General features: G+C 33.4%; 1 long non-coding RNA gene across 1 annotated transcript; it reads right to left on the reverse strand.

Annotated features, from left to right (window-relative positions):
* Window positions 1-27766: 27766 nt before the first annotated feature.
* LOC145247879 (uncharacterized) lies at window positions 27767-116860 on the reverse strand. Its single transcript, XR_013863295.1, has 3 exons — window positions 116198-116860; window positions 60593-60659; window positions 27767-28997 (listed from the first exon to the last, which is right to left on the reverse strand). It is a non-coding gene; the product is annotated as an uncharacterized LOC145247879 (long non-coding RNA).
* Between the last annotated feature and the right edge of the window lie 27319 nt (window positions 116861-144179).

Here is a 144179-nt window from a genome sequence, read left to right on the forward strand (position 1 = left end):
AGTTTAACTTGTTGCTGACTAACTTGCTCTTGCTTGTTGCTGGATCTCAACATTTTGAACCGAGAGAGAGACTTAGCTTTCGTACAAAGCTAAGACTATGTAACATCATCTGTGTATAGATACTCCCTCAGGCATTTGTCTATAAAAATGGTCCTGTGGCGATGGAAAAGTTGTGATGTGTGGAGTCTTGAAATGCTGGAATCATGTAATAATTGATCTCAATGATGCCTGCTTGAGCGTGTGAATTCGCCGGTAGTACTAAAAATAAGTCATGAACTTTAAGTGTATGAGGGAGTGGCACTCGTCTGATAAGACGTTGCAATCATCATGTGTATATATATATATATATATATATTCTCTACTCGATTTCGACATCTGAGATTCACACAACAAGTTGTCTGAAATACACACAGATTTATTGCTTATAGTGATGACAGTTTAATTAGAACTATCCAGAAAAATTCTCGTCTGATCGAGAAAATCAACAGAAAAAAAAAAACTTTCATATTTAATTAAACCTGCATTGATAACGATTTGCTGCCAATATACAGGGTACCCCACTTAAAATGTGCTTAGAAAGTGTCGTAGGGAGGAGGAACATTTTTTATTGTTTAACTTACCTGCAGTGTTATAAAAGATGCTGGTATTGTTCCCCGTTGAAATCCATGCATTTCTGGGCACGTTTAACAACGTTTGCAAATACTGCCTGTAGATCTTCTCTGATGATTCTCCTATTAGCATTGGTAATGTTCTCATTTAGTTGGTCAAGATTGTGAGGATTATTTGCATAAAGTTTTTGTTTTAATGTCCCCCAAAGATTAAAATCAGATGAGTTTATAGTACCTGGTGGCCACAGCACTTTGCTTATTGTTCTTTCTTCCGTTAACAGGTAGTAAACTTGTGTCAATGATCTGTGAGACGTGTGGCATGTAGCGCCATCTTGTTGGAAAAAGAATTGCATGTTGTCTTGTGGTGTCAGTTGGTATTTAAGAGAAAAATTAGTAAGATCGGGCTACTTTATAGTGGGTCGCTTAACTTGAAAAATATTGATTAGAGAAAGATTAACACACACACATATATATATATATATATATATATATATATATATATATATATATATTAAATTTGTCTATACAAACATTGATGGCTACATATGTACATACATGTTTCTGTAATCACCCGAATTGGGGGATTACGTCTTCAGGCCAAGAATTACCCTCGATTTTAAGATCATTTAGTATGGTTTCTGTCCACAAAGGAAAATTTGAGAGGGAGTCCAAAGTAGAGTTTGAAGCAACCGACGAGCAAGCAGATTAGCCTTCTCGCTGGATATTAGAAAAAAAGACTTACCTTGGCCTGGCGTGAGTTTACTACACCCGTTTTTATGCACATGTGTTAATGAAACGGTATAAGTAAAGAACGATATCCTTAGCACTTTTACATACGTATGTATTTAGTGTGCCCATATTTTGTCCAGATAATATAAGAATATCACAGGATTAGTGTATTGCGTAGATTTTTACTTTTAGTTAGACACAACCACAAAAAAACAACAACTTACAATCAACAATCTTGTATTAACCTTCAAATTCTCTTAAATATTATATTAGACCGATCCTAAAAGTAATTAGGTTACTTTATTTTTAACATTATTTTAAATTTCAGCAAAAGTATCCCTCAAATTATTAAGATCTTCGCTCGATTAGATTATTCGTTCCAATAGTATAAAAAAGAAACCCAATTCTTTCGTAGATTTGGAAATATTTCTTGCAAAAAAAAAAATTAATAATAATGAATAAGAATATATATGTTTATGAAATTATAAATTGTTTTACTTTTATTTGAAATTTTATAAGGAATAAATGTTTATGAAATCATAATTTTTTTTTATTTTATTTGAAATTTTATGAAAGATAAATGTTTATGAAATTATAAATTTTATTTATTTTATTTTAAATTTTATAAGAAATAAATGTTTATGAAATTATATTTTTTATTTTATTTGAAATTTTATAAGAAATAAATTTTTATGAAATTATAATTTTTTAAAATTTTATTTGAAAGTTTATAAGAAATAAATGTTTATGAAATTATAAATTAAAAAAAATTTATTTGAAATTTTATAAGAAATCAATGTTTATGAAATTATAAATTGTTAAATATTTTATTTGAAATTTTATAAGAAATAAATGTTTATGAAGTTATAAAAATTTTATTTTATTTGAAATTTTATGAAAGATAAATGTTTATGAAATTATAATTTTTTTTTAATTTGAAAAATAAAGCTTTTATTTGAATTTGAATAATAAATATGTTTATGAAATAAAATCATTGAACCCAAAATAACAAATAAAGTCACTGAATTCGAAGTAACACAATTTCAAACATTAAAAAACTATCCAATCTATCTATATATCTACAAAAGTCAAGTGTATGTCTGTGTGTGTGTATATCTGTGTATCTGTGTCTGTGTGTGTACATTTCCCTACGCAATAACTCTGTCAATTTTAAGTCTCCAAACTCAAAATTTGATATACAGGATACTAGGATTTGGGAAAATCTATGTGATCGGTTTTCGACCAGAAATTTGGAGATTAAGGGGTCAAAGTTCAACGATTTGACTTTTGAGAACTCTACAAAACTCCTACAACAATTTTGAGTCCAGACACTTGAAATTTTAGATATACGTTCATTGGACATGGATCTAACTTAATAACTTAATTTGAGCCCAAAACAATAAATTTTAAGGAATCATAATAGGGGTCAAAGTTTAAAAAATTGACAACTTTTTTTTCTTTTCTTTTGCTCAACATACATCTCCAAATACTCGGGCAACGCCGAGCACCCATGCTAGTATATCTATAAAAGTGAAAGTGTCTGTCTGTCTGTCTGTGTATCTGTGTATCTGTGTGTGTACAATTCCCTACGCAATAACTCTGTCAATTTTTAGTCCACAGACTCGAAATTTGATATACAGTGTACTGAGATTTGGGAAAATCGATGTGATCCGTTTTCGGTCAGAAATTTGGCGATTAAGGGTCAAAGTTCAACGATTTGACCTTTGAGAATTCTACCAAACTCCTCCCACAATTTTATGTCTAAATACTTGAAATTTAAAATATAGGTTCCTTGGACATGGACCTAACTTAATAACTTGACATAAGCCCAAAACAATAAATTTTAAGGGGTCATAATAGGGGTCAAATTAAAAAAAAATACCACTTTTTTTTTGCTCAACATACATCTCCAAACACCCGGAAAATGCCGGGAACCCATGCTAGTACATAATAAAAGCGAAGAAACTGATTTGCCTTATCATCACTTCCAGTAACGCTCCGCATAAAATTAGGAAATCCGTTAACTGATCGATACCTCTATACTTATTTCGAACATCTCAACTGTATACAAAACATTACGAAACATTTTCAGAGGATTGTAACTTTTTATAAAATAGACAATACGTGCAAGAAATCTAATCCTGCGGTAGTTTAATTTTCAAATAATTTCTTGACAAAATATCCTAGTAAAAGAAGGAGAGACAGTAAGAAACCAAAATGTGTCCTACATTTAGACATCTGATTAATTATGTTTTATATCTAAATTAAGTCACTCCTATCTTTCTAGTAGAAGAGTGGTTCCAAATGTAAAGCCTCCTATTTTTAACATAAAAGTTGAAAAGCTACGAAGACGCGAGTGGTTCCATGAAAACGGGCGTGATTTCGTGTTTTAGAATTTATTTTTCTACATAGCCACTACCATTCAATATGCACTCTTATCAGTGCTGATCGATGGCTGTGCATGGGCATGAACGTTCCAAATGTAAACCCTCATATCTTTTTTAACTAAAAACAGTTGAAGAGCATCGAAGGAGTGGTACCATTTAAACAAGCTAACTTTTGTGCTCCACAATTTATTTATTGTCAGACCACTTTTGCCAGAAATTCTGTTGTCACTCTAAAATCGTTTAACCTGTCTCGTGCTTACATTAACTGCATCGGCCTCTTAAAAGTTCGACAGACGCTCGAGACTGATGATCGAGTCAATTTTTTCTGCATGTAGGAATTAAATTACGTATCCCTGCTTCTGACGTAAGTCCATGATAGGGGTTGCTTTCTTAGAGTTTCACACTGTCAATATCTGTAACAAAGGGATGGTCATGGATGCATGAGTTAAGTCAATGCAATATGCAATCCCTCGGATCCATTCTAGAGTGATAAAAATAGGAGGCATTACTTTTGGAAAGTTCTATCGTATACTTATGTTTCTTTGTCTGTTCATTGATCGATTTTCGTTTTTTTTTCTCCGAAATTTTCCGTTGGTTTTTGTCTTCTGTCGATAATTATGTCTAGACTTTTATTTCCATGCGACTTTGAACCGTTCTTTTCGTGACTTCCGCGATCATTGTTTGAAATTAACTTTGCTTCTGACACATAAAGTTTTTAACGTTTCGTTATTCTATTTTAAATTCATCAGCATCATCATCTTTTAAATTCATCAGCATCATCATCTTAATTACGAGTAAGATGCCAATTGTGTACTTGATTTTATTACTTACGTTTGACGTATCTTTCTTCTCCTCTTCTCCTATAACTTCTTCTCCTTGTTCTGTCTCTGCTTTTATTACTCATTCTTTTTTCTATTATTACGACTACTTCTTTTATCACTACTGCTACTTCGTTTTCTTCATCTTTTCTTCCTCCTTCTCCTCCTCCTCCTCCTCCTTCTACTGCTCCTTCTTCTTTTTACTACTACAACCCACCCTTCTTTTTCTACGACTACTTCTACACCTTCCTCTTTTCTTCTTACTACAACACTACTACCACTACTACTACTACTACTACTACTACTACTACTACTTCTTTTTCTACAAACTCCTCCTTTTTCCTTTTCCCATCACTACTACTCCTTCTTTGTCGTCTCTTTTCCAATACTCCTTCTCAATTTTCTATTACTATTAAATCTTCTCTTTTACCACTGTTATTCTTGCCCTCATATTTTCATTTCTTCTTCTTCATCATCATCATCATCATCTACAACAACCACCGCTGCTGCTGCTACTACTACTACTACTACTACTACTACTACTACTACTACTACTACTACTACTACCCTATTCTACATCCTCTTCTTTCTATTCTTCTACTTATTATACCTTGTCTTCTTTTACTTTAACGTTTTCTTTACCCACTTCTATGTTTTTTAAATTTTTATTTTAATGCTTTATCTGTTATCTAGGCAGGTATAAAACGTGTCATATGTTATATGAAGTGGATGACAGATATTGGTCTTATAGCACCTGTTATAAACGTATAAATTGTATTTATTGTTGTTTAGCCAGGGGATATGATATCGGCGTATAAACTGAGTCATGTTGTATGAGAGAGTTATCACACGGGTATATATTACAGTTCATATATAAGAATAATAATATATGCTTCATACCTTTTTTTAAAGTTCTTCTATCTTCACTGCTGAGCTCCGTGATGAAACATGAAATGACCAACATGATACCCAGTTGAGCCCTTTGTTCTTTCTTCTTTTTGTGAAACCACAGAACAACGCTATATTTAAAAATATAAATTTATTTCAGTTGTCTCAAATCGTCTTCACAGAATCTGGATTTCGTCTACATGCTTATTCCTCACAGCCTCGTTTCCCGACTTGAAGTACGTCTACTCATTCTCGTGACTAAACTCCAACTTCCGCCTGACTAAAACTCCCGAGCTCTTGACCTCAGTTCCGGTGATATAACCAATTAAAATACACGTCTCTTTAACGTACTATTGCTCAAGGTTATTTTGTTTATATTTAACCTAACTAATTTATGTAAACATCTTCAGCTAAAACCCATTGCTATATTTCATTCTATAAACAATAAATAACTCCAAATATTTTAAGAATATCATTGAATAAATTAATAAATAGATAGATAGATAATAACTAATTAACTTTTAACAATGTTAATTTTATAAGAGATTACTTCTTATTCGTTTTGGACATATAATTAATGATGTCGTCGTTGAAAGCAGACCCAACTACAACGAATGCAAATTCTATCAAATCTTTTCCAGGAAAATCGACATTAATTCTCGTCTCATAACTCAAGTTGCACTAGAATGCATTTTTGGTGATCACGAACACTAGAGAATTAACTCAGTTTACTACGAAAGGGCGTTCGAGAAGGAATGCCTCATATATTTATTCTAATCGATTGAATCAGATGAGATTAAAAATTCTAGACTTATGATGATTGGTCTTAGTCATTAATTACATCAGTTTCATTACTTTGTTGCAGGGGTTGGCGTTTAACAGTTGCAAATCGTTGCTGCACTTTGAAAATAGCTTATTTAAGGAAAGTAAAAAATAGATCTTTAGTTTATTTTCGGCAAAAATCATTTATTCTCTTATTTTGTCCTTTAGTTCTCACGTTCTTTGAACATTGTTTGTGAAAAAGAGGGAAGCATTGCTGCTTTCTGTGTCAGGGTCTATTCCATGTAACACGTTGGTAAGGTTTTTATATTGAAGTAGTATCCTTTTAGTTTCTTACATCAAGTAGCTTCATGCCTTGTCTGGAGCGATTTCCGTAAAAAAAAAATTATGAAAATCATAAGGTTACAATGACGGTCCAGATAAAAAAAAAGAAGTGTACAAACAACCCGATAATAAGACTCACACATTCCCTAAACTAAAACTTACGCGTTCGCACAGCTGTCTCAAATTCGATAGCGTCTACTTTTAATCCGCCTTTAAAAAAAAATGAGTTCGTTCCTACATATTCCAAATAGTAAGATGTGCATTCAAATTTGTTCCAACTATAAAAATCAGCAATAATTTACACACTTTATTTATTTATTATTTTGGGAAGAACGAATTAATAAACAAGAAAAAAAAATCTAGATGATAGAACGCTTGCTAAAAAGCGCAACTCTTTCTCTAAATTATCTTAGATATATTAGGAAATACTAAATAGTAATACACTCCGAATTTGGCAAACAATGAGAGATGGCTGACTTAGAAATTGCTGTGCATTAAAACAATTCAAACGAAATTAGTCAAAGTTATAGGAAACAAATATATATTTTTAGCGCATCTTTGATGCACTTTATGTTTTTTTTTTTACTAAGGTGTCACCACTTACCAAGGCCTAAATACTACGCGAGGATAAGGAGTGTCAGATTGACGGTGGGACAACAACATGATGATTGATAATAATGGTAGTGATTGGCCAAAATTTAATTATATAAGAGAGCGTACAAAAAAATTTGTTTATATTGAACTTCAAATCGACCATGTTGTAGTCAGCTAAGAAAGAAACCCGTTGAACCGAGTTCTACATACGAGAAGTTCTAGGAATTTTTTTTTTTGTTTGCCATGGAAACTTTGTTTTGTTTTAGGTAGAGAAAGAGAAAGAAAGAGAGAGAGAGAGAGAGAGAGAGAGAGAGCAATGCTAAATTTTCATTTTTCGTTGTGTTGTAGCATGCAAATGTACTATTGAACATTCCTTTATGTCTATGTTGCGTTGGTTGGTTGTTTTACGGGATATCAACCCATTTCAGGTTATTTAATACCTAATCCAGTTATTTTGAAGAAAATTTTTTAATAGAATATATTTTTTTTCAAGTTGGTTTCTATTTAATCCATAGTTGGGACCCAAACAGGTACTACCCCTCTGGGTCAGAATGGACATGGGAGCAATGACAATTAAAGGGTGACCCCACACTCCCCAAAGCCCGCAAGCTAGGGCCCCGCCGTCGGATATAGTTTAAGGTCATATCCAGGACCACGTTTATTTCTATCTTGTAACAATGCTTTATCTGAACTTCAAGTATTAAACACGGTCATCATTGTGATCGGTATTATTCTTAGCTGAAAAATAACTGTGTTATTTATAGAACAGCGACACTGCACTTTCACAATATCAATTGATCTATCCTGTGTATTCGATCCAGAGGTTGGTTGTAAATATCTCTAAAGACGTCCCAGTACGATCTTTCTATGAGGCCAGCTATAAACATTTCCTATTTACGGAAAATATGTTTCAATGCCTTTCAGAAACACTTTAAATATATATTAACAACACAATGTGTGTCTAGGGATGAGTATAAACAATATGTATAGCATTGCTTTTTACAAGGTGAGGTGATAAAACTGCCGCACTACAAAAGATGACATGATTACATTTCCGGTTTTTTTTTGTTGCAGCCCATCTATTAATTGGACAGTGTTGTACAAATCGCAAGAGCGATAGGAGCCTTCTATCATCTCTGAAAGTGACACAATGTTTAACGAGCGATATCGGAGATGCGCCGCTGTACAAGTTATGCTCTCTACCGATCCAAGTTATGACAACAGTACCATTGCCAGCACTATCAAAATGCATCGCTTAATTGCCACAACTAACAGATACGTGTTCAGGATGATGAAGACAAAGTTTCCGGCTATGGTTATGGTCTTTGGTTGTTTTCAAGTGAGGGCCATATTATGTCACGTTACGTCTTCGAAGTCGGCTTGAAAGCCAACACTAAAGTGTACCTGGATGTCCTAAAGTGTGTGGTGATCCCCTGATGCAATGAGGTGGCCACTGGTAGACCCTTGGTATGATGGCCAGACTCGGCGCTGGCTACCCAGTCAAATAGACCCAGGCTTGGCTTCAGAAGGAGTGCTACAACTTTGTACCTTTTTCACAATGGCTCTTCGTCCTTTCCCTACCTGAGTCCACTGCACTACTTAGTTTGGTTATACGTCGAGAACATCGCCAACACCGAAGCCAGCCTGATCGCCGCCATCCGCCGAGCATTAACCGGCGCTTATGGAAAAAGCATGCCCCCAGTTCCGGACCCGTATCAGAGCGGTGATTGAGACTGAAGACTGCTACATTTAAGAGATGTCAGCTCTACTACATAATCAATTTACCTGAATTGATTTATTCAATAAAAGTTTTAAAGCAAATTTAAAACAACTTATGCTGTAGTGTTGTATTGTTTAGGACGACAACTGATCGTTCACCCTGTACAATTAAAATTTTATACCTTTTCAAGGTACAGCGTGCAGTTTCAGAAGTAAATGATAAAGTTTAGAAAGAACATGACCACGTTACTTACCATGCTATCTAGAATAGATATCCATAATTCATAATGTTAAGTAGTTCAGAAGTTTATCCTACAGATAATATTACCACCGTTCACACGGTAGCGCATTGCTCAGGTTTGAATTTTATTACTCACTAGCTGAATCACCCGGCGTTGCCAGGTTATATATGGTATATTTGAATTTTCTGCCCTCGTACATCATTATAAAATAGATTAATTAAAACATAAATTTATAATGGTGAATACATATTTTTTTTTTATTGTTATGAAAGTCATATTCACGAAAAATAACTATTATACTTTAAGCGAGGTGTCATTTTAAAAATAATGGGCAAACGAACTAAGAATTTGACTCCTGTCGTTCAAGATTTTCATTAAAAGTATGAAATGTATTCGTCTACGGTCGTGGTGCAGTTCATTCAGTCATTCATTACAATGAATTTTGACCTTTTTTTCAGAAATTGCAAAATGTGAAGAAAAAAATTTTACTCAGAATCTAATGATTATTTATAATTTATGAGTTACGAAAAATTCTATTTTGTATGAAAATAAACGTCTGCTTTGAATTAAAATTGTCTTAAAATGAGTTAAAAGCAGTAAATGCTTCAGGAAACTTTTCTAAAAAAAAAGACAACAAAAAAAACAGAACCACGAATACGCATGCGAGAATTTATAAGGAAAGTTTCATCAGAGAAATACAAAATAATAAAAACACAAGGATTCAGAAAATGTACATGTTTTGTTTGAACTTATTCTTTGCTTATCGAATCGATAAATGAATAACGCACACACATACACACACATACATATATATATATGTATATTTAGAAATAAAAAGGAACAAACCGTATTATGTGTTAATTAACGTTTCGTCTTTATTTCGGGACTTCCTCTGGATGAATGAGATTAAGAAACAAAACACACCAGTACAAAATATTTGAAAATGTTTCACGCACAAAGTGTGACGCTGTTCTATTTAAGAAAAACGGAAAAAGACGTTAGAAATTTTTTGTTTCTTAATCTCATTCACCCAGAAGAAATCTCGAAATAAAAACGAAACGTTGATGAACATATTTTTTTTTTTTTTTTTACACAGTGATCACCACTTATCCAGGTCCGGAAGCCACTCAGGGATAAGGGTTATTGCAAGTACATTAAGTTAGTGAGGAGATTTGCTGAAGTGTTTACTTAAGGGGGCGGTTCATTAGGAATTTGTTAACATTGGACTTGAAGACATCCAAGTTGTAGTCCGGAGGGAAGCAGGCAGACGGAACAGAGTTCCACAGGCGTGCAGTTCTAAGATATACTATACTACGGTTTGTTCCTTTTTATTTCTCTATTTTGTCGGAATACTATTTCCATTATTTTCACCATATATATATATATATATATATATATATATATATATATATATATATATATATGTGTGTGTGTGTGTGTATGTGTGTGTGTGTGTGTGTGTAAGTGAGATTGAGTGTGCGTGAGTATACTTCTACACCCTATATAATACTGAACGAATTTTTAATCTACAAAGTTGAAATTTGATATATAGAGTCTTCACGCACGTGAACAACTTTTTAATCGGTTTTGATGCGTAAAAAAGGCTGCTAAGGGGTCAAAATTGAAGATTTGCTACTTGAGGTTATGGTTCCTGAGTCTTTAGGTTTTGATCTCAGCTCGAGTATAATGTTTTATTTACAAGAAGTGAACTGTTTAGAAAAAAAACTTAATAATCCCATGTAATGTCTTAGTTTCTGTATGAATTATAATATACGATTTATGACCGGACAACAACTGGCGGCTTCCTAGTATATATATATATATATATATATATATATATATATATATATATATATATATATATATATATATATATATATATATATATAAAATTTAAAAATTATTTGTAACTTGTTTGCTTTCTTGCTTACATCTTGTCTTCGGAGATCGGGCGATTTCATTTTTTGAAAAACGGGATGAGAAAGGATTGGTTGGTTGGTTGGTTGTTTTTGTTTTACGGCATATCAACCCTTTTCAGAATATTTAATGCCGAATCCAGTTATTTTGAGAAACAATTTTAGAATAGAATATATTTGTTTTGTTTTTTTTTTCAAATCGGTTTCTAGTTAACCCGTAGTTTGGACCCTAACAGGTCCTACCACTTCGGGTCAGAGTGGACCTGGGAGCAATGGCAATTAAAGGGTGGCTCTTGGATCTCCACTTCCGAAAACCCGCTAGCTGGGGCCGATGACAAAGGAATATATATATATATATATATATATGTATGTATGTATGTATATATATATATATATATATATATATATATATATATATATTCTCTTAAAATATGCTTTAGCAATTATATTTCACTTTTAATTTATGAAGCTCAATGGCATTACAAAACATATAACAAACTAATGACAAATACCGGTATTCCAAATTTCATGATCTTGACCATCTTACAATTTATTCCTTTAATTACGTTGACATTTACAATTCTTGATAATGACTATTTCGTAAATCATTAAATCCACCGAAAGAAAATAAAATGCTTTTGGGCATGATTAGAAAATCCGAACATTGGAAGAGAAGTTGCAATTACCTTTTATTTTATCTTTTATTACGCCATTTTGACTTTACACGTAAAGTCACTAAAATTTATATATTGATATTAATAAAAGTATACATTTTATATACACTGCTAAAACTATTCTATGTAATATTTTATTAATCGATTATTTATAATTAATCTGTATATATATAAATATTTACTTAGACAATATTAATAATTTTAATATATATATATATATATATATATATATATATATATAACGTACGTTTACATATTTATTTAATTTATTACGAAACAATTTCTAAATATAAATATTCTATTTATGGTTATAGCGATTGTCGATTTTATTTGAATGTTATATCCAGATATAAGTCAGTTTTATTAACGTTTTAATGAAATTTATTTATATATAAATTATAATTCATTATTATTATTTAATTTGTTTTCATTATTCTTATTTTCTTATAATACAATCTTTTCCTTTGTAATATTTTATCATAATTCTTTTAAATACATTTAATGGATTAAATTAATAAATTTAAACCTAGTTCTATTAAACGAGTTTTTAATTTATTGACAAATATAATACTGATCTAGTTTATTGTTATTTTATTATATATCATTTATTAATCTAATTGATAGTGTAAACTGAATCATATATTATAATTAAATATTACCATTAAAACATCTCAGTTAAAAATAATATATATTTATAATATTCAAATAAAGGATAAGCTTGTATTACTATTGGTATAATTCCATCATTATAATTCATCTACTCTAATTCATTGAATTCGAATATATCTGAATTTTTATTAGTTTAATGGTATCCTAATATTAAATTAAGTCATATACTGTATTCATTTTGAATTTTGTTCGTCAATTCTAGCGTAATTATAAAATTGTTTGATGTCCTTTAAGCTATTTTTGTATTAATATTAATAATTATGATCATTATCGAAAAATATTTTACTTCACTGTATCATATATTCATTAATAAATTTGTATATTTCGTTTAATATTTTATAATTCTATTTTAATTCGCATCCATTAATAAAAGCTAATTTATTTAAATTAATCTATTGTATATCTATAACATTATTTTGTTTATTTTATTTATGCATTTTTATTTTAATTATTCTGAAATTTTTGTTTTAAAAATTAGCTTTTCGCGATTGTTATTGTCGAATATGCTTTAATCAAGTATTAATAATTATTTCCTAAATTATTAAGATATTTGGTATAATTTATATTTAACTTGAATAAATCTTAATTTCAGTTTTATTTGTGTTTAAAAGAATACTAATCATCTAGTAATAGTTTTAATTCATTAAATGGGTATTTTATTATTTTATTTTTTTATTTTTATTTATGTTGTTATTTTTACATAATATTTTATATTCTCTTACCTTTTTATTTGACACAATAATGTAAGCATATGTAACGTGTTTCAATGTTGTAATTAGACTGAACGTAATTTTTTTTTAATTATAGGTTAAATGCATTAAAGCATCAAGTTTACATTTAGGTGTGAAGTTTTAATATTCTTACTATTAGCCAGAGTGCAACATTTAAACATGTTAAATGTGAGTTTAAATGAAAACTTCAATTTGAAATGGCAAAAGAGAGGGTACGAAAATATAGAATGTTATGCTCAAATATAATCATTAAATTAAAAGTAAAAAATAGAATTAAATCATTAAATATTAATTTAAATACTCATTAAATCCATTAAAATAATGTATTGTTCTTAGTGTATTTTAAACATGAAACATTTATTCAATTTAAATAAAAAAAATTGTATTAATTATTTTCTCTAGTTTAGGATATGATTACTAGTACTTGATTAAAGAATATCAGAATATAACAATTACAAGAATATCAGAATATAACCATTACAAGAATATCAGAATATAACAATTACAAGAGAAAAGAAATGTTTAAATAAAGCTTTCAAAATAACTAAAAGAAAAATAGATAAATAAAATTAAAAATTAGAACAATAATCAAGTGAATATAATGGTATATTAACTGATAATAATTTTTTATTCATGATATAAAAAAATGTAAAAAATGAATAAAATATTAATTAATATATGGTAGACTGAAGTAAAAAATTTGTCGATAAAAATTACAATTAATAAGATTAATACAAAAGAATAGCTTAAAGGAAATCAAATAATTTTATTATTATTTTAGAATTTACGTATGAATTTTTAAATAGATAAATTAAGTGATATAATTTCAATATATTAAGATAAAACTAATAAAAATCGGCAATTTGGTACCACACATCAATCGAATAACAATCACTTGTTTCAACAGATACAGTTTATTTTTAGACCAATTTTTATTAAGTTAAACTATAACATTTTATATTAAACGTATTACTGAATTAATTTATAATATACACTGAATTAATCATTGAGAAATATTAAGTGAAAGACATTAGAACTGTATAAACATTGCTCATTAGCTGGATATGAATGGAATTGGGTTAGGTATGTTAAAAACACGAATGTTAAAACAAAAACAAAAAATAAATAAATAAAAGCAAGTTAATATATCCATGGATTTGTTCTAGGGGAGGTAACTCTATCATATTTAAATTAAATTAATGTTTACTCTTTACGTTTAAGGTCAACAAATTAAGTATTCAGTGTAATTTTTAATCTCAGCCAAACGTAATTATAGGTTTAGAAATAACTAATACTAAAAAATTATAATTGGAATAGTAATAAACTTCATTATAACAGTTTAGTGAAATTAATTATGTATGGTTTCAATTCCAATTAATAAATTATTTTATATAACCGTAAATGGTAAAATGTTGTTTTAGTAAAGTTTTGTTTATTTGAGTTTATATTAGTTTCGTATATGCAAACATGTAATAGTTTATAATTATTGACATTATTTTCATAATTATGTATACATTAATTAAAATTAATAAATTTACTAACTATTAAATAGAACATTTTCGCAGAATATTCATAAATTAAGATAAACTGTTAGTACGATTGTTGGGTTCATTGACTTTATTTATAAAATTCAAAATGGCGTAATAGAAACATATTATAAGGTATTTGTAGCTTCTCTTCCAATTTTCGGATTTTAATCATGTCAAAACGTACTTTATTTCCTTTTGATGGATTGATTGTTGCGATTTTTTCCGATGAGTTTAGGGCATAATAGATTCGCTGATTGATATAATAATTAAGTGATTTATTTTGCGCTACGAAACAGATAGTGTCAACAATTGTAAATGCCAACTGAATTAAAGGAATAAGAAGGTCAACATCATGAACTTTGGAATATAGACTTTTGTCATTTATTCACTGTATTCATATATAGATATATGCATGCAAATATGTGTGTGTGCGTGTGTGCGCGCACGCGTGTGTGCGTGTGTGTGTGCGTGTGTGTGTGTGCGTGTGTGTGTGTGTTGGCTCGGGCTCGACCGGCAGCTGATGTAAACTGGCGGAATATACCGAGGACTGGCTGAGTTGAATATTCAATGAAAAAGCGACAATTAACGCTCCTAAACAATAGACGACTTTTGATAAATTAAATGAAAAAATAATTCTTCAATCACGCACAAAGTTAATCAGTTCAACCATAAACTTAACCCTTACCCTATATCCTTACTTTAAAAAAATAGTTTATAATCACGCATAAATTTATCAGTCCACTAAAAATTACAAAAACTGTTCTTATTAAAACAATATTCTGCTACATAGTTAAATACACGTAATAAGATCACATTGTACGAGACAATCTTGGATTAATTCATTAGGTCAACATATCTTCGTAGACAATGGTTTTTCCCTTATTTTTTTTTTTCGAAAGTTACATTTTTTTACGTAACGCATCGCTAGTGATCTTTTTAAAGCCGAATGCCGAGAAGTCGGCCTTTTTTTATCCTCATAAAATATTTAGTTGTTTTCAATGCGTAACGTACGGACTAATAAAAAGATGAAAAAGAGAATAGTATATAGATATCTGAACATTTTATGGAGTAATCGACTGCGTTTTGTTTATTCGTAATGTGTTCTATCCTTTGAGGCTAAAATGAAGTTGTCGTTAATGTAACTAAATAATTCTATGCCTCGAGGAATATCTTAAATTGATCGGATTCTAAAAAAATATAAAAATAAGCAGATTAATACTCATTTAAAGGATTAGGCATGGGGTCCGACCACGGTACATTTTTTTCTAGCAACTCAAAAAAAATCAAAAAAAAAACATAAAAACTTCCAATGTCACCATACACACATATTCAATTCTAAAGATCACGTCTCATTCCTAAACAGGAAACAAAAACCCTTTTTCCGCCACATACTCACCAGTTTTGCTGTTATTGCTATTTTCGCCCTAAACAAGGCACAGTGACACTTTGACATAAGGGGCTCCTATATGGGACACAATTTACAGGGATACTATGTAGGGAGTTCTACAGCATCTGCTCCCTTTTACAATTGAACTTCTTTATGTCAGTACAGTTAAAGAAGAAGGGACCCGGAAGGGAATTCCAAAGTCTATCAGTTCGAGGAACGAAGATATTTCAGTAGAAGGGGTTTTGGCATCAAGGGATCCTTACAGTGTAGGATTGAATTTTGCTGCTTGTCGGGGTTATCGGGTGTGTCTACGTCGTGAGTGTACACGGGCTTTGAGTTCGTTCGTTAGCACACGTTCCATTACAAAACTTGTAAAGCAGGCACAGAGATGGCACATTTCGACGATGGGACAGTGGTTGGATTTTTGACTCAGTTCTGAACCCTGTCTAGGAGCGAGAGACTAGTGGCAGATGCACCATCTCAGATGTGGCAACCATACTTCATGCATAGGCGAATGGTGGATTTGTAGATATACAGGATGCTTTCCCAGGTAACCACTGTGCAAATATAAATATACTGCGTATATGAAATATGAATATATACACATGTATTTATAAGTTGTATTAATAAATTTATCACCTGCTTCAGCTTGTGTCTTTCCGTTACTTCTGCATTGTACCGCCTTCTACAATTCCATTTAACTACATATATATATATATATATATATATATATATATATATATATATATATATATACATATATATACATCTCCCCTCTTTGGTAGAGCACTCTCGTAAATTATCTTACTCGCTACTTAATTTAGCTGAAATAATGCGAAGCTCGCAATTTGTTTACAAACAACACGTTTGAGCCCTCTACGAGTAGCGGACGGATGTTTATTTAAATACGCATTCCGACAGTTTATTTTCGGCCACCGATTCCGTAGTCAGGGGGTAGGACTGCCGACTGTCATCACGACGGTTCTAGGTTCGATCCTCGGCTTGGGAGAGGTGTTAGTCTAGCGGCGCTGATGAGTTTTGAAACAACGAAACAGGTCTGTATGTCGATGACTAAAATATATATATATATATATATATATATATATATATATATATATATATATATATATATATATATATATATATATATATATATATATATATATATATATATATATATATATATATCGTTAAACTCATGACTCACGCAGCAGCCGCCGATAGCGTAGTGGTTACGAGCCTTGACTGTCGTACAAACGGTAAGGTTTCAATCCTGGCTTGAGGTAGTTGCCTGTCTAGCCGCGCTGATAAGCTGCGAAACAGTACTTTATGTATATATATATATATATATATATATATATATATATATATATATATATATATCAATTAGGTAAACAAACAAAAACTGCACATTTTTCAGAATGCTCGCGTTTTTATTACTTTTAATATTTTTGAGAGAGCTTTCTTACACGGGACATTATGATAACACAAAATACAGGTTTACTTCTAAAAGAAAACTATACCTAATCAGATAAAATGTTTAATGTACTTCATTTTTTTACATCTCTTAGAGTAGAATAATTAATTTCTGTGAATATGATTTTCATAACAACAAAAAAAACAAAGAAAACATGTATTCACCTTCGATTCATCGCCTTAGGAAAATCCGCCAAAATAGTCAGATTTTCGTCTGGCAAGTATTACAATCATAAACCCATTACAAGACTATTTCAACACATGGAAGTCAACACAAAAGCAATTATTCAAGGATACACATTTTTAAAACGAAATTAAATAAAATTTGATTTTGCTGAAAAGGTTTACGTTTATCCACTCTGCATCGATAGAAGTGCCATCAGACATTATATTATTGTCAGTATATTCATTCTCTTTCCTTTTTTTCTTTAGATTAATAAACCGGTTTTCTTAAGATACGTTCCTTTTCTTCAAATAACTTACATTTATTACATAACTTTTCCCATTTTCTTTAAATAATTTCTGCTTTCCTGTTTTGTAAAGATAAAAATTTCAGACGTTAAATTTAATATACGATGCCATACTTCGGTGTTTTTGCAGTGTACGGTCTGTGTTACATTTTAGATAGAATTTCAAAGTTTAATTACAATTTTATGGTGTTTTTATCATTAAATTGTTAGGTTAAAGTGCAAAATAGTTAACAAGCTCCCTCCCTATTGTAAGAATCGCTTTCTAAATAATAAGGTTATTTTTTCAACACGGTTCTTATACTGCACTAGTATAAAAGATTCTTACGTTTCCGAATGCGTGCGTTTTTTATCTTTAAACTACTAAGAAGTTCAGAGGCTGTTTTTTCTTTATTATAACGACATAAGAATTTCAGACGTAAGCTGAAATATACGAATACACATCTATACATCTTCTTTATTCTTTAACCGATTGGATAAACAAATATTACTTTCATACAAAAATTCCAACGTTTGCGAATGTGTGTGGTTTTCTTTTTTCGATAGATATAAAATAGAATGGTTCGAGGTGCTACATAGAACGGACTCCAAAAACCATTTAAATATTTTGAAGTCTGTCTCTATTGCGGTGTGTCAACCTTCTTTGTGCCGGCAAAAAGAAACATCAAACGCGTTGTTTCTCTTTGGGGAACTTTGAATCTTTTCTCCCGTTTTTTTTTCTTTTTTTCTCCCTCGTTGCGCCAATATTTTAATCGTTTTTAAACGTTAATAAATTTATGTTAGTCCCCCGTACTTTTGGCACATTTAATAAGTTCCCCATTAGAACTCTTTATTTTTCGACACAATATTATTTTGTTCGCTATCGATTTTCTCCTGACGAGATGATAGTTGAAAGAGCTCTTGAGAAACTTCCGCTTATTATTTTTAAAACTATATATAAATTCTGTACCTCTAAACATTTATATATATATATATATATATATATATATATATATATATATATGTGTGTGTGTGTGTGTGTGTGTGTGTGTAATGGCGACATAGGAGGGCTTCTTTCACGTGTGTTTGAAATTCAGTGTATTTTGGGAGTTTAACGTTGCAAGAAGGAAGTGTTCTTTATTTATATTTTTGCAGACTTTAAATAATTTCATTGTTCCTATTTATCCCTCCTATTTGTTCCTCTTATACCCCAGCCCCCTCTCTTCCCCCCTCTCTCTCTCTCTCTTTCTCTCTCTGAGTAAGTTGTCTACCCGACTTTGTCACTACGTCAGCTAAACGTCTCGCGTCTCGATTGCATTCGCTCGTCCATTTCACTTAACTTGGCACTTCAGAGAGCACTGGGAATTGACGCAAAGCTGAACAAGTCATAAGATGGCCGCCCGCTTTACAAACACTATGACTCACTTCGTCTCCCACCTTTTCCCTCTCAGCTGACTCACGATCATGATTTAGGTAGCGGCAGTAAACGCCCTTATTCCTTGGAAGACAATCACTAGTAGAAGATTTGCTACGGAATATTGACGGGCGTCCTTCGATGATTTAGATTAAATTGTTCATAGGTACATACTAGCAATGTTCCTTAACGATGGGCGTGCAATAAGCAATGCCCCTGACCCACTTCCAGTTGTCTGATCTAGCTGAAGGTTTGCATGTGAAATGATTTATATCTCTACGGGTTATGTGGCAAATTATAGCTCTGAACTAATTGTGCTTTCTATTTTACAGGTGTTTGAACTGAGTCAGGTATGAAATGGAGCCTGTTGAATTTCGAGCAGTGATCCGGTTTTTGTATTTGAAAGGACGCACACCACAGGACACTTTTGATGAAATGAAAGAAACTTATGGTGATAATGCCCCATCATATGACCTTGTAAAACGCTGGCATCGTGAATTCAAACATGGCCGGAAGTCTGTAGAAACAGCCCCCAGACCTGGTCACCCCCTTCTGCCATTGATGAGGCATCTGTCCGTCAAGTTAAGGCTGCCATTTTGGAAGATCAGCGCATTACTGTTCGCCAAATAGCTCAAGATGTCAAGATTAGTACAGGGTCTGTGGAAACTATCATTCATGACCATTTGCATATGCATAAGGTGTCTGCCAGATGGATTCTCAGGTTGCTCACACCATTCCAGAAGCGAGAGCGCGTCGAGTGCTCGAGGATGAATTTGGAAATGTGCCAAGAAGATGAGTCAAAGTTTTTCAAAAGACTGATTACACAAGATGAAACCTAGGTCCATCACTATGATTCAAAGACCAAAGCCCAGTCAATGCAGTGGAAGCACTTGACTCACCACTTTCAAAGAAGGCAAGGGTGCAGCCCTCCGCTGGCAAGGTCATGCTCACAGTCTCCTGGGACCAGGACGGAGTAGTGATGACAGATTTCCTGGCAAAGGGTACCACAACCACAGGAGCCTAATATGCTTCACTTTTGAGGAAATTAAAGGAAGCTATCAAAATCAAGAAGCGGAGCAAGATCAGCAAAGGTACCCTCCTCCTGCAGGACAACGCTGCGGTCCACAACTCACATGTCGCCAGATCAGAAGCACGGGAACGTGGTTATGAAATCCCCCTCATATTCCCTACTATACTGACCTTGCACCCTCTGGCTTTCACCTCTGCTTAGCCACGTTGTTTTTGAAAGGAACGCGATTTGCAGATGATGCAGCCTTGATTTCTGAAGTCACGTCGTGTTTGGAGGACCAACCTGGGGTGTTCTTCAAAAAACAGTCTCAAGAGCTGCATCAAACGATGGGAGAAATGCATAACTCTGGGTGTCTCCTATTTTAATAAGGACTAATAACAGTACCAAGTTTTGTTGCTCTACTGGAAAGTGGGCTAGGGGCATTACTTATTGCACGCCCCTCGTATATCTATTTCCAGACATTGTACCTTCATATATAAATAATATTATACATATGCGTATAATGTGAAATTAAGAGCTATAATAGTGTCCTATTGAGGAAGTGCATACAATTTACTGTTAAAGTAAATTAGTTTATATTTATATATATATATATATATATATATATATATATATATATATATATATATATATGTTTCGTAGTTAAATTTTAAATTCTGAAACCAAAATATAGGGACATATATTCGATTTAAGAATTTATTGTTTGACAAAAGGAATATATAGAAGGAGTTATTAAGTTTCCTTAATCCATGGAAAATATGGAATGTTTGGAGGGTTACTTATTTAAGTGAGTTTAAGGTTGGGTTCTTTTAATTTTGAATGTATATTTACAGGTGACTGGATAAGTTGAGATAAGTCAGTTCATTACGCTTTTTTGTCGTATTGTGATCTGGTTTAATTACATTTGTTTAAATTTTATTTAAAATACATATATTTCTGTTTCGACACGATCTATGGATGAGTTTATTTTTGTTCTACGTTGAGTTGTAATTGATGTTTGAGTGAGTGCTTTACATACTGTTGATGTATGTATATCTTTAACGGTAGGTGCACGCTCTCTGTATTTGTTTTTATAATGGGGAGAAATAATTTAAATGTGGGGCTGGGTATGGGGTCGCCCAAGCGTGGTTGATTTGAACTATTTATATAATGATTACTTGTATATCCATCTGTCACACCTAAACATAAGTGCAGATATAAGCACATATATACCCACAGACACACATACATACGTACATATACATATATAGACATACACATATACATATACATAGTATACACTTACGCACAAACATTGATCCATAACACGCACGCATAATTACAGACTTATATGCACACGTATCCTTCTACTAATGCATACGTGCACCCAATTACATATATACATATCATAACGCAAACACGCATATTAGAGAAGAGAACTACTTATACAGCCGGGCGAGTATGATTGCGCGCGTACTCGAATGTACAACTGCGCCCATATGCACGGCCGTACATCGCTATAATAAAGTGCAAGCATGCAAGTCATACTTCCTTTTGCATACCATCGTATACATACAGCGAATAAACATCTTCATAAGTGTTATGTCTAAAAAGAGATAAAGGTGCGCACACTGATAATATATCTAGCATACAAATACAGATAAATGATCGGGTTTATCTAATGATTCTATTTTAGAGAGGGGGATAATCCCCAATTGCCAACGCATTTATATGTTCCAGGGAGATATAGACAGTTAGAGTGTACTAATATACGGCTAAGGTGTGTAACACACGCATATATATATATATATATATATATATATATATATATATAAACATACATACATACGCGTACACACGCACACACATATAAACATACATACATACGCACATATAAACATACATACATACGCGTACACACACATATACGGCTAAGGTGTGTAACTCCGTTAAATATCCATGCTCACAAAAACACGCATATATATATGTATATGTATACACATAAACATACATACATACGCGTGCACACGCACATACACGTGCATACATATATATACACTACACCACATAATATGTATATACAGTTAACATAAAACGCACGCCTACAAGCTCTATATATTCCTTTTGTCAAACAATAAACTCTTAAATCGAATATATGTCCCTATATGTTGTTTTTTTAAGAATTTAAAATTTAACCACAAAACTTATATATTGCTCTATTCTTAAATATTGAGCTTTTCCTTTTTGGGTAGGATCACCTTGAAAGTATTACTTCAAGTAATATCTATCAGGTTTTTTCATCTGAATTCTATATCAATGTCTTATCTCGCTTATATATATATATATATATATATATATATATATATATATATATATATATATATATATATATACGAGCAAACATTTAATAAAACATCTTAAAAACACTTTGAAAAAGAGTTAAAAACATATTTAATCTGAAAAGGAAACACTAGATAAGGGGATAGTCCTTAATTCGCGGAGTTTCGAAGAAATACTTTCCTTCTCATCAGAGGGTAGGAATTAGCAAGATGCAGGATCGGATTTTGCATGCAAAAGTATTTGATGAAGCAACAAGTAAGTCAAAGATCTTACTTGATAACAAAAAAGTGAATGGATAGTCTAGTGGAAGGTAAATAATCCAGTGACGGTAAAATCCAAATTTATAACTTCAAGAAAATTTATTGAATTTCCATTTGCACAAGTAAAATCCAAGGACATCCCGTAATTGGAAGATGGTCCAAAATAATATTATATATATATATATATATATATATATATATATATATATATATATATATATATATATATATATATATTTAACAAATACCAAGTCATGAAGGAATACATTGATAGCAACAAATAGTGTATTTCATCGTTAGTTACAATTGTTTCAAGACTATTCGGATAAATTCAAACATTATGGCGTTTGATAATTTTCACAAAAACAGCCTTTCATCAGACTTATTGATAACAAAGCTTAAAACAAGAAAACCTTATAGAAATCATTTCCCTTATAAGGAAAAGAAAACAAGCGAAACTAATTTACCTATATCTCATCCTTACAAAATATTTTGGCTTAAAAATTATTCGTATATGAACGATTATTGAATTTTCAATTATATAATCCCAGTAAAATTCGGAATACTATAAATAAGACATACACACATATATATATATATATATATATATATATATATATATATATATATACATACATAGTGTTATAATGAAATAATTCCAGAGGAAATCCGGGTATGAGAGCTAAATGTGGTAAACAGAGCAATAACATGAAAATATAACACGGAAATTACATAATTGTCGGTGCAATAATTTATTTCAACCTTATGGTATTTTCAAGTATATAAACTAGACAATTACATTTTTGATACTGAAAGAAAGAAAGAAAGAAAAAATCGGGCCTCGACCGTCAAAAAACCAGAGGGGGTGGTAGTACAATCCACTTAATACATTTTATAGAGAGGGTGGGAGGGATTTTTTAAAAGAAAACAACAACAACAAAAAAACAACAACAAAAATATTATGACACTTATAAACGGAAGCTCGATGTAGCCACAGACACACACACACACACACACACGCAACACACATACACACACCCACACACACATACACACACGCCCCTAAATATGCACGTTCTTACACGTAAATGCCTTGACACGCGTTTACTAACCTAGGAAGAAGGGGGAGAAATGTACGAATATAGAGAGAAGGAAATAGAATAAACAGCGCGTAATGGAAAAAGAAGAAGAAAAAAAAAAGTGAGTGACCAACCGCTGCCGGTCATATGGTTTCATTAGTCTAGAATCTCTGAGAAAGATAAGGGAAAGAAAATGGAGATTATACTCGCGTCCTATAGTTAATTGAGTCATGGAAAGTAAGTCTATTAAAAGATAAATAAAAAAATTAAAAAATTTTATATACAAAGTTTTAAAACTATCTGTATGTTATTATGTTAAAATTAGTTAGAAATAAATATTAATAAATAATAATACATTTAAATATTGTATTTGTAATATATTACTATGAATTAAAAAATTGAGTCTTATGTAGTTAATATTTTATATATTTTTATGTAATTATTTTTAATTTTTATGTAATTAATTTTATTGGTGATTATAGCGGTCGTTGTAATTTTGCTCACTAATATTTCACTTCTTAATTAATTAAGATGCAGAAAATTGCAATATTAGTCGCCCCCCCAATTCGATAGGACGTATATAGTTTCAGTTAATATATACCTTTATTCACTCCGTACACAAAAGTACTTTCATGCACGCATAAAGAAATAAATAAAATAGTTATTATTTTACAGTTTTGTGTTGATTTATATTAAATCTAATAATGTCCAGTTGTAGTATTTGATCTTTTTGACGTAACTCAGTTTAATAACTAATGTGTTATCTGCAGAGAAAAAATTATTTTCTTAAAGCTATCTTATTTACTTATAAATAATTAGGATAAACAGGTACTTCGGGGAAAAGTACACCTAACTTAGATTTCGGACAACAAATCATCAAATAGTTATTATCGAGTATGTACCGGACAGCACTATAATTGCCAGTGGGGTGGGGTGGGAGGGTTTATCGTAAATAATCTAGTGGTGTTAAATTCGGTGTCTCTACCGTTATAGAATTATCTGTTCGTCGGATCTGGAGTTATTGGTTATTTTAAATTTTCATTTATGTCTACATCTGGCCATCAGTTCATCTCGTTTGTTTAGGAGATTATTGTGTTCGTACTTCAGGATTCTTATTTTATTCTTTATTTTAAACCAGGAGATAAATTTTGTGCACTATGTACAAAAGAGACCCTAAAAATTTTAAAATATGAAGATATAAAAAATACAACTACACTATTAAATTCAAGACAGGAGCTTATATTTACATGCAGTCATAAACGTTGGTTTAAATTTAATAAATATAAACCACCTTAAATCATTAAAAATTACTTATTAGTAAAAATAGATTACAATTATTTTTTTTTAATAAATTAAGTTAGACTAATTATCTCCCTTACACCCTTCAAATAAATAAAGTAAAGAAAACATGACAATTATCTCCCCTTACAACATGTAATTGCACAAACAACATTCGAAATATAAACCGTAGCGTCTTTAAATAAAAAATACGCTAACGGAAATAATTTATTGCACGGGCGTCCCCCCTTTTAAAATTCATCATTCAATAAGATAAAAAGCTATAGCAAACATCTAAATGAGTATTTTAACCATAGTTCCTGATTTCAAAAATCGAAATATTTAAAGGGTAAATATCTTTCTATATTTTTAAAACAAACTTATAATGTAAATTCAAATCTATATTTTACTCTATTTATTTCTATCTCTAACCCATATTAATTTTCTTATAAATTTTAAATCCAGACCTTTTGTTTCATTTTTTTCAGATTCATCTGCCTTACTTTTAATGCTAGGTTTATTTATGGTGTCTTTTAAATTCAATAAAAACCTTTCAAAATTTGCTGACGAAGAGACCTTGCTTATTAAAAAAACTATATGTAATTATTGTACGTAACTTGATGTATACCACAATAAAAGCATTGTTTTCCGAAACGATCGTACAGATAATTGATTTTGTTGTTGTTCCTTCTTATGAAACGGATTTTTAATTTAATTATGATTTGATTTTTAAATTTTAAATTATCAATCTTTATATATTCCAGCAGTGATTATATATATATATATATATATATATATATATATATATATATATATATATATATATATATATATAAATTTATTTATACAAACATTAATGGCTATATATGTGCACACATGTTTCTGTAATCACCCGCGTTGGGGGACTACGTCTTCAGGCCAAGAATTACCGTCGAAAACCGATATTTCAATCAAAAACATTTTCCTATTTCGTTTGTAATGTTAGAATGTAACCTGGGTGGGAGTCATAAAGCGGTGAGAGGACAAGTGAGGTCTTTGAAGATAATAAACATCTTCTTTTTCATTTCCCTTTCTCTCTATCCATCGCATTTTTTGGTTTTTATGGCATAAGGTACTTGAGAATTTAGTATTTTTTGTCTTGCAGTCTGTAAATAAAAACATTTCCTATGATCACTGAGTACTGACCGGTGTCTTTCAATCTACACCCATCCATATATATATATATATATATATATATATATATATATATATATATATATATATATATATATATATACATTGTGTACAGAAAGTTGTTAGTTGAGACAGATCATTAGTACCGTCGGATAATAAGGCCCGTTTAAGGTATCCTTATCAAGCTCTCTTCAGCCAATATTCGTCTAGCTGAAGAGAGCTTGATAAGGATACCTTAAACGGGCCTTATTATCGGGCTTGAAACCGACGGTACCAATGATCTGTCCCAACTAACAATTTTCTGTACACAAAATATAAATACGCTCTTAAAGTTTAGATTTTCCTTTTAATTGAGCACTCTGCTGGAATTCTTTTTCCAAAAAAAACTAATCATACATATATATATATATATATATATATATATATATATATATATATATATATATATATGTATAATTTTTCAAATTAATATTTTAATTGGTTCCTCCGACAAAAGTTGGGTGGACCTGTAAATTCACCCTTTTTTTTTTTAACTACGCCTTGGAATTTTTGGAAATTTTGCACAACATTAAACATGATATGAGTAAAAAAGTAACAACAGATTTTTCGGAAAAAAACATCGGTTGTCGCCCCTCCACCCCTCGGTGCCTTTCAGGTTAAAATGGCTAAAATTGGCACTGCTGTCCTTATTAAAAAAAATTGATGCCTTGGATTTTTGTAAAACTATCTGAAAAGTTGTAACTAACTGATTTCTATATAATTTAGTGTGTCTAAACTTCGCGATAATTCATGGGTATACCCCAGGGGCTCTTTCAGGGCTAATAAAAACACTCCATTTTTAGGACTATTTTACCATATTTGTCCACAAAAAATGTGTGTATGTCTAGCAGTTTTGAATGGTGCTGAACTCAAATTTAAATGTGTTGACTTTTAGGGCTAAATGAGAAAGGGGCAAATAATGGACTTTTCATTTACAATTTTTTTTTGCATGGTGCAGAACTCAAATTTAATATTTTAAGGCCTAAAACTGCACAGTTTGATCATTTTCACCAGGATTTGAGGTCCCTGGGGACTTTTGGGGCTAAATGGAGGGGGGCAAATGCTTAACTTAGTCATGTTTTATGCTTCGTTCACTGTGCACTCACAGGTGACCATGCTTGCTTCATTTATTTATGTCTAAAGTCAATTATATCGAGAATGTCTTAAAATATAGACGAAACATTGGTGAATACATGTAAACAAGTTTCAGTCTTGCTATTCTCATTTCCCTTTACGTTGAATGGAAGTTGACGGTGATCAAGTGGTCAACGATACGAACCGACGAACTTAGTGTTCAAAGTTCGAATCTAGTTCGATCCAGAAAAATTACTTTCATTTCACAAGTAAGCGACCTTTACTTGGTCTTTCCTATAAGTACCCGATGTCTTTCTAGGCAAAAACAAATCAGGCTAGAAAAATATCGAGAAAACCAATAATATTTTGAGAAGAAAGTTTTTGCGGTTTTCAACTTTTAAATTCAGATGAACATATATCGGCTTAAACGAATATTTATTGATCGAAATAAGCACCTCAGAATCGAAACACTTTTGCCAACGCAAAACAAGTAAAAATCCTGCGTTCTGATAGCGATGAAGTCGCTGTAAGCGTTTTTGATATCGCTTAGACTTTTTAGGCATTTCTCACGCAGAATATTGTCGAGATGCTTGAAAAAAAAATGGTAGTCGCTAGGTGAGATGTCTGGAGGGTATTGCGGTTGAGAAAGAGTTTTGTAGGTTAATTTGGTCAACTTCTGCATAGGTGGTTTAGCAACTTGAGATCGGACATTTTCTTGAAAGAGAATTGGGCTATTTCTGATGATTAATGATGTGTGTTGTTCTTAAAATTTCTATTGCATTTCGCCCTTTTGTTGACAGTACTTCTCCGTTGTAATGGTTTCGTCTGCATTCAAAAAACTCTAATGGATGTGACTAGTGGCAGATCGCGAAACAATCAGCATGATCCTTTTTTGGTGCAACTCTGACTTAGGGTAGTGTTGTGGGGCTTCGTCAGCGTTTAACCACTGAGACGAGCATGGAAAAGAACCCACTTTCATCGGAAGTCACAACCCGGCCGAATAACGCGTCGTTCTTGCTGCGTAATAAAAATAGCATTTTTTTCGGGGGAGGGGGGTTGTCCTTCAGTTCGTTAGGTACCCATTTGTCAAGCTTTTTTGTTTTTCTAATCTCTCTCAAGTCGCGGAAACTATCGCATACGTTACGTCTAACTAATAAGCAAGTTCTCGAACCGTTGTACATGGATTCGCTTCGACTAAGGCTCTTAATTGATCGTTGTCTACACTATTTATATTCAAGACTTTCGCCACCACCGCGAAATTTCTAAAACCACCATTATGCTGTGTGTTCTATAGTGGCTCCTGGGCCAACCACTTTGTTGATATCACGAGCTGTTTCTGTAGGTTTTCGGCCTAGCTTGAATTGGAATAAGAGAATTGTCCATATTTGCTTTTTTCCATCTTGTATTCAACACTCTGAAAAAAAAACATAACTGTTTTAAAACAATTGTAACTTAAACGATATAGATAGGACTGAAAACGCTCTTTAAAATAATATATAGATCGAAGGTATTATAACGAAAGCTTATTTGAAAATAAATCATTTGAAATCCGAATTATAAATTCTGCAAGACGTTTCTCATCAACCTAATCTCTCTCTCTTTCTCTCTTATCTCCTTCTCTCTCTGTGTCTCTCTCTTTCTCTCTCTCTCTCTATATATATATGAATGTAATATATATATATATATATATATATATTTATATATATATATGTATATTACTCACGCTCACACCTAACATGACATATCGCAACTTGGATTTAAAGAAGCTACTATTTGGGACCATGCATAGGGAATATTAAAAAAATGTTGAGTTACGTTACTTTAAACTTCTGCATATCAGTACAGCCACAGAAGCAAGTAGCAGGAAGGGAATTTCAAATTCTAGCTGTTTGATGTAAGAAACTATTAGAGTAGAAAGCTTTTTTGGAATTTAGGGTCCTTAACAGTGAAATTGTCAAATATGCTATTAACCAATATTGTCTTGTTACATTTAAAACGAAAAGAAAAAAAAAGTCACCCATGAAAACGAGAACCTTCCAAATTAAAACCTTGAACTATTATCTAAACTCAAATGTAAATTAATACAAAATTAAGCCGACTTTACAAATTGATAAAATTCATTATTGGATTTTAATTATAAGGAGAAGCTCGAAGATTCAAACCCGATAGATAAAGCAAAAAAAAAAAAAAAAAAAAGAAGAATAGACAAAGAAATAAAAAATAAATAAATAAAAGCACTACCCCCTCCCCAACATACACGCACAACGTCCACCATGTCTTTATGTACCTAGAATTAATGTCTGCTAGCTTCCCATTTCCGATATGACCTAAAGAAGGATAGGTCGCATTACTCTTAAGCTAAGGTTAAAAAATGTTTCCATCTAACTTTTTGAAATCTATTTTGTGCTAATTACCGCTAACTGTTTTCTTATTGCAGCTTTGACTTAAAAACTCGTAACTTAATTTTACCTATCTTGTCTTGCTTCTTTTTTTTCTTTTTTGTTCTGAAATCTTTTTTGTCAAATATGTTAACCACTATTGTCTTGTTACATGTAAAACGAAAAGAAAAAAAAAGTCACCCATGAAAACGAGAACCTTCCAAATTAAAAGCTTGAATAATTATCTAAACTCAAATGTAAATAAATGCAAAATAAAGCCAACTTCACAAATTGATAACAGTTCATTATTGGATTTTAATTATAAAGTAAAGCTCGAATGATTCAAACTCGAGATAAATAACGCCAAAACATCCCCACATTAATATGGGAGGGGAGATTATTTTCAAACAGCGTCCTGAATTGATAATTGAGCACCGGACTAAGTAGATATTGATAAGTCTCTCGTACCTATTCCATTTTTTTAATGGAGAGTAGATAATGCAGTGGATGTGTTATTGGCAGCTCCAGTAACTCTCGCTTCTCTTTTTTGTCCCTCAGTCCTCATTCAAATGAGTGATTTTTTCTGACAAAGCATGAAGAAGCTGCTTTCCATGTCTGTAGTACTTGGTGAACAGTAGTCTAAGATGTCGGAAAATTTTCTGTCTCTATGTCTATCCTTGTGGCCATGTCACTGGTAAGGGTGCTGAAGGTAAACGTTTCATTTGGGCTGACGTTATCCGCCTGATAGTCGGGGACCCGAACATTGGATTAACCACTAAGGAGGCTGTCCTATCAGCAGGTGCAAAGTACTGGGGCTGCTGTATTGTCATTTGGTGAATGGATTCTGGACCATGCAGTAGTCTTTGCTGGGGACTCTCGATGTCATGCAAGTGGGTAATGGTTAAGACTTTACCTTATCATGTGCTACATTAAAAAATTCTGTCCTTTTCTCCCTTACTTTCCCTCTCTATCCTGCTCTAATCAACTATGCGGACCTGTTTCACAAATCCCAAAACCAAATATGAAATATCTCCAGAAAAACACTCGAACAAATCTAGAACCCCGTCTTCCAACATAGACCCCTACTACCTTGTCTCCTTCTCCAACATAAGGAGTCTACGTTCCAACCTTCCAGAGGTTGAAACCCAATTACAGGAGACGAAACCGGACATATTCTTTCTAAGCGAAACTGGAATAGGGCCAACCACTTCCCTAGATGAGTTCATAATTAACGGATACTCTAACTTAACATCTAAATCTGACCCCCAAGATAGCCATGGGCATGGAATATGTACCTACATAAAAGATGGCTTCCCGTGTGAAAGGGATATCTTTAGAGAAAATCCTAATTTACTTTATATGTGCTTCCAGATTGCATTTGCTTACACCACTGCATTTATATTTGCCCTCTTTCGGCCCCATAACAGCGGAGTTACTATCTTTGAGACTATATCTGAGAAAATAGACCACATCCTGTCTGCACATCCCTCGGCTAACATTCACATCTGTGGTGACTTCAACGTCCATAACATGGAATGGCTGACACACTCAAATAAGACAGACGATGTGGGGAGGTTCTGTCATGATTTTGCCATTGATTATGACCTCACTCAGATTGTTCGCGAGCCCACCCGTGTGCCCGATACTACAGGCCAATATGCAAGCCTTCTAGACCTTTTTCTCTCAACTTCCCCTGAGCTATATTTATGTGTCGTTCTTTCTCCGCTCCGTCGTATCAGTTAAGATAAAAATGAAATATAATAAGTCCTCAGACGTACTCCTCCACAGTACTGTATACCGATAGTCCATGGCTGTATGGGATAGCTTCCGTACATTCATATCTGATCTATCTCTGCATTCCATATTTAAAAAGGATGTATCCTCTATAGTATCAGACCTGACCGAATGGTTAATTGTAGGCATAGACCGATTCATACCATCTAAAAAATTCCAACAAAAACCTAACAGCCAGCCATGGTTCTCCCCAGAATGTGCTGCTGCGATTGTACACAGAAATCACTTTTTTCATTGCTACCAACGTAATAGATGCACTGAGACTTAAGCTGCCTTCAGGAATGCCAGCAAACACTGTGAAAGAGTAATAAAAAATGCAAGAGAGCTATATGCTCAATCCGTTAAATCCAAAGCAGTTGATCAGCGGCTTGACTCCCACCAGTTTTGGCAAATAACAAATAGGATCTTATAGAATTTTATTGATAGTACACACATGAAACTCTAGTCCCCTTCGAAGTAATCTCCTCCGGTTGCAATGCACTTTCTCTACCATTCCAACAACTTCTAGAAGGCCCCAGTCGAATGTCATCTTGTATGAGCGTGTCAATGACCTCCGCAATAGCATTTTTCATCTTCTCATAGCGACAGTTGCTAAGGTTTTCCTGGAGCTTACGGATTAATCAAAAGTTACGAGGCGCAAGGTCGGGATTATTGGGAGGGTGAGGAAATATCTTGATGCCCATCTTAATCAAATAGTCTCTGACAAATCTGGGGTTGTGGACAAGTGAATTCGCGCAAATCTTCTGCATCTAAAGTTCCTGAAGAATAATTGTGTGTACAGTTCCTAAACTGACATCCAACTGTGCACTCATTATGTCTATAGACACCCGGCGGCTCTTATCCATGAAATTTTTTATTTGTCCAATCAACTCTGGTATTCTGAATTCCTTACTCCTCCCACACCTCTCATCATCCTTCACAGACTCCCTGATCCTTGAATGTCTTATGCTACTCAAAAACTGATGCGTGATTCATGCAAAAAGATTTAAAAGCAGTCTAAAGTATTTCATACGTTTCTGTTACATTTTTTCTAAGTTTAAAATATAATTTTATTGCATATCGTTCTTCTAACGTGCCCTCACGTCCAGATTGCATTTTTGAAATTCACAAGTTGTGACAATCAATTGTAGCTGTTATTTTATTACCTGAAATTATAAAAATTGGTCAGTCATCTCATAAGATGTATAGCAATAACATACTGAATTTTCAAGAGTTTGCGACAATTTTAAATGCTTATACAAAAAATTCTGAAAACTTATTGAAGGCACCTCGTACGCACCTAGAAAATGAGGTCATAAAATCACACAGTAATATGGGACAAGAAGGAGAAAGAAGCAACCTTTCTAGAAGTCAGTGCACACAATGATGCTGGTTAGACAAAGCTGAGAGAGAAAAGATAACGAAATAACAAGGTCTTATGTATGACATGACAAGAAATTGGAATCTTGAGATCTCTATCATTCCACTTATTATAGGAGTAACCGGACTCATGAAAAATAATTTCAAAAACTATCTGAAAAATATACTCGGTGAACAAAGTGCAAGAGAGATTCAAACAATTTTTACTTATAGGGACCGTCAAAGTCTTTAAAAAATCTCCCGGTTGAAATACCTGAGTTAGTGTGTGAATGTTTGGTATTTGGTAGGATGCCCCGTCCCCAACTTGAACAAACTGATGAGACAATTTTTAAGTTTACTGATGTATATTTTTAAGAAAGGTGTAATTAAAAAAAAATCAACCAAATATGCAGTACAATTAGAAATTACTAGCGGAGATATCTGCTTTGCTGATACATTAGTCAATCAATAATATGAAGGCAAGTTATCTCTGTGTGTATGTCCAATAAAAATTTTTAAATTACAAAACAAAGACCCAAAAAGTTGGTATATTCATAATCAGTGTCACCGGAATGACTAATATCTAACCTTTAGAAAACAATATTCACTTTTTGACGCATAATTTTAAACTACGAACTAAGGAGAAATAACATAACTTTTTCATGGAGTTATTTCCCCTATGTGAATTCATTCTTCATAAAAGATCCATATAAAGGAATGGGTGTGTGTTTGTATCGAGGGAGAGAGCGAGAGAGAAAAAGACGGAGGGAGAGAGAAAGAAAGAGAAGAATTGGCTAGGCGAGGATAAAATGGGGGTATGGAGGCGGGAGAAAGACAAGGGAGGAGGAAAGATAAAAATAGATATCTTAATATAAATATGTTATACTTTTGTCTCAGATAGCACCGCTAGTATATGTAACGGTAGAAGAATAGATGAATATTTACATACCCACGTATTTATTTATTTCAATAATCTAGAGAGGTAAATGATGTTCCCAGGGCTCTGAACGTAAAAGAATGGGCTGACAAGATATAGCTAATTAGTAATTTCGATTTCTCTCTCTCTCTTTGTCTTTCTCTCTTTTTCTCCAATCATTATTTGGGACAAAGATAATGATAAATACATGAGCACTGCTTTTCATCTGTTTTTAAAGACATGACTAAGAAGTTGTTGTAAGTAAATGGAATTCCCTCAATCAGAGAGGATAACGTAAGGAGCGCAAGCAAGAGGAAAGACAAACAATCAAACTATGCATAATAATTTGCTGGATTATGGTCGGACAATGTCAGGTTTTCTGAGTACCAAACGAACCAGCCTCTGAGGTAATGCACCCTAGATACTGGCCAGGAGCTGTGCATTAATGGCCAGACAAAGGAACAAAGAATTCGGTCAACATAAATAAGCGACGGACACAGGGAGAACAACAGCCAGAGAGATGAGTCAGGCAGACGCGTGTGTGATCGTATTTCGTCGGAAATGCGCCGTCTTATTCGCCCTCTCTCTCTCTCACTCTGTAGCACCTGTCACACGCCACTAGTCGAAATGTCAAAATAAAGACAGTGTTTTCATAAACTGAGTGAGTCGCTGAATTATTAATAATATACATCCGTACGTATATGAAAAAAGTGTACCTGGAAATTATGCATGCGTTTGCCAGCAACTTAGCACATAATAAAGAAAGTGTATTTTAATGTTTCAGTGTAGATCAATAACTGCAAACGAATACTGTTTCTGCAGATATTCCATAAATTTCGTTTGTCGTATTAACTATAAAGCGATAGCAGCTAGGTATAGATGGAAAATGGCATTAGGTAATTATTTATCACAGTAATCTTAAGAGTGATTATTGTTCTTAAGGTAATGGTTTATGTTTCGGTGTTGGTTCCGAAGATTTTTTCAGTGTACCTTTTCAAGTTACATACTCGTATAAATGTATTTCTGTATGGTGCAATGACGATGACCGATTGACGAACTGGGTGTTCCAAGATCGAATCCAGTTGATTCCACAAATCATTTTCATTTAGTATATTCATAATTTTCACAGGTCCCTACTGTAATAGCCAATGTCTTTCTAAAAGAAATTCTGAGTAGAAAAACACAGAGGAAACCAATGCCAACCATAGGAACTTCAGATTCATACGATATGGCAATGATTTCTTCGTTTACGGTTGAGGATGCTTTCAGATGTTTATGCAATTGCTTTGCGCATCTCGTTTCGAGTTGTGCGAGAAACTGAGTTATATTTTCGGCGATTTGCAACAATAAACCTTCACATGGTTTCATATTTCAACGTTTAATGACAGTGAATCACAATGTTATCATAACTTCCATATTTTAGCGGGAATTCTAATCTTTACCACGTGTTTACATGTTTGTATTGTCAGTGTAGAAAATATTGAAGCCGTTTTTTTTATTTTCTTCAATTAAATAAAAACATGTCGATCATATATAAAGACATTTGCTTTCTTTTCAATAATTCTTGCGATTTGGCAATGATTCACTAGGTTTTTATATTTTAAAATTAATAATCGAATCACTACAGAATTAATAGTGATAAATGCGTTGTTTTAATTATGCATCTTTTGTTTGTAAAGAAATAAGTTAAATTTACATATATCAATAAGAAATATAGATTACGGATGAATTTACAGAAAAGTTACACAAAAGCTGAAATAAAGTCATAAAATTCTAACGGAGGATAAATATGACAAACTATTATGAACGACGTATCGAAAGTAATGCCGCCTTTTATTTACTCCGCCTGAATAGATCAAATGATATTTCAGATTGCATTGTCATTATGACTGAAGTTCTGCATACATAACCTTAAAGTTTAATCTCTCTGTTGCAGATATTGACGGTGTCTGCCTCTAATATTACACCCAATATCATGAACGTGAGTCGGAAGCAGTGAAGCATCATTGACTTTCTCTATGTCGAAAAAAATGAACTGATCAATATTCACCGGCACCTGCTGAACGTTTACGTAGCCGATGTAGTTGAGCACAGCATAGTAAGGAGATGGATTCGTAAAATTCAGAGTGGCAACAGTGATATGAGTAACAAAGCTCTATAGATTTTTACGACCGAGGCATCAAAAGAGGGTGGCGAAGGGGTATTGTAATGGTGGTGACTGTGTAGAAAAATAAGTTCTTAGGCACAAATAGTCGCTCCTTTTAATGATACTACTCTTGTCTTCGTATCGCTTCAACGTTTTAGTTTTTGAGTTAAAAATAGACATTACTTTTGGAACGAACTTTGTATATTCGGCAAGTTGTCATTTTTTATTTGTATTTTTTTTTTTAGTCGATGTTCTGAGAAATCAAGGGACCCCATTCTGGGGCTAACACTTGATCTTTATTTGACACATAGGTATTCGAATATTCCATTAAAGTCTCCTTTACGTCTTAAACAAGGAGTTAGTTCGGAATATATTTTTCCTCTCCAATTGACCATTTAAATATGTTACAACATACCTTTCATTTAGTCTCTTGGTCTTACTAGATTGCAGGACAAGAATTCATCTAATCTGGTTGAGTATCCAGCTTTGTTTAGTTAATTGAGGTAACATCACTTGAAGAAAGTGATCATTTCCTTGTGGGTTATCCATATTGACGAGATCTTAATTGGGCCGCGAATACTATGTTAGTTCGAATATTTAGTTAGGGTGTACTTGCAGGAAATCGTATCTTTATGCTATTTTTTCATGACAAACTTTCGCACCGAGAGACCTTAACCGCTCGAGGATAGTGTTTAGTATACATTTAAGTTCTTTCTAAAGTTGTTTGTGTGCATGTGTTCAGGTAAAAGTTCAAAACTACTAAACGAAAACCAACAAAGTTTATATAGTCTTGATCAGCGTTGGTTAATAATATCAAAAAAATTAAAACATTCATTATTTTACCCTAAATTAATACAAATTTTGTCAGAGGATGTAACTACAACTACTACTACAACTATAAAGAATTAACTTTGATTCTTTTATGGAGTTAATTCCTCTATACCAACTCATCTATAAAGAAATCTACATCAAGGAACGCGTGTGCATATTCAGAGAGAGGAATAGCTGGGCGAAAAGAAGAGAATGATTAGGAAAAACGAAGGTTGCGAAAGAGAACAAGATTGAAGTTTTAATAAACTTATGTAACACTTTTGCTATGGACAGCGATAGGTGACCTGTTATTATTCTAAAATAAAAATCACATTTTAAATAATTTATTTGTATAATTACGTGACAAAACTGTTTTAAATTTTCACCTACGATGAAAAAAAGCCGGGAACGTTCTAATTTGTTCACCATTGTCATACAATTTAATGGTGCTTATTTTTTTATTTTATTTTTGTTGTAATTTTACCCCAATCAAGGCACATTGCCACTTTGCTGTAGAGGGCTACTATCAGGGACATAAGTCACAGGGGTACTATGTGGAGAGTTCGGCAGCAAGATGTTGGTTCACGTTACACTTGAAATTCTGCATATCAGTACAGTTGGGGAAGCAGGAACCCGGAAGGGAATTCCAAAGTCTAGCGGTTCTGGGGGAAAAACTACTGGAGTAAAAGGCTCTCTTACATCTAGGGATCTCAACTGTGAAGGGGTGAGATTTTGCTGCTTGTCGGGTTTGTCGGGGGTACTTACGTTGAGGGGGCACAATTGCTTGCAGTTCGTCAGAGCATTCACGATTGAAATACTTGTAGAACAGGTAGAGGGATGCAACAAAACGTCGATGGGACAGAGGTTGAAGCTTAGATGACAATGCATGAAAAAATAAAAGCAAAAACGTCAGAAGTACCCTCTTCTTGCCCATGGAATGCTTCACTAGAAGGACAAACGCCGATACCCCTGTCTGCAGTAGCGGTTCAGGATGTTGCAGAATGTTTTTGAATGGATCAAGAACTCCGACTTTGATTTTTAGTGAGGATCAACTCTGAAATATTTTCTAGTGTGTGATTGTTACTGTAAGACAGTAGGGATTTTGAACCTGGTGTTTTTCTTCTCTTCGATGGGTTGTCTTCCCAGACTGATGACGCTCAGCTATACAAAACTTTTCCGAAGTGTTTTTAGACACTAGTCGACTCACCTTCAATCTCCTGCTATAACTACTGCAGTTACACGATGCTTTAAAACAATTAACTAAGCAACACATTAATGGACTGATGTTTCATTTCGTTTATTAGGAGAAAATAATATGCATTCTGACGCGAAATGGTGACTCGACGTGATGTATGTTGGATCTATAGCATCACTTTCACTATGGATGTTGGCAACCTTCATGTGATCTCTCTTGCGTGTACCTTATTCTAAAATAGCAATTATAGAAACCAATGCTAATAATAGAATCAAGAAGGTAAAATGGACTTCGCATGTTGATGGATGCGGAAAGCAGAAAGGGCAATATGACCCAGCGATGTTTGACATACTGTCAAACCACAACGGTCAACCGCCCTCTACTTCCCTTGTTTGTCTGATGACTAAACAAGAGTCGTCGATATTCCTACTGTTCTTCATTAATGCGACTGTAAATCTGTATTTAATTATGAAGTATTCAAGCTAAAAATTATTTTCGATCAGTTGAAAGAGATATCTAATTGAATAAAGAAAAGCAAATTCGATAATCAATTTATCTCATTTGAGAAGAGAAATTGTAAAAAGTGTATTTTTAGTCCAATTTGCGTTTATTGGTTTTTATTAATGAACGCAAATTGAAATCAATCGAGCAATGGACACGAATCAAGTATGATAAATGCCATTCTTATATTAAAAATCAATGAATTGACATTGGTTTCTCAGGGGCTTTTTTCCTATAGATAATAACCATTCAATTTCATTCGTATTTCTTGATCGACCTATGACTTTTTTCTTCATTTTAATTAGTCAAACTAGATGTAGTCTATAATTTACTTACTTAATGTCTGTTTGTTAGCGTTATATTTTTTAACTGTATGCTATTCGAACCCTTTTTTATTTTATGTAATTTCTACCAATCTGTGATTTCATATATATCTTTTACGAGCTGACAGTAGTAAAGTGGTTAACGACACAAAACTAACAACCTGGGTAAAGCTATTATTGTTTCGAACAATATCTCCATGAAACGATCGTCAGAGAATTTGAGTTGACTGCTTACAACATGATCGGTAATTTGGAAACTGCCGCCTGCATTAACTCAATAACACGTATTGATAACCCAGGCGTGAGAGTGCATCGAAGACCACTCAAATAACCTTTATCCTTGAATGATATCCGGGTCTTTCATAAGCGGTGACTCCTATGTAAAAAATAACGATTCCTTCCAAAGAAACAACTTGTATTCTCCGGTTATATTTTTATATTTTTATTCCAAATGTTTTCTTTTTGGAAGGTTGCACGTGTCTTATATTCTGATTCCCCCGTCGTACAGGGCCAAAAGGTCATGTCGCTATTTGACTCGCGTCTCAAACTCTCCAACTATTTGTTTGTCTCTGTGTATCTGTCTGACTTATCAGTGACATACTCTGCCTATACTACTACTATTAGCTTGTTATTACATCATTCAACTCACATCTTTTAACATGTGACTTTTAATCACGTTACCTCTATTTAAATCTGTTATTTTTTAAACATGTTTGTTCGATTATTAAAACATTCAATAAGTCATGCTCGCATTCTTGGTTCCTTAATTTGTTGTTCTATTAATCTGCTTCAAATTCAAAAACTATAAACATTTTTGTCTTTATACGCAACAGATTTTGCGTTAGTGTGAGGGTTTGGGTTAGTGTGAGGGTTAGGGTTACCGACAAATAATTATGTTCTTTAGTCTAACATTTTAACTTTTAATAACAATAGTCTATTTCCTAAATATACTACTAGCAAGGTAATCCGATGTTGCCCCAGCATTGTCTAACAGATTCTGTTGCCGTCTATAGAATCGATTATTAGAAACACATCCAATCTATTATGAGCATTTAAGCACTAATGCAGACAGAGATATAGGGTGACTCCAAAATTACCAAATACAAAATCTTTAATAAAATTCGTAATCATTTCTGCAATCCAGTAATATGTACTAGAAATCTAACTTCAATCTATGTGTTATTTTTTTCACTTATCCGAGGTGGGGCTGTCTCAGTGATAAAAAACACGGACTGAAGACCTAAGTATCTCAAGTTCGAATTAAGTTCGTTCCATGAAAATCACATTCATTTAGGATATTTGGCAACATTCACGTGGTTCGTCCTGTAAGTAGTTTATGTCTTTCTTGAAATAATAATGGCTAGAAATATATCGGGGAAACCAATGCCAACAATAGAACTTCAGATACGATGAGGATTATCTAGGGTTTTTCATTAGTGCCAAACAGTATTTTCCAGCTGACTACAGTAAACAATGGGATAATATCGTAGTAATCGTTAGTAGTGGAAATTTGGTAAATTGGATAACTTAAGTGGACAGTTCATCAAGAATTTGTTTACGTTAGACTTTAGACTACCAAATTGTAGTCAGCTGGAAAACGGGCAAAGGGAAGAGAGTTTCACAGGCGTGCAGTTCTAAGAAAGAAGCTTTGTTCATAGAATCTACTTTTAAGTTTAGGCACAGATAAAGAGTTGGGAAAATTATTGACAGTGGTTTCAGTTAGACAAGTGTTTTTTGTGAAAGTTTGGCGAGGAGGAATCATAGATTGAAGCTCAGACGAGAACTTGCTATGGAAATAACGATAAAACAGAAACAGACTCGCAAATCTCTTCTGTGTGAAAGTTGCAGGGTAGAGAAAAGGGCACCCCCCAATAAGCTACGAAGTCTATTTTGAACTTTGTCAAAACAGGATGAGCTGCTTCAAGCAGCTGCTGCCCATATGTGGCAACAGTACTCCATCCTTTGAAGTACTTGGCTTTTATATAGATAGAGAATTGCATCAGAAGTGAGATATCTACTGGAGCGATAGAAAGATCCCATCATTTTTGTAGCTTTTGCAGATTCGTCACTCAAAATCCCAGATAAATTAAGGTAATCTTTCCTTGTTTGGCAAAACGTCCAACTCAAAGAAAGATGTTTCGTCCCTTTGTTGTTAGGAATTGTTTTTTTTTTTTTTTTTACTAAATGCCATATTTCGTGTTGAACTGTATCAATGTGTGTAATATATATATATATATATATATATATATATATATATATATAAACAGTTATATATATATATATAAACAGTTACACACACACATCTACAAGGAAGATTTCGAAACACTAGACGACACGAAGAAACTCATTATATCCGACGCCCATTGCATACACACCTTACACCCCACCAACATAACATAAAGTAAATCTAGGGCCGTGCTCCCCTTAAAGGGAATACAATGTAACGCACACTTTCTAGTGCCTACGTAATACATCCATGACACACTATAGATATCTTTTCTGAAGTAATAAATTTTGAGTTGACCGAAACTAAAAAATTCAGTTGTTAAATCTGTTGAATATGTTTGGTGTTGAAAGAAATTTGCATCTTAATTGTTTTTTGTGTTCTCTGGCTAAACAGACTAATACATATAGTGGGGTGTTGTGTTCGTTGACCAAGTGAAATAGCACGTGTAACCAAAGTTTCTTCCTTTCGCTTTCTTCCGATAAGTTTGAAATGTCTGTGGAGAGTTAAGCAGGACGCTGGAAATATCCATAGAGAGTTGAAGAGGATGCTTACAGTTTTTCTGCCAGTTACATTTTATTCAGATTAAGTTATTTTTCACAATATTATTTGTCAGATATGTCACACTCGCCATTTCTTGCACATTTTGTGGCATATACAAGACTTCACATCATTCGCACACGTCACTAAAGTTACCTGATCTTGCATGAAAAATATGAAATCGAATAGTGTTTAACATAGTTCAACACTTATAACTAATTCCTTTATCGCTACTTTTTATTTTTACTCATCTTTCAGACTGCACCTCCATTCTCTCTGATAACTGGTTCTGTTTCCGAGAAAGAAAATAATTCTTTATATATATATATATATATATATATATATATATATATATATATATATATATATATATATATTGATAATAGGCCACTACATATTAAGGCCTAGAAGATAACTATGGACAATCACTGGATAATCACTGGACAATGCGGGGGAGGGCAGAGCGGTAGCTCTAGATATATCTAAGGCTTTTGACAGGGTATGGCATGAGGGTCTCCTCAGGAAAATTAGATCATACGGTATCACTGGTAGAATACTTAACATAATTAGGTCCTTCTTAGATAAGAGAAACATCAAGGTAGTCCTCGACGGTCGTACATCTAAACAATATGATATAAATGCGGGAGTGCCCCAGGGGTCTATCCTTGGACCTTTATTGTTCCTGATATTCATAAATGACTTCCCCGATAATATTGCCTCTGAGATGGGTATATATGCTGATGACACTACACTCTATAACAGGCACGACAGGAAGACGAATGAACACCTTTCTAAATAACCCTTATCCCTGAGTGGCTTCCGAGCCTTGATAAGTGGTGACAACCGTGTAAAAAAAAAGAAATAGCAGAAACACTAGAGGAAGACCTCCAATCTGTAGTGGAATGGGGGCAAAAATGGTTGGTCACATTCAATGCCTCCAAGACTAAACTAGTTTCATTCAATAATTACAAGAAACCTTCTCTACCACATATAGCAATGGCCAACGACTCTTTATCTGAGAGTACATCTTTCAAACTCCTTGGACTAACGTTCACAGGAAACATGAGTTGGAGCAATTACATTGAAGGCATCGCCAGGACCGCTGCAAGAAAGGTGGGCTCTCTCTACCGTGCTAGACAACTACTAACACCCGAAAGTATCCTGTACCTCTATAAGGCCACCATTCGCCCATGTATGGAGTACTGCTGTCACATTTGGGCTGGTGCATCTGCTACTTGTCTCTCGCTCCTTGACAAGGTTGAAAAGAGAGTCGCAAACCTGATAGGCCCTGAACTGACATCTAAGCTTCAGCCTCTGTCCCATCGACGAAATGTTTTTACCGTTTTCTTTTCACGCGCCTTTTACTTCTAAGAGTGAGTGATTTTAGAAAAGACGCAATAGCAATCGCGTATTTTATTCATACAATGGCTCAACTTCGAATTCTATCACGCTTGGCCATCAGACTGATTATTTATTTATTTTGCTTTTATCCCCTCCAAACAAAGCACAGTGCAACTTGGACGTAAAAGGGGTTACTATTTGAGACGATATCTCTTTAGATATGGTCTCAAATAGTAACCCCTTTTACGTCTTTTACGTTTTTTACCCCTTACACTGTGCAAGGAGTTAGGCAGCTAAATGTCTGTGCACATTATTTTTAAACGTCTGCATGTCTAAACAGTCTTGAAAGCAGGAGATCAGGGAAAAATTCCAATGTTTAACAGTTGAGGGGGACAAAGGAGTAGACGGCTTTTCGATATCTAGGGATCTCTATTGTGAAGGGGTGGAATTTTGTTGCTTGTTAGATTAGTCGGAAGTGTTTGCATCAGTGGCTACATGTGCTATGAGTTCGTCAGAGCATGTTCAATTAAAGCACTTGTAAAACAAGCACAGGTATGCAACGTTGCGGTGATGTGACAGTGGTTGGAGTTTTGTTGATAATGCGGGACCTACTATGGTGAAGACTCTTTTTTGGAGAAGGAGAGTAAAAGACGTTAAGAGAGAGAGATAGAGAGAGAGAGAGAGAGAGAGAGAGAGAGAGAGAGAGAGAGAGAGAGAGACTAGTGGCATATGCACCAGCCAAGATCTGGCAGCAATACACTATGTATAGGGGAATGATGGCTTTGTAGAGATATGACGATATTTCCAGGATTGAGTAATTTTCTAACACAGTAGAGACAGAGGGTCAACATTCTCTAGTAGAATTCATTATAGATTGACGTGGTCTTCACTCCATCAGAACACCTGTTTGGGAATCTATTTTATCGAATTAGGCTACTGTTTATCATATTGCAAATACACCGACACATCTCTTACTGTACAGGATTGAATAATCGAATTAATAGAGAATAATGATTTTCTTTGTGTGTAGGAGAACAAATGAAAAAAAAAACTCGTGCGCAAGAAATAGAGAGGGAGAGAGAGAGAAAGGTAGAAAGAAAGAAAGAAAGAAAGAGAGACAGAAGTGATACAGAGAAACATCTCTTTTTTTCCTGTGAAAATATGTTAGTTTTCTAATTTTGCGACCTAGTTAAAGAACAAACAACAGAAACAAATAAAACGAAAACCAAACAAAACCTAAACCGATTTTATTGGTTGCTTTTACGACTTCATCAAACACAAAAGATGAAGGATCTATTTCACACATAAAGGAAAAACAGAATGAAAAGCTAGTGCACCAACTTCTTTGTTTTCGTATTTCGTTTATTGTTTGCCGCCTACTCTTTATTAGGTGCCGCCTTCGGATGAAACTAACTTAATTTCCGGACATTTGACATGGAATTCTGTTGAACTAGCTTTTATACTAGTGAAAGAAAACAATTCGCATTCAAATATGTTGGAACCTATGTGGGTAATAATCCTCTTCTGATGATATGGTCTACTTAAACATTCCAGGAAATTATCTATTATTTTATGACAGTTTATGAGAAAATATACATCGCACTGTTATGTGTGCAAGATGATATTCAACACTGTTACGATTTTTAACAGTTTTTTTCATTAATTCTTCACGCTTATATATATATATATATATATATATATATATATATATATATATATATTAAGTTATAAAAATATATATATATATCAATGAAGCTACACAGAATATCCCGCGTTTACACCACGCTATGATTCGTCAGGCTTATCTCCCGTTTTATATACGCACGTTCTATTTAGTTTTAGTTAACCAATCAGCTTCCTTGTTTCCACCGCGACCCTCCTAATCACCCAATGGGCAGGTGTTACAAGACAAAAGCCCAGTTTACCTTAGGTTCAACCCTTCCTTTGTGTGTGATTTTTTTTAGCGAGAAGCGTAGATATCTAGTGATCTGACCTATTTTAACCTAGGTGTGGTTAAATGTGATTTTCTTAAATATTATGTTAGTTTATATATATATATATATATATATATATATATGATAATTTATGTATATGTATGATTATTTATTCATTTATTTTCTATTGTTATTGTTATTTTTAAAAATTATTTTGTGTCGCTATCGTAGAGTAAATTTTATCCTGTGTACACAGTTGTTCGCTATTTCTCTCCTACAGTTTAATAGATGTTGGGGTCCTTTAAAGTATAGGATAGCAAATTTTTCATGAAGGCATAACTTACATAGATAGTCTAAGTCTCTACATGTGTTTGCTTGTCTTAACATTTTCCATTCGACTACTGGCGAACGTCCGCTTTCTTTGAGTTCCCAGTATTTGTTTGCTTGTGTTGTTTTCATTTGATGTTTTTTTTATTTTGAATGTACTTTTGTGGTCATAATATTAGGTTTTGAAATCTAAATAAGTCATACGTATGCAATATTTTTTGTTATTTGGGTGTTCTTTCACAAATATTGTGGCCTGGTAAACTATGCTTTTGGTTAGATATTTATTTTAAAGTCGTAAAGTGTGAGGGGTCTACAGTTGCCTTTATCTGGTTCATTCTTAGTATTTCTATTTTTATTTCTACTATGGTTGTCGTTGTCCGGAGTGTTTATTATTATTATTATTATTATTATTATTATTATTATTATTATTATTATTATTATTAGTAGTAGTAGTAGTAGTAGTAGTAGTAGTAATGTTGTTGTTATTATTATTATTAATTGTATTATTATTATTATTATTATTATTATTATCATTATTATTATTACTAGTTACATATGGATCCGTTGTGTTAGATTTATTTTTGTCATGATGTCCACTTTTTATTGTTTATTTTGTTATTGTTTTCATTTGTTTTTATTTAATATTTTGCTATTGTGTGCTTTAATTATCATCTCTCTCTCCCACTCTCTCTCTCTTTCTCTCTCTCTCTCTCTCTCTCTGTTTGGATATATCGCGTAGACGTTATTTTATTTGTTTCGTTTTTACGATACATAAATCTTCTTTTCGTTTTTGCGATATATATATATATATATATATATATATATATATATATATATATATTTATATTTATGTCTCGGAAGTAGAGAGAAAAGCATATCTTATTTTTCTTTTATTATTGGAATCTTTTCATTTTTTCCTTGTACACATTTTTGTGGATTTTTCCATGGATTTCTGCCTTTGGATTATTATGGACCATCTTCTTTCAATTACGGGATTTTCTTGGATTTTACTTGTACAAATGGAAATTCTTTTAACTTTCTTGAAGTTATACATTTGGATGTTACCGTCACTGGATTTTTTATCTTCCACCAGACTATCCATTCATGTGTAATCACCTTTTTCTTCACCATATTCCCTCTGCTTCACTTTTTTGTTTTCAAGTAAGATCTTTGACTTACTTGTTGTTTCATCAAATACTTCTGCATGCAAAATCCGATCCCGCATTTTGCTAATTCCTACCCTCTGATGAGAAGGAAAGTATTTCTTCGAAACTCCGTGGATTAATGACTATCCGCTTATCTAGTGTTTCCTTTTCAGATTAAATATGTTTTTAACTCATTTCAAAGTGTTTTTTAACATATTTTTTATTAACTGTTTGCTCATATATATATATATATATATATATATATTTATATATATATATATATATATATACAAATAAAATACCGTCTACGCGATATATACAAACAGTCGTGCGATGTAGTCCAATGGTAAGAGTTTAGGCTTCTTTCCGTGGGGTTTCGAATCTTGCTAGATTCAGCCACTCTGATGAGTCGTAGACGATGAAACACGTGTCAGTGGATAATTATATTTTAAAAACAATATATATATATATATGTGTGTGTGTGTGTGTGTGTGTGTGTGTGTGTGTGTGTGTGTGTGTGTGAATAGAGCTAGAGGGTATATTTTATCTTTTCAAGTCACAAATAAGAGCATACACTCTATGTAAAATTCTCATGCGCTAAAAATATATAGGATCGGTTGTGTGCTCAAGACATGCTTTATTATTCTGAAAGGTTAGTTTTTCATGGCATTTATCATTCCAAAGCAAGAAGACGTATTTATTTCAAACCCATACTAATTTATTCATATGTAAATCTATTACGTCCTACACGCATCTCGTTGAATAGCGAGAATTCACTAAAAAAAATAATATGAAAATGACACAATTTTCAACGAGCGAAACCGGAGATGCGCTGTTGCACAAATTATGCTCTCTACCAAACCAAGTAATGACAATAGGACCATTACCAGCACCAGCAAAATGTATCGCTGGATTGTCACGAATAACAGGGGCGTGCTCAGGATGATGAAAACTAAGTTTCCGGCCACGGTTATGGTCTTTTTCTAGTTTACATTATGAGGGACAGATCTACCACTACACAATTTCGAAATCGGCTTTAAAGTACACATGTACCTAGATGTACTAAAAAATGTGGTGATCCTCTGATACAATCAAGTAGCCGTTGGCAGACTCTAGATGTGGCAGCAGGACTCAGCGCCGGCCCCCAAATCCAAATAGACTAAAGCTGGGCTTTAGAAGGAGTGCTATGACTTTGCACCCTTCTCTCACTATCCTCCGTTCCTTGACGACCTTAATACGCTGGAATACTTCGTTGGTGATACATCGAGAACATTACTAACATGACATCTAACAACACCAAAGCTAGGCTGATCTCCGCAATCCCCCGAGTATCAGCAGAGCTCCCGCAGGTGCTTGTGGAAAAGGCATGCTCCCAGTTCCGCACTCGTATCGAGGCAGTGATTTAGACTGAAGGCGGCTACATTGAATAGATATCAGCTCTAATACATTATAAAGTAACCCGCATTTGTTTTTTCAATAAAAGTTTTAAAATAAAGTTGCAGTGTTGTTTTCTTTAGGGCAACACTTTTATCGTTCCACCTTGTATGTTACAGAAATACTTATTATTTACATACTTCCCATTTTCAGAGAGATGGGACACAAGGTCAGAATGTGGGCCTTGTTAAGTCACCATGCAAGAGATAGCGCACTCTGGTTAGGCAAAAATATCTGAGTAGCAATATCGGCATTTCCCAGTTAAAAATAGTCAAGAATAAATTGCACTCCAAATGCGGGGAGGCGAGGCTTGAGAGGATTAACCGTCTAGGACTACTCAGAACCATACTTCAAACAAACTAAAGAAAGGCCAAAATCAGTCAGAATTACTTACCTCCGTCAGACTGGTATTTTGAGAAAGAGATCTTTGACAGGTAAGAATTGTGTCTTTGAATTTCACAGAAAGAATAAGAGAGAGAGAGAGAGAGAGAGAGAGAGAGAGAGGGGGCGGGTGAGAGACCACATGAAGTTATTTTTTGATATTGTAAATGTATGACTAAATTTTATTTCAGCTAACCAGGAAAATTTTGAGTTTACCCCTTAAATATTAATATCGTATTGTTATATCATATTGCTGGCACTATAGTAACGTTTGCCACTACAAAGCATTCCACAAAAAGAAAGGATTACCATACAAGGACACATGATGCCTTCCAAAAGAAGATCCGAAAAATGTAAATGAAGGGAAATTAATGAATAATTTTATAAACAAATGGATCACTTTACGTATTAGGCTTGCATGTAGAATCGGACCTCATCCATATCCATTGTTTCTTCCAACCACTTGGCAAACATCACACTTGACTTTGAGTGAAGCGTCAACAAGATCCAACTTACATTTTTCATGTCTTCTTTACATCACCAACAAAATAAGGAAAATAAAAAGAAAGTAAAAAAAAACGAAAGGAAGATAAAATGACAAAGTTTTATTTTATGGTTAGAGTGGTTTTATGGTTCCAGAATAAAATTGTTAAAAAAATATTTTTTTAATTTAAGATAAAATTATATAATGTTTTATAAAGTTTTCTAAATGTTTTAAATTTAAATTGATACGAAATCATACAAAACTATACGAAATTATAATTTAAGATAAAATTATACAATGTTTTATATAATTTTCTAAATGATTTAAATTTAAATTGATACGAAATTATACAAAATTATACGAAATTATAATTTAAGATAAAATCATACAATGTTTTATACAGTTTTCTAAATGTTTTAAATGTAAATTGAGACGAAATCATACAAAATTATGCGAAATTATAATTAAAGATAAAATTATACAATGTTTTATACAGTTTTCTAAATGTTTTAAATTTAAATTGATACGAAATCATACAAAATTATACTAAATTGTAATTTAAGATAAAATCATACAATGTTTTATACAGTTTTCTAAATGTTTTAAATTTAAATTGATACGACATCATACGAAATTATACGAAATTATAATTTAAGATAAAATCATACAATGTTTTATACAGTTTTCTAAATGTTTTAAATGTAAATTGAGACGAAATCATACGAAATTATGCGAAATTAAAATTTGAGATAAAATTATACAATGTTTTATACAGTTTTCTAAATGTTTTACATTTAAATTTATACGAAATTATACAAAATTATACGAATTTATAATTTAAGATAAATTTATACAATGTTTTATACAGTTTTCTAAATGTTTTTCATTTAAATTGATACGAAATCATGCAAAATTATACGAAATTATAATTTAAGATGAAATTATACAATGTTTTATACAGTTTTCTAAATGTTTTACATTTAAATTGATACGAAATCATGCAAAATTATACGAATTTATAATTTAAGATAAAATTATGCAATGTTTTATACAGTTTTCTAAATGTTTTACATTTAAATTGATACGAAATCATGCAAAATTATACGAAATTGTAATTTAAGATAAAATTATACAATGTTTTATACAGTTTTCTAAATGTTTTACATTTAAATTGATACGAAATAACTATTATTTATGAACTCAGTAATTGTCGTTTTTTACCTAATATTCCCCTACGTATTTTTTAATTTAAGATAAAATTATATAATGTTTTATAAAGTTTTCTAAATGTTTTAAATTTAAATTGATACGAAATCATACAAAACTATACGAAATTATAATTTAAGATAAAATTATACAATGTTTTATACAATTTTCTGAATGTTTTACATTTAAATTTATACGAAATCATACAAAATTATACGAAATTATTATTTAAGATAAAATTATGCAATGTTTTATACAGTTTTCTAAATGTTTTAAATTTAAATTGATACGAAATTATACAAAAGTATACGAATTTATAATTTAAGATAAAATTATACAATGTTTTATACAGTTTTCTAAATGTTTTACATTTAAATTGATACGAAATCATGCAAAATTATACGAAATTATAATTTAAGATAAAATTATACAATGTTTTATACAGTTTTCTAAATGTTTTACATTTAAATTGATACGAAATTATACAAAATTATACGAAATTATAATTTAAGATAAAATCATACAATGTTTTATACAGTTTTCTAAATGTTTTAAATGTAAATTGAGACGAAATCATACGAAATTATGCGAAATTATAATTTAAGATAAAATTATACAATGTTTTATACAGTTTTCTAAATGTTTTACATTTAAATTGATACGAAATCATGCAAAATTATACGAAATTATAATTTAAGATAAATTTATACAATGTTTTATACAGTTTTCTTAATGTTTTAAATTTAAATTGATACGAAATCATGCAAAATTATACGAAATTGTAATTTAAGATGAAATTATACAATGTTTTATACAGTTTTCTAAATGTTTTAAATTTAAATTGATACGAAATAACTATTATTTATGAACTCAGTAATTGTCGTTTTTTACCTAATATTCCCCTACGTATCGCAAAGACGGGTATCATCGCTAATATGTTCAGTGCTAATGTACTTATTGATCCGCACCATTTGTGAAATAGTATTTTCTAGTTTAATCAAATGATATCTGTTTTTATTAAATTGTAACGTTAAAGTACGGATTAAGTAGAGAACACCATTCCCTCCCCCATGTTAAGAATGGCTTATAAAATAATAACGTTATTATTTCAGCACGGATCAATAAGTGCTCTAGTACCGTATGTTCTTATTTTATTCCACACTCTTAGAAGTGCACGACTGTGGAACTCTCTTCTGTTTTCCTGTTTCCCATCTGACTAAAACTTTGATGTCCTCAAGTCCAAAATAAACAGATTCCTGATAAACCGCCCCTTAAGTAAGACACTTTATCAAATTTCCATTACCAACGACTACTAAGATATTATCCCATTGATTACTGTACACACAATAAACCTTATACCCGAGTGGCTTCCGGGCCTTGATAAGTGGTGAATACCATGTAAAAAATACAAATATTTCGTGTTTTTTTACTATATATTTTTGGAATTATATAGAAGCGGTTAACTCTCCAGTTTTTTTAATTTTATCAGCTAGTTGTATCAGTTTTTCGGAGAGAGTATATTTTGTTTTGAAGAAACAAATCATGAAATAAAACAGTGCTCGAGATGATAAAAATTAAAATGAAATACCACAATCATATCATACCTAAATATTTAATATCGCCGAATCAATTCTCCCCAAATATCAGAAAAATTAACATTTGCAAAATAAAAATTAAAAACAAAATCCGCAAAAAGCAGGTACAACATTTATACATGAATTAATTGATAGATTTAAGAACCATTCTGAAAGGGAGATTGGAGAGGGTGGGTAAAAATGACATACATGTATAAATAGGAAAATAGCACAAGATGAAAATCTTTGCGAATATACACAAATTTATGAAAACGCATGTTTAAGCGTATTGTATGACTGGGCAATGCCGGTTGACCAACTTGTTTATCAATAAACGTTTTATTTTATGCATGTAAAAATATGAAATTTTACTGTTATATATTAAAAAAAAATAAAATGGAAATATAAGCCTCGTGCATTATCTCTGAAATTCCTCTAACAGCACCCCTTTTCAACGGGCTCTATCAACAAAATGAATTCCCTAGACTTCTTGTGTCGTTTTTATATACACCTGATGAAACTGATATAATTAATGGAATGTAACCTCATATCGAAAACCAATGCTATGGGTAGACAGGTCCTACGAGTATGGGAAAACAACTATCCAAGAAAAGGAACACATTTGATTTAAAACCTTCATTATCTTATAGTGATTCCCACTCGTGAGAAAGTCTTCCAGTATCAATGTTTAGGGAAAATCCGAAGCGAAAATCTACAAAACAACGGGAACTATATACATCAACGTTATGGCAACTCCTGCAAAGGGGAGATGACAGTAGATAATGACACGCAGTGAAAACCTAGGTGTAGCAAGTTCGAATCCAGTTCATTACACAGAAACATATTCGGCTATGAATGTTAACAACATTTACGCATTCCTTTCCATAGAACCCGATGTTTTTCTAGAAATAAATCTAACTAGAAAGATAACGGGACAAGGAATGCCAATGATCATTCGAAATGAATATATGACTGATTCTCAACAACTACAATAACTCCTGCAAAGGCATACGGGACATGATATGTGTTTTATGTGTCAATAATGCGGTTAACGCGGTGCTACCTTGAACCAACTTGCGTATGTTCAAGTTAAGTGCAGAGAGGTTGAAAATTTTAAAACTGTCAGGCTTCAAACTCATTGATTTGGGATGGACGCATTACACCTGCATGCTGGCAGGAGTCACGAGGCAGATCAGTGCATATTGAGTGCAAGTTCACTTTAAAATATGTACTTGAAAGTATAAGAGTGACACACGTAAGTTTTTGGGAATCACAGCGAGAGATTTCTTTAGTCAGACTAAAATTAGTTAATCAAAGCGAGAGAATATTGATTCAAGACAATAAAACTGAAAAAAAATAGAAAAAAGAGATAGGAATCGATTCAGTTATGCTCAGGATATCAAGGAAACGAGAGGAATCCGGAATAAAGACCGTTTCCAAACAATAATATCCAAGTTGTGTTTTTGGGAGCATGCATGAATCATCGCGATGGTGGGGGGGCACCGACCAAGGAAAGGAGAAAAGGTACGTCTCGTAAAATCATCTTATAATCTGCATATATGTGACACGCACGCACATGACTGTATACACACAAATGCACACACAAATACAATCGATCACAGCCATGTCTTAATCATATAGACCACACACACAAGAATATAGACACCCATAACGTGTGCTTACTTTCGCAATGGACTAATCTATCGACGTGAAAAAGAGAATTTTACCATTTTTATCTATATTTCTGTCATAAGAAATATCCTCATTTAATTGCATCTTTGTATTACAAAAATGAACGGAATGTGCCGATTGTGGTAGAGAAATACGTATTCATGATTTAATCATCTTAATAAATTATGTATTAAAATATTAACATTGTTACATTTTTATATGAAAAGTTCTGTTTCTCTCTACCCTGCTCCCTCTTTTTTACCATCCCACCTTCCACCTTAATTTTCCTCCTGTCTAGCCAATCCCTCTCTCTATCTCTTTCTCTCTCGACACAAACACACCATTTATATAGATTTTTTGTAGAATGATTCGGCCCAAGGAAATTTACTCAATGTAAAAACTCAGATATAGGCATTTTTAATTAGTAGCTGGATAACAAACTCCTTTGAGAAATTATGCGTTTGTTAGGGTGAAAAGCGAATATCATTTGATAAAGTTTTGATATTATTCACCATGGACAACGCTGATTATGAATACACCAACTTTGTGTGATTTTGTTTTGTAGTTTTTAACTTTCAGATTGACATACACACATACAACTTCTTTTGTATTAGATTGCTCCGTATATGAGAAAAACGACAATCTCCTCTAATACATTATTATTGTATTTCATACTTGGTTGATCAAAAAAGTATACTTTTATGTACATTTATGTGTCAGTAATCTTTGATTTATATATATATATATATATATATATATATATATATATAAACTCAATTTCTACATCTGTTTAATAAAACACAACAATTATCAATATTAGTGTTACAAGAATGTATTAATTTGAAAGTGTTTAAAACTAGTGAGCCGTTGCTGAATCGCCATAAGTATTAAAAGGAATGAAATGCCTTTATATAAGATCGATATATTTTCATTTGATTCAAGAAAATAAAAGAAATAACTGAAGATACGAAGCTATAAACACGTATTAAAGATAAGAATGCCCCTAAAAAAGAAATTGCGATGACATTGTTATTCGCCGTCTTTAAAGGTTGAAAGATAAAACTAAGCAAGAGTTTGTCGTTGGAGAAATAATATGACATATTCGAACTCCTCAAACATCAATACGTAATGCCCAGGGCAGTCGTAAAACACTTGAAAACATCTTCAACAGTAAAGAAAAAAGACAGACGATTCAGCAACTTGAAAACGTACACCAAAAGAATGTTCAAATGCAACAGCGAAACATAAACCGTTACCAAAGCCCGTGGAAGCAGATTGCCTCTTTAGATTTCTGAGATAAATAAATTCCTAGTTATGTAATTTTCCATATATATTACACGTTTCTGCATAAACAAACAAACATGTAAGCACGAATATGGAAGTTTTACAGAACAGCAAGCAAAAGACTATAGAAACAAGTAAATATATATATATATATATATATATATATATATATATAGAGAGAGAGAGAGAGAGAGAGAGAGAGAGAGGGAGAGATAGAGGATACCGTCGTTATCATCCTAGCCATTTTATTTGGTTAAGCAAGTCACACGGAGATAGATAGATCGATAGATAAAAGGAGGGACAGAGAGATATAGAGAGAGAGTGAGTGAGAGAGATGTACAGGTGCGTCGTCATCATCATAGCCGTGCTAAACCTTTGAACGCATTATTTATTTACTCAAGCAAGTTACACGGAAATAGATAGATAGAGAGAAAGAGGGAGGGAGGGAAAGAGATAGAGAGATATAGAGAAAGTGAGAGCGAGAGAGACTGGAGCGTTGTCATCATTGAAGCCGTGCTAAACTTTTGAACTCATTTTATTAGGTAAAGCAAGTATACACGAAGATAGATACAGAGTAAGATAAAGAGAAAGAGAGAGAGCGAGAGGGAGAGAGAGAGAGGAGGGAGATACGGAGAGAAATAGATAGAGGTAGAGCAAGAGAAAGAGAGAGAGATTTAAAAAGGTTTACATTGTTTCAAATTATGAACTGTTCTACTTATAGTGTTTATAATGTAAACTTAATACTAGATATATTGTTTAAAATAAATAATAATTGTTTATTAAAGAAAACGTTCTTTTAACAGCGTTTCTTTTTTCAATGTCGATTACATGTTTAAATGATAACATACAGGTTAAAACATGAATTTAGTTTCTTTTAAGTAATAAAAGGTTCGAGAGTATTTTGCCACCTAAATTCCAGCCTTGCCACAATAAATACCATAATTCTTTCGTTCGTTCATAGTATTTGCGGGTGGGCATCCTAACAACGATTACATTTCGGGTAAACATTTTGGCAACCGCACTCCCACTCACAAAATAGGATATCTATTGCGAAGGCCGTTCTTAACATAGGGAAGGTGGGGTGTCTATTCTGAAATCCGTTCTTAACATGAGGAGGTTGGTGGTTGGACTACAGCAACAAAAACAACAACAGCCGTACTTTAATTTTTTATGCGGCGTAGGGGGCATGCCACCACCGGGCAACACATGTAAACGCGTCCTGCTAGTATATATATAAATATATATATATATATATATATATATATATATATATATATATATATATATATATATATATATATATATAAACTAGCAGGCCGCTCGACATTGCCCGGTTGAAAAATATACTTCAATATGATATTTTGATTAATGCAGCTTTTGCATTTCATATATTGGACGCAATATATAGTAATGATCTAAAATATTAAAAACAAAGACTTGTGCGACACCACCAAAAATCGAAACCATAACGTATAGCTTACGATTTACTTTTTCATTTGATGTTATAGCTTGAGCTATGGTAACATGTTTGCTAAAAAGCTAAAATTAAAAGCATGAACCAATAGCTATTACGTTACATATGAATATTCGTGATGCTGTCGTTAAACCTTCACCTGGCATATTCTATTTTTTTTTTAACTTTTCACACTTTTCCCGGCTAAAACCCAAATATAAAGTTTCGCATGGATTCGATTGCCCTATATATTACGTTTCATGTCTGGAAACCAAAAACTGACAGAGGGGTTTGGTAGGCAAAATTTATTAAACAAATATATATACGCATAAATAACTATATATAGAAAGAGGTTTGTGTCTACTATAACCTTTTTTACACAAATATTGCGCAAGTATAAATCATTTAGAATATCTGCATGAATATAATTACACGTAAAAGTTAACTAAAAATGATCAGCCCATCAGAAAACCGAAAAAAATAATAGGAAATTAATTAAAATAAATGTTTAACCGAATACGCAAATTAGGTAGATCTTTTGTTAGTGAATACAATCTAACGACCCATATATAACAAAGTTGATTTTCTTTTTAAATAAATAGAAAAGGGGTTTTTAATATGAATATCGATACACGCAAAAGCAAAACAAATTCATATATATATATATATATACATATATATACACATAAATACACACACATATATATATATATATACATATATACATATATATATATATATATATATATATATATAGCTTTTATCGTTTTGTAGTTAGTAACAAAAAAGGATTTATAGGATTTTGCAAAAAGTATTCATTTATGGTTACTGGTCTATACTGTCTTTATTTTACATGGAGGTAACCACTTATCAAGGCTAGGAAGCCACTCGGGGATAATGGTTATTACGTATACAGTAATCAATGGGATAGTATTGTAGTAATTGTTAGTATTGGAGATTTGATAAAGTGTCTTATGGGGGCAGTTCATCAGGAATTTGTTTATGTTGGACTTGAAGACATCCAAGTTGTAGTCAGGTGGGAAACAGGCAAGCGGAAGAGAGTTCCACACTCGTGTACTTCTAAGAGTTCGATTAGATACACCTGAAAAAGATCGGAGGTTGCATCGGCCGAGACGTTTTGCAAACAACACTAGAGTCTGAATAATTCAAAGAATAAAATAAGGTTAATACATTTTGTCGTTGTTTAGCAACGATTTGTAACAAAAGTTTATATTGTCAACTTTATTCCGAGATTGAAATAGAGTTAACTTGGATGTGAAGCGAATTTGTTTGTCTGCTGAATTAACAATTCCAATATGGCCGCTTTCGCTTTCGGCGTCGCAAAGCTGTGTCTCCTTCTGCTTCTTCTTCAAATCGCGATATTTATGAGATTTGCAATCGCCCAGAATTCAATTTACACAAAGCCTTCTTTGTCATGATTCATTTCGATGAAAGCAGGTGTTCGCTGAAAGTTTGAAGTTTTCATGAAACGACAGTCACTCAAAAAAATCGCCGACCTTTATTTCCTGAGTATAAGAAATATAATTTTACTCCACTTCCCTTTATGAGTCTGACATCTTGTTACGATCGTCGTGTTCACTGCACTTCAGTAGAGGCTGTTACCCATAATATAATGAATTTTGAATATAAAGTCAGGTAGCAAAGTGTAATAAAACATTAACTGACAACCCGGCGTTGCTCGGTAGTACAATAAGCTTAAACTTGATATTTCAATTTATGCAGATTGCGTTTGAATTATTATAGAATCAATCCTCTATTGATTATTATATATTACAAGGAATAATTTTCCCAGTGGACAAATTTGCAAAACCAATAATAATGATAAGGTCGCTCATTAAATTACGCCTGTGTTTGTTTACAATATCAGATCAGTTTATATTTGGGATGGACCATGAATGCCCTGGAAAACTTAAAGTTTAGTTTGAAAATATGCAAATGAAGAAATGATTTGCTGCGATTTTAAATTGTGTCTAGTTTGTATCATAATTTAAACCTGTTAATCAGAAAAAAATAACAAGTACGGCCAAGGATGGAATACTGTTGCCATATCTGGGCAGGAGCTGCCAAAAACAGCCTATCATGCCTTGACAGAGTACAAAATAGACTTCGTGGTTTAGTGGGGGATGCCCTTTTCTCTACCCTGCAACCCCTCTCCCACAGAAGAGACGTTGCGAGCCTATCCTTGTTTTATCGTTATTTTCATGGCAGGTGCTCGTCTGAACTCCAATCCCTGGTCCCCCCTCGCCAAACTTTCACGAAAATCACCCGTCTAGCTGAATCCACTGTGAAAAATTTCCCCCACTCTATATCTGTGCCTAAATCAAAACGCGGATTTCATGAGCAAAGCTTCTTTCTTAGAACTGCACGCCTGTGGAACTCTGTTCCGTCTGCCTGCTTCCCTCCGGACTACAACTTGGATGTCTTCAAGTCTAATGTTAACAAATTCCTAATGAACCGCCCCCCTAATTAAACACTTCATAAAATCTCCTCACTAACGTGATGTACTTGCAATAACCCTTATCCCTGAGTGGCTTCCGGGCCTTGATAAGTGGTGATCACTGTGTAAAAAAAAAAACAAAAAAAAACATGAAATGGTGAGATCGACCCGGACTTGAAATGAGGATCATTCGATCTGTAGTCGAATGCTCTACCACTCAGCTACATCTCCAGATATTAACAAATCTGCTTTTTAAAAAAAGAAAATATTTGCTGAAATGTTATTATCTATTATGTAAAATATTCCCCTGCAAAATAATTATTTTATCTATAAGAGAGATAATTTATTTTTAAGATCGTTTTTTCCGTAAGTATTTAGTCCGCCCACAGTCAACGCCAGAGGCAAATCTACACATTCGTTAGATATTATGATTTCATCAATATTAACTAGTCCATAGATACATAGACATAAAATAATTTTACTGATTCTCTATTCATAATAATAACGGCTCCCGTGGCATATTCCGTCCATTCTGATTAGCTGAGACCAGGCAATTCTTTTATTCCGGAATTAATTCATTTCCTACATAAACGAACACTACAAAGTTTACAATGTGGCATCGCTTTCTACAGGGGGCAACCGTACAAAAAGAAACAATACACACATATCAACCGCTTAAAAACAGACAGTTAAATAATGGTAACCTTAATTACCGGTACATTCGTTTACAATTAAACATATATAAATAACATCTAACGTCAGGGGTGTAAGTACTGTTATAGAAGCGATAATTTAATTTAAATAAAATAAAATACGTATCAGGTACGTTTGAAAACCAAACCACAACGCAATATTTTACCAAAATAAACAAATATTTCAGCCAAACCTCATCCTCATTATTTTATAGATCTTTATTTTTTTTATTTTTTCTTCTCCGTTCTGGCCATGTTGTAAAGTTGGAGAAAAACAGTTAGTAAAGATCCGCATTTTGTCTTTAAGTGGTATTATTTTAGAATGCTGGAACAGTCTTTGGCTACGCAAGATTAACGTGAGGGGTGTGAGTTCCGTTATAGAAGTGTTGCTTTAATTTGAATAAAATAAAATACGTTTCAGGTACGTTTGAAAACCGAATAACAACTAAATATTACGATAATTTTTTTTTTACTAGTTTTAAATTCATAATTTAATTGTTTTTCGGAGCTAAACTACATGCTAAGTATTTTGTAGATCTTTTTTTCTTCTTTTTTGTCATTTTGTAAAGTTGGAGAAAAATAGTTAGCAAAGATCTGCGCGTCGTCTCTCGGCTTTTGTATTTTGAAATGCCGGAACACTAGCGAGATTAACGTCAGGAGTTCCGTTATAGAAGCGTTGATTTAGTTTTAATAAAATAAGATTGGTATCAGGTACGTTTGAAATCCCCATGTAATATTACGAAAATAAACAAGTATTTTACTAGTTTGAAATTGTATAATTTTAATATATTTTTTAGTCGAACTTCATCCTCAGTATTTTGTACATCTTTTTTCTTTTGCTTCTTCTTTCTTGTCATGTTGTAGAGTTGGGGGGTGACAGTGGCAACATTAGACCAGAGACAGGCTCGCAACATCTCTTCCGTGGCCAAGAGCTGGCAAGGATGAGAGAAGGACATCACCTACTAGGTTTCGAAACCGGTTTTGCAATTGTAAACGCAGGATAGAGTGCTCAGAGCAGTTCTTGCTTAGATGTGGCAGCACGTCTCCATTCAAGGACGTATCTGGTTCTTATATAAATGGAGAATTTTGTCGAGAATTATGTTATATAATGAAGCAATGTATATCTGTTATTTGTCTTGCTATCAGTTTATCTAATTATTGTATATCTATCTATCTATCTGTCTATATCTATATATCTATCTATATCTATATATATATATCTGTCTATATCTATCTATATCTATCTATCTATATATATATATCTGTCTATCTATCTATCTATATATGTATCTGTCTATCTATCTATCTATCTATCTCTCTCTCTCTCTCTCTCTCTCTCTCTATATATATATATATATATATATATATATATATATATAAGAGGCGACGTAAACAAGAAATGTGAATATATGTTTTGATTAGGTTATCGAAACATGTCAAAACATCTCAAACTCACTCACCTGGTAAAGTTTGCACCTGAAGGTGCCTGAACAGCTGACCGGTAGGACGTGTCGTCTCTCACGTGCTCTGAAGGAGTAAATTGAAAATTGTCACTTGCAATGTGATTTTATTATTTTTATTGAACTATATAGAGCAATATTGCGTTTTATTATTATTTTTTATACTATTTCTTTATAGTATTTACTAGCCTGGGTGCCCGGCGTTACCCGGGTGTATGGAGGTTTGTGTTGAGCAAAGAAAAAAAAGTTGTAGTAGGCAGGCAGGCTCAAACCTGTACCGCAAAGGATAAAAATAATGTGAAAAAAAAGTGACGTCTTTGCCGTTTCGTCCATCCCGAAACAGGAAGTGGCGAAATTTAAATAAGTGCTAGATAATCAAAAAGAGGGGATGACTTTCGAAAATATCAGCGAAAAAGCGACCCCCTGTAGAAAAGTGCCCAGTTGAGGGTGAAAGATGTTTTTAGCCAATTATTTGATATTTGTTGTCGGAAGAGTGGAGCTTCAAAAGAGTACCGATGTCGTGAAAATCCGTCGTTTCTGTGGAAAGTTTAAGGCAGACATATAGACATACATACTTACATAATTCTAAACAGACAGGTGAGATTTATATAATAGACTAGCTTAGGTGTCTAGCGTTGCCCGGGTGTTTGTAGGGGCGTGTAAAGCAAAAAAAGTTGTAGTAGACAGGCAGGCTCGAACCCCTGACGCTAAGGCGGAAAAGAAAGCGGAAGCCTGTGTAAGGGTGTTGGTTAAGCAAAAAGAAAAAAAAAGAAAAAGAAAGTAAACTTGCAAGCACAAAAAAGTGGTAGTAGGCAGGCAGGCTGGAACGCGTGTCCTGAAGGAGGAAAAAAAATTGAAAAAAATCGTGATGCGTTAGCTGTTTCGCCATTGCCGAACTGGAAATGGCGTATATTTTAAATAATGCTAAAAAATCAAAAACAGGCGATGATTTTTTAAAAATATCGGCTAAAAAAGCGACCCCTTCCTGTAGAAAAGTACCCAATTGATGGTGAAGCAATTAATGTTTTGGGAAATTTTTCAGTATTTGACGTCTCGAACGGGTCGGGCTTCAAAATGATACCCATCTCATGAAAATCCGTTGCCTCTGTTGACACTTTTAGGCATAAATACATACATGATGATTGCAATGTTTTGTCAGACGAGTGCCACTCCTCCAGACACTTAAAGTCCATGAGCCCAAAAATTACGTTTTTTGTTTTTTAGTCCTACTGGTCAATTCACACGCTCAAGCAGGCATGACACTGAAGATGGTCATTGAGATCAACTATTACATGCTTCCAGCATTTCAAGCCTCCACATGTCACAACTTTTTCATCGCTACAGAACCATTTTTATAGACAAATGCCTGAGGAAATATCTATACAAAGATGATGTTACAGAGTCTTAGCTTTGTACGACAGCTAAGTTTCTCTCTCGGTTCAAAATGTTGATATCCAGCAACACGCACGAGCAAGATAGCCAGCAAAAAGTTCAACTGCAGACCAGCTTAATTCGGGTACTGGTCTCCTGCTTTATGGATTTTTAAATCAGAGATTCACCACGGCTTGTGGGAGCCCTCTCCGCCCCAACACACACATACATACAAACACACACGTTGGCCGTTGACCCCGAAAAAGGGTTCATTCGCCCTTTGGAAGGTCTTGTTTTTAATCCTTGTGTCAGGTCATGTCATATGCTACTGGTACCATGTATCCCAGCCTACCTGCCTCATAGTCGGGTCACCGGCGACTAAACTGGTTCCCTCACCAGACTTGTTTGGTGAGGAGGATGGTTAATCTCCCTGAAGGATTTTAAACATATATACATACACACAAAAACAGACAGGTGATATTTATATGATAGACTGGCCTGGGTACCCGGCGTTGCCCGGTGCTTGGAGATGTGTGTTGAGCAAAAAAAGGTGTAGTAAGCAGGCAGGCTTTAACCCGTGACGCGAAGGCGGAAAAAAGTGGAGCTGTGTCTAAACGTGTTGGTGGAGCAAAGAAAAAAAAAAGAAAGAAAAATTACGAGAGTAAAAAAAAAACGTTAGTAGGCAGGCAGGTTCGAACCCGTATCGCGAAGGAAGTGGAGAAAGTGTAAAAAACAAAACAAAAAAAAGAAAAACATGACGCACTAGCTACTGCGCTTATCGCTGAACCGGAAGCAAAGTAGGTTTTAATTAAGGCTGGACAACCGAAAAGAGGCGATGAATTTTGAAAATATAGGCAAAAAAGCGACCCCTCCCTGTAAAAAAGTGCCCAGTTCAGGGTGAAGTAATTAACATTTTTGGCAAATTCTTTGATATTTGTCGCCCCAAAGGTCGCGCTTCAAAATGATACTAATCTTGTAAAAAAATCGATCGCCTCTGTCGAAAGTTTTAGGCAGACATACAAACATACATACATAATACACACACTTACAAACAGGTGAGATTTATATAATGGATATCAACTCTTAACCGTTATATCCATATTATATAATAATATGTATTGATGAAAGAAAATATGCAGATAAAAACAGAAAAATGGATAACTAATATTCGTAAAAGAGACAGAGAAGAGGGATATGGTAGATAAAAGAAAGGAAACAAAGTAAAGGGGAAAGAAAAAAGAAAAGAAAAAACAAGAAAGTAAAAATATGTAGAAATATATATCCATATTATATTTCTCTTAATTTTTCTGTCGGTGCTTTTCTGTTTTCTCATCATGGCTGAAATTTTGTATGGACCAGTGTTAACACTAAGTGCAGCGAACTAAGTATTAGGATCCTTGTTAAATGCATTAATATGGATTAATGTGGATTAATAGCGATTGATCATCAAAGTACTATATTTACCGTATTGGTTTTCTAGGAAACTACTGAACTGATCTGGCTGAAATTTTGTATGACCTTCGTTATAATTAAAGTGCAACGAATTAAATATCATGGCCTCTGTACGATGCATAGTAAGAGTTTAATAAGAATTAATACGGATTCGTATGAATATAATTACATGCACTCATCAATTTGGCATAAAACTCTCATTCGAAGGCAACAGGTAAAAGAATTTTCATTTTTTAACAGACTAAAAGACTAGTATATATATATATATATATATATATATATATATATATATATATATATATATATATATATATAAAGTTATGAATTTAAGTCTTGAAGTTATATATTTGGATTTTACCGTCACTGGATTATTTATCTTCCACCAGACTATCCATTCATGTGTAATCACCTTTTTCTTCACCATATTCCTTCTGCTTCATTTTTTTGTTATCAAGTAAGATCTTTGACTTACTTTTTGTTTCATCAAATACTTTTGCATGCAAAATCCGATCTCGCATGTTGCTAATTCCTACCCTCTGATGAGAAGGAAAGTATTTCTTCGAAACTCCGCGGATTAAGGACTATCCACTTATCTAGTGTTTCCTTTTCAGATTATGTTTTTAACTCATTTCAAAGTGTTTTTTAACATGTTTTATTATTGTTTGCTCGTATATATATATATATATATATATATATATATATATATATATATATATACACACATATATATATACACATATACATATATATATATAAGTAGATAGATAGATAGATATATAAGTAGATAGATAGATAGAGAGAGCGAGAGAGAGAGAGAGAGAGAGAGAGAGAGAGAAGAGACAGAATTCTTCCCATTATCACTCTCTCTTTCTTTTTCCTTCCTTTCTTCGTATTTCCTCCCTTTCCTCTTTTTTAACTTCACCCCCTCCTTTTCAAACATAAGTTATCTATTTCTTTATTTCATCTACACATTTTATGTTGTCTACTTTTTCCACGCGTATTATGTTTTCCCTTATTATTATGGAAAAGACAGCTTATGTGAAGAGAAAAAATTTAATCGACGGTCAAAATCCCTACATAACAAGAGCATTAAATAAATAATGAATCTATATTTGCGTTTCTGAATGCATCTAATTCCATCTCGTATTGTTCTTCGTTATTGCTTACAAAAATATATATTTTCCTCTATTAACAAGCAACATAGTCTATCTTTATATCTATATATCTATAAATATGAAATTGTCTGTGTGTGTACATTTCACTACCAAACTACTCTGTCAATTTTCATTCTACAGACTCGAGATTTGATATAAGGGGCATTGAGATTTGGGAACAAGTTTTTATCGGTTTTGGGCCAGAAATTTTACTCTCAAGTGGTCGAAGTTCAACGATTTGACCTTTAAAAACTTCTCCGCCAATTTTTGTCTAAATACTTGGAATCTTAAATGTAGATTACTTGAAAATGGATCAAACTTGTTAAATAAATTTAAGCCCAAAACAGTACATTTTTAGGGGTCAAAATTAGGGTCAAAGTTGAAAAAAATCCTGTGCGGTCTCTACCAAATTACTCAGCCAATTTTTGGTCTAAACAGTTGAAATTTTACATAATCTGTATTTTGGCCTAAAATTTGGCTGCAAAGATGGCATAGTTACAAAAATTTGACCGTTTCGGTCTCTAGCAAACTATTCAGCCAATTCTGAGTCTAAACATTTGAAATTTTACATAAAAGGTATCCAAACATGCAGTAAGTCTTTTACTCAATTATTGGGCAAATATTTGGCTGCCAAGAGGTAAAAGTTGAAAGAGTTGACATTTGCAGACTCTACCAAACTCCTCCGCCAATTTTTGGTCTAAAGACTTGAAATTTTAGATATAGGTTACCTGGACCTGAGTCAAACTTTTTAATATATATATATATATATATATATATATATATATATATATATATATATATATATATATATATATATATATGTATATATATATGCACATACAGTTATGAATAATACATAGGGTCCGGACAAAGCCGGGCTGAACTGCTAGTTTGTTAATAAATGTAGTGTATTTTCTTAAACATGACTTAAAAATAACCATTCCAGATGGACGTGAGACATGAAAAAAGAACCTGTCCTTCAAGACATTTTTACAACGTTGTCCCAATTATCAAAGCCTGGAGGCAACTCGAAGATGCTAGTAAATGCGTGTAAGGTGGTCAGTGAGACAATAGAATTTGAGTAGAGTGTGATTATTTAAGGGGACAGTTCAACAAGGACTTGTTTACATAAGACTTGAAAGCGACCATGGCATAGTCAACTGAAAAGCAGACCTACAGAGTTTCACATGTGGGCAGTTCTATGAAGGAACTTTTCTTCATGGAGTTTACGTTTAGATTTTGGCACCGATTGAGAATTGAAAGTTATTCACGACTAGACAGTTGACATTGGGTTTGAAAACAACCATGTTGTAGTCTCTATAGAGGCATTCCAGCGATAACGAGCTCCACACTTTAGTACACAGAGGGAACAGCCGGTTTTCTTGAAAGAACGTTTGCTATATTTAGAAAAACACACATATGACAATTGCTAAACAAGTTTCAAAAACTTGTGTCTGTATTTAAAAATGAACAAATATAAAAATTGCTATAAAAAGTATTAAAGAACTTTTGCTTTAACGAAAAAAGCACACATATAAACATTGCTATAAAAAGCGTTAAAAAAATCTTGTTATATTAATTAACAGAACATTAGCTACGAAAATCTTCAGAGAACTTTTGCTATAATGAAAAAAGCACACATAAAACAATTGCTACAAAAAGCTTTAAAGAACTCTTTCTATATTAATTAACAGAACATTAGCTACGAAAATCTTTAGAGAAGTTTTGCTATAATAAAAAAGCACACATATGCTGTATAGTTAAAAAAAGCACACATATGCTATAGTTAAAAATCAAATATAGAATTTACTACAAAAAGCGTTAAAAACTTTTTTATTTATTTAAAAAAACTCATAAAAATATATATGCTAAAAACTCTTGAATAAACATTTGCTATATTGATAAAAATACAAATATAACAATTACTACAAAAACTTTAAAGAATGTCTGCTATGTTTAACAAAATACAAACATAAAAATTGCTATAAACAGCTTTAAAGAAATTTTGCTAAATTAAAAAAGTACATATATAAAAATTGCTACATAAAATTTTAAAGACACTTGCTATCTTTAAAAAGCACAAATATATAAATAATTGCAGCAAAAAGCTTTAAAAACTTTTGTCTGTTTAGAAAAAAACGCAAATATAGCTTTAAATAACTGCTTTTGTATAAAAAAAACAAATATAACAATTTTTACAGACAGTGTTAAAAATGTTGCTATCGTTAAAAACACACACAAATATGACAATAGCTTAAAAAAAATTAAATAACTTTTGCTGTATAAAGACACAAATATAACAATTGCTACAAATAGGCTTAAGTAAATTTTGCTATATTTAAAAGAACACGAACAAAACAATTGCTACAAAAAGCTTTACACATCTCTTGCTATATTAAAAGAATAAACACAACTTTTGTTACGAAAAGCTTTTAAGAAATTTTGCTATATTTAAACAACTAATATAACAAATGCTACAAAAAGCTTCAAAGAAATTTTGCTATATTAAAAAAACAAATATGACAATAGCTACGAACAGTGTTAAAGAATATTTGCTATATTTCAAACAACGCCACTATAACTATTGCCACGAAAAGCTTTAAAGAACACTTGCTATTATTAAAGAACACAAACATAGTAATTGCGATAAAATGATTTAGAAATATTTGCCATGTTTAAAAAACACACAAATATAAAAATTGCTACAAAATTCTTTTAATAAACCTATGCTATATTTAAGAAACCACAAATATAGCAATTTCTTTAGAAAACTTAAACAAATATAACAAATGCTGCAAATAGCTTTAAAGAGTATTTGCTATATGTAAAAACAACACAAATATAACAATTGCTAAAAAAGCTTTAAAGAACTTTTGCTATATTAAAAAAACTAATATTTAAATTGCAACAAAATCCGTTAATAACCTTTCGGTAGATTAAACAAATACAATTATAAAAATTGCTACAAATAGTTGTCAAAACTTTCCTAGATTTAAAAAAAATATAAATATAACAATTGCTACAAAAAGCTTTGAAGAACTCTTGCTATATTAAAACACACACAAATATAGCAATATTAAAAACAAAAAACAAATAGGAAAATTGCTACAAAAAGCTTTAAAGAACGTTTACTGTATTTAAAAAAAAACACCAATATAACAATTGCTACAAAAAACTTTAAATATTTAATTACAACCTAATAAACATGTAGTTTGCACAGCTAATGCGAATAATCTTAAAAAGGCAGTTTTGAAAACAAATACAAGATACCTTAAATAACTTTGCAGACATTTTTGTTTGGGCCTTTAAAATTGTCGTACACTATTGAAAATTCAATATGTTATTCCTATATATCTCATGAGATGTCTACCAAATTTTTGTGATTTCATGTCCAAATGAACAGCTACAGCAGGAATTGGAATACAACCTACTTAATCTGATTATCACAGCTGGTGAATTTCAAAAATGCAATCTCAACGGGGGACACTTTAGAAGAAGGATATGCAATAAAATTGTGTTTTAAACTTGGAAAAATGCCACAGAAACATATGAAATTCTTCTGACTACTTTTGGACCATATTGTATAAATCGAACATCTGTTTTTGACCGGGATAAAAGATTAAAGGAAGACAAGAAGTGTGTGAGGAATTATGAGAGGTGTGGGAAGACTAGAAAAGTCCGAACATCAGAGTTGATTGGCCAAATAAAGAATTTCATGGATAAATACTGTCTTGTGTCTATAAAGACAGTAAGTGTACTGTTTGTATGTCAGTGTGGGAACTGTAAATTTACTTACGAGGAACTGAAGATCCGGAAGATTTGCCCTATTGTACCAGTTCACAACTCCATGCTTGTCATAGAATATTTGAATAAGATGGGCATTAAGACAGTTTCTCACTCCTCCTATGGTCCAGACTTTGCTCCCCTGTGAATTTTGGTTATTACATAAGCCCAAGGAAAATTTTAGAAGCTGTCGTTATGAGAAAATTTAGGAGATAAAAGAAGCTGTGACTAGGATTATTGACACGTTAACACAATAAAACTTCTATTTTGCCTTCTACATAGTATTGGAATGGTACAACACGTGCAGAGGAGATTAGTTCGAAAAGGACAAGAGTTTCATGTGTGTGCTATCAATAAGAGTGCCCAGACAGAAAAAAAGCCTGGAAACTTATTGAAGGCATGTATTAAACATTTGACATGTCAAGAATTCAGATGTATGAACAAATTATGAAAATAAAACAATAACAGCGGTCTAATTTTAAAACGGAAACTATGACGCAATTTGAGTTTCTGAACAACTGAATGTAGGTAACCGATCAAGGAGAGAACCTGTTTTATATTCAGTCACAGAATTGTTCGCTTGACGATGGCATCGGCTCTTTTAGGTTTGAGGAGCCAATGAGATGTTTACGCTTCCAGACGTGCAACGGGCAAAGCTAAATGTTTAAATGTAAACAGGTGTGACTGTTTATTGTTTAAACAACCGTATCCTGAATGATTATTGTTGAACTGTTGATTATTTTTTTAATTATGTTACGTTTTGTGGACTGCAGTTAGCAGCCCATTTGGAAGAACTGTCTCTTGGGCATATGTTTATTGTATGTGTTAAAGAACTGCACCGTCATCTTAATGTGAATGTATTTCATACATTGATGACTATACAACGTAGACAATTCTATCCACACACTGAAAATATGAGCGTAACTTTATACATACATTAAATGGCACGAACAATGATGGCGATATAAGATGTCGGTTTGTAATGCCATAAAGGGTCGATATGACTGTATAATACGGAAATCACTTTTAATTATTTTTTTAAATTTCATAACATTGCATTCGCATTCCACCAACGCAGTTTGTCACTAAATTTTAAAATCCAATTAATATCAATATTACCTACTCTATGTCCCCAAGGAAAACGTCGTCTCATCTGGATTTGAGTTTAAATTAAAAAAGGAATCATGAGTTTGATTCAATAAAAGCAGAGTGAAATTTTGCATACGCAGTTGTTTATAAGAAACGTAGGTGTTTTTTAAAATATCGTTTTGAAGAAAATTAAATAACTAGCAACTCTTAAATGAGGGAACCAGTAGTATTCTATTTGAGACCAGTTTTTAGGATTTTATTACGTTTTGAAAATATCCTCCCCATCTATTTCGATTTTCTCTCTTTCTATATAACATTATGAATCATAAACAATTATTTAATATCTACACCTAAGTTTTTCATTTTCATAAATTTTCTTGGCCTTTTGACCAAGATCAAAGGGTAGTATCTGTTCCGGCAGATGCTGCAAGCTATGACTAGCTATGACTAGCAAAGACCAGATGTGGGGGCAACCCCACATGCCTGACCATTAACCAGCTCCCATTTCCCACCTCTCGGGAGCTGGTCCCCTTTTTCCCTTCCCCCTCCCTTCACTCCTCACATTAAAAATCGGCCTTGTGCCTAATTTGCTCGGTGGGGGAGCAAATAAACACCATCTGTTCCGGCAGATACTGCAAGCTATGACTAGCTATGACTAGCAAAGACCAGATGTGGGGGCAACCCCACATGCTTGACCTTTAACCAGCTCCCATTTCCCACCTATCGGGAGTTGGTCCTCTTTTTCCCTTCCCCCTCCCTTCACTCCTCACACTAAAAATCGGCCTTGTGCCTAATTTGCTCGGTGGGGGAGAAAATAAATACCATCTGTTCTTCAGATGCTGCACTTCCATTTCTTTTTCTCTTTCGGCGGAGGAGCAGTCCTTCACGACTGAGACAATTTTTTTTATTTTTGTACCTTTTCTCCACGTTAAAAAACGGCCCTGGTGTCTAACTCTGTCCCGTGGAGAGGCATAGTAAATTGGTAGACCTAAGTGTTTCATGCTTAGCATAAGCTCTGGGTGTGTGTTTGTGTACGTGATACCGTCACGAAGCGTATAAAAAGAGAAACCCCAATTATTGCCCGTCACTATATGTATGGTTGCGTCAGCTCGTAGCGATTATCATTTCAGATTGACATAGGCTCGCCGGCTTTGACTCCAGTCTTTCCGATCTCTCACAGGGTCCTCCGAGCCAGCAACTTTCTTCTACTTTCCTCAACTCAATATTGCCCGTAAAATGTCTCTAACTGTCGTAAAACTTCAAATATATTGACCTCTATGTCCGATTCGTTGTCCTATTTTGATTAACAATCCTATTTCAGTTGCTTTTGTGTGCCTTGGTGAACAATTATCTTCAAATAGTTTTTCTATTAACTTCCCTTCCTATCCATTTTGTTCTGCTGATCAACTTATTTCCTCTTTTTTTTTTCGCTTTTTTACATAGAAGTCACCACTTATCAAGGCCCGGAGACCACTCGAGGATAAGGGTTAATGGGTATACATTAGTCATGTGATTATGGCGTAGTAAACATAATTAGTGGGAATTTTGTAAATTGGATTACTTAGGGAGACGGTTGATCAAGAAATATTTACGTTGGACTTGAAGACAATCAGATTGTAGTCAGCTGGAAAGCAGGTAAACGAAAGAGAGTTCCACAGGCGTGCAGTTCTAAGAAAGAAGCTCTGTTCATGGAATCTACATTTGGGTTTAGGGACAGATAAAGAGTGGGGGAAATTGTTGATAGTGATTTTGGCTAGACGAGTGTTTTTCGTGAAAGTCTGACGAGACGTGATCATAGATTGGATCACTTCCTAACACTTTGGGGAGACGTTGATATCATGTCAAGACTATCGAACTGCTATCATCATAAAAGAAGGGAGTTAGGTTGAGACATGTAGTTGCATGTACACAATGTTAATAGCATTTTGTCGACCTTAGTAAGTAGAAAGGCATACTTTGATAATGTTACCAAAAACCAATAACATTTCTTCTAATAAAGTTAGATATAGCGAAAATTCAAACTCGATTCACTAAATAGTCTGTACAATTGAGGAATAATTATATAAAGAAACATTTCTGCATAAAGTAAAAACAAACCAAATATGCGCGAACTTGTTTCCTATAACCACTTAAAGAAAGCACCTGCCTGCCTATCTACATTTATACATAAACGCTAACATCGCCGTCTTCTTCCTCTGCTGCATTATTGATGGAGAAAGTTGTTTCCGACTTTTCCAAACGTTTATGGAAAACTTGCATTTCATTCTATTTGCTGTTAACATTATTTAGTCTCTCTCTCTCTCTCTCTCTCTCTCTCTCTCTCTCTCTATATATATATATATATATATATATATATATATATATAAGTGAGAATGTGTATGTCTGAAGACAATTCTCAACCTATATACTCAACGGATTTTATTTTACATACTTGAAAGTCGCTATAGAGGATATTCACACACGTAGAAAATTTTGTTCATCCGTTTTGATCTGGATTTGCATACAAGTAGATATATTTTATTTTCATTATTCTAAGTATATATATATATATATATATATATATATATATATATATATATATATATATATGCAGTAAGCACTTTGTAAATATATTTTCATCCGACGCGTATTTAAGCTATTAAGCGAAGCCCACTATTGATGGTTAGAGCATTGTTGCGACGGGCGCGTATGGATTTAATACACACCCGAGAAGCAATATGTACAGCACTGATTTGTGGTCTGATGATGAGATCTGCCGACTGTTAATGCGACGGTTGTAGGTTCGATCCACGGCTTGGGAAATGTGTAGCCGGACTGATGAGTTGTGATATAACGAAACCGTACTGTATGTGGATGAAAACAAACACACACACACATATATATATATATATATGAGTTAATCTTTTAAAATGCGATTGAGAACATTTATTGAATCTATCTATCTATACTCCTATACATTTCTTTTTCTTTTGTGTCCATATTAAAAAACAAACAAACCGTTTCTACTTATTTAAAAAGAAAATACAATTTTGTTATATATGGATTGTGAAACTGCATTCATCTCCAATAGATTTAGCTAATTTGCATATTCTTTTAAACATTCATTTTAATTAATTCCTTATTAGCTGGTTCGGTTTTCTAATGGGATAATCATCTTTTGTTAACTATTACGTGTAATTATATTCATGCAGATATTCTACATGATTTATACTTGAATAATATTTGCGTAAAAAATTTATAGTAAACACAAAATTGTTTCCATATATATTTATGTATACGTATATATTTTTGTTTAACAAATTTTGCCAATCAAACTCCTCCTAGAGTTTTTGGTCTACAGACATGAAACTTCATATATGAGGTATTCGAATCCATGCAAAACTTTATATTTGGGTGTTAGTCCGGAAAAATCGGTACAAAACTGTGAAAATATTTAAAAAATGAAATTATCCAGGTGAAGTCTTACGCCAGCATAACGTAGTAGCTATTGGTTCATGTTTTCATTTTTAGCCTTACAGTGAACATGTTTTTATAGCCCAGTCATTGACGGCAGAGGCAAAATAAATCGCGAGCTAAACGTTTTGGCTTTGATTCTCGGTGATGGTGCATGATTCTTTTTTTATACCTTTTTAAAATCATTACTATATATTGCATCCAATCTCTCTCTCTCTCTCTCTCTCTCTCTCTCTCTCTCTCTCTATATATATATATATATATATATATATATATATATATATATATATATATAAGTGAAAATGTCTGTCTGTCTTTTCTCTATGGTAGTTAAGGAAGACTATTATACAGAAAGGCATTACTTTACATATTCATACTTGTTAATATATACATATGCACATAACCTTATGAACAGTACACATGGCCCGAGCAAAGCCGGGCGGAACTACGAGTATATCTATAAAAGTGAACATGTCTGTGTATTTGTGTGTGTGTGTGTGTGTGTGTGTGTGTGTGTGTGTGTGTGCGTGTGTGTGTGTGTGTGTGGTGTAAATTTACCTACGCAATAACTCTGTCAATTTTCAGTCTACAGACTCGAAATTTGATATACAGGGTAATGAGACTTGGGAAGATCTTTGTGATCGGTTTTTGGCCAGGAATTTGGCTATTAAGGGATCAAAGTTCAACGATTTGACCTTTCAGAACTATACCAAACTCCTCCGACAATTTTGGGTCTAAACACTTGAAATTTTAGATATAGGTTTCTTGGACATGACTCAAGCTTAATAACTTCATTTGAGCCCAAAACAATAAATGTTAAGGGGTCAAAATAGGGGTCAAAGTATTTAAAAAATTGACCTCTGCGGTCTCTACCAAATTACTCAGACAATTTCTTGCCTAAATATTTGAAATTTGACATAAAAATTATTCAGAGATAGGGCAACCTTTTTAATCGGTTTGGGTCGAAAATTTTTAGTTACCAATATATAAATGTATGTATGTATGTATGTTTGCATGTCTGCCTAAGACTTTCGACAGAGGCGACGGGCTTTACCAAGATTAGTATCGTTTTAAAGTTCGACCTTTCAGACGCATAATATCGAAAAATTGGCTAAAAACATTAATATCTTCATCTTCAACTGGGAACTTTTGCACAGGTGGGGCGGTCGCTTTTTTCGCCGATATCTTTTTAAACCATCCTCTCCTTTCGATTGTCTATCCTTAATTTTCAAATATGTCACTTCCGGTTTGACGGTGGTCGTAACAGAATAGAGTCAGGTTTTTCCCCGTTCTTTTCCTCCTTCGCGGTACGGGTTCAAGCCTGCCTTCCTAGTACCACAACACATTCAAACACCCGGGCAACGCCGGGCTGAAATGCTTGTATATATACAAAAGGGAACTATGTGTGTGTGTGCTTCTGTGTGTGTGTGTACATTTCCCTACGCAATAACTCTGTCAAGTTTAAGTCTGCAGACTTGTAATTTGATATACAGGGTACTGTGATTTGGGAAAATCTTTGTGATCGGTTGTCGGCCAGATATTTGGTTGTTAAGGGGTCAAAGTTCAACGATTTGACCTTTGAGAACTCTACCAAACTCCCCCGACAATTTTGGGTGTAAACACTTGAAATTTTAGATATAGGTTCCTTGGACATGGATCTAACTTAATAACTTGAGTTGAGCTCAAAACAATAAATGTTAACGGGGTCATAAGACGGGTCAAAATTTTGAAAAAAATGACCTCTGCAGTCTCTACCAAATTACTCAGAAAATTTCTGGTCTAAACATTTGAATTTTTACATAAAGGTTATTCAGAGATAGGGCAACCTTTTTAATCGGTTTTGGTCAAAAATTTGAGCTACCAGTATATAAATGTATGCATGTTTTCATGTCTGCCTAAAACTTTCGACAGAGACAACAGATTTTTACAAGATCAGTATCCTTTTAAAACTTGACCCTTCAGACGACAAATACCGAAAAATGAACTAACAACATTAATATCTTCACCCTCAACTGGACTGTATTCTACAGGGAGGTGTAGCTCTTCTCACCGATATTTTCGAAAGTTAACCCCTCTTCTCGATTGTCTAACCTTAATTTAATCCTACGTCTGTTCCGGTTTGGCGGTGGTCGTAACACCAAAGATGTTACGTTTTTCCCCGTTCTTGTCCTCCTTCACTGTACGGGTTCGAGCCTGCCTTCCTACTACCACCTTTTTAATTTTTCTTTTTTTGTTTTGCTCAACACACACCTCCAAACATCCGGGTAACACCGGGCCCCCATCATGGTTAAGAAAAAAGAGAATTATCTCATTATTTCATGGAATTTCAGAAAAAAAGTATGTTGTTTCTTCAGAGGAAAAACCATTCAACAAAATAACTTTTATATAAACATGCTATAATTTTATTTTACATAAATTAATTATATTTTTATTGGTTAGTACAAAAATTGAAACATTCAAAGAGCTTGAAATAAAGCACATTCTAAAAATCATCTATATACTTTTACATTTCTATTTAAAAATTATTGAAACGAACTTTTTAATACACTTAGTAATGCGAGCGACTATATGTCGATTAACTATTTTCATATTTCTTTAAAAACGAGTGTTAATTAGTTACTTAATAATTACTTATGATTTTCTTCAAGCAGATTGCTTTCATTTCATCATTACACTGTATAATGTCTATTAACATGCGTAGGACGTAAGATGATCATGTTTTAGCAACACACACACACACACACACACACACACATATATATATATATACATGACCTTGTCGGTGTGTGTCCGATAACTCTCTATCAGACTCCTCGCTGCATGTTGGTTCTTCAGTGTTGAAATTTGCTATATAAAGTATATGGACGTAACACACTTTCGAATTTATTTCTATTCGGCAAAAAATATAGCTTAGAGGTCAAAAGTGAAAACAAAAAAGTTGACCATAGCAACGTAAGTTGAATAAAACATCAACCCTGCCATCTCTTTTGTGTGTTCTCAAAATTTGATACTCATAGCTCAAAGTTGATAAATCGTCCATCGGTAGCTTACGTGGTAACGACGCTGAAGAGAAAATAAGTACTAATTAAACATTCTGGTTTCGATTCTAACGGATGGTACAGAACTCATATTTCTTTTACAACTTTTGAAATCATTACTATCTATTGGATAATAATCATTAGAGAATTAGCTCTATAATAATTCAGTAGAACCCCGGCATACAGCATTAAAAATTAGTAGCAACATGTAGTACAATCTCTCTCTCTCTCTCTCTCTCTCTCTCTCTCTCTCTCTCTGGCAGTCCGTCGATTTCGACGATGACACGGAGGTGCGATGTGAGTCCGATCGGAGCTCTCTTCAGCAAGAGCACGACCATCATACTCCAATCGCCTGAGTGCAGAGATCACGCCGCGGCTTCTAATCCATCAAACCTGCCGGTACGCCCTCACCGTATATGTGAAAAAGAAGTATGCAGGGATTTAAATAAAATATTTATGCGTATTTTACGACTGGTATACGCTGGGCGGCATGAGAATATATATTTTTTAATTCAATTTTCACCCCCAAAAAGGCACATTGCCACTTTGAAGTAGGGGGCTACCATCGAGGATATAAGTTGCAGGGGTATTATGAAAAGAAGATGAATAGCAAGATGTCTGTTCACATCACACTTGAACTTCTGCATGTCAGTGCAGTTGGGAAAGCAGAATGCTGGAAGGAATTTCTAAAGTTTAGCAGTTCGGGGGAAGAAACTATTGGAGAAGAAGGCTTTTGTACACCTAAGGATCTCTACTTTAGCTGCTCGTCAGGTTTGTTGGGGGCATTCACGTCTAGGGGGTACATGTTTGTAGTTCCTCATAGCATTCACCATTAAAGTACTTGATGAACAGGCAGAGGGATGCAAGATTTGATCCCTTGGTTGAACCCTGTCTAGGAGTGAGGGAAAAGTAGTATATACAATAGCCCAAATGTGGCAACAGTACTCCATACATAGGTGAATGTTTGCCTTATAGAGGTACAGGATACTTTCAGGCGTAAATATATATATATATATATATATATATATATATATATATATATATATATATATATATATATATATATATATAGTCACTTTCTGTATGTTTGTGGGTGTGTTCCTTCCTCAAAGGTTCCGAAACAGCTGAGTCTAACTTTTTTCGAATTTCACAAGAAGGTAATTTATATGTCTGACAATGTCGTTATATATGTTTTGCTCAGAATTCATCCGATAAGTATCGAAATGGAAACAAATCCGGTTCTTAAATAGCTTTTCTCTCTTATAGATAAAAAAGAATAATTTTTTACAGTGGAATATTTTACGTTACACCGCCAAGGGAAACAATGAAATTTCAGCAAATCATTTTTTTTAAATCAGTCTAATTTACGATAAAAGAAGAGGTGCCATTTAAAATCGCCGCAAACTATTTCTTCGTTTGCATATTTTCAAAGTAAACATTAATCAGAAATTACTTTTTCAGGGAACTCATCGCCAAGGCCAAACACAAGCTGCCGTGATATTGTAAACAAACACATACGAAATTTGATAAACGACATAGTCATTATTATATTAACTTTTTTTTTCTGCGAATTAGTCCACTAGGAAAATTATTCCCTGTAATATATAATAATCAATAGAGTTTTAATTATATAATAATGCAGACGCCATCTCCATGAATTAAAATATCATGTTTAGGCGGGCTGTCAGATAGTATATATATATATATATATATATATATATATATATATATATATATATATATATATATATATATATATATATACTATTTTTTATTTTCTATTTTATCGTTGTCCGAAATATTCGAACCCATTCTATTGAATTTAATAACTTGACATTTAAAATTTAAAAAAAAAACACACAAAAAAACGAGATTTTCACGAGATTTTGTAATATATGTGTCTGTTTCCACTTCCGGTTATAAACAGATGAGCTGGATCGGCTGAAGAGAGTTCCATATGAAGACCTAAGACGGTTTCTCATTATCAGGCTTGAAAACGACGGTACCGATGGCTTATCACATATAAACTTCTGAAAATATAAATAATACGTTTTTATTGTAAAAATGTTTCTTTATAATAGAGCACTCTGACGGAATTCTTTCCTTTTCTTTTCAAAAATATAACAAAGTATATATACTGCTGGAAAAAATCTTACAGTGTAGAAATTCTAGCTAAGAAAAGATTTAATGAGTTTCATTTAAAGGTATAAAGGGAAAAGAAAAAAGTGGCATAAATATCGCGAGGAAAGAAGTATCTAACGAATTTCCTACGATAACCAACAATTGAAAGTTCATATATTAAATTTACCAAAATGATCCAAGATGGTAAAACTAGAGTATATTATAAAAATTAAAGAATTAATATTTATAAAGTAATCTCAACCAGATATAAAGGCTACAAAAGAGCAAGTATTTATAATGAGAGCAAAGTGTTTTTATAATGTTTTATTAACTATTTGCTCTTATATATATATATATATATATATATATATACATATATATACACACATATATATATACATATATATACACATATATATACACACACACATATATATACACATACACACACATATATATATATAATGGAATGGAATAGAGGAAGTCTTAGAAATAAAGAGGAAATGTTGATGAACACATAACACATTACTGTTGCCACATATTCCTGTTAACACAGGAGTTGCTAGAAAGGACTTGTCCTGCCTTGATATAGTTCAAAATGGACTTTGTAGCCTCGTAGGAGATGTCCTTTTCTCTTCCCTGTAACCTCTTTCTCATAGAAGAGATGTAGCGAGTTTGTCTCTGCTGTATAGTTATTTTCATGGAAAATGTTCGACTGAGCTTCAATCTATGGTCCCCCCTCGCCAAACTTTCACAAGAAACACTCGTCTAGCACAAAACACTATCAACACTCCCCCCCACTCTTTATCTGTGCTTAAACCTAAACGTAGATTCCATGAACAAAGCTTCTTTTTTAGAAATGCACGTTTTCCTTCTTTCCAGCTGACTACCAAATGGTTATCTTCAAGTCTAACGTAAACAAGTTCTTGATGAGCCGTTCCACTTTTTAACAAATTTAATGAATTTCCATTACTAACAATTACTATATTGTCCAATTTCTACTGTACACTCTTTAACCCTTATCCTCGAGTGGCCTCTAGGCCTTGATAAGTATTGATGCCTATGTAAAAAAATTCGGCTTGTTCCTTTTTATTTATCTCTCTCCCGCATTCTTTTTCCTCTCTCTCCCTCTCTCTCTCTCTCTCTCTCTCTCTATATATATATATATATATATATATATATATATATATATATATAAACATGGTTACATCCTGCTGCCAGCAGCAGGATGTAACCATGTTTATATAACAATAAACAAGTATTATCAGCTCTTTTTATTGAGCACTATCTAACAACCTCGTTGAATTCATTAGTCCATTACTTTTGAATAAAAAAACCCGAATATATATATATATATATATATATATATATATATATGTATATATATATGTATATATGTATGTGCGTGTGTGTCTGCAGACGCATGTACCTGGCTTATTACTAGTGAGTGAATGCAAACGTGTGCTAATGTAGACGCCAAAGATGATAGAAATGCAGTTCTAAATAATGATATATTCACTTAACGTTCCAACATTTCCATCGTATTCTTCCTCACAATAACTTTGCGTATTTATCAAATCTGACGTTGAATAACAATTTTATTCATATTTCTACTTTGCCTATTTTTTAAAAATGTTTTCCAATTACTATAAGGTTCGGTAACCACTTTCAAATACTGCAAATGTTTCCTTTCCAACGCTTCCAAATAAATTATCCATTCGGATTTTGAGAAGAACTCATTGAAGTATTAAATAAAAGACAACTCAGAATTCTAAATGGGTTGATACTTTATCTAGCACAAGAAGATGTTCCCGGCGTTGCCCGGTATTAAGCATAATGTAAATTCCTAAAATAAAATAAATGAAGTAAAAACAAAAAATGAGGGAATAAAACTGATGCATGTTCATACGAGTGTTATGTTTTCTTTCTAAACAGTTCACCTCTTGTAAGTAAAAAAAAAAAAAAATACTCGACCTATCGACCTAAGATCGAAACCAAAACGTAAAGTCACGGACGATTACCATTACACCAGCCTGACGTGAACATTAAGAAAGTGTTTTCAAATCAACTTATACTTAACATAAGGAAACTATCATCTCTCACGACCGCGCATGCAAAATCCTGAAACAGTCGAAAGTAGATAAAAATCTGATGAACACTCCACGTACCAATTTTTCAATTTTGACCCTTTAGCAACCCGTCTTTCCGGATGAAAACCGACAAAAAAGTTCTCCACCTGCCTGTTTCTCCTACATACCAAATTTTAAGTCTGTAGATCAAACATTCATTGAGTATATAGGTTGAGAAGTGTGCTCTCACACACACACATTCTCCCTTTTATAGATATACTAAATTATGTTAGTAATACAGTCATAACACCATTTAAAACGTAAAAAGACGAATATAGCTTAAAGTTATTTTTCGAAAATTTTTAATTGCTATTAAAACTAATATTTTAAGAATTACTAGCAGGACCTGTGGAAATTCCACAACGACATCTTTCATATGTAATATATTGCTACTGGCCATTCTGTGGACGTTCACCATGAATGGAGGCCCACGATTTTATTCTAGTACTTTTGTTTAAACTGTAAACGATTTCATGTAAGTAATTTGGTTAATGTAATGTCATGATTTTTCTGGTAAATACCGTATATCTTCAATATCTTTATAGTAATCTGTGACATATTTCTATTGTAGGGACGCCCGGCACGAATGTAAACCCCACGATATAATTTTACTATCTTTAGACAGAATAGATGCTACCCTTGAATCATAGCCGGAAAACCAAGAAGGTATATTTTAGTTTCACGTACGGCCGAAAAGCGACGCTATTTTGTTAAAAGTTTTTTTTTTTTTCATATTGCGTCTTTGGTGATTGAGAAATCCTATTAGTTACAAAAGAGGATAGAGCTGATGATATACGACGAACATTAAATTAGCGTATCTGTATACTAATTTAATGTTCTTAATATGTTACCACTGTCTATTGTCTATTTTAATAAATAGGATCTCCCGATCAAATAATTTATAATCTGGAAACCGTAACATACGTACGTACGTTAAAAGTGCTATGGTATTAATACATAGATGATACTGTTCTTACAATACTCTATTTTTAATACATATTGAACAACTTTGTATATATGATTGTAAGATCTAACAAGAAATATGTTTAAGATTTAAAAACTTGTTGATAAACTCAGGAAAATCTCATCGTGTTTCTTTCTACATAATGTGTGAAGAGTATAATTTAATATGTTTATGCGTGTACGGCTTGGTGAAATGAATGTGTAGATAAAGTAAGTTAGGTGCGCTATGATCGGATTAAAATATTTGCTTCAAAGATCAAAGGGATTCAATCTCTTTGAAATCACTTCAAATCGATTTTATTGCTGATAAGATAATGCATTTGTAATTTATCTTCCCTATCACATTACGAAGCTACTAATAACAGAAAGAATTTTACTAAACATATGTGTAGGAAAACGAAACTATGTTGACAATTAAGTATATTACATATGGAATATGTACACATTCACATACGCACACACGTATGCACACACACACACACACACGCACACCACATACGTATATCTATATACTGGATTTTTTTTTTTACAGTATATACTGGATTTCGGATTTTTATGTATTTTAAAACATTTAAATTACTTTACCTTTTTGTGCCAACTAAAAAAACAACCTGTACATTTTCTTTTTTGATGAACTCATTCAAAGTCTCTGATTAGGTTTTTGGTTTATGTCATTTAATGAAACACGTGTAAGACACAGTAATTGAAACCGTATGAATGTGAATTAACTATATATTCCTGTGATTTTGAGAGGTCCAATAAAATTACATATGCTCTGACAGCGTAAATCCATTTTCATTGAGCTTAATAAACCGTTGCAATTTTAAGATAGCCTTATTGAATATATACATTATAAACATATACTTGCATTAAGGAAAACGCACACACACACACATATATACACACACAAACACACACACGCACACACACACACACACACACACACACACACGTATATATATATATATATATATATATATATATATAGATGTTGTTCTGTTTTGGTTTTAGCGATATGTTTTGAATTAATTCAATTATTTACGAAAGTGCATTTTTACCTAAATGCGAGTTGGGAATAATTTTCCCTTTTTAACCAATTTTGTACCCTTACATGGAGAACGGTATATATATTATTTTTAAAATGTAATTATCCACTGACACGTGTTTCGTCGTCTACGTCTCATCATTAAAAATAATATATATATATATACCGCTCTCCATGTGAGGGTACCAAATTGGTTAAAAAGGGAAAATTATTCCCAACTCGCATTTAGGTAAAAATGCACTTTCGTAAATAATTATATATATATATATATATATATATATATATATATATATATTCCAGGTTGAAAATACTCACAATCACAGATAATAATCATTGAATTTTAACAAGGCTCCTTGATAGTGCTCAATCAAAGAGAGCCGATTTATATACTTTTTGTATTTTCTTTATGTAGATATAGTTACATGTTGTTATGATGTGGAGACTGTTTCGATCATTATTGAACGCATCAGCCAAGAAAAAAATTAAAATTAAAAAAAAAAATTGAAAAACTTTTTATGATTTTAGAGGAGGAAATATTTTACCATGTCTTACGTGTTGGATGGTTTAAAGATCTTCTGACATGAAGTCGAAAGCATAACTTGGATGCTTTCCGTAAAGCAAGGGATGGGGGTTTACGAAAATTTGTTAGTGGGGACGATGTGTAGAGATTAAAGGGAGTGAGAGGAGTGTGAGGAAGAAAAGTTTTAGAAGTATGGGGTACTTGTCGTCAGTTAGAGAGAGAAGACGAATACAAGAAAAAAGGAAAAGGAATAAATATAAATGACATAAATGGTATAGAAAGGTCGGAAAAAATATTTCCGACAATTTGAATTAAGTAGATAGTGGAGGTGGGATGGCTTAATAAATCAGTAGCAGTTCACTGAATTTGGGTCAGGGTCGATCTGTCTGTCACCAATCTGGGGAACTGGGAACTCGTTCAATTTTTTTATGTTTAAAATATTACGATAACATTTTTTTTTTTAAATTAAAAGTCGAATTAAACTCCATTTTTGATATACTTTTTAGTTATATTCTAAGTAAATTTATCCATTTTTATTATTATTTCTTTATTTTTTTCAATTTGTATCGTAATGAATTTATACATATATTTAAGAAAATAACTAGATAGTATTTGTTTTAACCTTTAGTTTGATTGTACCTATCTGTATCTATATCTATCTCTCTCTCTCTCTCTCTCTCTATATATATATATATATATATATATATATATATATATACATTTAAAGCACAATATATATATATTTACATATATACATATACTGTGCTTTAACTTTTTTTTATAAGAGACTGTTTTCCCGGGTTTTTCCAAAATTTACAAAATTCTATTTCAAATTACTTATTATCCCTTTAGTTAAGTAGCGGTACTGTTTTTGAGAACCTGATTTATCTTTATAAATGTTTTAAAATTTTTATTCCAGCATTTCTTTATATTAATTTGAGAAATATGTTCATTATATTATATTGGATTTTACACAATTAATTGTTGTTAATATTTAGGTAGTTAAGTATTGCCCCAATATATGCTAGGGATGAAATTACTTAAATCTTGAGATTCATATATTGAGTACTACAAAAGAAGTATTCAATGTTATATAATGGTACAACAAGAACATGTTAGGAGAAGATACATAAGAGTATAGGTATAAATTTTATTGAGTTTCTTTTGTTAGACTGGGGACCGCTTGTGAATTTCATCTTCCCATGGAATTCCCTCTTTTGGATGAAGCCTGTTAAACCCACATAGGGTTAGTGCCGTTTCCATTTTTTCCAATGAAAAGTTGCAGCAAGTCTGAACGCTTTAAAAAGTTAAATAGCTCTTCTACAACCTTTTAATATCGCTCTGTTGTTTTATATTTCATGCCCTTTTTTCCGTGTCTCTCTGTGTTTGTATTTCAATCCTATGCTCTTCAAAAGTTTTCTCGTGCACATTGTCCTATTTTACCGTTTATTAATGAAATACTTTTATTTCAGTGTAATCGTTCATTCGAAGCCCCCCTCCCCCCACACACAATCGTGGTATGAGGACACAGGTAAGACGCTGAGAGTCACGGCGCCGCTTCATATGAACAGTGCATTTTTGACGAGATGGCGTGCATCATGTCGACAATGAAGGCGTGACAATTCCTGCTGCGAAACCTTGCCCATGAAAAGATAAGGAAGATTTAGATTACCTTTTAATTAAAAGAACGACCACTTTAGGGTAAGGTAATCGTGACTGCAATAATAACCTAGACAGGCAATGTTCTGGGTTTAGTAAGAACACTACTAAATTGTTGTTTTTCACTAAAAAGTTCGTTGTGATTCGCATTGTTTTTATCACACGAATTCAAAAGTACAGCCACACACATAAACACATATAAGCATTTGCATAATGCTGATAAATATCTTTTATTTACAAGGTCATATTCAATAAGAACAGAAAAGCGTGTATATTATTAATGATATGACGATTCAAATGTTTTCCTTGATTCCTATACAGTTACCAATTTCGTTTTAAATTCCCGATTCCGCGACACCGATTCCGATTTTCGACTCTTTTTTAAGTTTCTGTAAATAGATCTTTAGGAAATCAAGGTTACTGTAAAAAGCCATGGAATACTTAAAGTTTTGCTTCAGTAATGCTCAGTATGGCTTTCCTGATTTTCGTTCAACGGCTGATCTATTAACTGTTGTAACTGAACGGATCAGTCGGTTTATAGATAACTTCGGCCCGACATTGCCCGGGTGTGTTTTAGGTGTATGCTGAGCAAAAAAAAAAAGGATCACTTTTTTAAACTTTGACCCCTATTATGACCCCTTAACATTTATTGTTTTGAGCTCAAATCGAGTTATAAAGTTAGACCCATGTCCTAGAAACCTATATCTAAAATTTCAAGTGTTTAGACCCAAAATTGTCGGAGGAGTTTGGTAGAGTTCTCAAAGGTCAAATCGTTGAACTTTAACCATTTAACAGCGAAATTTCTGACCGAAACCCAATCACATCGATTTTTCCAAATCTCAGTACCCTGTATATCAAATTTCGAGTCTGTAGACTAAAAATTGACAGAATTATTGCGTAGGGAAATGTACACAGAAAGACAGACAGACAGAAACGCACACAGACACACAGACACTTTCACTTATATATATATACTAGCATTTCAGCCTGACGTTGTCCGGGTTTGAAGATGCATGCTAAGCAAAAAAAGGTCAATTTTTTAGCCTTGATCCCTATTATATCCCCTTAAAATTTATTGTTTTGGGCTCAAATAAAATTATTAAGTTAGAGTCATGTCAAAGGAACCTATATATAAAATTTCAAGTGTTTAGACCCCAAATTGTCGGAGGAGTTTGGTAGAGTTCTCAAAGGTCAAATCGTTGACCTTTAACCCCTTAACAGCGAAATTTCTGGCCGAATGCCGATCACATAGAGTTTCCTAAATGTCAGTAGCCTGTATATCAAATTTCGAGTCTGTAGACTAACAATCGACATAATTATTGCGAAGGAAAATGTACACAGACAGACAGACAGCCACACACACAGACACAGAGACACGTCCACTTACATATATATATATATATATATATATATATATATATATATAGAGAGAGAGAGAGAGAGAGATTCAGGAGAGCATAGAGTCATTGTGCTGGCCATTTCGAAAGCTTTGGACAGAGGGTGCCATTATGGCTTTCTCCATACACGAGGTTATTGTACGAGAGTGATGTAAAGTTCTTGGCATTTTTTTAGTGTTTTCTTTCTAATCTAAGTTTGCGAGTAACTGTGAATAATTTATTTTCATTTACCTTTCCTATGAATGCTCTATTGTATGTCCAACTGTGTTTATTCTCTATATCAATGCCCTTTTATTATTCAGAAAAGTAGTATTTATACTAAAAATACCATCTTTTATTTCGGTAATTATTCTCTCTCATCTTGCTTGGATCAGTTAAAATTAGAAGATGATCTAAGAAAATTATGGATTGAGGTAAGAAATGGCTTGTTTATTCGATCCTGTTGAGACTCAGCAATATTCTTTCAGTCGTAGGTGTATCCCATTTTTTCATACGATTCTTATGGATTGTTTTTCCCTGTATGAGAAATCGACTCTAAAACTTCTTTTTCTTTCTTTCTCATCAAATCTTTCTTGGAGTTCATATCAGGTTTCGTGGCCCAATTCGTTCAAATTTTGCAGTGCCGTTTTAATAACATGCGTTCGGGCATTGTCGTGTAGGGGAATTGGGCTTTTTTGTTGACTAATGCTGAGTATTGTTGTCAAAGTTTCTGCTGCATTTTATCGATTTATTGATAGCACTTTTTCCCGCCATAATGGTTTCGCCTGCATTAAAAAAAACTGTAATGGATGCGATCGGTCGCATACCACCAAACAATCAGCATGACCTGTTGGTGCAGCTATGGCTTCAGAAAGTATTGTTGAGCTTCGTTGGCGTCCAACCACTGAACTAAGCGTCGTCGGATGCCGTGAAGAACACACATTTCTCTTAATCAAGAAACGGGTGGTTCTTGTTGCATAATTGAAGGGAATATGACACTTCATAACTGCGATTCTTTTGGTTATTATGCAATTCGTGAGGCACCCATTTATAAAGTTCTTTTTGTCTTTCCAATCCCTCACAAGTGGTTGGAAATCGCCGTATACGTTACTTCTAATTAAAAAGCAAGTTCTCGAATAGTTGTGCGTTGATTGGCTTCGACTAAGTCTCTTAATTGATCGTTGTGAACATGTTATGGCCAACGACTGCGCTCATCATCTTCAAGACTCCCGTGGCCGCTACGAAATTTTATAAACAACCATTGCTAGATCTACAGCAGATGTGCTAACAGTTATATCTCATAGGATAAGCGAATCTCTCGACAGAGTTTTCTTTTCTAGTTCAATTACTATTGACATATCAAAAGCCTTTGATAGGATATGCCATAAAAGTCTAATCCACTAAATATTCAGCCATGGTTCAGCTGGGAATGTTTTATCAGTTATTAAATAATTTTTCTCTGATCGGTTCATAAGAGTAGCGGTTGATGGGCAGACATTATAAGCTTAAACTATTAATGCTGGAATCCCTCAGGGGTCCATCCTTGGCCCAACTCTATAAATTGATCTGCACCAATGATCTCCCAAATCGCATCGAAAAATTATTCGTAGACAAATATGCTGACGACACTACCGTCTATGACAACACTTTAAAGGCCGTAGACGACCAAGTTCTCTCTGATTTTCCCTCCTCTGATCTTTAGCACGTGGTGCAATGGGAAAAAGGTGACTGGTTAATTTTAATGCATTTAAAACCAAGTTTCTATCTTTACATAATCAACGCTCTGATTCCCGTCTGAAATCAATTGAAATGAATGGCTTTCGTCTTGGAGACGCTCCATGTTTTGACAAGCTTCTATGCCTGACATTTACTCCTGATGTGAAATGTAATATGCACATGAAATCCGTTGCCAAAGTCGCTGGAAAAATAGTGGGATCGTTCTACCGCTCCAGTATATATCTCACTGATGATGCAATTCTATACCTGTACGTCCGAGGATGGATAACTGCTGCCACATCTGAACAAGAGCTGCTATTAGCATCTTATACTGCCCTGATAGAGTCCAAAATAGACTTCGTAGCCTCACCCCTGCAACCTCTTTCGTTGCAAGCCTATCTCTGCTATATCGTTATGTTCATGGACAGTACTCATCTTAGCTCCAGTCCATGGTATCCTTGACCTGACTTGCATGGAAAACACTCGTCTATCTGAAACCACTATCAATAATTTCCCTCACTTTTTATTTGGGTCTAAACATAAACATGGATTCCATGAGCACAGCTTTCTTTTTCAAACTGCACGGCTATGGAACTCTGTTCCGTTTTCCCACTTTTTAACTGACTATAATTTGGTCGTTTTAAATGGTGACTCCTTTGTAAAAAACGGGTAAATATTTTCGTGTAATTTCATGACTATGTGTCTTCAAGTTTCATAAGGTCCTGGATATGACCTTAAATTATATCTGATGGTGAGGCCCCAGCTTGCGGATTTTGGGGAGTGTGCAGCCACCTTTGTATTTCTATTGCTCCCAGATCCACTCTGACCCAGAATGGTAGTACTTGTTAGGGTCCCAACTATAGGTTAAATAGAAACTGACTTGAAAAAAAAAAAAACAAATATATTCTTTTAAAAAATTTTCTTCAAAATAACTGGATTCGGCATTAAATAACTCGAAAAGGGTTGATATGCCGTAAAACAAAAACAACTAACATAACGTTTCATAAAAAAATGTTTCCTCGATTTGTGTTTTTATTGTATCTATCGATTTCCATAGCAGATAAACGAGACCTGATAGATAAAGGTGATAGCATTTCTGGAATCAGCGGCCCCAAATTAGGTAAAAATAGTTGAAACATCTTAGGCACCATGAAATGTTTCTTTGTTGCCAATGTTACAAAGGTGGGCTTTTAATATTAATGGCAACGATGAGCCTGGCTAATACCAGAGTGGAATACTAGGCACTCTATAGAGTGGCAGGACAGCATTACATTCAAAAGAAAAGTTAGATGTCTCCTTCTTTCTGCTAGTCTGTGGGAGACCCCTGAGCAAGGTTGATTACCAACTTCAGCCCCCCGATCAGAATAATGTTAGTTCATAGAGAGCAGGTGAGTGATGTAACATGGGAGCCATTGGGAATACTTCTGTTCATCGTTTCGTATCTCGTATTCGTTGCGCTGGGCAGTGGTTCCCCTTGGGTGCAATAATCAAGACAATCGCAAAATATAGGCATTGCTTGGACAAGTGCAAGGAAAGCTGTGGCAATACATAAAAAAATTCAAGAAAACAGAGTAAATGGAGTTGCAGAAGCAAGAATGAATTTACAAATGTCCTGAGGAAGAGAGGAAGATGGCAGGCCACCACTTGAATGAATGACTATAGAGGATTACTTTTAAATAATAAACCCAGTGGTTTCCAAGCAGGCAACTTACTAGACGGTATTACTCTATTATAGTTGCCAAAATCATTCAGCCATTTGAAAGAAATTTGTCCCTTTTTCGAGAAATATCAATTATTTTCAATGCAATAATTTTCTAAGGAGTTATTTAATTTTATTTCCATGCGTCTATAACTATTTATATAAGTTAGTTTTATATATTTGCATCTTTGAATTACTTTCACACACACACACACACACACACACACACACACATACATATATATATATATATATATATATATATATATATATATATATTAGTCTCGCAAGTAACTGCGAGACAACAAAATGTTACTTCGAGACTACTATTGAGTAATCCAACGTAGGGTACCGGTGGAAAAAATAATAAAATAATTTACTTGAGACATACTTATTGAACATTTTCTGAAATAGTACAATAATTACCTTGACATTCTTCTGTTTAGTTTAAGATATCATTTTCAGATATTTTGATACTAATACCGTTATTAAAAAAATAAAAATTGCCGGATTTTAGTTTCATCAGAGTTTTCCACTATAACATAAACAAACCACTATTCGTACTACCATAATAACAGCGACACAGAGAGAGAGGGAGAGAGACAGAGAGACAGACAGACAGAGAGGGGGGGGCTACTGTTCAGTATTTGTGTAAAATATTACATAGCTGATTTTTCCCCTATTTTTGATTATCCGTTACATTAATACCATTGCTAAATTAATTTAGTTTAAATCCCGCATTTCCATCCATGCTCACCACCGCCCACCGAAAATTACCGACTATTACCGAATGAGCAGACGTTAAATTGTAACAAACACACATCCGTAAAGTTGTTTATTTATGTCTGCGTTGCAGCTCCTTACATGAAACATTTTCTTGCATTATTTAAAACACGTAAGCGTACTATTTTTTTGTTTGTTTGTTTACAAATGCTGTGTCAATAAAATTCTTACTTTCTTTTATATTTATGCGTTATTGGTAAAACTTTGTTTATACAAATTCCTGGGACTTATGTAGGACCCCCCCTGGAGTAAATGTGGTATTGCGGTGATTTTGCGGCCTGTCAAGAATATTATGAATATATTATTATCATTTTTAATTTTTTAACTGGCTGTAACATTTTCTTGCATTATTTTCAACTTTTTGTAAATAATGCAAGAATAATTTTTCCACTACAACGTAAACAAACCACTATTCGTACTACCATAATAACAGCGACACAAAGAGAGAGAGAGAGAGAGTAAGAGAGAGAGAGAGAGACAGACAGACAGACAGACAGAGAGGGGGGCTACTGTTCAGTATTTGTGTAAAATATTACATAACTGATTTTATTCCCTATTTTTGATTATCCGTTACAATATTACTACCATTGCTAAATTAATTTAGTTTAAATCCCGCATCCCACCGAAAATTACCGACTATTACCGAATGAGCAGACGTTAAATTGTAACAAACACACATCCGTAAAGTTGTTTATTTATGTCTGCGTTGCAGCTCCTTACATGAAACATTTTCTTGCATTATTTAAAACACGTAAGCGTACTATTTTTTTGTTTGTTTGTTTACAAATGCTGTGTCAATAAAATTCTTACTTTCTTTTATATTTATGCGTTATTGGTAAAACTTTGTTTATACAAATTCCTGGGACTTACGTAGGACCCCCCTGGAGTAAATGTGGTATTGCGGTGATTTTGCGGCCTGTCAAGAATATTATGAATATATTATTATCATTTTTAATTTTTTAACTGGCTGTAACATTTTCTTGCATTATTTACAACTTTTTTGTTGTTTGTTTACAAATGCTGTGTCAATAAAATTCTTACTTTCTTTTATAGTTATGCGTAATTGGTTAAACTTTGTTTATACAAATTCCTGGGACTTACGTAGGACCCCCCCTCCCCGGAGTAAATGTGGTATTGCGGTGATTTTGTGGCCTGTCAAGAATATATTATGAATATATTATTATCATTTTTAATTTTGTAACTGGCTGTAACATTTTCTTGCATTATTTACAACTTTTTGTAAATAATGCAAGAATATGTTACAGCCAGTTTTTGTCTTTCGATATTTCTTATCGTTTCTTCGCAAGTTTGCCGGCGACGACGTAATGTCCTAACCTCATTATTAAGAAAATAATAGTGTGTTACAATTAGTGCATCTGTTCTTCAGATGCTGCACTTCCATTTCATGTTCTCTTTCGGTGGAGGAGAAATCTGTCACGACTGAGACAATTTTTATTTTTGTACCTTTTCTCCGCGTTAAAAAACGACCCTGGTGTCTAACTCTGTCCCGTGGGGAGGCATAGTAAATAGGTACAATAAGTGCATGATCACCAACATTTTTACTATAAGGGTGTAACAAATACTCGTGTAACAACGGTAACATAAATGCAGAAGCACATTTTTACCTAAGTACAAAATTAACAAGAAGTAATATTACGACAATAATCATTATATAGATTTACATAGTAAAAAAAAAAGTTTTCTAAACTTCCCATTTCGCCCCCAAGGGCACAGAAGTTGTCAAAAATGCCCCAACAGTTTAAATCTCATATTTTTATTCTTGCTCAACAACGCCCACCAAAAAATCACCAATTAATAACGCATTAGCAGACGATAAATAAATTGGAAGACTCTAAGAAACGAAATAAACAGTCAAGTTTTTAAAACGATTTAGCAAATAAAGCCATCTTTGTCATTTTCTTTGATGATAGGCTGAGTTAGATTAAAATGACAAATTTATAGGGTATTATATTATTCTGGGGGTCATTTCTTTTATTTATCTTTATTCTCCTTTCACACATGTATGTAAATATTACTACTGCACCTACTGCACACCCTTACTATACATTCGCCCCCCCCCTCATTTTCTACTCTCTATTTATCACTCTCCCCATTCCCCTACCTCAACGTCACTATTCCTCCACTTTTTCACTTCGTCATGTTCCCACCCCCCTTTCACTGCCCCTATTTTCCACCTCCCTGACCGATTCTTCTTCTTCTCAATAGTACTCTCAATACTTCTCAGTTCTCTCTACTATTCATTGTTGACCTTTATTTAATTATTTTATTTTTTTTTATATTGCTCATTCAGATCATCCGAGACTTGAGACTACAAAGTGACAATTAGAGACTCAGACTGTTAATTAGAGAGAAAGAGAGTGACGCAGGAGGGAATATAAAAGATCGTAATGGAAAAGGAAGGATCGAGTCAAAGTAAAAGAAAGCCTGAGTGATAGATTGTTCAGGAACAAACAGAGAGAGATATGAGCAAGGAGAAAGCAAGTGAAAGAGAGGAAGAATATCGCCAAGAACAGACTTTCTGAGAGTGAGGGCACTCAGAACAGGAAAAGACAACTCAAGCTTGTCAAGACACTGCATAAGGCTTGTCACTCCTACCACTTGTTTGACCATTTTTATACATTTTCTGACTCGTTTCTTGTTCAATTTGCACATAATTGACATATTTTTGCCAACTATATTGCATTGCAAAGTCATTAAAATTGTATTTATGTTCATAATTATAAAAATGTAATATGTGATTATATTTTTTCTATTTTCACTGTGAACAAGATAAAATTTAATTAAAATATATCTTTTATGAAATAGAAATTATATTTCACAATTAAAAATTGCATAATTCATTTCGAATTTAAGCCTCGTTATCACAATAAATGCTACATTATGCATAAAAACAGATCTATTATTCTGATGCTTCTGATCATTGGTGGAGTCGAAATTAACCCAGGACCTATTGATAAGCAAAATGAAATGGAGTACACCAATGCAAATGATGGCAATAAAAAAGTATATGATAAAATTGCTGAAAAAGCTAGAAAAGCTGAATATTATAGAAAAAATAAAGATAAAATAAAACAAAGAGTTCAGAATTATAAAAAAAAAACTCAAGGCGGTAAATAATGATACTTATAAAAAAAAGCAAAAAGAGTCAAATAAAAAATATTTCAATAAAAATAGAGAAAAAATGCATGCGAAAATGGCCCAATATTATAAAAAAAATAGAGAAAAAATTTGTGCAAAAGCATATTATAACAAATATAAAAATAAACATAGAAAAACAGCATCTAAATTTACTTGCAAATTCGAAATGTCAAGCAAAGATGCTAATTTTCATCGACACATTCTGATTAGAAATATGAGACAAATTAAAAAACGACGCAGATGTTATAATGAATTAATGCAAAAAATGATTATAATGCGGAAAATGATTATGTCATACAAAAAAATTGTCAAAGAGAATATAACAGACCTACAGGAACGCAGATTGGCTAATAAAAGTGCATTCAGCACTGTCAACAAGAAATATATTGAAGGAGTTGGCATGAGAAACTTCATGATCAACCAATTGAAGAAGTACTTCAGATGCATCCACTCTTATGTAGAAAAAGCCAACAATGACGGTCTGCAGACTTATTGGGGCAATAATTTGTTCCACTGCTTCACCAATGAGCACTTTCTTTGCGATAAAAGCAAATATGAATATGTGCCATTGGCTCAATTGTCAAGACACAATTTTAAATTTATGCATTGCCAAGAATGTGATTGCAGTGAATTAAACACATTTGAAGTCCCCATAAATGAAAACAATGAAAATCAAATTAATAACAGTGACTACAGAATATCAATGACTCGTCTGTGTAGAATCGAAGATGGCTGTCCAGACTCAGCTCAGAAATTGGAATATGCTAAAAGATTGCATAACAATTTGTCTGATTTGAGTCCGAATTTGACAATTGCTCAAATGAGGAAGAAATTGGATAGTTTCCAAAGTTGCAAAGGTATGCATTCTGATAGAATTTATTGCTGTGGCCAAAGTGATTGCACGGACAAGCTGGCCCTGCTGAAACTCTTGTCACCACACTCGCAACACCTGAGAACAGTGATCAGAAAAGTATATCGATTATTGTCGATTGGAACATGGCTTAACAAATATGACATCGCAATACTTGAAGGTGACTGGTCATTATATACTGAGTTAATTTACCAGGTTAGCAGAGATGCTACTATTTCTGACCTTTACAATGAATCCTTTTCAAATGAAAATGAATTTCACACTGAGGTTTATGTAACAACAAAATATGCCAATTTGTTTAAAAAATTTCAAAAGGCAATTTATGATTTTAAAATAAATCATTGTGACATTTGCAAAATGCGCAAAAAAGATTCAGAATTGCATGAATGGGACAACTGGGATAAAATAAAATCTCAAACAATACTTAACATTATTAAAACAAATTACACATTACCATGTATTGTATGCAAAAAATGTCAATCGGATATGATAACATACAAAAAAGTACCAAATTTGGCATCGATTAATGGTCTTCAAGTTGATGACATCCCACCTGAAATCTCCATTTTGAATATGTATGAAAGTCTTCTTATTCAAAGAGCCAAATGCTTTATGAATATAATTAAATTGGTGCCATACAAGTTTAAAGGACTGCAAAGCCAGTTGATCCCAGCTATCAGAGGAATAGCTAGTCATTTGCCAATGCCAATGGAAACAACTATCAACCATGCTATGACTACATTGCCAAACAATGATCATAAATTACTTGAAATTATAGTTGATACATTGCCAAACAAAAAAAATATTATTTGGCGCTCATTGGTTAATATGGATAAAGTTCTCAAAGCTTTGGATTGGTTGAAAAACAACAATATCTTGTACAATGACATTAAAATTGATCGAAATGCCAACTTGGATGAAATTGTCACATGCACTGGGCGAAATGATAGTCTGAAAATGGATCATTTTCTGACTCAGACTGGGGCTCAGATTTCATATGAGCATCACACGCTCATTGAAATGCAACCAATGTTGCCACCTGAAAAGGATTTGACGATTTTCAGGCAAAAAAGAGTTGAAGGAGTATTACTAACTGACAATGACCCATTATTGGAATTGTTTTGTTTTCCTGATTTGTTCACAAGAGGTAGATTTGGAATGTTTTCAAATGAACGTCCATATGGCAAAGTAAAACCATACATGTACATCAGAAATCGATTGAACCATTGTGATCCTAGATTCAGAAGAAATATTCAATATTTGATGTTTTCTGCCGATAAAGCTGATAAACGAGCCATTGATGCTGGTATTTATGCTATAATGAAAACAGCAAAAATGCCAAAAATAACAGTTGCTGAACTGAAAAAAAGATTGACAAATAATGATAAGCAACTGGAAGGCAATTTGTCAATGATGATGGCAAATATGCGAGGATCTAAGGAATTTTGGGCTCGAAAATACACGGATTTGCAAGCTTTTGATGAGTGTTATGGAGTACCCACTTTCTTTTTGACACTGTCTTGCAATGAATATATCCTCAAAGATTTGCACGAATTTCTTGAAAAGTTGAATAATACAACTAAAAAATTTGGACAAATAAATAATGATGATATTGTGGCAGTCAGTGAACATTTTTATCATAGATTCACATCATTTTTGAAGATTGTCATACTTGACAAAAACGGCCCTCTGACTGAAGTTGCCCATTATTTTTGGCGATTAGAGTATCAAAACAGAGGCACTCCTCATGTACACATGAAAGTGTACTGCAAAGATGCTCCTATTTTTGATGAGACTGATAAAGATTCACACAAAATAGTCCAAACTTTCATTGAATCTATTATTACTTGCCAACTTCCCAACCATTTTAAATCACCTAAATTAGCCTATTTGGTGAATAAAGTGCAAAGACACACTTGTGGTGGATCATGTTACCGTAAAAAATTTGTCAGAAATAAATTTTACACAATTTGTCGCTATGGATTTCCTAAATCTGCTGGAAATTTCAAATTTAACACAATTGAAGAAAGTGTTAGGTCACATAAATGTGGCAAAAAAATTAAAAAATTGTATAATTTGAATAGAAGCTCACAAGAGCAGTACATTAATGCTTACAACCCAGCTATTTTGATGATGTGGGAGTCTAATATTGACTTGCAGTACATTTCTGACAATTCAATGATTCTGAACCATTACATCACCAGCTATCAGACTAAATATGAAGCATCTGAGACTGAAGGTGTGTGGTCATTGGACCAATCAAAATCATTTTATGGTAAATGCAAAAGCGCTGGTCTTTATACATTGTCCAAAAGAGATTCAGGAGCTTATGAAGTTGCTGATAAGCTGTTGGGACATCACTTGTTTGGAGCTTCTGCAACTGTAATGTCGGTCGGTGCTGATATACCTGAATATAGAACCCGCAGATTTTTGCCACAAGAAGAATTGGATCAAATGCAGCCTGATTCTACAGATTTGTATTATGGCAATATGGTTGAAACATGGTACCCGAATAGACCTGATTCTATGGAAAATAAAAGTTTGTACTATGTTGCGAGAAACTATGAAAGAACAATGAATGCTTCCACAAATGATGATGAGAAAGTTTCATTGAAGCTGCGAAATAATCATGGCTTTTTAAAAAAAGTGAAAGAAAAAGCTATAAAGACGCCAAATGTGAGATTGACTTCTGAAACAAAAGAACGATATTATCACAATTTGTTGATGCTGTTCAAACCTTGGCGCCAAGAAGAAATTGATTTACTTGATGCCTGTAAATTATATGAGCAATCATTTTATCAAAATGCTCCATATTTGTCTGAAATGACAAATTATGAAAGTATTAAGAAAAACATTAAAGATGCTATTGAAATAAGCAAAAAAATAGAGCAAAAATCTAAAAATTATGAAAATGAAAATAACGCTGATGATGATCAAATTGATTGCGATCCTAATATGGCTTAAGAGGCAGATAAAAATGAAGCTGATTTAAATATGCCTCAAATCAGACATGTCACTGAAGCTCAAGTTTTAGAAAATGAGCAAAAATTGAATTTCATTCAAAAAGAAATTTATAATGAAATTATTTCCAAACTTGAGCAACAAAATCTTCATTGGAATGAGGAAAACCCTATTCACAGGTGCAATTGTGACGATTGTCCACAAATTCTCAAATTTATTAGTGGTTTTGGGGGTGTGGGCAAATCTTTTCTGATCAATGCACTGGCAGATAAAATTACTCTCACATATCCTGCCATCAATGGACACAGTGTAGTTATTTGTGCTCCTACTGGTGGCAGTGCTTACATTTTGAAAGGATCTACATGCCATAGAGTCTTTCAACTAAATGTGCAGCATGGTTCTACACCTAAATATGAACCATTATCAAAGGATAAAATAAAAAGTTTGAGAACCATGCTTGGATATGTGAGATTATTCATTATTGATGAAATAAGCATGGTTAGTCACTTGCAATTAGCATTTATTCACCAACGTTTGCAAGATGTTTTTGGTGATATTAGGAAACAAGTGTATCCATTTGCAAACATGTCAATTGTTGCATTTGGTGATTTATTCCAGATTCCACCTGTTAATGAAAAACCTGTATTTTCCAAAATATCTATTCAAGATGCTAGAAAATCAAATTTGGGAATTGCTGGTATAAATTTGTGGTCATATTTCGATTATGATGAATTGACCATAAATATGCGACAAAAAGATGACAATGAAAACTTTGTTAATATTCTTAACAGAATTAGACTTGGGTCACCAACTGATCAGGATATTGAGATCTTGAAAAGGCATCGAATCAATCCTAAACAAAAAGCAAATATTGATCAAGTTACTGATCTTTTGCAAAATTTGCAAAAGAAAATGCATATTATTTGCATTGTACCCACAAATGAATCTGCTGAGGAAGTGAATTATAAAATGTTGAAAAAAAATAATATTCATATCATTGAAATTTCAGCAACTGATTCCAACTTAAGAAAAAAAACCGTAACAAAAAAAAAATCAAAACAGACACCAAAAACTTCTAAACTTAAAAAGATTTCTGACACAGCTGGAGTTGAAACTGTGCTTAAAATTGGAACTGGTGCTAGATGCATGTTGCGTCGGAATATTGATATCGAAAAAGGACTTTGCAATGGTACAATGGGTACAGTCACTGAAATACAAATGAAAGATGGCAAAGTTGTTGCTGTGACTGTAAAATTTGATCATATGGATCATGCAGTCAATGTTGAATTTGTGCAAGCTGACTATGAACTTTCTCGTGGCCTCTTTGTGACTAGATCTCAAATACCTTTGTCACTCAGCTATGCTTTAACTGTCCACAAAACCCAAGGTATTTCAGTCGATGGTATCATTGTTGACTTGGGATCTGATGTCTTTTCAGATGGAATGGCCTATGTAGCTTTGTCACGTGCTAGAAAGCTGTGCAATGTCTATTTGATCGACCTTGACCCTCATAAATTGACCATGTGTAACAAAAGTGCATGGACTGAATATAATAGATTGAGGGCCAAAAGAGACAGGGTTGATTTGCCACCGCTTCCTCCTTGTTCTGTTAAGCCTCAAAGTTTGTCATTGTACAAACAGACTTATAAACGAAAAAAAACAATCGTTATAGATCATGATTTGAAGCAAAAACATAATAGTCCAAATAGAAAATGGCTGAAAATAGACAATTCAATTTCTCAAAATAATTTGGACCTCAAATTGATCAATAAAAGAAATGCTTGTTTTGCTAACAGTATTGTTCAGACAATTTACCACCTTCCTTTGTTGTCTAACATCATTAAAAGCATTCCAAACATTGATTTGCCAATTCAGCAATTAAAAAGATGGCTTGTCCCTGGCACTCACAGTGTTGCTGATCTTAGAGAATCAATCGGAGGCGTTTTTAATAGTGGCCAACAAGAATGTGCTATTGCATTTTGGAAATCTTTGATAAACAAGTGCCCTGACAGTGCCAAACAATTATTCACTTTTGAAGAAAGTAAAGTGATGAAATGTCTAAGAATACACAAACAAAACTGCCAAAGACTACAAGATAGTGAATGTAATTACACCTTTAAAGTTGGCTGTGGGTTCCAAACCTTGCAGATTGCTGGAATACCACAGAGATTAGTTATTCAACTTCATCCTACTGATGGTCGACAGCAATTTAAAAGTTTGCTCAAAACTGATGCTTCAGTGCTCAACCATTGTATCAAATGTCAGCAAAATACTGAGCACTTGGAAAATGTCACTAGAACGTTTCCTACTGCAATGAAATATTTGTGTGTTCAAATAAATAGATTTATGTTTGAAAATTATAATCCTCGGCGAATTAATGCTGAAATTATGAATTTCAGTACAAAAAAACAAAATATTTTTGGAACAAATTTCAAAGTAAAAACAGCTATTCTGCACACTTTGAATAGAGTCGATTTTGGGCATTATACTTGCATTGTTAGAAATAATAATAAGTGGAATATTGTCAGTGACACTAGCTTTTCTAGTAATGTCAATTTTCCTTCCAAAATGTCCAATATTGTTGGCATTTTTTTTTGAAAAAATATAAAGGAAGCAAACATTTGATAAAAACAAGGTCATACATTCAATAGAAATAAATAGTGGTGGTTTTCGCTTTTAAAATTCAACCATCACCTAGGCATGGCATGGGGCTGTAACTGTAACTCTGCAGGCGAACAATAGCACTGTTATGAATCATAACTAAACTGGAGACAAGATTTCTGCTTCAAGAGATAAATGTACTATAAAATTTTAACAGGAAAATTATTTTACTGAAAACTATTGATCAATATTACACTCTAAAAAGGAAGATACTAGAGTTAAAAAAACAACAATTTTATTTACACTCAAGCAATTCAAAATTTATCTCAAAACTGACTCTTCAATTCGCAAATATTGTCAACAAAATACTGAGCATTTTGAAAAAGCCACTAGAATGTTTTCTACTGCAATGGAATATGTGTGTGTTCAAACAAATAGATTTTTATTTTAAAATTACGATCCTCAATGAATTAATTCCGAAATTATATATTTCAATACATTTTTTTTGCAGAAATTTCATTGTAAAACCAGATATTCTTCACTTTTATGAAAGTCGATTTGGGCATTTTACTTGCATTATTTAGAATAATAACAAGTGAAATATTATCAGTGACACCAATATTTCATATAATTTTAATTTTCATTCCAAAATGTCGTCTATCAATATTGACATTTCTTTGGAAAAATATAAAAGAAACAAATAATTGAGAAAAATCAGACCATATATCCAATCGAAATAGCAAAAACTTGAGTGCTAACCTCCCAATCAGCGTGGTATGGGGCTATAACTATATCCCTGCAGGCGAACGATAGCACTTTTATGAATCACTTAAATTCAGAATTAAAAAAAAAAAACTGTAAATTTTTTTTTATGTAATACTTTTCCTGTGATCATTAGCATGTTCTATTAATTAATAAATATAATTCTATTATTTTTATTGTTGCTTATGTTGTTGATGAATAGAATTTTAAAAAGTTAGGTATTTTCTTGAAAAAGGATTTCGGCCTCAACAGAAAGATGTTCAACAAAATGTTTAACCATAAAATTTACCAAAAACTATTAATATTAAACTATAAAAAGAAAGATACTAGAATTTAAGCAAAAAATATTTTATTTCAACTCAATCAGATGTGCCTTATGCACTAATAAAAATGCAATTGGCATTTTGTTGAACTTTTTAAGATTTTAAATATTTATAAATTTTCTCATTATAAAAAACGATTATTATATTGATTATAATTTTTTGACAGAAGAAATAAAATGAATTGCATAAAAAACATTAGAAGACAAATTTTTAAATCATAAGAAAAATCTAAAGTCACTAAATTATCAATAAAGTTTGTCATAATAATACATTTATTAGATTAATTTTAATTTGGAAAGATAGAAGTACAGTTAAAACATCCAGAATCAGCGAATTCATTACATTTTATCATAATAAAAACGATTGTTTTATTTCAATGCTATTGATAAGAAAACATTTGTTTTACTTGATTAAAATTAATTAAACATAGATTATATCTGTAGTATATAAATATTTTTTTATAATGAAACAATTTATTAATTTTTGCTGATTTACGATTTTTTCATTGCCGGTTTTTATTTTGCAAATTAAAAATAATCCAATAATCTTTTTTGATAATGAAAAAATGTGCTGACAATTAAGTGATTTTAAATATTTGAATATTTTTTTAAATGAACAATAAATTAAAATCAATTTACTAAATAATCATTTTTTTTCAAGATTTATTTACACAATTTACTAATATTTATTGATATAATTGGATAATTTTGCATTGTTCTTCTAATGTTTTATATTCATTTTATTTCTTCTGTCCAAAAATTATAATCAATAAAATAATCGTTTTTTATAATGAGAAAATTTATAAATATTTAAAATCTTAAAAAGTTCAACAAAATGCCAATTGCATTTTTATTAGTGCATAAGGCACATTTGATTGAGTTGAAATAAAATATTTTTTGCTTAAATTCTAGTATCTTTCTTTTTATAGTTTAATATTAATAGTTTTTGGTAAATTTTATGGTTAAACATTTTGTTGAACATCTTTCTGTTGAGGCCGAAATCCTTTTTCAAGAAAAAAAATATATATATATATATATATACACTGCTGATCAAAAAATTAGGACCACTTAAAAAAACACTTTTTTAAGGATAGATTTTTAACTCGCCCGACTTCAAGTTACTAACACTACCATTTAAAAGGTTATGAAAACAAAAAGGTACATTACAAATTTTTTTTTAATTGCATTTTTATTAAATTACGCTTTTTACACATGATCAAAATTATAATGTGGCACTATTTCCTTGTGCCACTGTTTCTAACACACTCTGCAGCATGGACGGGTGGTAAATTGTCCATGAGCGTAGAGATACAAGGAAATCCCTTCCCATAATTCCCTTGCTACCTTTCTGTCTCTTTCCTGAATGGCCACCATGATGTGAGGACGCATAGCCTGTTTCTCCGTAAATTAGGGGGGCACCCCCTCCCTCAACACTACAAAGGGTAGGTTAGTTAGCTTCGAAAAGCCTATCATCCAGTTTTAATTGTAAAAATTAATTGTAAATTGTTTTTTTGTAATATATATTGTACCTCTAATGTAAAATAAAATAGTTAGTTATACCTTATGTATATTACAATTGTGTCGCGTGTCATTTTTCTTGTGTCTGCCATGAATGCCTTCATAAATGTCTGAAGTCGAAAGGCGGCCCTGAGGACAAAGAGATAAAGAATCCCACCAGAATGCCACCAGGGTGAAGAGATCATCTTGAGAAAGGAAAGGAGCCACACCCAGATCCAACATCTCAGGTATGATTTTCTTCTTGCTACACAGACCCTAATGACTGGCCCATCTTCATATCTTCCCGAGACCGCTTTAAGACATTTACTATAACACGTCTGTCGGTCACACCTCAGTGACCGGCAGATAGTGGTATAAATGGTGCACTATGACCAGGACATATTGTTTCCCAGCATGGAAATAATTTCGACTCTTAAACCCACGGCACAACGAAAAATAATGACCACTAGACGAATCGAATAAAAAAAATGGTCCACGGTCTTTAAAAACGGAAAAAACTATTATTTCTGGCAAAATTTTTAAAAAATGGCAGACCAGTACACACGCGCACAAAAAAAAACGCACTCAAAAAGAAAATTCAGAACCTGAACAAAAAATTGTCTTGCACCTACAAAAAAGAAACCAGTTTACAAAGGATCGATTTAAAAAAAAGAGTATTGAAAGTAACCCTTCGAAAAAAAAAGTAAGAAATGTGTCCTACACAAAAAAACAGAGATAAAAAGAAATTGTCTCTAGAATATGCAATATCTCCTTCTCTCTCACGCTTTTTCTCTTTCTGTCTCTCTCTCAAGATATATATGTGTGTATATCTATGCATCTTGTTATTACATGAAAGAAAAAGAAAAAAATCCTTCAAACACGAAGCTCGAAAAATAAATTTAAAAAAGAAAAAAAAGGAAAGAAAATAAAGGATACCTAACATTTTTTATCTGATCTTTATTTCAGGTTTATAAAAATATATGACTTTTTTAAAAAATTCTTTTGACTTTGCAAGTGTTAGATTCAGATTTGAAAAAATAGAACTTTTACATTACATTTTATTCCATGAACAGTTGATGTGTTTATTTTTCAGGTTAGGTAACAATTAACGCTGAAACATAAGGGGACATTTTTTTTTAATTGATAATGTTTCTTTTATTGATGTTTTGTCTGTTTAAAAAGAAAAGAAGAAAAAAAATTGGGGTTATATAATATGAAAGTTTTGTGTGAGAATGTATTTTACAAAATTGTTCAAAATAAGATTGTTTTTCTATTTTCTTAGTTTTTTTAAACTCGTAGAAATGTTTAATGTCTACCTGTCACTCATTTTTTAAAACAATGGCCGCACATGGGAAAGATAAGCGAAGATGACCTCGTCATGGTGTTTGCGAGGGTGTTAAGGAATGGGTGGGAGAACAACGCTAGCTGCCTCTCTCTCTCTTCTTCTTCTTCTCTCTCTCTCTCTCTCATTCCCTTACCTGTTAGGGTCTGTAAGGACGACAGAGTGACTTTTAAAATTGTCGAAGATTTTTTTGTTATTACATAATGATATCATGAGGGTGGTGGGATGTGTAATGGCACCGCTCTGTCTCTATCCCCTTCTTTTCCCCCTCATTCTCTTTCTCTACTCTTGCGTTTTAATGATTGTATAGCTAAACCTCCATGGCTGATTGCAGGAGGGCATATAATAACGAATTAACTTGGAGTTTTTTAAATTTTTCTACCAAGTTTAAAGAACAAAATTATTTATGCTTCGTAAAATTACATTAAATGATGTCTTCAATTGGTTTTTATTAAAAATAAAAACTGAGACAATTATTCAAACAGCACTTAATGTACTTTTTTGAAATCATTGAGTGGTTGCAAAAGCCAATTGTTACATGATTACGTTAATTTTTTAAGAGTTCTCTGAAATTTTCATAGTTTTTTTTTTAAAGAAAAATTATGCTATTACATTTCGAATATTCTCTGAATTTTTTATAATTTCTAAGGAAATATTATTTGACTAACGAAAGAAATTTTCCTGAATTCTAGATTATTTTTAAGGAAGAATTATTCGAGCGAATTCTTTAATTGAAGGTTTATTTGAAATTGGACCGTATGATAGGGGTCCCTGAAATATTGACTGAGGAGTATATACGTAAAATTGAATTAATTCTTAAGAAGAAAAGGGACTTCCTCGGTTTAGAGGGATCTCTCTTTAATTGAGGCTTTAATTTTTTCGAGCTGTTAACTATACAGAACTAGTCGTTAACTAATGTAACTCCCAGGTGTGGCGGGAGTTTATTAATTCGAAATAATCCTTGTGAGTGAGTTTAGGAAAAGAATTGCTTTTAAATGATAAAATAATTACTTTGGAAAATAAAGTTAATTAACGTGAAATGTTTCTGAATTCGAAATGACCTTGATAATGACCTATAAGAAGAAATTATTTTTAAGAATCAATTAAATAACTTTAAATGTACACTGAATTTTAAAAATAATAATTACGAAATGAAAAATTTGGGATGTTTATGAATCTCATTGTGAAGGGTGAATTGATTCAAAATGAATTTTTTTATGATCTTTTCGGAAGATTAATTTTAATAATGAACCAAATGTTTGGAATAATTTTTGAATTGTATTACTAAAAATGGGTCTATTCGAAGTTTATGACCTTTTGAGAAGATTGTTTTTAAAGTAATAAATGAATTACTTTGCAAAGAAGTTAACTAACATAAATTGATTTTAACGATGAACCAAAATACTTGAAATAATTTTTAAATTTTGGAATGAAATTTTAATGATCTTTTGTAAATCAAGTTTTGAAAAAATACACATACTTTTTAAATGTACCCTGAAATTTGGGAAAAAGTTAATTATGAATGTAATAACTGAAATGCGTTTGCATTGTGTAAACAAATTCTAATTGTGACTGAGGTGCTCTGAAATGATTTTTTTTTTAAATGTTTTCTTTTTTAAGAAAAAAATATGTTAACACCCTATTTCATTGATTTAATGTATACGAGGTTTCTGAATTGTTTATTTTTGGAAATTTTTTCCCCTAATTGAGTATTCTAACTCATGAAGGCTGAGTGCCCTTCTTAATTAATTCTTTATATAATTAATAAATATTCCGTGTTGGATAGTTTTTATTGGTCGCTCGGCGGCAGACTCCTTGCTCTAACAGAATTAAATTGGATTAGAACCTTTGAAGACCGAGGTTTTACTAAAATACATATAGGTCGGCGTGATGAGGTCACGTAACCCCGACTTATTTAAAATACATTATGCTGGTTGCTGAAGAGAGCGTAAGTCCAGTAACTGAAGTAATAACTTGGAATACATATAGGTCGGCGTGATGAGGTCACGTAACTCCAACTTGGTTAAAATACATTATACTGGTTTCTGAAGAGAGCGTAAATCCAGTTACGGAAATAATGTTATGCAGACTAAATTAAAAAAACGTATAGGTCGGCGTGATAAACTCACATAGAATCCGGCTTAATCAAATACGTATAGGTCGACGTGATAAACTCACGTAGAATCCGGCTTAGTCAAATACGTATAGGTCGGCGTGATAAACTCACGTAGAATCCGGCTTAGTCAAATACGTATAGGTCGGCGTGATAAACTCGCGTAGAATCCGGCTTTGTTAAAAAATATTATACTGGTTGCTTAAGAAAGTGTAAATCCAGTTACGGAAATCATGATGCAATTGCCTCGATGGAGGGCGAGGATGATTACCCTCTCTGGTATTTGAAGCAGTATACCAGTCTACCAGGAGCCTGGCGGAAAAAGATAACTTGCTTCACTGAGTTCCTGATGGAACGTAGAGCATGGGGACATTGATTGCTGACGGCCGGTTGACGCACCATTCACGGAAAATTAGGGACTTCTGAAATTTAGGAATACTCATAAATTTCGGATTGCATAGGGAGGGATGTGGCACTATTTCCTTGTGCCACTGTTTCTAACACACTCTGCAGCATGGACGGGTGGTAAATTGTCCATGAGCGTAGAGATACAAGGAAATCCCTTCCCATAATTCCCTTGCTATCTTTCTGTCTCTTTCCTGAATGGCCACCATGATGTGAGGACGCATAGCCTGTTTCTCCGTAAATTAGTGGGGGGCACCCCCTCCCTCAACACTAGTTAGGGTAGGTTAGTTAGCTTCGAAAAGCCTATCATCCAGTTTTAATTGTAAAAATTAATTGTAAATTGTTTTTTTTTGTAATATATATTGTATCTCTAATGTAAAATAAAATAGTTAGTTATACCTTATGTATATTACAATTGTGTCGCGTGTCATTTTTCTTGTGTCTGCCATGAATGCCTTCATAAATGTCTGAAGTCGAAAGGCGGCCCTGAGGACAAAGAGATAAAGAATCCCACCAGAATGCCACCAGGGTGAAGAGATCATCTTGAGAAAAGAAAGGAGCCACACCCAGATCCAACATCTCAGGTATGATTTTCTTCTTGCTACACAGACCCTAATGACTGGCCCATCTTCATATCTTCCCGAGACCGCTTTAAGACATTTACTATAACACGTCTGTCGGTCACACCTCAGTGACCGGCAGATAGTGTTATAATAAGTCCAATGATATAAATTGTTAGATTTACGGTAATTCTAATGTTTTTAGTTCAGTTAGAGATTAGCAATCACTGTGTTAAGGTGTTACCATGCCTAAAGCAAGAACACTAACCGAAGTTGAGCGCTCTGGAATTCTAGGATTCCATAAGCAAGCTTTGTCACAGCGAGCGATAGCAGCTAAGGTAAATCGAAGTAAAACTGTTATTTGCAACTTCCTAAAGAACACTGAGAATTATGGAAAAGTAAAATTCTTTCGTAGACGCCCCCCCCCCAAATTTCTCCTGCATTGAGTAGAAAAATCAGACGGGTTGTTATGATTGACAGAGGACTTTCTTCTAGTCAAATTAAGGCGGTTACAGATTCTGATTGCAGTCTAATAACCATCGGACGACACTTACAACAAAAATGCATGGTAAATAAAAAGCGTAAACAAATTTATCTATAGCTCCTACGTCACAAAGTGGACCTCTTAAGATTTGGTCGCGAATACCAAACCTGGGACGCTGAGAAGTGGAAGAAAATCCTTTTTTCTGATAAGAAAAAAATTCAATTTAGGTCGTTCTGATGGCTTCCAGTGATATTGGCATGACAAAAACTTGCCCCTTGAAATTTGTCCCACACGTCAAAGTGGTGGAGGGTCCGTAATGGTATGGGGTATCTTTACTTACAGTGGCATGATAGAACTCCAGGTGGTGCAGGGTCGTCAGACAGCAGCTGATTATGTCAGTATGCTACAAAAAGCATCTTTGAGGATGGACGGTCATCGTTTGTGTGGGGATAGATGGTTATTCCGACAGGATAATGCTGAAATCCACACTGTAAGACGGACCTTGAGCTTTCTATAAGAAAATGGAATCCATCTCTTGGGAGATCATGCATGCTACACGGACTTGAACCCAATTGAAAATGTTTGGCGATGGGTGACAAGAGAGGTTTATCGAAATGACAAAAAATATTTACCAAAAAATGAACTTCGTGAAGCCATCTTCAGAAACTGGAGCAGGATCCCCCGCACCTTAATGGAAACCCTTATTTCTAGCATGACCCAAAGAATTTTGGAAGTCATCAAAAGCAATGGAGGTAGAAGTCATTATTAAGTTTTATTGTTTAATGTTTTCATACTATTTTCATATACTTTAATAGAATTTTTATTCTCTGGTCTTATAATTTTGATCATGTGTAAAACACCTAATTTAATAAAAATGTAAATTAAAATATTTTTCATCAGAAGGATATATTCATACACACATATATATATATATATATGTATATATATATATATACATATATATATACATATATATATATATATATATGACTTTTATTTATACAAACAGTAATGGCTACATATGTGCATACATGTTTCTGTAATCACCCACGTTAGGGGATTACGTCTTCAGGCGAAGAATTACCGTCGAAATTCGACGGTAATTCTTGGCCTGAAGACGTAATCCCCTAACGTGGGTGATTACAGAAACATGTATGCACATATGTAGCCATTAATGTTTGTATAAATAAAATTAATATACCTGCTCTGTTCACTCATTGAGCACTATTTTGGTAGACACATGTTGTTTCATTGGATGTACTTCTAGGAAACTAAACTCTACTGGCTATATATATATATATATATATATATATATATATATATATATATATATATATATATATATAAATGGAAATTATGAATTATATTATGTAGAAATAATACAATAATTATTGTTTGACAACGAAGTACAAATACTTTTTAAATGCTTTTTCCTAAATCCATGGATTTTCACTGAATGGCTCATCTCATCAGAGAAAATATTAGCAAAATAGATTAATTAAAAATGTTGCTTTTTTGCACATCAATTGAAAATTAAATTAAAAAATAATAGTGTAAAAAGGATACGCCATTGTTGAACGTACGAGGATAAAAGGACTGTTGTAAAAACCGAAGCAATGAATACTGGGATATAACAGAATAAATCGCGGGTTTTTAAAGATATTCCAGGCTAGAATGTAAAATCTTTGGAAGTTCCAAGTTATGCATATGTAATAATCCATAATTTTCAGGTAAAATACTTTGAAAAATCATTTTAAAAAACTCGATATTCGTGTAGGCAAAATACTAAAATGAATTAATTGATTTTATGTCAGGAAATTTCTTCTATAGTTAATTTATATTAAATTAATATATATTTTTCTTAAACTAAAATCGTTTAAAGTGTTTACAGTATTATATGTTTAAAGTATAATAGGTTTAAAATATAATAGGTTTAAAGTATAATATGTTTAAAGTATAATAGGTTAAAAGTATAATATGTATAAAGTATAATATGTTTAAAGTATAATAGGTTAAAAATATAATATGTTAAAAGTATAATAGATTAAAGTATAATAGGTTTAAAGTATAATAGGTTTAAACATATATCTAAAGTAATGGCAGATACACTAGAGGATGACCTCCAATCAGTAGTGGAATGGGGACAAAAATGGATGGTAACGTTCAATGCCACCAAGACAAAACTGGTTTCATTCAATAATTACAAGAAACCTTCTCTACCACCTATAGCAATGGCCAACGACTCTTTCTCTGAGAGTACGTCTCTCAAGCTCCTTGGCCTAACGTTCACAGGAAACATGAGTTGGAACAATTACATCGAGGGCATTGCCAGGGCCGCTGCAAGGAAGGTGGGCTCTCTCTACCGTGCTAGAAAACTTTTAACACCCGAAAGTATCCTGTACCTCTATAAGGCCACTATTCGCCCATGTATGGAGTATTGCTGTCATATTTGAGCCGGTGCATCGGCTACTAGTCTCTCGCTCCTTGACAGGGTTCAAAAGAGAGTCGCAAATCTGATAGGCCCTAAACTGGCATCTAAACTTCAGCTCCTGTCCTATCGTCGAAACGTTGGATCCCTCTGCCTGTTCTACAAGTATTATAATGGTGAATGCTCTGAAGAACTGCAAGCACTTGTGCCCCCACGACGTGAACACCCTCGAAAGACCCGACAAGCTGCAAAATCCCACCCCCACACTGTAGAGATCCCTAGATGTAAAAGATCTTTCTACTCCAGTAGTTTCTTCCCCAGAACTGCTAGACTTTGGAATTCCATTCCAGGTCACTGCTTCCCCAACTGTACTGACATGCATAAGTTCAAGTGCAACGTGAACCAACATAGTACCCCAGTAGATGTTTCCCCTGATAGTAGCCCCCTACACCAAAGTGGCAATGTGCCTTATTTGGGGTGAAAATGTAATAATAATAAAAAAATTATAATATGTTTAACGTATAATAGGTTTAAAGTATAGTATGTTTTAAGTATATGTTTAAAGTATAAAAGGTTTAAAGTATAGTGTGTTTAAGGTATAATAGGTTTAAAATATAATAGGTTTAAAGTATAATATGTTTAAAGTATAATAGGTTAAAAGTTAAAGTATAATAGGTTAAAAGTATAATATGTATAAAGTATAATATGTTTAAAGTATAATAGGTTTAAAATATAATATGTTTAAAGTATAATAGGTTTAAAGTATAATAGGTTTAAAGTATAATAGGTTTAAAGTATATGTTTAAAGTATAATGTATTTAACGTATAATAGGTGTAAAATATAATATTTTTAAAGTATAATAGGTTTAAAATATAATATGTCTAAAGCATAATAGGTTTAAAGTATAATATGTTTAAAGTATATAATGTTTAAAGTATAATATGTTTAAAGTATAAAAGGTTTAAATTATAATAGGTTTAAAGTATAATATATTTAAAGTATAATATGTTTAAAGTATAACAGGTTTAAAGTATAATAGGTTTAAAGTATAATATGTTTAAAGTATAATATGTTTAAAATATAATAGGTTTATAGTATAATAGGTTTAAAGTATAACATGCTTAAAGTATAGTAGCTTTAAAGTATAATATATGTAAAGTATAATATGTTTAAAGTGTAATAGGTTTTAAGTATAAAATGTTTAAAGAATAAAATGTTTAAAGTATAAAATGTTTAAAGTATAATAGGGTTATAGTATAATAGGTATAAAGCATACTATGTTTAAAGTATAATATGTTTAAAGTATAATAGGTTTACAGTATAATAGGTTTAAAGTATAATAGGTTTAAAATATAATAGGTTTAAAGCATACTATGTTTAAAGTATAATATGTTTAAAGTATAATAGATTTACAGTCTAATAGGTTTAAAGTATAATAGGTTTAAAGCATAATATGTTTAAAGTATAATATGTTTAAAGTATAATAGGTTTACAGTATAATAGGTTTAAAGTATAATAGGTTTAAAGCATAATATGTTTAAAGCATAATATGCTTAAAGTATAATATGTTTAAAGTATAATAGGTTTAAAATATAATATGTTTAAAGTATAATAGGTTTAAAGTATAATAGGTTAAACGTATAATAGGTTTAAAGTATAATATGTTTAAAGTATAATATGTTTAAAGTATAATAGGTTTAAAATATAATAGATTTAAAGTATAATATGTTTAAAGTATAATAGGTTTAAAGTATAATAGGTTTAAAGTATAATAGGTTTAAAGTATAATATGTTTATAGTATTATAAGTTTAAAGTATATGTTTAAAGTATAATATGTTTAAAGTATTATAAGTTTAAAGTATAATATATTTAAAGTATAATACCTTTAAATTATAATAGGTTTAAAGTATAATAGTTTTAAAGCGTAATATATTTAAAATATAATATGTTTAAAGCATAATATGTTTAAAGTATAATATGTTTAAATATGATAGGTTTAAAACATAATATGCTTAAAGTATAATATGTTTAAAGTACAATAGGTTTAAAATATAATATGTTTATAATATAACAGGTTTAAAGTATAATAGGTTTAAAGTATAATATGTTTAAAGTATTACATGTTTAAAGTATAATAGGAATAAACTAAAACAGGGGCGGAAATGGTAATATACTAGCAGTTAAGCCCGGCTCTGCTCGAGTCTTATGTACATGTCATCACTTCATGTGCATATGTATATATATATTAAAAAGTTTGTCTCGTGTCCAGGTGGCATACATCTAAAATTCTAAGTATTTAGAACGAAAATTGGAGGAATAGTTTGGAAGAATCTGTAAATGTCAACTCTTTCAGTTTTGACCTCTGGCTTCCAAATTTTCGCCCATAAAACTGATTAAAAAGCTTGTTGCAAGTCTAAATACTCTTTATGTCAGATTTCAAATGTGTAGACCCAAAATTGGCTGAATAATTTGCTAGAGACCGCAAAGGTCAAATCTTTTGAACTTTTATCCCTATTCAACCAAATTTTCGGTGAAAACCGATTAAAAATCTTGCCCCATGTCTGAATACACTTTATACAAAACTTTAAATGTTTAGACCAAAACTTGGATAAGTAGTCAATGTTATGTACATTTGACACCAATTTTGACCCCCTAAAATTTATTGTTTTGGGGCTTAAATCAAATTAAAAAGTGTCATCTATCTCAAAGTAGCCTACATCTAAAATTTCAAGTGTTTAGACCCAGGTGATTGAGTTTTGAAAGGTCAAATCGTGGAACTGTGGCCCGTTGAAAGCCAAATTACTGGCCATAAACCGATTAAATTTTTTTCTAAAATCTTTATACGACTGGAGTCAAATCTCGAGTCTGTAGACTGAAAATTGACAAAGTTATGTGGTACGGAAATGCACACACACACGTACACAGACACAGAAAAATTCACTTATATAGATATATCGCAGTTCAGCCCGGCTTTACTCGGCCTTATATACTGTTCATAACTTGTCCACCGCTTGAATACACTTATGTAAAATTTTAAATGTTTAGCTCAAAATTTGTCTGAATAATTTCGTAAAGACCTCAGGGGAAATTTTCTTCTAATTCTGACCCCAATTTTAACTCCTTAACATTTATAATTTTGGTCTCATATCAAAATACAAAGCTTTACCCATGTCCATGTTACCTACATCTAAAATTTAAAGTCTTTAGACCCAAAATTGGCGGAGTAACGTGGTAGAATCTGCAATGGTCACCTCTTTAAACTTTGATCTTTTGGCAGCCAAATTTTCGCCCACAAACTACTTAAAATGTTTGCCGCATATCTGAATACCCGTTATGTTTAAATTTCAAATGGTTAGACCCCTTGACAGCTCAAATTTTTTACCCAAACCGATTAAAAAGCTTGCCCTATCTCTGAATACACTTTATGCAAAATTTCAAATGTTTAGACCAACACTTGGCTGAATAAGGTAGTAGAGACCGCAGAGGTCAAAATCTTTTTACTTCGTCCCCAATGTTGACCCCTTAACATTTATTGTGTTGTGACTAAAATAAAATTAAAAAGTTTGATCTATGTTTAAGTAATCTACACGTAAAATTTCAAGTGTTAAGACTCAAAATTTTCGGAGGAGTGTGGTAGAGTTTTCGAAAGGTCAACTCGTATAAACCTTGACGCCTCGACAGCAAAATATTTGGTCACACACCGATTAAAATATTTTCGCAAATCTCAATACCTCTTATGTCAAATTCCAGTCTCTAGACTGAAAATTTACAGAGTTATTTGATAGGGAAATATGCACAAACACACACACCAACATATTTCCACTATATATATATATATATATATATATATATATATATATATATATATATATGAGGATGCGACAGAGGTAAAGTGTCCCCGCTTGTTTCCTTTTCCTCATAAAATAAATGTTTCTTTTCCTTAATGTTTCATTGTTAAAGTGTTTTTTATTTAATAAGTCTGAAAAAGGCTGTTCTTGTGAAAATTTTCGAACCACATATTGTTTGAATTTGTCGAAATGGTCTTGAAACAATTGTAACTAACAATGAAATACACTTTTTGTTGCTATGAACGCCTTTCTTGAAGTCTTGGTTTTTATTAAAACAGTATACATATATATATATATATATATATATATATATATATATATATAATCCTGTAAATATACATATATATATATATAAATACAAGTGCGGACTTTCTTTTTGTCGGACTATAATTATATATATATATATATATATATATATATATATATATATATTGGACTAAGAATCTCATCAACTAGAATCGAAATAAAAATATGAAACTCTCCATTAATTCTTTTCATATATATATATATATATATATATATATATATATAGTGCGACAAAAAGAAAGTCCGTACTTGTATTTTTTCAAAAAACAGCAAATTAAAGCTAAATTGATTGCAACTGTTTAAATAACCTATATCTCATTGGATTCGCCTTTTATTCCTCTATAATTTTACCTGTTCATATTTGACTTTTAATTGAAATATTCTAGTATTTATCTATTTGGCCCAATATAAGTAAAATGGGATATCCCATACACTCTGTTTGACACTTGCATAATGTGGAAAATATACACATATGAAAATAGAAATAAAGCCAAACAGTAAACTGAACATTTATTTATTTATAATCATAGTATACGCATGCCTATAATAGAGAAAATTGTAAAGAGGGATTGTTGAACTGTCAAAAATCTTTTACAAAAGACAAATTGCCCAAATCTTACTTCATAGCGGCAGATAAATTATAAAAATATTTTCCCTCGCTTTGAAAGGAACCCATTCAAAGTCGCCATCACTGTTTTTGTTGTAACTCTGTAATCTCATCATCTGGCAGTGTTTTTTTTCCTTCTTGCACCGATATTCTGAGTCTTTCTTTCCTGCATCTGACATCGCCTTTGAGATTCCGTCCTCTTTTTTGCTGCTTTCTCTTCTTCGTCGGTTTTAAATCGCTGCAGACATTCAGCTGAGGTCAGCCTCTCTCAATAATGTCCTCTACTAGATATTAGACCTTTGTTTTTTTTCTGGGATAGAGGGTTTCAGACCTAGCCAGCATTCGTGTCAATTTACTGTGAAAAATCGTTTATAGTCTTCTTATGAGTGCCATAATATTGCCTTCAGGTCGGGATCAAAGTATAGTATGTATTCTGCAGATGCTACACTTAAGGTAATTTGTCCCAGACAATGGAGGGGAAACCCTCTATACTGGGACAATTACTATTTTCGGGCCCAACCAGGGTGCCCCTTTTCCCTTTTTTTCGGGGAGCTGGTTTAACTCCACTTTAAAGACGACCTTGTGTCACATTTTGCTTTGGTGGAAAAGCAAATAAATACTAATAATCACAAATTCATAAGGAAAAAATGGCGGGAGAGGCTGAAATATGAAGAAGGGAAGCCTGTTTCATGTTAAACACGTATTAGTTTACGTGTTGGAATCCGTTTCGAAATTCAATAACGCAGAGGTATGAAATTTACCAAAGCATATGTTCAGCTGACAAAGCATACATTTTATACTAGAGCACTCCTCGACTTTTCTTTTAGTTTTCTTTCTTGTTTTTTTTATATATAAGTCACAGTAAACAACAAACTTAGAACAGTAGAGAGCACATAACTATAAGGATGACTTAAAAGTGAAATAGTTGTTCTTATCTCAGGATAGCTCTGGATTGTGTTGCTACATCAAATAATGTTCACTGCAGAGAGCAAGGGCAACTGCAATAGTTTGAGAGGAAGTCATCTACAAACGCATCTCCTTCTTGAGAAGAGTTTCAGCAAGCATTAAATTATTCTCTTTATTGGACTGCTTTTCAGTCGAGTTGGTATGGAATTGCCCCAGATTACCCTATATATATATATATATATATATATATATATATATATATATATATATATATATATATATATATATATATATATATAAAGTTCAATTCACAATTTTTGTAAACGCATTTTGATTTATAGTATAGAATATATATTAAAGTTCTGTTTCATTGAGCATCAAACAAATTTTGTTTATTTCGTATAGTACTATATTATATTATATTATTGTCTATCTTCTTTAACTGGAAAACCACTACTCTTGGAATAGTTACAAGAAACCGATGAAAGTATATATATATATATATATATATATATATATATATATATATATACATACAAACACACACACACATATATATGTGTGTGTGTGTGTGTGTTTTTTATTTTTGTTAAATTGTAGCAATTTGATTTTTTAAATGAATATTCTCTTTTCTTTCTGCGAAAAAAAAAGAAAAGAAAAAGAAAGAAACGTGTTTACTTAAAATTACACTCCTTTACTCACCAGGAATATATTTTATTTCGAAACAATTCAATTATAAAATGAATAAAATCTGATTATTCAACCTACGTTTGATATTTTAACCTTAGCGACATCAGATTAATCATCACTCAACTTTGCTGCTTTGGATGATTTTATTATTATTTTTTTAAAGTGTGTTAAAGGTGAAAATGTACGTACGAACATGAAATTCATTATTATTATAGTCATTACACATCTGCATCATTACTGATATTGATATCCGTGTACGCTTAGAGAATTCTACTGTTAGTTCTAATTTATAATCAGGTCTTCCGGAGTTCTGCAATGCGACACAAGAAGAAATGAAGAAAATGGACAGAAATCAATTATGGAAACGACAGAAACTCATAAAATACTCACCAATCCGTCGTCACGACAATTTTAATTGCTATGCCACAATATAAAAAAAGTACTCTGGCCGCAGAACTACTTGTAGTATTCTCACACATTCCACATGTGTCGTCAACTATTTGCTTTACGGCCAAGAAGCTGGTCTATATCTGCGTTGAATGAGTCTACTCTGCCTCTGTGAGAAGATGCTGTAATTGCAAAGGCTCTTAGTGTTTTTAAAATACAATAATAAGAGAACCAACGATGGAACTTGATAAGCTGTCACTTTGCACATTCAGAAGTATTGGCTCAATCTCCACGCAAATGTCGATGGAAGGAATTTAATTGATGCCTTTATTCCTGTCAAACACGGTGGTGATGCTGCGGCCGCAATTGTTGCCTTTCTTGGATGTGCTTGCTGTCAAACATCAGTCGTTTTACAATTCGCATCATTGCATATCCGTTCAAATAAGATTGTAGACAACTTCCTTCTGATAATTTCACGTCTGGACACTTGATTTCAAGTCATCACTGCATAAATAAAATTGTTTGACTATTTTCCGCATGAACTCGTGTATATTTGTGATCCTCACATCTACGTGGCTTACTGACAGTCATTATTCTCCTTTGCCATTTAGTGAAATTAAATATGTAATAAAAACAAAAATTTCAAAATCCTATTTAAAAGGTAATTGAATTTAAAAATTAAAATCACCGAAATGCATTTTCGTTTCCTCGGAAAAATATAACCGATTTATGTCTTTTATTAATATTTGAAAAAATTGTGTGGTCGGTACGTAGACTAAGAAGTTGTTGTTGTTTTAAAAGGTTAAAGTAATAACATCCTTTGAAACAAGCATACAAGAGCTTGGCACCACATTTTCAAACGGATTTGGGATACTAAAGGTATTCGTCAAGATTGGAGTGTCGCACCACACTGAAGCGATTCTTACATAATTCCTCTCCCTATACACGCACACACCCACCCATCCACCCATATATATATGCATATATATATATATATATACATATATATATATATGCATATATATATACAGTAAGTAGTATCCAAGCCTAACGATTTCCTACGAGGATAAAACGAGAAAGATACTGTGCAGCTTCATTGTCACACATTTTCATTACTTACTAGTTAACTCTACTCACGAATTTAACCCTGTTGGAGTAAATATTGAAAAGTGTTTCATAAAATATACCTCATTATAGATAAACAAAACTGACAGTTTGAGCCCTGTGCGACGGGCAAATATTAATTTAAAGGCATTTGAGGAGAAATATATACGGGCACTTATTCTTGGTCCGATGGTTAGAGCTGCCGACTGTCAACACGATGGTTGTAGGTTGGACCCACGGCTGGGGAAAGGTGTATGTCTAGCTACACTGAAGAGTTGTTATACAACGAAACAGTACTGTATGTGGATGACTATATATATATATATATATATATATATATATATATATATATATATATAAATATATATATTTTAAAGTTTGTTTTGAAATGTCGTTACTTTCAATGTATACCGTTTTCGTTTAACGGGTCTAGATTGTTATTTTAGAACCATTCACCGTTAATTTGGAGTTAAGCTCAATGTGTCTATTTAATAGGGGCAGAGTATATATATATATATATATATATATATATATATATAGCTACTCCATTTACACACATAAATTAATATACGAAAGTATATATTTATGCGTAAACTTTAAGTATTTACTTCAACAGTGCTCAATACGTAGGTAGAGCTAGTTATTAAGTTATAAAATATATATGGTGATTAAGCTATTCAGTGTAGCTTAATCGCCATATATATTTTATAACTTACTATATCTATCTATCTATATATATATATATATATATATTTTATGGTTTGTGAAATATTTGTTGCTTTCTTATTTTATATAGTATAGTTTTACAATTTTATTACTGCAGATCAAGGAAGGGAATAAGGAAAAACGAAAGTTGTCTGTGAAGATATTTACACCGGAAATTGTTAAAGCGAGAATTGTTTTTGTTTACGTTCTTTCCATTAGTTTTGGCTTCATGTATATATTAATAATTCATGAATGAAACGACGCGTGACAAATTTAAAATATTTACATTTTAGCATTCACATAGGTGTTCGTAATTTGATTGCAAATTTTATTAATAAGACTTAAACATAGTGCGGCTGAGCGCGTGGAAAGTATCAGCAACAGTATGCGAAGAGGTTAGCAACAGTACTTGCATAAAATCACGCATATGCAAATTAAGGTGCGCGAAAAAATAAAAAGAAAAAAGCAGAAAAAATACAACACGTGTTCGGAGAGAAGCAAAGTCCGGTGGAAGTGCGGTAGGAAGAAATAGAAACCAGATAAAATAGACGTGTGATAGCTAGAGACTTTTTAAATGATGCCGAAAGTATCAGGAATAAATGCTTTTGTTAATTAGAAAAAAAAATGTCGGTGCAGATTTAAAAACAAAAAAAAATTCTTTCTTCCTTTTTCTTCTGAAACGGCAACGTTGCATTATATTTATTTTGGATTCCGCAACCTTGCCTTTTATCCAAAAAGGGCCAATATGGAATGAAAAGGAAAGAAAACTAATTTACCACGCAAGAAGTCAGTGGCAGAAGAGAGGCGAAAAGACAGAAAAAAGAAACGGGGTCGCAAATAAGGACTTAGAAACGAACCGGATCCAGAATTGAGAACTTAAACCAAAAATTATAATATATCTGTCGCTGAGTACATTTGTTCACTTTTTTATTACTTCTTGTCTGCTTACTTTCGAATTTTTCTCTGGTCTTATCAGTCATATTTTCTTTTTTGTAGGGTCAGTGCGTTACCGCCAATTATTTTTTAGTCTCAAATACGAAGGTTTTAGTTTTTACCGGTAGGTTATGCATTATTATGAATCATATTGTTTCATGCTCGTTTTAACGTAGCAAATAGCTTGTTTTGTTTTGATAAGAAGTTTTTAAGAATTATTTTATCTTCAGCATAGTTTTATAAGTTTGTGTTTAGATTTTTTAAGTAGAAATTAATCATAAACCCAACCTTACGCTTTTATACGTCCATAAATATTCTAACCTATCATGGAATACTGTTGCCATATCTGGGCAGGAGCTGCTAAAAACAGCCTATCCTGCCTTGACAGAGTACAAAATAGACTTCGTGGCTTAGTGGGGGATGCCCTTTTCTCTACCCTGCAACCTCTCCCCCACAGAAGAGACGTTGCGAGCCTATCCTTGTTTTATCGTTATTTCCATGGCAGGTGCTCGTCTGAACTCCAACCTCTGTTCCCCCCCTCGCCAATCTTTCACGAAAAACACCCGTCTAGCTGAATCCACTGTGAAAAAATCCCCCACTCTATAGCTGTACCTAAATCAAAACGTGGACTCCATGAACAAAGCTTCTTTCTTAGAACTGCACGCCTGTGGAACTCTGTTCCGTCTGCCTGCTTCCCACCGGACTACAACTTGGATGTCTTCAAGTCCAACGTTAACAAATTCCTAATGAACTGCCCCCTTAAGTAAACACTTCATCAAATCTCCACACTAACGTAATGTACTTGCCATAACCCTTATCCCTGAGTGGCTTCCGGGCCTTGATAAGTGGTGATCACTGTGTAAAAAAATAAACCCAACCTTACACTTTTATACGTCCATAAATATTCTAACTACCCCAACTCAATTATAAAATTTATAGGACCATCCGTCTCTAGAAGAATGACTACGCTTTCCGCCGATAAAAAAGCCTTAATCAAAATGCTACTTTCTTCAATAATGCCTTAAGGAATTCAGGATACAATGAAAAGTTTAAATTCAACCATTATGCCCCTCCTGCTGGCCGCCTTAAATCTGTAATCACATACAATATGACTCGTAAGAAATCAGTTCAAATAACAAAATCTGCCGCTATCAATAGCAATGATCGAGTCTACATATATAATCCAAACCAACATACTAATCGTAATACCTCTAACCCACCCAGGCGCATCAGGAGAAAGAAAAATATTTAATTTAATCCTCCATTAAGCGTAAATGTCAACACCAATATACCCAACGAATTCTTCAACATTGTACAAAACTCGTTTAAATACCAACACAGATATAGTTCTGCTTTCAATAAAAACTCAATAAGGATTTCTTATTAAACTATGCCTAATTTAGCACAAAGAATCTTAACATCTAATAACAAAAAATTAAATCAGCCCAAAAAATCCCTTTCCCAATTAAACCCAAAACGAACTGCAATTGTAATAACAACGCAATTCCCACGCAGTTCTCCCATAACAGACACAAATATTTTGTCATCAAGTTATCCCTCTTTCCACCCTCCATCTGATATAGTTAATAATCCAATAAACCATTCAAGCAGCTCCTATATTTACAATCATACAATTAGCAATTAAATTATTATCAAATAATAATAATAATAATAATAATAATAATATTTCTCCTAAAAGCCATCCTAATATTAGCAACACTCATTATCTCCTCCAAAACAATCCTCCTACAATCATTGTCCCGCCCTTTGTTCAACACAATGAACAAAATTCAAACTATTTCCCTAATACAAATCAACGAATTAATATTAATTTCAGACCTCGAGCTGTTAATAAAGTACATACATATATCGGCGCTACTTCAACATTAATTAAGAAAAGAATATCAAACCACACTTCTTCTTTTAACAACCAAAATTCTAATAATAACCAAGGACCTTCTCTAACCACTTTAATTAAAAAACTTAATTTTAACAATACCCCCTTTTCAATTAAATGGAATATCCTAAAAAAGATTAAGTATTATACTCCAGGCTCTAAGTCATATCGCCTCTACACAACCGAAGCTATAACTATAATTACTAACTCTTAAAGTAGTAATATAATAAACTCTAACTGATTTTCTACTGCAAGCATAAGTCGAAATTTAAATATGGTAAATTTTAAATTACATAGCTATTAATTTAATTGTTCGGATTTATATATTTTTCTTTGACATTATCGTTTTGTCTACATACTTTCTTAGCATTTTATTACTCTGTAATTTTAATTGTAATCCTTTATTTCTTCTTCATTGGCCGGTTTTACATCTGCAATCTCCGTTTTAGTGTTTAAATATTCCTATCAATCAAATATATCCATCTACCTACACATTTATTATCTGCATTTATGTTTACTTATATTTTGCTATGTGCATTTACTTACATACTTATTTGCTTTATTCCGGAATTTGTAGATACCGGCCATCCTCTCCCCTTAAGTTCTTTAAACTCTTTATTAATTTATTTACTCATCTATTTACTTATATATATATATATATATATATATATATATATATATATATATATATATATGCATGTGTATATGTGGGTGTGTTTGTTGTGTGCATATATATATATATGTGTGTAAGTGTATGTATTCATATGTATGTATACATGTACATCTGTATGTATCTCACATATCATTAATTCATTTGTTTCCTTCAATAACTCCTGCTGATAATTAAATTCTTAAGTATTAACTTGTATACTTCAGTTGACCCCTTTTCTGCTTTAAATTTTTGGCGCCTTTTCAAGGTCACCTTGTCTGGGTCATTATGATATTGACCCTTCTCTTCTAATATTAACTCAATCTCCATTAATTTTTTCTCTCTTCTTCTTTACTCATTTGCGCAATATTATACCAGCCTTGACAGTCGATTTAAATTCTTTTTCTACGCACGTCTTTCCTTGCCTCCATTTGTGAATTATTCCACGGATTTCTGCTATGCATTACTTTGGACCATCTTCCAATTACGCGATTCCATTGAATTTTACTTGTGGAAATGGAAACTTAACTAACTTTTTTGGATTTCGAATTTTAGATTTTGCCGTTATTGGCTATTTTACCCTTCACCAAACTATCCATTCACGTGAAATCACCCTTTTCTTCCCAATATTCCTTCTCCCTCACTATTTGTTACCAAGTAAGATCTATGACTTACTTGCAGTTTCATCAAATATTTTGCAAGCAAAATCCGATCCCGCATTTTGCTAAATCCTACCCTCTGATGAGAAGGAAAGTATTTCTTCGAAACTCCGCGGATTAAGGACTATCCACTTATTTTGTGCTTCCTTTTTAAAATTAAATATGTTTTTAACTCTTTTCAAAGTGTTTTTTAACATATAACATAACATATATATATGACGTCATCTTATATGATGTCATCATTTATGAAATCCCCTTTGACATCATATTCGTTGATTCTGTAGGCCATAAGTATAGGAAACCATCATACCTAACCAATTGTGAACAATAAAAAACATTCCCATGCGCCCCTCTCCACAAGGAACAGGCGAGTGAACTTTTACATATTGGCTAAAAACTAAGAGTACTATCGCTTCTAATATTACACCTTGTCTATTCTATTTTCGCTCACATAAGGATAATTCCTTCCTTGCGTGGATGATTGTAATGTTTCTTTAACTGCAGACTGCCTCTTTAAAGGGATTTCCCCAAGTAAAATGACCTTGTGTCTAGCTTTGCTCACGTGAGAAAACAAGTAAATAGGAAACAACACATAAATACATGGAAATAGCCTGTCACATCTTTATACGAGCATTTTCTTTCGGACTTCACGCCAAATAAAAATTATTATTGTTATGGTTAAACATACTTCGGGGATCTGTTCATCCTTGCATAAGTCGAACATCATTTGAGCTCCCGAAATGACCCACTGGATGGAGAGATATAATGTGTTTAAGAAATGAGAAATGACAATTACGATATTACAATTAGACACCCAAGCAATTGTTGACATCGTTGATAAGTTGGTAAACCAAATATTATAGTATTAGCGTGGGCACGAACACGTGTGCCCACGCTCGAAATTGTATAGTTTGTAACAGGATTAACGATTCTGCTAGAAAACACCTGCGTATTTACTAACTTTGTGTCCTTATTATCAAACGAATAAATTGTGAGCGGGCGGCGATGCCTTCATTCAATGAGGTCAAATCACGCAGCTTTTGAATGTGCAAACACCTACACGTGGGCAGGTTATTACGTAGCCAGTCAAACATGACTTGCTAGTTAGATTACTTGAAATGCGTATAGCCACCTCCCTTCAAAATACCAACCCTCATGCCACATAATAACGTCTGCCTACAAGCCCCAAAGATATGATGTAAAACAAGTGTGAATAGAAGGTTTGCATCCCACTCTAAGAGGTGGGAGTGAATCTCTAGAAAAAAAAATAGATTAAAAAGAAGCCATGGAAATCCGAGATTCTTCCCGCGTGAAAATAACTGCAAACAGTCATCCATTTTGTAAAGATTTTTCTACAAACATGGCGTCGTAAATAAACAACGATATATTTAAAAGTCAGTCGTTTCATGTCAGAGAACATTTGATTAAAATACAAAGAAATTATGTGTAAAACTTCAACCACAGTTTTCTGTTGGATCTATCTTATTCCTGATATTCATACACGACATCCCTGATAAAACTGTGTCCAACATAGATATATTTACAGGTGATATCAGTCACTATACTAGACAAGAGTGGAAAACGAACCTACATATATCCAAGGGAGGTTAGAAAACGACCTTCACTGTGTAGTTTAATATAATATTATGCAATTAAATAAATAAACTCTTGAAAACGACCTTCACTCTGTAGTTTAATATAATATTATGCAATTAAATAAATAAATAAATTCTAGAAAACGACCTTCACTCTGTAGTTTAATATAATATTATGCAATTAAATAAATAAATAAACTCTAGAAACGACTTCACTATGTAGTTTAATATAATATTATGAAATTAAATAAATAAATAAACTCTAGAAAACGACCTTCACTCTAGTGTAATATAATATTATGCAATTAAATAAATAAAATATAGAAAACGACATTCAGTCTGTAGTTTTATATAATATTATGCAATTAAATAAATAAATAAACTCTAGAAAACGAACTTCACTCTAGTTTAATATAAGATTATGCAATTAAATAAATAGATAAACTCTAGAAAACGACCTCCAATCTGTAGCTTAATATATTAATATTTAATTAAATAAATCAGTAATTAAACTCTAGAAAATAGCCTTCAATCTGTAGTTAAATATATTATTATGCAATTAAATAAATAAATAAATACACTCTAGAAAACGACCTTCACTCTGTAGTTTATTATAATATTATGCAATTAAATAAATAAACTCTAGAAAACGACCTTCACTCTGTAGTTTAATATAATATTATGCAATTAAATAAATAAATAAACTCTAGAAAACGAACTTCACTCTAGTTTAATATAATATTATGCAATTAAATAAATAAACAAACTCTAGAAAACGACATTCAGTCTGTAATTAAATATAATATAATGCAATGAAATAAATAAACTCTAGAAAACGACCTTCACTCTAGTTTAATATAATATTATGCAATTGAATAAATAAAATATAGAAAACGACATTCAGTCTGTAGTTTAATATAATATTATGCAATTAAATAAATAAATAAACTATAGAAAATGACCTTCACTCTGTAGTTTAATATACTATTATGCAATTAAATAAATAAATAAACTCTAGAAACGACCTTAAATCTGTACTTGTATATAATATTATGCAATTAAATTAATAAACTCTGGAAAACAACCTTCACTCTAGTTTAATCTAATATTATGCTATTAAATAAATAAATAAATAAACTCTAGAAAACGACATTTAGTCTGTAGTTTAATATAATATTATGCAATTAAATAAGTAAATAAACTATAGAAAACGACCTTCATTCTGTAGTTTAATATAATATTATGCAATTTAATAAATAAATAAACTATAGAAAACGACGCCCGGTCTGTAGTTTAATATATTATTATGTAATTAAAAAAATAAATAAACTCTAGAAAACGACCTCCAGTCTGTAGTTTAATATATTATTATGTAATTAAAAAAATAAATAAACACTACAAAACGACCTTCACTCTGTAGTTTAATATAATATTATGCAATTAAATAAATAAATAAACTGTAGAAAACGACCTTCACTCTAGTTTAATATAATATTATGCAATTAAATAAATAAATAACCTCTAGAAAACGACCTTCACTCTGTAGTTTAATATAATATTATGCAATTAAATAAATAAATAAATAAACTCTAAACAACGACCTTCACTCCAGTTGAATATAACATTATGCAATTAAATAAATAAATAAACTCTAGAAAACGACCTCCAGTCAGTAGTTTAATATATTATTATGTAATTTAATAAATAAATAAATAAACTCTAGAAAACGACCTCCAGTCAGTAGTTTAATATATTATTATGCAATTTAATAAATAAATAAATAAGCTATAGAAAACGACCTTCAGTCTGTAGTGGTACCGTGCCATAAATGGTTGGTAACATTTAATGCTACTAAGACTAAGATTCTTTCCTTTAACAACTACAAAAATCCTTCTAAAGAACCGATTGACATGACAAATTACACTCTAACTGAGATCTCACCGTTCAAACGCCGGTACTTAATATTCACCGTCAAGAGAAATTGGAACAAATACATTGAGGCCATTGCCAAGGCTGCTGCAAAGATGTGAGCTCTCTCTGTCATGCTTAAAAAGCATGCCAGAGAGTATCCTATCTATTTGAAATGCCACATATATAATAGGTGTCACATTATCATTCAAGCTTCAACCTCAGCCCCATCGCCGCAATATTGCATCTCTCCGTCTTTTTTACAAGTATATTAATAGATTTTTTTTACAAGTACATTAAGAGGATTTTTTTACAAGTACATTAATAGAACTTTTTTACAAGTACATTAATAGAATTTTTTACAATTATTAATAGGATTTTTTTACAAGTACATTAATAGAATTTTTTTACAAGTACATTAATATGATTTTTTACAAGTACATTAATAGGATTTTTTTACAAGTACATTAATAGGATTTTTTTACAAGTACATTAATAGAATTTTTTTACAAGTACATTAATAGGATTTTTTTTACAAGTACATTAAGAGGATTTTTTTACAAGTACATTAATAGAATTTTTTTACAAGTACATTAATAGAATTTTTTTACAAGTACATTAATACGATTTTTTTACAAGTACATTAATAGAATTTTTTTACAAGTACATTAATAGGATTTTTTTACAAGTACATTAATAGAATTTTTTTACAAGTACATTAATAGAATTTTTTTACAAGTACATTAATAGGATTTTTTTACAAGTACATTAATAGGATTTTTTTACAAGTACATTAATACGATTTTTTTACAAGTACATTAATAGGATTTTTTTTACAAGTACATTAATAGAATTTTTTTACAAGTACATTAATAGAATTTTCTTACAAGTACATTAATAGGATTTTTTTACAAGTACATTAATAGGATTTTTTTACAAGTACATTAATAGGATTTTTTTACAAGTACATTAATAGGATTTTTTTACAAGTACATTAATAGAATTTTTTTACAATTATTAATAGGATTTTTTACAAGTACATTAATAGAATTTTTTTACAAGTACATGAATAGAATTTTTTTACAATTATTAATAGAATTTTTTTACAAGTACATTAATAGGATTTTTTTACAAGTACATTAATAGAACTTTTTTACAAGTACATTAATAGGATTTTTTTACAAGTACATTAATAGAATTTTTTTACAATTATTAATAGGATTTTTTTACAAGTACATTAATAGAATTTTTTTACAAGTACATTAATAGAATGCACTGTGCTGAAACAATAGCAATTGTGCATCATCCACGTACATAATTTCGTCTAGACAGACAAGCAGAAAAATTCCACTCCTTCACTATTGATGTTCCTAAATGCTGGAAAGATTTTAATCTGATATTGTATTTCTTCAAACTGCTAGACTTTGGAATTATCTTCCTGTTTCCTGTTCCCCGTTTCCTGACTGTACTTACATGCAGAAGTTTAAATGTAACGTAAACACACATTTCGTTTGCTAACTCCCGGCAGTCCCAAAACGGTAGTGTAACGTAGCTGCTTATTAGCGAGTATATATATATCACGGGTATATATAAACTAGGGGACCAAAACGTATACATGTTATATAGTCGTCTATACAATGTTTGTTACGGGTGTGTGCGTGCGCATGTGTACGTTTTTAACATATAATAAGCCAATATAGATACCTTCAACAATAGTTCAACTAACGGGACGAATTACATATTTGACTTCTTGCCCAGATAAAGGAAGGACATATCTTTGTGGTCGCAACCATCGTTATATTGATCTATATGTGCCTCTGAAAATATAAGTCAGACAACTAAATTATTTTTCCACATTTACATTTATTCCTGTTGCAACGTTTTCTCTTGGGGTTGCACACAATTCTCTCTTTAGGGTTTACACATCGCTGTCTTTCCAGCTGAATGCTTCCATAGCTTAATTGCTCTCTCTTAGCTAAGATCTTGCCTTAACCGTCTTTTCGTTTACACTTGTTCGCTCGCAACTCTTTAACTCTTTTAATTGATTACCCGCATTTCTAAACTATCTCGTTACTTCATTTACTTCACAAAGACACAAATCGGATGATCCACCTTCGTCACATATTTTGTTTATATTAGTTAACATTCTTTGTCATAAAGTTAACATTTTGGGAACTATTTTAACAAAAATACATTTTTAAAAAATATGTTTCCCTTTGATAACATTTATTCTGTTTCTATTCTTACAAATATCAATAAGTATCATAATAATAATTACTGGGTGTTGCCCGAACCGACTGTGTAACAGAAGCCCTCCCATATGTCCAAGCATATTTTTTCACAGAGAAAGATGCAGAATTTTCTAGTATTTCTTTTCGTTTTACTCCATTGTGAGTTTTCAAAAATCATAAAGTCCCTTTCTAGCGTCAACTCTTGTCCACGAGATGTATAAAAACTAAATCTCCCTATTAATGTTCACATGGATTTAGCAGAACAAAAAAGGATGAAAAAAATATACAATAAATAAAAGTTATCAAAGCTAATAAAAGGTATTTTGTACCTACTTGGCTCATGTTTTGTATTTTAAAGTAATTTAAAATTATCTATTTTAATCTCAAATATTCAGTTTTTACGAGCTATTTAACATTCAATATGGTGGCATATTTGTTTCTGATGATATAGATTCTAGGACGGTAAGTTGTTTGCAAAAGAAAAAACTTGTAAAAAAACAAATATTTGAGATTAAAATAGAACATTAAAAACTACTTTATAACACAAGAAAATAGCTAGCTAGGTGTAAAAGTAAATTATTTGCTATGGGAGGATTAGAATTCATCTAATATTTCAAAGAAAGTTGGTCGTTTTTCTTTTTTCTTTTACTTCATTGTGAGTTCCTAGAAATCATGAATGTTTACACTGTGTCGTGTATGAGATATATACACATTTAAATGTTCCATTAAAGTTCACACGGATTTAGCAGAGAAGCCAACAAACGAAATAAGGGTCAGAAATTAAATATAAAATGCATAAAAGTTATCATCTCCAATGAAAGTTACTTTCGTACCAACCTAGCTCATTCTTTTGAGTTTTAAAATAGTTTTAAATGCTTTTTATATCTGAAATATTCAGTTTTTACGAGCTCTTTAACTATATATTATTTTAATTGGAATTCATTATTGAGATGAGTATTATTTATATTAATTTATCTATTGCGGACTATTATTCTCATTTTTATTGGTTGTTGTTTCACGACGTTTCTGCCAACTATTCCTCTGGCCTTCGTCAGGTGGTAACCGCGACGGATAGGAACTTCGAATCGCCTAACTGCATTCTCAGCAATCACTGCCATCCGTAGTTGTTGTCCTGACGAACGCCAGAGGAATAGTTTGCCGAAACGTCGTGAAATAACAACGAATAAAGATGAGAATAATAGTCCGCAATAAATAAATTAATATAAATAATATTCATTTCAATAATGAATTCGAATTAAAAATAATATATATACCAATCTGGTACGGACCCAACCATGGAAGATCAGATAATAAATAAACGTGGATTTATAAGATCAAAAAATCCAATCTTGGTCGCCCTTAGGGGCCCGTGGCACAGTTGATAGACATTGAATCTCTACGGTTCCAGATGAGCATTGTCTGAAGATAACGGTTTCAATCCTAACCAAAGCAGGCCAAAGGCTTACTTGGCCAAATCGCGGTGAGACGACAACAACTACGGATGGCAGTGATTGCTGAGAATGCAGTTAGGAGATTCGAAGTTCCTATCTGTCGCGGTTACCACCTGACGAAGGCCAGAGGAATAGTTGGCAGAAACGTCGTGAAAAGCAACAACCAATAAATATGAGAATAATAGTCCGCAATAAATAAATTATGTGAGCTGTTTAACGGTCTATATAGCGATATGTCTGTTTCTGATGAAAAAAATTCCAGGCCGATATCTTGTTTGCAAAACACCTCGTAAAAAACGAATGTTTGAATTTATAAAAGAAAATTTAAAACTGTTTTAAAACTCAAAAACAAAATTAGCCTGATAGGTACAGAAGTAACTTTTATTGTGTATGGTAATTGATATTCATTGCATATTTCAATTTTCCTGAGTCATTTGTTGGCTTGTCAGCTAAATCCCCGTGTTCTTCCTTAACTCTTAATAAAGAAGCGTAACACGTTTTCTTTGACCAGTTACATGTTTCCTGACGTCTCGTAGTCTTACTGAATTCATATAGTCTGGTGACGTATCTAGCTTAGTGATGATACTTGAACCAATATCACTTTAAGAAGTGCTTCATTCCTCCTATGAGCAAGTGTGTAATCATGCTGATAGAAACCCAATAGGGCTTCCTATATTATGTTATTTGAATATTTGGTGAGGGTTTACTTGTAGAGCAAGTATGCTAATGCCACTTTGTCCTGGCAAACTCTTGTATGGAGATAGAGACGAAAGACACTCTATTAAGCATTCAAATACTAGAATTAAAATTATCCCCAGTAGGCAATCAAATTCTCCCTTACATGTATATATATATATATATATATATATATATATATATATATATATATATATATATATATATATATATATTACAAGGGAGTCACCACTTATCAAGGCCCGGAGGCCACTCGGGTTATTGCGTGTACAGTAATCAATGGGATAATATCGTAGTAATCGTTAGTATTGGAGATTTGATGAAGTGTCTTAATTAAGGGGGCGGTTCATCAGGAATTTGTTTATGTTGGACTTGAAGACATTCAGGTTGTAGTCAGGTGGGAAACAGGCAAACGGAAGAGAGTTCCACAGGCGTGCACTTCTAAAAAAGAAGCTTTGTTCATGGAATCTACATTTTTGTTTTGGCACAGATAAAAAGTGGAGAAAATTTTTGACAGTGGTTTCAGCTAGACACCCTGTTTTCATTAATATGGGAACTTGGTACTGTGCCACAACAGTTCAAAGACGCATCAATTATTCACCTGTTTAAGCACAAAGGAAATAAGTGTGAGTGTGATAACCATAGAGGAATTTCTCTTTTGTCTGTTGCTGGTAAGATTCTAGCTCGTGTAATCCTAAACAGACTCAATGGTTTAATCTGTAAAACTGTGCTCCCAGAAACCCAGTGTGGTTTTAGGGCAGGAAGATGTACTGTGGACATGATCTTCAGCATTCGGCAACTACAGGAGAAAGCGAGGGAGCAGAATAAGGACTTGTTTGTCACATTCGTTGACCTCACAAAGGCATTTGATACCGTCTGTAGGGATGCCCTGTGGACTGTTTTGAGGAGGCTTGGTATTCCGGACAAGATGTTGAATATGATTGTCTCCTTTCACTGGGGAATGGTTGCGACAGTACGATCTGACTGTGAACAAAGTGAACCATTTGAAGTGTCAAATTGAACTAAGCAAGGATTTGTCCTTGCTCCGATCCTATTTGCTCTTTTCTTTTCAGTGATGCTTGAGACAGCTTTCAGGAACACCTCACGAGCCATAGGTGTTGAGTATCGATCAAGTGGAGGATTATTTAACCAGCAACGGTTCAAGGCCAAAACCAAGACTTCTGTGCAGACTGTTCTTGACCTCCTTTATGCTGATGACTGTGCTCTTGTCACCCACAGTCTTGATGAAATTCAGAACATCCTCAACAGCTTTTCTGGTGCATGTAAGGCCTTCGGTCTTACAATTAGCATAAAAAAGACTGAACTTATTCACCAGCCAAAACCAAACACTACGTCCTCTTCACAACCAGTGGTATATGTTGATGGTAAAGCTTTGAAAACAGTATCTTCTTTTACATACCTCGGGTCTATTGTGTCTGATGATGCTAAATTTGAAAAAGACATCCAATGTAGAATTAATAAAGCTAGTGAGGCATTTGGTAGGTTGCGACACGGACTCTGGAACAGCCACGATGTGTCTCTAAAAGTAAAGGTAGCAGTCTACAAATCTGTTGTTCTGCCTACTCTTCAGTATGGTGCCGAAACGTGGACCTTGTAGCGCAAGCATATAAATCAGCTTGACTCCTTCCATATGAGATGTCTGCGTTTTATCTGCAATGTTGGATGGCAGGATTGTGTTCCGAATAGTGAATTACTGGAGAGATGTGAAATCACTGGTATTGAATCATTTTTTATCAGGATACAAATGCGGTGGTCGAGTCTAAAACCAACACAAAGTCAAGTATCTGCAGAATGTCTTCTTGGTTCCTCCTCTTCTCTTTTCTCTCTCCCAACAATCGAACACAGCATATAATAACAAAACTCTAAAGCACGTCTGACAGCACTGACTTCTGCCAACAGTCTGCCCCTCCTCTTAACAACACAGTCTTTTTATATCGCAAAATCGTTCACCTCTATTTGCATATTCTTCTAACTCACGTGATCACTACTCTAAGAGTCTTGACCATTTCTTTTCTTTCTTTTTATTTATTTTTGGTGACCGACCCGCACGTGGTCTATCCAGGTAAGTCACGCATTTCTCCACACTCCCCCCTGATCTCATGATCACAAACAGGACATGCGGGCAATCGTCGTTGGCGGGTACTCCTTCGAAGAAGCACTTCCTCATTGCTGTTTTCTTCATTACCACCATCATTACTACCAGTCTGTTCCATTATCCCGTCTCGTGGTTCCATAGGCGGTGTCTCACAATCAGGGCAGGGGGGCAGTATCCGTCTTTGTCGGGTACTTCTCCGAAGAATCGGAGGCGTCATCTCCTCGGTATGCTCCATCATCCCTTCTCGCTGGGTTTCGCAATCACGGGGGGTGGGCAGTATTCGTCTCTGTCGAGTATTTCGATGAGGCATTACTTCCTTGTGTCCATCGCTCTCCTCACTATTGTCATCAGTATGTCCCATCATTCCCTCATCTGGTTCTGTTGGTGGTGTTTCTATGCTCACCTGAAGGGGCAGTAAGTGATCAGGATCATCTCTGAACGGTGTGTGATCCTCCTCATCGTCCTCAGAATCAGAAGAGGTATAACAAGGGCGGATATCTTTTACGTGACGTGGTATGCCACCAATCAACATGGTCTGAGGACTTATGATTTCATCTATTTTTCCCCGGAAAAATTTCGTAGTGCACCCAGCATTTGGGGGTTTTATCCAAACAAGGTCTCCCACCTGATATGGTGTATTGACAACACTCACCACTGATGGTATGGCATCAACTCCTTTCACACGCTGTTCATATTGGTAAATCCCATTGGCTGGTGCAGTTGCTGGTGTTGCATTGTCCTTGGGTGTTATATTATACCAGTACACAGCTTCTGGAATAGAGCACTGCGTCCTGGCTGCAATTCTTTTGATGGTGCGGTGACACCGTTCTGCTATACCATTACCCTCGGGATAATATGCACACCGATAATGCATTTTAATCCCCCATTCGTGCACGAATTTCTGAAATTCTTGACATCGAAATGTGGCGGCATTATAAGTCAGAATTTCAATCGGGGCACCACGTTCAAAAAAGACGGCTCTCAACTGTTGTATAATGCTGGCTGCATCCTGTCGTGTCAACAGGCGCCATATTGTGAAACGCGTCGGGCCACAATCCGTCATGGTCAAAAAATGTTTGCCCCCATAATGTGTTATGTCCATCCCTACTCGCTGCCAGTTGCCCTCCACCTCGAGCTTCCCTTTTTGCCATTGGGATGGTGCCGGATCAATTCTCTGACACTCTTCACACGAACGTATGGCTGCTTTCACTGATGCTTTTGTAGTTGCAGGGCATACTCTTCGGACAAAATATGCAGTCCTCTGAATTCCAGGATGTCCAATCTGCTGGTGTATCATACGGATCTGGTCAGGTGTTAATTGATCCGTTACAGTCGCGCATGTTTGTTGTTGAAGATCGGATCCCTGCCTCATTGCATCGATCCACCTCTTTGGTACTCGAGTCAAGCTATCAGCCAAATTCTGCATCGACGAGACTAACGTAATGTCTACCTGCAAGCTGTATTCGTCAACTAGACGCTTAATTATTGCTAGTCTCCTTCGTACTAGCATTTCACTTGCAGCTCTAGTCTTAACTCGAGCCTTTCCAGTCAAGGTGTCGGTTAACCAATGGTAAACACACAATGAGTCAGTGTGGAGATGCACAACATTAGTCTGCCATTGCAATGCGAGATTAAGACCTTTTAACGTGGCATCAAGTTCTTTCAAATTTATATGTTGGGCATCATTTTTCGGACGAAGCCAGCATGCATCTTCCACAACAACACCTAGTTGCTCCAACACGACACCTGTAGCCAACGAACTTGCGTCAACCCATGCATTTAGTTCGTTTCCAGACACTTGCCACTCACCCCGGGCAGGGTCATTCCTATGCACTCTGGACAACATTTCAGCCATCATTTGTTGGAGAGAATCATCATCCGCAACATCGTCCCATCCTTTTGTTACTGTAGTCACTCGTCTTTTCACCACTCCTGTTGCCGATCGGAGCCATCCACAGACAGGTAGATGTCCTACCAATTTACCACAGATAGAAAACACAGTACGTCTTGTTAATACATTGGGTAACTTTGGAAGTGGGCTCCCTCGTTTCCATCGCAACGTATTGCCCTCCTCCCAGACCTCGAGGCCTAGCACGGGCAATCCATCCTTTAGGCGCTTAGGGTCTTTGCTTATTAACCCAAACGCTTTCAGTTTTATTCGAACTGCATCCGCAGACATTATGTCCTCATTAACATAGATGTCATCTATGTAGGCTGAAGCAGCTTTTGCTGTGGTCTCATCCTGCATCAAAACAGTTTTAATAATGGTTGTCATAATCAAGGGTGCTACGTTTAGGCCAAAACCCAAACGTGTCAAACAATATAGTTTTCCCTTGAGTAGTACTGTCTGAAACGGCCATAATGACTCATGGACACGTATCTGCAGGTAGGCCCTCTTTAGATCCAGAAGTGCTACATTGCTCCCTTTTTGACGCCACTCTCTCAGTTTAGCAGCGCACACATCTGCGTTTCCGGTAAACGCATCAACATGCCGATTCAACTCTCGGTAATCCATTACGGGACGAATTTTTTCTTTAGTAGGTTGTTCAACAGCCATGAGCGGAATTAATCCCTTGGGTGGTCCCAGACGTTCCTGTGGGTATGGTATTAACCAACCGTTGTCAATCCACATCTGAAGTTCTTCTTCATATGCGGCCCTATTCTTGGTAGAAACTGCATACTCTGGAATCGTGTTGCACAGCCGATCTGGTTCCTGGCCCATGGCCCATTTCCACTTTGCAGTCCACACCCTTTCGTTGTCATCAAATGTAGCACAGAAGTCCTTTTCTTCAATCGACATGGCTGCACAGACGTCTTTCCCTTCTCCAAGCCTGATACCTCTAGCTGCTGTGATTGTAACGCCTCCTAGTGCTTGTATTGCATCAATTCCAAGCAACATGTCGTAGCCAAGGGGTTTCTCCTGCATCACCAGAACGTCAACTTTAGCTGTGTCACCCTTCTCAGTGCAGATTGTGACTGTCCCTTCACCACAACATACCCGTGATAAGCCATTGATGGTCATAACGCCAACTGGGTTCCTCCGCCACACCGGACAGCAATGGGCACTAACTATAGACCGGGAACACCCCGTGTCTATAAGTGCTGAACACTGCACATCATCAAGTTTAACGCTAATGACAGGCAATCCTGTGTTTATTGGTTGGCAGGGGGCAAGGGTAGCGATAGTACCTTGCCCCCAACTTCGTTTCCCGAACAGTTGCGAGATATGTGCCCAAACTTATTGCAGCGATAGCATTGCACTGGTCTCTTTGATTGTGGATATACACCTCTCCTATCACTCCGGCACTCTTTAGCAAAATGATTGGCCTCCCCACATTTATAGCACACTGGGGTGGCATGCTTATTACTATCTGGAAGAGAGTCCACATTGCCTCCATGTCGAAAACGAGCTGCTGCTGCAATTGGTTCCTGTTCCTTACAGATGTTTCGAGCTCGGGCCAATAACTCATCAGTTGACAATTCATCGATTCTTGATGATGCCCGCAACAGTTTACTGACCTCCTCGGGTAGGCCTACCAAAAAAGCACAGCTTAATATTTTATCGTTGACCCCACCAAACGGTACAGATAATTTTCGCAGGTCGGCTAGGTACACGTCGACTGTTTCCTTGGGTTGAAGTGTCCGGCTCGTGAACTGTTGCCACGCAACAAATGGATCTGTACCAAACGCTGTATACAGGCTCTGCTTGATTTCATCCCAGTCTGGTTCATCCCCGAGTTGTTGGTAGACTGCATAGGCCCCTCCGGTTAGCCTCAAAGGGATAACTGTGGCTGGTTCTTTAATTTTGCACAGTTTACAGATTTTCTCTGCCTTTTCAATCCATTCAACGACAGCCGGTCCAGTGGTAGATCCGTCGAACTCGGGTATTAAGCGAATGTCGAATCTGTCCATTGTTAGTAACCGCACACCAAGCGCCGAAATAGCTTAAAACCAACACAAAGTCAAGTATCTGCAGAATGTCTTCTTGGTTCCTCCTCTTCTCTTTTCTCTCTCCCAACAATCGAACACAGCATATAATAACAAAACTCTAAAGCACGTCTGACAGCACTGACTTCTGCCAACAGTCTGCCCCTCCTCTTAACAACACAGGCTTTTTATATCGCAAAATCGTTCACCTCTATTTGCATATTCTTCTAACTCACGTGATCACTACTCTATAAATAAGAGTCTTGACCATTTCTTTTCTTTCTTTTTATTTATTTTTGGTGACCGACCCGCACGTGGTCTATCCAGGTAAGTCACGCATTTCTCCACAGAGTCATCTTGTAAGAATGGATGACTCAAGAGTTCCTAAGAAACTTTTTTATGGGCAACTGACAAATTCTGTCCGTCCAATAGGGCGTCCCCTGCTTCGTTACAAAGATAAACTAAAAGACAACCTGAAACGTTGTGGAATTTCTCTGAGTTCCTGGGAGAGTGCAGCAGGGGATCGCAGAAAATGGAGGAAGATGTGTTTCCTGGGGACCAAAGAATTTGAACATAACCGCCTTTGTCATAGGGATACCCTTCGTGCAAATATGAAGGCAAAACACAAGAAACATCCACCTAAAAATGAATATGTATGCCATTGTGGTTTCAGAGCACGCAGCAAAGCAGGGTTATCTGTTCATTCGAGAAGGCGTCTTTGACCTACGGGCATATGAAAGTTCACCATCTGCGGAGAAGTGTGCCGGACGTCTACAGGATTGCAATTACGCATGTGGTGTCACGGATCTTGGGAGCTGCTGAAGATTGCATACTGAACCCTCATTCATCGTCTTCGATGAGAGAATCAACCATATATATATATATATATATATATATATATATATATATATATATATATATATATAAGTAGGTTGTAGTTTGCTTGAAGCATTGTTGAAGAAAATTATAAGGTAAAATTAAAAGCCAAGAACAATGCGAGATTTTTTTTTTTTTATATATAGAGTAAAATTAAATGCAAACAAAAGAAATAAAGTTCTTTTTTTGTTGTTTGTTTTTTCTTTTTCACACAAATTTTAACTCTAAACAACAGTAATTTTTTTTTTCCTGTTGTATTCAATGGTGATATAAATCTCAATATATTTCAGACTTATTAGTCCATTTTCAAGAGAAGACAGCGGAAGAGTGTTCAAAATTGGAAAAGTAGCCGCAGAGTTTGCCACGTGATACCGCGAAATATAGAACAAAAAATGACGTTAGGAGAACGTTAAAATAAATCAGTTGATGTTTGAAATACTTGTTGCGTTTGTGAATCAAGGGAGATGACTATTCAAGCAAGGTTTTTTTTTTTTTTTAAATTATTGTTTTTCTTATGTTTTAAACTTATATTATAAAAGCGGAGCTCAATTCCAGTCTATTGTTTAGTGTGGGAGTATTTTTTGAAATAATTAAAGATTCGAGGATACGAAGTTGACCTACGTTTCTTGAAAAAGCAAGAATGTTGATGTGAAAATCTGGTTCTGAATTAATGCAAGTGCGAATATGTTTATAGAACGACGAAGCAGTAGTGTTTAAGTGCTCTTTAATGCGGTGATGAAGCAATCTGGTAGTGCTTCCGATGTAAGATGCACTGCATTTAGCGCATTGTAGGTCGTAAACAACGTGGTTCTTAAAGCATAAACCTGTGTGTGATATTGGGCAATTAGAGAGTGAACAAGGGGAAGGTGTATGCGATGGATGTTTTCGGTTGAGCTGTTGTCTTAAAGTAGATCCAGTGTGGATGAGTTGAATGTTGAGCCCCTCGCTACGGATGGCTTTTCGGATTGAAGATGAGATTTTGTCACTGAGGAAGGGTAGTTTTAGAAAACAATTGTTAGAGAAGGGTCGGGTGTTGCGTTTTTTCTTTTTAAGTGAGGATAGGATCGTATTAGGGTAGCCGTTTAGTGAGAGGGTCTGTAGGAAATTGTTAGTGTGTGTATGTTTGTCGGAGATGTTAGTGCATTTGTCTTGTATGCGTGAGATTTCGGCATGTGCGTAGTTTAGTTTGTCCTTGAGAGGTAGCGCAGATTTGAAATGTACGAAGAGGCGTTTGCTGGCGGGTTTTCTGTAGAATTCAGTGCATATGGCACCATTTTTTTTATTTGTATTTTAAAATCAAGTAGAGAAAGAGATTCCGAAGAGTCTGGGTGTTCTATAGTAAATTTTAAGTTTGGGTCGGCGTTATTGAATTTGTGGAAAATGTTAATAGCTTCTTCGCGGGAGTATGTGATAATTAAAATGTCATCGATATATCTAGTAAAAAGGAGATAAGAATAGCAGGTACTAAGGGTGTGTCTTTCGAGTTTGTCCATATAAGCAATGGCAAGAATACCGGATAGACTGGAGCCCATGGGTAGTCCAGATACTTGTTTGAACGTGTTTTGTAGGAAAGTAAAGTAAGTGTTGTCTACTATAATACGGAGGAGTTGTAAGAGATCTCCTGGAGTAATTCCGAAGCATTGTGGGTTTTTAGATGCTATAATGTCTGCCATGAGATTAATGGCTGGATGTGCAGGAATGGAGGTGTATAAAGAAACGACGTCTAGGCTAAATGGGTATCTGTATAGTTTGAGTAGATGGTGTGGTAGATCGTTGAGTCTGTTAATTACTTGGTTGGAACTATTAACATGGGCTGGGAAGGTAGAGAGTAGAGGTTTAAGTAGGCGGGATATTAACCAAGAGATTTTATAAAGGGGACCGTTAACGCTTGAAACAATGGGTCTGATCTGTGTGTGTGTGCTATTTTTGTGGGTTTTAATAAGGTGATAAAAGGTAGGTAATTTGCTGTATTTAGTAATAAAATTTAGTCTGTGTTGTTTTGGGAGATTTCTTTTAAAACAAATTTGAGACCATGTCTTGTTAATGTTGTTCTCAATACGAGCAGCAGTGATATTATGTGCTGGGGTGTAAAGGTCGGTATTGGAAAGATGCTCTATAGCAAGGTTGTTATAAGATTCTTGTGATATAACGCAAAATTCTCTGCCCTTATCAGAGGGTAAGTAAACTAAATCTTTGTCTTTAAGGGATTTAAGGGTGAGGTATTGGTTCCTGGTAAGATTGGGGGTAATATGGTGTTGTTCGCGTTCAAGTATTCTGAGGATTTTATGCTTTAACCTTGAAAGTTTTAGATCTAGTGGAATATTATTAGGAGGTGGGTATAAAGGGTGATCAAGCTGAAAAACAGGAAAAGAGGTGTTGTGATTACCTGAGAGGTTGAGGGGGGTGTCCTTGTTATCGTGCGGGGCAAAAGCGTGCAGCCATTTAAGGTGGTAAGCAGTTCTGCAGAACTGCGTTTCTATGTTGAGTTTAGCTTTATCCGTCAGTTTCATTGTGGTGATAAACTTAGGGCCAAGTGAAAGGAGATCCGTTTCAGTTGTGGAAAGAGAGTTAGTGAGGTCAGTTACGAGAAGATGATCTTTAAGGGACTTGTCAGTGGAAGAATCCTGTGAATTATGTATGTGTCTGTTGTAGACCGGTTTATTAGTTTTCTGTTTAAGCCAAGTAACTTTACGTATGAGACGTTTCTGTTCATTGTTGAAGCTGGAATGGTATGCGCGGTCGATCAGAGATTGGATGTTGTTTAGCGAATGACCGTTAGGGGTAGATGAAGTGAGTGAATTCCGGAGGTTCTTGACTGAATTAATATGGCCATGTAGAGTCCGGTGGTGTTGCTTAATGATTATTTTGAAGCAATAGTCATATATAAATTGTCGTGAAGTGTGTAGAAAACGGAAACATGTTGGCAGATTTATGTTCCTGATTGTGTTAGGAATAATTTTGTTTTTACGGCATTTTTTCAAAAAGTAGATTTGGCAGTTGACTCTAGCGCGTTTTTCCGTAGTTTTGAAGATGCTCTTCATGAGTGCAAACTCTGTCTGGCTGAGACTGAGGGATATAAGTAGGTTGTAGTTTGCTTGAAGCATTGTTGAAGAAAATTATAAGGTAAAATTAAAAGCCAAGAACAATGCGAGATTTTTTTTTTTATATATATAGAGTAAAATTAAATGCAAACAAAAGAAATAAAGTTCTTTTTTTTGTTGTTTGTTTTTTCTTTTTCACACAAATTTTAACTCTAAACAACAGTAATTTTTTTTTCCTGTTGTATTCAATGGTGATATAAATCTCAATATATTTCAGACTTATTAGTCCATTTTCAAGAGAAGAGAGCGGAAGAGTGTTCAAAATTGGAAAAGTAGCCGCAGAGTTTGCCACGTGATACCGCGAAATATAGAACAAAAAATGACGTTAGGAGAACGTTAAAATAAATCAGTTGATGTTTGAAATACTTGTTGCGTTTGTGAATCAAGGGAGATGACTATTCAAGCAAGGTTTTTTTTTTTTAAATTATTGTTTTTCTTATGTTTTAAACTTATATTATAAAAGCGGAGCTCAATTCCAGTCTATTGTTTAGTGTGGGAGTATTTTTTGAAATAATTAAAGATTCAAGGATACGAAGTTGACCTACGTTTCTTGAAAAAGCAAGAATGTTGATGTGAAAATCTGGTTCTGAATTAATGCAAGTGCGAATATGTTTATAGAACGACGAAGCAGTAGTGTTTAAGTGCTCTTTAATGCGGTGATGAAGCAATCTGGTAGTGCTTCCGATGTAAGATGCACTGCATTTAGCGCATTGTATGTCGTAAACAACGTGGTTCTTAAAGCATAAACCTGTGTGTGATATTGGGCAATTAGAGAGTGAACAAGGGGAAGGTGTATGCGATGGATGTTTTCGGTTGAGCTGTTGTCTTAAAGTAGATCCAGTGTGGATGAGTTGAATGTTGAGCCCCTCGCTGCGGATGGCTTTTCGGATTGAAGATGAGATTTTGTCACTGAGGAAGGGTAGTTTTAGAAAACAATTGTTAGAGAAGGGTCGGGTGTTGCGTTTTTTCTTTTTAAGTGAGGATAGGATCGTATTAGGGTAGCCGTTTAGTGAGAGGGTCTGTAGGAAATTGTTAGTGTGTGTATGTTTGTCGGAGATGTTAGTGCATTTGTCTTGTATGCGTGAGATTTCGGCATGTGCGTAGTTTAGTTTGTCCTTGAGAGGTAGCGCAGATTTGAAATGTATCACCGCATTAAAGAGCACTTAAACACTACTGCTTCGTCGTTCTATAAACATATTCGCACTTGCATTAATTCAGAACCAGATTTTCACATCAACATTCTTGCTTTTTCAAGAAACGCAGGTCAACTTCGTATCCTCGAATCTTTAATTATTTCAAAAAATACTCCCACACTAAACAATAGACTGGAATTGAGCTCCGCTTTTTTAATATAAGTTTAAAACATAAGAAAAACAATAATTTAAAACAAAAAAAAAACCTTGCTTGAATATTCATCTCCCTTGATTCACAAACGCAACAAGTATTTCAAACATCAACTGATTTATTCTAACGTTCTCCTAACGTCATTTTTTGTTCTATATTTCGCGGTATCACGTGGCAAACTCTGCGGCTACTTTTCCAATTTTGAACACTCTTCCGCTGTCTTCTCTTGAAAATGGACTAATAAGTCTGAAATATATTGAGATTTATATCACCATTGAATACAACAGGAAAAAAAAAATTACTGTTGTTTAGAGTTAAAATTTGTGTGAAAAAGAAAAAACAAACAACAAAAAAAAGAACTTTATTTCTTTTGTTTGCATTTAATTTTACTTTATATATATATAAAAAAAAATCTCGCATTGTTCTTGGCTTTTAATTTTACCTTATAATTTTCTTCAACAATGCTTCAAGCAAACTACAACCTACTTATATCCCTCAGTCTCAGCCAGACAGAGTTTGCACTCATGAAGAGCATCTTCAAAACTACGGAAAAACGCGCTAGAGTCAACTGCCAAATCTACTTTTTGAAAAAATGCCGTAAAAACAAAATTATTCCTAACACAATCAGGAACATAAATCTGCCAACATGTTTCCGTTTTCTACACACTTCACGACAATTTATATATGACTATTGCTTCAAAATAATCATTAAGCAACACCACCGGACTCTACATGGCCATATTAATTCAGTCAAGAACCTCCGGAATTCACTCACTTCATCTACCCCTAACGGTCATTCGCTAAACAACATCCAATCTCTGATCGACCGCGCATACCATTCCAGCTTCAACAATGAACAGAAACGTCTCATACGCAAATTTACTTGGCTTAAACAGAAAACTAATAAACCGGTCTACAACAGACACATACATAATTCACAGGATTCTTCCACTGACAAGTCCCTTAAAGATCATCTTCTCGTAACTGACCTCACTAACTCTCTTTCCACAACTGAAACGGATCTCCTTTCACTTGGCCCTAAGTTTATCACCACAATGAAACTGACGGATAAAGCTAAACTCAACATAGAAACGCAGTTCTGCAGAACTGCTTACCACCTTAAATGGCTGCACGCTTTTGCCCCGCACGATAACAAGGACACCCCCCTCAACCTCTCAGGTAATCACAACACCTCTTTTCCTGTTTTTCAGCTTGATCACCCTTTATACCCACCTCCTAATAATATTCCACTAGATCTAAAACTTTCAAGGTTAAAGCATAAAATCCTCAGAATACTTGAACGCGAACAACACCATATTACCCCCAATCTTACCAGGAACCGATACCTCACCCTTAAATCCCTTAAAGACAAAGATTTAGTTTACTTACCCTCTGATAAGGGCAGAGAATTTTGCGTTATATCACAAGAATCTTATAACAACCTTGCTATAGAGCATCTTTCCAATACCGACCTTTACACCCCAGCACATAATATCACTGCTGCTCGTATTGAGAACAACATTAACAAGACATGGTCTCAAATTTGTTTTAAAAGAAATCTCCCAAAACAACACAGACTAAATTTTATTACTAAATACAGCAAATTACCTACCTTTTATCACCTTATTAAAACCCACAAAAATAGCACACACACACAGATCAGACCCATTGTTTCAAGCGTTAACGGTCCCCTTTATAAAATCTCTTGGTTAATATCCCGCCTACTTAAACCTCTACTCTCTACCTTCCCAGCCCATGTTAATAGTTCCAACCAAGTAATTAACAGACTCAACGATCTACCACACCATCTACTCAAACTATACAGATACCCATTTAGCCTAGACGCTGTTTCTTTATACACCTCCATTCCTGCACATCCAGCCATTAATCTCATGGCAGACATTATAGCATCTAAAAACCCACAATGCTTCGGAATTACTCCAGGAGATCTCTTACAACTCCTCCGTATTATAGTAGACAACACTTACTTTACTTTCCTACAAAACACGTTCAAACAAGTATCTGGACTACCCATGGGCTCCAGTCTATCCGGTATTCTTGCCATTGCTTATATGGACAAACTCGAAAGACACACCCTTAGTACCTGCTATTCTTATCTCCTTTTTACTAGATATATCGATGACATTTTAATTATCACATACTCCCGCGAAGAAGCTATTAACATTTTCCACAAATTCAATAACGCCGACCCAAACTTAAAATTTACTATAGAACACCCAGACTCTTCGGAATCTCTTTCTCTACTTGATTTTAAAATACAAATAAAAAAAATGGTGCCATATGCACTGAATTCTACAGAAAACCCGCCAGCAAACGCCTCTTCGTACATTTCAAATCTGCGCTACCTCTCAAGGACAAACTAAACTACGCACATGCCGAAATCTCACGCATACAAGACAAATGCACTAACATCTCCGACAAACATACACACACTAACAATTTCCTACAGACCCTCTCACTAAACGGCTACCCTAATACGATCCTATCCTCACTTAAAAAGAAAAAACGCAACACCCGACCCTTCTCTAACAATTGTTTTCTAAAACTACCCTTCCTCAGTGACAAAATCTCATCTTCAATCCGAAAAGCCATCCGTAGCGAGGGGCTCAACATTCAACTCATCCACACTGGATCTACTTTAAGACAACAGCTCAACCGAAAACATCCATCGCATACACCTTCCCCTTGTTCACTCTCTAATTGCCCAATATCACACACAGGTTTATGCTTTAAGAACCACGTTGTTTACGACCTACAATGCGCTAAATGCAG

The sequence above is a fragment of the Euprymna scolopes genome, chromosome 26, assembly GCF_053919585.1.
Source record: "Euprymna scolopes isolate OS-2025 chromosome 26, ASM5391958v1, whole genome shotgun sequence".
NCBI classification, from domain to species: Eukaryota; Metazoa; Mollusca; class Cephalopoda; order Sepiida; family Sepiolidae; genus Euprymna; species Euprymna scolopes.